General features: G+C 44.1%; 2 protein-coding genes, 4 long non-coding RNA genes, 1 other non-coding gene and 1 pseudogene across 13 annotated transcripts in view; 7 read left to right on the forward strand and 1 right to left on the reverse strand.

The window, feature by feature from the left end:
* Positions 1–6,192: 6,192 nt before the first annotated feature.
* On the forward strand, positions 6,193–9,600 carry LOC120098780 (uncharacterized). Its single transcript, XR_015648998.1, has 3 exons — positions 6,193–7,449; positions 8,940–9,226; positions 9,474–9,600. It is a non-coding gene; the product is annotated as an uncharacterized LOC120098780 (long non-coding RNA).
* A 9,724-nt stretch (positions 9,601–19,324) lies between these two features.
* On the forward strand, positions 19,325–24,019 carry LOC120098781 (uncharacterized). Its single transcript, XR_015644617.1, has 3 exons — positions 19,325–19,871; positions 21,948–22,070; positions 22,787–24,019. It is a non-coding gene; the product is annotated as an uncharacterized LOC120098781 (long non-coding RNA).
* Positions 20,084–20,227, forward strand: LOC120100405 (small nucleolar RNA SNORA48). The gene has a single exon (XR_015655921.1). It is a non-coding gene; the product is annotated as a small nucleolar RNA SNORA48 (small nucleolar RNA).
* A 6,040-nt stretch (positions 24,020–30,059) lies between the features above and the next one.
* On the forward strand, positions 30,060–30,774 carry Sf3b5 (splicing factor 3b, subunit 5). Its single transcript, NM_001126092.3, is given in 1 exon segment — positions 30,060–30,774. A coding segment is annotated over 1 exon segment (261 nt). The 5' UTR covers positions 30,060–30,204; the 3' UTR covers positions 30,466–30,774.
* A 10,093-nt stretch (positions 30,775–40,867) lies between these two features.
* On the reverse strand, positions 40,868–75,186 carry LOC148006832 (uncharacterized). 2 transcript variants are annotated; one of them, XR_015644638.1, is made up of 5 exons: positions 74,980–75,166; positions 71,219–71,443; positions 51,642–51,864; positions 44,972–45,169; positions 40,868–42,749 (listed from the first exon to the last, which is right to left on the reverse strand). It is a non-coding gene; the product is annotated as an uncharacterized LOC148006832 (long non-coding RNA). The 2 variants fall into 2 exon arrangements; XR_015644642.1 differs by lacking the exons at positions 40,868–42,749; positions 44,972–45,169; positions 51,642–51,864 and adding an exon at positions 56,731–57,917 and having other exon boundaries at positions 74,980–75,186.
* On the forward strand, positions 60,336–68,654 carry LOC148006833 (uncharacterized). Of its 2 annotated transcripts, none has more exons than XR_015644612.1 (3): positions 60,336–60,623; positions 66,111–66,213; positions 67,570–68,654. It is a non-coding gene; the product is annotated as an uncharacterized LOC148006833 (long non-coding RNA). The 2 variants fall into 2 exon arrangements; XR_015644613.1 differs by having other exon boundaries at positions 60,444–60,623; positions 67,582–68,654.
* Positions 75,187–83,384: 8,198 nt separating the features above from the next.
* Positions 83,385–95,723, forward strand: Ftl1-ps4 (ferritin light chain 1, pseudogene 4; annotated as a pseudogene).
* Positions 95,724–143,961: 48,238 nt separating this feature from the next.
* The window catches only part of Plagl1 (PLAG1 like zinc finger 1), a 39,915-nt gene continuing 39,697 nt past the window's right edge, over positions 143,962–144,179 (forward strand). For 4 of the 5 annotated variants that reach the window (XM_087627594.1, XM_087627626.1, XM_087627660.1 and 1 more), the window contains exon 1: positions 143,962–144,126. The gene's annotated coding sequence lies outside the window, so the exon portion shown is untranslated. 5 annotated transcript variants of the gene reach the window in all.

Here is a 144,179-nt window from a genome sequence, read left to right on the forward strand (position 1 = left end):
TGATTATTTTTAACTGTCTTTAACAGAACATAGATTGTTTTTAATGTTTATCCCCTTTAGCTTAGAAAATACAGAAAATTTAGTCCCTACCACGAGCTCTTATACCAACACTTGCCAGCAGAGATTACGAGGGAGAAGACCCCTAGGTTTTTATGTTATCAGCATAGGTATCAAGTGCTTCCCCTCCCCAACACTCTGAAATGGGAGGCTACTCTGAATGATTGCTCTACCAGGGTTCCTAACACCTTAGTTCTCTGAGACTTGAGGAGTGGAACACTAGCAAAAGAGTAAAGACTAGGAATGAGCCCAGAGGATGTATGCCAACCAAATAAGAATAAATAGAATAAAATAAATCTGCCTGTACCCTCAAGAGACAGCCACTATTTCTCTCTGGTTGTCTGCACTGCATCTCGCATTTTTTCATGCTCCCCATCCTCTATCAGTCTTGCTAGGAGATTGTCACCCTTATTTTCTCTTTCCAAGTGTTTGATCACGTCTATACTGTTTACATAGGCTCCATTTCATTAACTTTTACCCCCACCTTTATTAATCTTTAATACCTCCTATTTGTTTATTTGATGTGTGCACACATATGTATGCATGTGGCCAAGGCATGTCAATAGGTTCCAGGACTGAACTGTAGATGTCAGACTTGATAACAAGCATAGTTGCCATCTGAGACACTCATGGGCCCTCATCTCTATTATTTATTGATACCCATTGGTTTGGTTTGACTTGTTTATGATTTTCTAAAACATAATTGGTTATTTATTTGAGATCTCTCTCTCTCTCTCTCTCTCTCTCTCACACACACACACACACACACACACACACATACACACACACACACACACACAACCATTTTGAGACAAGGTCTCACTATGTAACCCTAATTGGCCTGGAACTTCTTATGCAGACCAGGCTGGCCTTGAACCCACAGAAATCTGCCTGTCTCTGCTCCTTATATGCTGTAACTAAAGCCATTACACCTCTTAAGGCCTAAGTAAAATATTAAGGCCTATGTGAAATGTTAAGGACTAGGTACCCGTTACCTGGCTAGCTTGCCATTCTGTGTTGTTATTAATAGTATAAGGAAACTTTCTCATATGTTGTTTCTGCTGCTACTAGGAAACTCGGGCTCAAGTTCATTACATATTCTGTTATGTTCTGTGCCCTTAGAAACCAATCATGAGGGGTTGGGGATTTGGCTCAGTGGTAGAGCACTTGCCTAGGAAGAGCAAGGTCCTGGGTTCAGTCCCCAGCCCCGAAAAAAAAAAAAAAAAAAAAAGAAAGAAACCAATCATGATATAAATCAGTGGAACTGCTTTGTATAGTTACCCACAATAAGCTTGGACCAGAACCAACCATCCAGCAGCATTTCCTGCACCAGAGTATAAGCTTTATGGCGTTTGCTTTCATAAGCTGCCCCTGGGATGGGCCCCAACATAAGAGAGACACCTACATCAATATTAGAAACTATTTGGAATAAGACTTCCATTCTGAGTAGGGGTTGAGTAAAATTTAAGTTCCCAAGACCTCCCTGGGAACTGACATCCTACCTGGCAGAAAGAGACATGTATGTGAGTAACTGACATCCTGGCTGACAAGTGTCTTAGTTAGGTTTTATTGTTGTTGTTGCTTCTGCTGCTGTAAACAGACACCATGACCAAGGCAACTCCTATAAGGAGAACATTTAATTGGGGCTGGTTTAACAGATTCAGAGGTTCAGTCCGTTATCATCAAGGTGGGAGCATGGCAGCATCCAGGCAGGCATGGTGCAGCAGGAGCTGAGAGTTCTACATTTTCATCTGAAGGCCGCTAGGAGAAGACTGGCTTCCAGGCAGCTAAGATGAGGGTCTTTAAGCCCACACCCACAGTGACACATTTCCTCCAACAAGGCGATGTCTACTCCAACTAGGCCACACCTCCTAACCCACTGCCCCTCTCTGGGCCAAGCATGTTCAAACCACCACAGCAAGTTAAGACATGAATGTTAGGCAAGGCAAGTCCCCCGCTACAGTTGACTACCCCAACCGATGGGAGCAGGGTAAGTATAGAACAAAAAGACACGTTCCCAAGGAAATCCCCTATCTTTAAATCCTGATTGGTGGAATAACCTGGCACAGATGTTTGTGGATTTTAGGCTTAAAAGCCTTGTAGAATCATAATTAGATATCACAGTCATCTCCGGAGTCTGACTTCTGGCCCTGATGGATCGGTCTTGGGGAGTGGCGTTTAAGAAACCATGCCTATTTGACTGATATCCGTGTCAGGATGGTATGTGTGGTGGTGATTCCTAGACTCCAACCACACCTGGCCAGATCTGTTTTACGGACAATAAAGTGCTTAGTTTTAGAGTAGACTCTGTGTTAGACAGAACATTTAGAAGCTACATTTAATAATTGGATTGTTAAATCCAATTGATCTGTGCTGTGACTTAGCTCTGAAATGTCTTCATTGATTTTTTAGCTTGGAACCACCTGGCTAAACATGGGCTGAGGTATTGACTTCACTCTGTATTATGGTATCGGGACCGATCTGGTCTTTCATGCTTTAAAGTATTTTACAAAATCAGGAACTCAAAAATGTGATACATGTATGTATAATTATTCTAGCTTCTGGATGGATTTTTCCCTTGACTAATATTTAGTGACCTTTTTATATTTTCCAATTAGTCTTGGTTCAAAGCCTACACCATTAGATATCAGAACAGCTACTTAGCTTGGTTTTGGCTCCCATTGGCTTGATGGAAGCCATCCTTTGACTTTTGGTTTCCTGGAGACTTTGCCAATTAGGACATGCTTCTTGAGAACAGTATTTGTTTGCTTGGTTTTTGTTTTTTGTTTTTTTTCTTGTATGTTTGTGTAACCTAGCAAGTTAGCGGGTCTCCTTTAAGTGTATTGGTTTTCTGAGTTACTGAGGAGAAATCTAATATTCTTCCTATGTATATGTCTTTGTAGACAAGTTAATATTTTCCTGTCAGATTTTGTATTGTTTCCTTGCATTATTAACCAGTATTATCATGATACTCAAACTAGATAAAGGTACCCTTTTTTAAAAAAAGAGAGTAAAGCATACACGGATTTCCCTAATGAATATAGATAGAAAAGTTCTCAATACAGTACTTATAAACCAAATTTAAGGACAGAATAAGTTGAGGAGCAGAGACAGGCAGATCCTTGTAGCCAGCCAACCTAGCTCAGATAGCAAGTGTTAGGTGCTGTGGGAGACCCTGTTTCAAGGGAAGACAGAACGATAGATGAGGACGTTCAACATCATCCTCTGGTCTCTGCATGTGCACACATGGTCATGAGCATCCGTGTATGCGCTCATATAACGTGCGGGCATGCACACACACTCACACACACGTACACTCACTCTCACACACACACACTCACACATTCACACACATTCACATACACATACACATACACACACACTCACACACATGTATACTCACTCACACACACACTCACACACACTCACACACTCACACACGTACACTCACTCTCACACACACACACTCACACATTCACACACACGTACACTCATTCACACACACTCACATACACATACACAGACACTCACACACATGTATACTCACACACACACACACACACACACACACACACACACACACACACACACGTATTCAAAAGTCTAAATGTAAGACCTGAAGCCTTTAAACTGCTTAAGGAAAACCCATCGAGATATAAACATAGGCAAAACCTTTCTGAGTCCACCCCTAGCAGCACAGGAAATAATCTCAGGATTGGACCCATCTCATAAAATGAAAAAGCAAAGTGAACGATCCACACGGACAGAAGAAATACAGGATGTGGAAAGAGTTTGCCAACTGCCACAGCAGACTGGGGTTCATATCTGAAACACATAGGAAGCTGCGAAAAATTAAATACTCCAAACTAAAGTATCCAATTAATAAATGGACTAATGAACTGTCTGCTCTTCCAGAGGACCAGAGGGTGACTCCCAGCACCTATGTGGTGGCTCTCAGTTGCCTGTAATTGCAGCTGCAGGGGTATATGATGCCTCTTCTGGTCTCTGTGGGCACTGCACACACACACACACAGTACACAGACATACATGCGGGCAGAGCACCCATACTTATAAAGGCAAAAGAAATAAATCTCAAAAAAATTAAAAATAAATTTTAGAAAAGCAATTTTTTTTAGAAGTTCATTTATTTGCCCACTCATGATTCACATTAAGTATAGGAAACGAACAGAGAAGCTGAAGAATGGAACGCAAGGGAGCTGCAGCCGAGATAGAAGTAACTGAGATGGAGACAACTCCACCCTTCTTGTCCTACGGCCATGGAAACGATGGAATCACCCATGAAGCAGTTCCGGGAGCCAAAAAATCACTTCCGGAAAGACCGCCGCCCTAAGGACGAGACTCTGGAGGCCTTGGGCGACAAACTCAAACTGACACAAGGATGCCTTAGGCTTTGGTTCTCCCAGAAAAGGACTCTAATGAAGCCATGGTCTGAGCCCCGAGCCCCTGCAAGCGTTGGGGAATGAAGAGTGACCACCAGGCGTCCTCTCAAAATGAACCTGGACTCTCTCAATCCTTGGGAGCCTTGAAGAGTCTCACAGTCTCATCCGGGTACCGATGCAGAGATGGTGTGTCACAGGATTTCTGACTCCCTGGCCTATCTACCACACGCTCCTTTTGTTAATGTTTTTCAACTTCTTTACTGGGGTACAGGGCTGTTGGGTCTTATGCCTATTGCTGGTACATTAATAATAAAGCTTGCATTCAGAGAAACCAAAAAAAGAAAGAAATGGAAGGAAGGGGGGTTGGGGATTTAGCTCAGCGGTAGAGCGCTTGCCTAGCGAGCGCAAGGCCCTGGGTTCGGTCCCCAGCTCCGGGGGGGGGGGGGGGGGGGGAGAAGAAATGGAAGGAAGGAAGGGAAGCTGTAATATTTTGGTGTTGGCTAAATTTCACTCTTGTCTACAGTTCTGGAAACGATACTATTTTATTTTAAATTTAACAAAAACCTCAGTAAATGGAAACACTCTTTTGGTGTATTTGCATACTGTAAGAGATCTGAAGTGGACCGTGTTCTGGTTGCTCCAGCAAACGAACGAAACAAAAGTTCTCTTTTGGACCCACAGCCAAACATGAGGTGGAAAAAGGGGCCAGCCTGGAGGTTGTCATCTCTCTCTTCAGAGCTCAAGGAATCTGTGAGAGCCAGAGGAATCTAGAACACCAGGAAAGTGGAAATCAACTAAATAGGGCACCACACATAGAGGCTCTCAAGAGACCGGAGCAGCAGATCTCAGAGCCTACGTGGGTGTAGGCGACATCTTTTTCTTATATAAGAGGGTTGTCGACTTGCTATTTTGGGGGTCTCAACAGTGGGAGTGAGGGTATCTCTGACTGTCTTGTCTCCTCTTGACACCCTTTTCCTTCTCCTGGGCTGCCTCACCCAGCCTTGGTGTCAGAGTTCATGCCTTGTCTTACTGTATCATACAGTGTTGATTTCCTTTGATGCTTCTGGGAGACCTCCTCTTTTTCTGGGGGAAGGAGGATTTTTTTTAAAGATTTTTTTTTGTGAAAGAAAATGGGTTTTTTAAATCCTCACCTGGAGACATCGTGGTTTATCTGCTCAGCAGCTCGTAGTAGAAACTGATTTTTCAGTCAACAGGATCTTGCCGAACCAGCTGTTGAAGCGTGATGAGAATGCTGCTGAACGCTCTTTTCTGGAAACCCCTTTTTTGCAACACTCCCGTCCCCTTCTGAACTGATCAAAGCAAACCAGGAGGGGTAGGACTGTGAGGGGAGATATGATCAAAGTGTGTTACGTGCATATCTAGAAACGTCATAATGAAACCCATTGCCGTGCACAATTAATCTATGCTTTAAAGTGAGCAGAAACATCTGGACAGACCATGATGAGTAAGCCAGGCCTTTTGCATAGAGCACAGCCCTCAGCCTCAGCACAAAAGTCCACATTCTTTTTTTTTTTTTTTTTTTTTTTTGATGTTTGTTTTTCAAGACAAGGCTTCTCTACGTGGCCTTGGCCGTCCTGGAATTCACTGAATACGAGGCCCGTCTTGAAGATCAACCTGCCTCTGCCTCCCAAGTGCTGGAACCGCCACTGTCCAGCAAAAGCCCATATTCCTACAGACAGATAAAGGATCCAGTAATAGCTTTCTGTGAAGAGAAGTGAGATCTTCCTTAAGTGGATTTCGAGAGGCAGTTACTCGTTCTCTGCGGGCGCCGTTTTTATAAACAGGTGGAACATCTTTACGTTCATATCCTTTGTTCATTTTAGCCGAATACCTGACTCTAGTTTAGACAAGATGTACGTCTGCACCGGAAAGCCTTCTGTCGCGTTCGAGCACTGGTTTTCTTCTCTCGCTTCTCCTCGTCCCCCTGCCGAAGTTCTAGGAGTTCAGTTGTCCCACTTTCCCCTTTTACACACTCCTCGGGCCAAAAGATCCCCTTCTCTGCTGAGGGCTTCTAGCTCCTGTGAATTTGTGGAACCCAGCCTGGAAGTGTCTCCCCATGATCCCGAAGAAAACGCAAAAGCAGACTGTTGGCACCACAAAGTCCTAAAGCGCTTCAAATGGGGAACTGACTAAAAGTGATACGGCAAAAACTGAGTGAACGCTGGGGACATAGAGCAGTGGAGCGGAGCTCAGAATGCTTGCCTGGCACTTACGAAAGTGCCAGGGTTTAATCTGGAGCACCCCCTAAGACTGGGTGGCATAATCCTTGGGAGCTAAAGGCAGGAAGATCAGGAGTTTAAGGTCATCCTTGACCAGTTCAAGGCCCAACCCAGGCTGCAGGAGACTCCACCTTAAAAAAAAACCAAGCTAATACAAACGGGAACAGATTGAAGTAGGTGCAGTGAACACCCAGATGTAAGGGTTCTTCCAGTGACAAGGCTTTAGGGATAGCATAACATTCTTGCCCAGGAGAAGCTCACAGTCACTCTTCTGGGTCTGCAGCTCCTTCCCGTACTCAGATGGGAGGCTGAAGAGGACCCTGCGGTGGCCTTGCACCATTGCGTCGTGTGTTGAAAGCTGGCAACAGCAGCGAATTACCTCAAACCCGTGTCCTCCGAGTCAGCGATGAGCAAAGGAGGATTAGGAAACAGGACATTGCCACACAATTCTACATCCATCCAAAGTCACAAACATTACAATGTCCCTCCTGTGCAAATCAGAGCCCGCAACTGACACCACCAAAGGTGTGGGTCCTGGCTCCAACTTCCACATGGTCCTGGTATAGGGTCCCTTTGACTTGACAAGTGAGTAGGACCTTCTAAAGGGAAGCAAACACAGGGTTCCCTGTGGAGTTAATCTGTATCTCCTGTGAAGTTATTCAAGGATAATGCTACTTCAAGATGAACGCCATATAAATAACGCCATATAAATGACTGCAGGCTGTTTAATAACAGATCCAAAGCAATCCAAGGTAAAAGCGGCATTAGAGAGAGAGAGAGAGAGAGAGAGAGAGAGAGAGAGAGAGAGAGAGAGAGGGAGAGGGAGAGGGAGAGGGAGAGGGAGAGGGAGAGAGAGAGAGAGAGAGAGAGAGAGAGAGAGAGAGAGAGCACGCGCATCGGTTTAATGTCATTTTGTTAGAGCCAAACCACAAAGCTTTATTCTAGGGGTAGAAAACTGTGCTTGGAGTTTGACCTTTTGCCTGTTGTCCGTACTGAGTTTCTTTGTTCTGAACCCACGGGGTACACGTGTGAGTGAGAGCTCACGTAGAGACCCTGTGTTGTCAGAGTATGACACGTTCTCTTAAGCAACATTCACCTGGAATCATGTAAGTCCATGATTTCCCGATGAGCCAATCTAAAGCTGTCTTGAAACTATAATTTCAGAAAGGAGTTTAGTCTGATAAGATGACTCTACTGAATAGCTATGCTAGCATAAGTGCGGCTGAGCTGAGCTGCCCAGGTCCTCTGTGCAGCGACGCCCATTAGTATTGAACATGTACGTCTCTGAACACAGGTCCAGGTTCCCTGCATTGGACCTCCTTACCCTGCTGTAGGCTAGGTGGCCGCTCAGCTCTCCTCCTGTGTTTTGTTTTGTTTCGTTTTCCAGTACTGCCATCACTGGATCTTTGCTTAGAGTCAGGCTGTCACATACCTGTCAACTAGATGGAAATGATGGGGCCATACACTTGCAGATTTGAGCATACTGCCAACCCTGGCTTGTAACTGTCCTATCAGCGTGAAAACTCAGTTTTGTAGGTCCCTTAGACCCCTGCAAGCATCAACACCAGTGAGAAACGTTGGCCTGTGCTACATGGGAAAGTGTAGCCAAGTGGAAGAGAGATTGATTGGTCCCGAGACCAGGTTTCTAGCCTTCCATCAAAGGCCCACCGGGGTCTGTCTGATCCTGATACTTCTTTAAGGGAGAAAGGACCTGGGAAATCAGAGGCTCCTGACTTTAGGGCTCGTATGACTAGTTCCTTCTCGAACTCTCAGGAGATCTGCACAGTACTGAGCCCATCCAGGGCAGAGGGATGCATAAGGCTGTACCTTAACTGAAGATTTAAAGATGGTTACTGGTAGAGGAAGAGACAATGGTCTAGCCACTTCTAATCAGCTGCATTGCTGTGAATGACCCTGGTGAACTTTTCTAGATTGAGACAAAGGGTCTAGGGTAGGAGGAGGGACTCATTGGGACATGAGAGGAGATTAGCAGGAGGGGGAGGGGAAAAAGAGAGGGCAATGGGGTGAATGTAATCAAAACACACGTTACATACATGTTCCACAGTGTCATAACGAAACCCCTCATTTTGCACAATAAACACATACTTTTGAAAACATTTAAAAAAAAACCCACATACACACAAAAGAGTGAGCTCTGAAACCAGACTGCTTGAGTTGTCATCCACTTAATTTTTTGTTTTAAACAGGCAATGTATTATTGGTCTTGTGTTTCCTCCCCTAGGAGAGAACTTGATATCTGACGGCTAGAAACGCAGGCATCTGGCAGCCCCAGCTCTGATCTGGCATCCACACTCTCCAGTCCTGACTCAGCCACAGAGAGCCACTTCATCTACAAGGACACCATCTCCAGGCAGCCAGTGCCCTGTGCCAGTCCAGCTTTTACAGGGACTCTGCTGACCATTAAATGCTTCAGAACTTTTTGTCCAGTTGACTGAAGATCTGTCCTGTCTGCACCATGGCTTGGCTTCTTCCTATGCCCGATCTTGCTTCGGACATTTCCATTCCTAGGTGATCCCTAGCAAGCAGCTGTCATTTTAGACTCCATCAGCACAAGCTTATGGGGAACCCAGTCTACAGTTCCAAGCATATTGTACCATGTTGACTTGGGGCATTTGGTCAAGTTAACTAGTGTGTGTGTGTGTGTGTGTGTGTGTGTGTGTGTGTGTGTGTGTGTGAATTCCCTAATCTGTAGTGAGAATGTTAATTTGTTTTCCTATATACATCTTTCATTGCAAGATGTTTCTCTATTTCACAGAATACTAATAAATAAATCTACGAGGAAGGGATCTGGCAGAATACCTCCGTGCAAAGAGGACACAAGGGTAGAGAAAAAAACATAGGCCCATCCTATGGGAAAGGACAATAAAACTATAAGGAAACTTGTCTGTCTCAATTATTTTTAAGTTTGAAAATACATTTAATAACTATCATATTACCATATTAAATACTACTTAATGTACCACTTTCTGGTTTTTTTTTTAAATAACGATGAAGCAAAACATTTCTTTTTTTTATTCCAAAAATCGTGTCTTTGGATGACTCTACAATACTGTCACCCCTTGTGCTTGGTGGTAGGGGCTGAGCGTGCATGTTATAAGTCTCTTGTTACAGGACCTCATGTATTCCTTGTAACCTGGCTTTCAGTTCCTGGACATGAGTCTCTTTGTAACTGTGCACAGGATCTGGTTGTGGCACAGGTTTTGACCACATATGGAGTGTCCCCGGGAAGCGTAGCACAGCATCATGCTACCATCCGAATAAGAGCGAGCTCTACTTTGTAGTCATCAGGAAGGGAAGAGCACGTGTGCTTGTGGCACGCAAATGTAAATCTGTCTTTTGGGTTGGAAAGAAATGTTATAAGACAGGTCTGTTGGCCATCACACATTTGGCTGTTGCTATGATGGGTCAAGATGCTTCTCAGCTGGAATATGTGTGTGTGTGTGGGGGGGGAGCATTTTAGAAGAGATTCTTTACCAAATCTGCTTCTAGGCAAGCCTAGTTTCATTGGTTAACATTGTCTCATTGGGAACGTCGTATGGTCCCAATATAGGCTCTATGTGATAGCTAATCTTGGCTGTCAACTTGAGCAACTCTTGAGTCAACTCAAAGACTAGAAAGGCACACTACAGGTGAGTCTCGGAGGATGCATGCAGAGAGGGTTAGATCATCACAGTTCAATCCATAGATGGATTTGAATTTTGAATTGACTATTGGGAAGTAGGTGGTTCAACTGTAGAGGTAAGGCCTAGTTTGGAGTAAGTAGGCCATGGCAGGGGGAAAGGAATGGATAAAGGTATACCTTCCTTACTTAATGGCAGTCACAAAGTCCAGGGACAGGGAACAGGGTAAGGTATACCCTGACACTCCCCTACCATGGCACATTCTAAGACTTATTTATTTATGAGTACACTGTAGCTGTCTTCAGACACACCAGAAGAGGGCATCAGACCTCATTACGGATGGTCATGAGCCACCATGTGGCTGCTGGGAATTGAACTCAGGACCTCTGGAAGAGCAGTCAGTGCTCTTAACCTCTGAGCCATCTCTCCAGCCCCCCAAAACACCTTCTAAATAGCCAGACGTACGCTTGACATTTTAAGTCATACCGAAGGGCAAATGTACTCAGGGATGGTTTTGCTGTGGTCTTGACTCTCTGAGTTGAAATCCACTGACTTTTGAAATAAAGGGCATGGACTAGGTTGAGCTGTTTGTCTCCCTGTGCTTGAATAACAAATTAACCCATTATCAGATTTCCCCTCCGGAACAGCTGAATTGCAGTTTCAGTAGCTGGGCCATGGATTGCGGTGACCCAGGACGCTTTAAGAGGGTGACTAACACACAGAGCATGTGTGAATAACAGACCAAGAATGTCACAAATTTTCTTATGTCATTGTTAGTTGAGTCTGTTTGTCAAAGGCAATCATTTATATGACAATGGCCCTTTTGAGGGGAAAACATGGAATTTAATAGCAGCTGTCGGGTGAATGGTGTACACTCGTCAATGCCGGTGCAAACAACAGAGTTCAAGAAAGTATAAAACCCAGATTGTTTTTCAACATAGTGACGTTAGGCTCCCTTGGCAAACAGAAAGGGTTTGGCAGAACTAGACATTAGCCTTAGCACTAGATTAGAACTTCTCCGTTGTCCCAGATCCGTTTTTAGTCGTTCTGCCTGCAGCTCTGAGCCCTAGCCGGTGTTAACAGAACACCAAAGGGCAAAAATGAGGTGAAGTCAGGGATCTTGCTACTCCCTCCAGATAACGCCAGGCTTCTGACGCTAGCTATAGCATCCCAGGCCTCTCCAGAGTCTCCTGGCTGCAGTCTGCACAGGGAAAGCATCCTGCTATGGCTGGGGAGAGCATTGGTTTCCCACTGGCTACTACACTTCATCTGTGCACACTTAACTAGACTTTCATTAAAGTCTCGCCTACACACACGCACCAGTGAATGGGATTTTTTATTTTACTTTTGAAGGGGTGAGTAGCTAGTTTAATGAATAGTAGCTTACCGATGCCAATTTCCTGTTTTGATATTGTATAGTTACATAAAATGCCAATCTGGTACAGACCAAGTTCCAGGTAAAGAAAGTCTTAGGTCCAGGAGTGGTGGTACAGGCCTCTAAAACCAAAACTCTAGAGACAGAGGCAGGTAGATCTATGAGTTCAAAGTCAGCCTGGTCTACAGAGCAAGTTCCGGGACAGCCGATCATATTCAAACCACCACTCCATATCTGCATCTTTTATCAAAATTATGTCAGCAGCATGAACAAGTGAAGAGTAGACAAATTGTTATAGGGAAACAAAGTCTCTAAAAGAATGTTGATAATTTCACAGGTCACTCTAATCAGAAGAAGCGAGGAGAGACGGAGGGAAGAGAGGAAGGACAGAGAGAATGGAGAGACTTGCAAGGACTCTGGGCATCTCTGGGGAAGGGTATCACATATTTATATAACCCGTCCAGCATCCTTGCTCCATTCCTGTTCCCACCTGTGCTGATTCCCATTCTGGTCAACTTGACCTAAGTCAGGGTCATCTGGGAAAAGGGAACTTCAGTTGGGAAAATGCCTTCGTCGGTTTGGCCTGAAGGAGCATCTTCCTGGTTAGTGCTTGATGTGAGAGGGTCTAGCCCACTGCATAAAGTGCCACTCCTGGGCAAGGTGGTCCTCCTGAGTTAAATGAAAAAAGTATTCTGCGGTTCAGCCTGAATAAGATAACAAGCAGTGTTATTCCAGGGCCCCTATTTCAGTTCCTTTAAACAGGTTCCTGCCCCGGCTTCTCTTCATGATGGACTGGAAACTGTAAGATAAAGTAAATCTTTTTGTCCACAAGTTCATTGTGGTTATGGTGTTTATCACCGCGATAGAAAGCAAATTAGGACACCTCTCGAGGCAAATTGCTACGTGGCCTGAAACCTGCACCTTGCTGCCCCTTTTCATAGCATGGTGAGCAGGGGCTCTCCTTGTTTACGGGCTAAACACCTTTCCTTGTTTTGTCTCCTAAGGCAAGAGATGCAACTCCACATTCACAGCTGTGCTGAAGTCTTCTCAGAGATCGCCACTGAGATACAGCCAAGATCTTGATTTATTTCATAGGGAATAACTTCAGCACCAGTCAGGGTAAAGCAAAGTTGGAGTTTATTAGGGAAAGGAGACTGGAGGCCCAAAGAGTTGGCTTAGCAGATATGCGGTACACAACATGCGTGCAAGCAAAATTTCCGTGCACATAAATTAACGATAGCAACAACAATAATAAAAATATAATGATGAAAAGGAGAGGAGTCCTGTGAGATGCTCGAGCATGTCCAGGTCCTTATCTTGTGAGCCTGATAATCTGAGTTTTAACCCCAGCATCCTGTAAAAAACTGGATGTGGTAGCACACATCTTTTTTTTTTTAAAGATTTATTTATTATATATAAGTATACTGTAGCTGTCTTCAGATTCACCAGAAGAGGGCACCAGATGGTTGTGAGCCACCATGTTGTTGCTGGGGTTTGAACTCAGGACCTCTGGAAGGGCAGTCAGTACTCTTAACCACTGAGCCATCTCTCCAATCCCCAGTAGCATACATCTATAACCCCAACACTTCTGGGCTAGATGGAGGGGGAGACAGGGAACAGAAACAAGAGAATTGTTCAGAGAATTGTTTAGGAGCCCTAGTCTGGATACAGAGCACAGAAGGACAAAGGAGAGATACATTGTCTCCTACAAGCTATTCTCCGAGCTCTATCCATGCTCGAACTGTGGCGTTCTCCGCCCATATTCACACAAGATTGACAAACAGGACTAAGTTACAGAAGGAGAGGTGCCTCGTGTACTTGCTGCTCCTGCAGAGAATCTGGGTTTGGTTGTCAGCACAGGCATCAGGCAGATGACTGACAACTGTAATATCAATCAAGTCCAGTGGATTTGATGTTCTCTTCTGGCCTTCCTGGGCACCTGCATGGCACGTGAGGAACTTGCATGTACTATGCTGGCCTCTAACTCAAAGATCCCCCTACCTTTGCCTCTGGGTGTCTGAAGTGCATATACCGAAACTCAGGTGCACGTACACATTCAATAAAAATATTTTTAATTTAATTTAATTTAAAAAAAAAGAAGAAAAGGAGCTGGGTGGTGGTGGCACACAGCTTTAATCCCAGCACTCGAGAGGCAGGGGGCAGGCGGATCTTTGAATTTGAGGCCTGGTTGGTCTACAGAGAGAGTTCCAGGACAACCAGGGCTACATAGAGAAACCTTGTCCTGAAACATTAAAGGAAGGAAGGAAGGAAGGAAGGAAGGAAGGAAGGAAGGAAGGAAGGAAGGACAAAAAAGGAAAGAAAAGGAACTGGGTTGAGGGTACATGCCTTTAATCCCCACACTTAGGAGGTAAAGGCAGGGGAATCTCTGAGTTAGAGGCCAGCCATGTCTACATGCAAGTTCCAGGACAGCAGCAGCAGGACACACAGAAAAACCTTGTCTCAAAACAAACAAACAAATAATAAAAATAGACAAAAAGAAAGTGCGCACTCAAAAAGATAAATTCAAAAGTGTTGGGGATGCATGCTGTATATGTGGTTTTGTGGCTTTTGAAGTTTTCTTCAAAAGATATCATTTGTTATTTTTTTTTTTTTTTGGTGTATGATGTATGCATGTGCACGTGTTCCTGTGGGTGCTTCTGTGTGGATACATTACGCCACCAGCGCACGCTCACGGAGAAGCCAGACATTCACATCGGGGGTCTTCTTCAGTTGCTTTCTCCCTTTACTTTTGAGACAGGGTCTCTCATCGAATCTGGAACTCACTGACCAGAGGAGGCGAGTTCCTCTCTCCACCTCTGCAGGCCTGCTTGCTGTGGTTTGCTGGGTTGCGCTGAAACTTGACTAGTTGAGACACAAAGGCTGAACATGAAGCCTTGAGGGGCTCTCTTCCACATCTCTGTCCCTTTAGTCCCCTTCCCTTTATCCTCTCTTAAGTTCATCCCGGCCCCTGAGTGGGGGGCATGAAGACAGACATCCCAATGACAGCAGGTCGAGCAGCACAGACATCCATGTTCCGTTGAAGCCATTTCTGAGGGAAGGGGCTCGGGTTTGCCTGGAGGAGCTAGATGACAGCCAGAATCCTGCTCTCTAGCCGTCTTGCCAGGTTTGCCTTTAGTACCTGAGGCTGCACCATATGCTTCTAAGTCGCTTGTCATCGTGGTCACATTCTAACCATCAGAAGGAAAAAAAAAACCTAAAGAATGGCAAATACGTCCCTTGGATGTCACAAAGTAGCATTCCAGTGTTATTTGTCAACCCAAATGTAAACACCCAGGACCATTTAATTGGGAGGCAGACAGAGATTTATCTCATAACCCTGTATTAGACCATTCCGTAAACAACTCTTCTTGCAATCAAATATATTAAAATTAACCTACCCCTGCTCTGATTACAGTGTGAGATCATCCTATTCACAGCGACAATCCCATAATACCCTGCACAGTCTGCACACCTGCCTTCACCTGTCTAGTCTGGGGACCGTCTGGCCCTTGAATTTTTAGCTAAAAGTTGCACCATGCATATTTATTAAGTGGAATTGGTATGGGAGCCTTGAGTTTACAGAAGGGAAGAGAGAAGCAAGTCGGGTCTCTGCGGACATGGCATTCATTTAAAGTAGATTAAATGTGTTACCAGCGCCGTTCATCACGGGGGTCCTAAGGCTGCAAGGCATCCATATGGAACGTCCGCTGTTGTTGTAACACAAAGGGTGAGGTGCATTTGCATCAGAAAGGATAACTTGTAAGCAATGACTATTTTCAACTCCAGCCAGGAAGTGGCAGCTTTTCAATTTTTAGCAGAAGTGTTAAAACTTATCTCTGACAAACACTTGCTGGGACATTTACCATGTCACTTGGGCTATTTAACGTTCTATTTTAAACTCACAGCTCTGAATGGAGATCGGAAGGGAAGGGAGAACAGTTTTAACTGCTGCTAATTTTCTTGTAGTAGCGGGGAGAAATGAAAATAGCTTGGTCGCAGGACTTCCTGTGTGTCGAGACATGACCATAGCTTTTCTATACACACCTTTCATTGATATTGGCCAGTTTCACGGGCTCTCCATTAAGCTTAGACAGGAAAATTTAACTACAGTGTCTAAAATAAATAGTAAGCCCCCAATTCAGAAGTTACTAGCAGTTGGGGTTGGAGAGATGAGTCAGTGGTTAGCAACACCGGCTGCTCTTCTGAAGGACCCAGGTTCGATATCTCTAGAACGGTAGAACGGTATCTCTAACTCCCATTTCAGGGAGTCCAATAGGCTCTTCTGGTCTCCCTCAGAGTCAGTATAAAGATGTTCAAGTGGTGCTCAGACACACATACAGGCAAAACACCCATACATGTAAAATTAAAAATAATGTTAAAAGAGAAATTATAGGCCTTGTAAAGACACCTCCTCTTGAGAAATAGGGCTTCTTGTCAACCCCCTTATAAAAACATATGCCTTAGATGGTCCTTCTAGCACGTCCCCTCTGACTTCACCACCCACAGTCCTTCTCAGCCGATCGTACAATAATCTTCTCCACTTGGTGTTTGTGTGATAGGAATTGGAACACTGACCTGAGCTCAGGAGCCCATCGCTCCAGCTGAATCTTAAACTAGAAAAGGGGGTTGTGGGGTTGGGGATTTAGCTCAGTGGTAGAGCACTTGCCTAGCAAGCGCAAGGCCCTGGGTTCGGTCCCCAGCTCCGGAAAAAAAGAAAGAAAAAAGAAAGAAAGAAAGAAAAGGGGGTTGTGAGCCAGGTGTGGTGAGGTGCAGCAGCTACTTAGATGCCCGCACCAGGAAGAGAATGAGCTGGAGGTTGTCGTGGGAACCTTGGTGAAGCTATATCCAAAGAGGAGGGGGAGGAGGAAGGGGAGGAGGAGGAGGAGGAGGAGGAGGAGCAGCAGCAGCAGCAGCAGCAGCAGCAGCAGCAGCAACAACAACAACATCTGAGTCAAAAGACGCGAATAAAAATGCCTTCCTGCTAAGTGTGATGACCCAAGTTCAAATCACCAGAACCCGTATAAAAGATGTGATAGTGTCTTCCAGGGTCTACGGGGAGGTGGGAGGCAGAGATGGTTGAATCCCTGAATGCTTGTGAGCCAGCAGGTCTGCTATACACAGCCGAAAGACAGCCAAGACACCCTGCCTCAAACAAAGTACAAGTTGAGGACCAACCTCAGAGGCTGTCATCTCACCTTCGAATGGGCCCTGTGGCACACCCTCCTGTCTTTGCCCACGTACTCTCGAGTGCACACTGTTTACACACATAAAGCTACACATGCACATGCAATTCGAAAAGCCAGGAGAAGTAGTTTGGTGCAAGGTATCATCCGATATGAGGAAGGAACTGAAACTAGCCAGAACAGGTAATACATTCTTTAGGCCGGGCCTGGTGTTGTACCTCTCACAGGAAGTGAGACTTGAACTTTTGACAGCTCTACTCTCCTGGTCTGATCACTTCCCTGAGATTCCCCTCTGAGGAGGACCACTTTGGGGATCAGCATCTGGCAGGGGTGCACATCCATACCATAATAAGCGCTGTGCTATCTGCACAGATAACTTGTACACGTGAGTGACCAAGTCAAAAAGGAGATCTCGATGATCAAAACTTATTTCCCAGAAGCTCCAGGACCTCTCACCAGACTTCGGACAGCTCCATTGCTCCACCCTCCCCCTCCCTCCCCGCACTCCCTGGGATATGTGGATTCATTCACATTTGAGCTGTCAGTCACCCAATTTCACTTGCCTTGCGAATGACTCTGTAAATTAGGCATTGCTATTAGCCCTGCTTCTCAGGATGGCTCCCTCTCACTTCTCAGCCCAGTGTCTCACTACCCTCATATCGTGTTTTAAATATTCTGGCTGCAAATCAACCAATCTTTGCTCTTTAGTCCAGAGATGGCCCCAACTGAAGAGGTGTAGCTTTGCCCCAAATTCACATCCCACCGGAGTCACAGGTGGTGACTAAATGCCAGGACTTCACTCCCACAAGCTAAAACTAATCTCCTGCTAAGCCCACTTTCTTACTAAGTTCGCCTAAGCCAAAGGTTCGCAGCCTGTGGGTCGAGACCCCTTTCCAAACTCTATCCTCTCAAAAAAATATTTATATTATGATTTGTAATGGTAGAAAAATTGCAGTTATGAAGTAGCAACAAAGATAATTATGACTGGGGTCGCCCAGAACATAAGGAACTATATAAAATGGTTGCAGCATTAGGAAAGTTGAGAGCCACCAGCCCAAGCCTTTGCTTCCCTCTGCTCTAAGCTTTCCACAAGCTTTTTGTTCTGAAAGCTCGAGTCTCTATATTCATGGTCAGTCCTTGTCTCAAACTTTACTGCTGGAAGGCTCGACCTAAGATAAGACAATAGGGCCACGAAGCAGTTCTAAGCAGATGCCTCCGGAATGGGGGAGGAGGGTCTTGAAGTCTCCTTACTCACAGGTCAGACTTTAGTGGGTACCTTATCCCTGGTGGTAAGGGCAGTGCTGGTGGGGGTTGTAGGGATGGGGGCTGCTGATGTCTGTGGTAAATTTGTTAGCAGAAGGACAGAGGTACGCAAGTCAGTGCGTAGCCTCACAGTTTAAGAATTATGGGGGAGACAGCAACCATGGACTGCAGATTGGGAGGCTACATCTTAAGGCCACCGATGCACCGGGGAGAGAAAAATTTGAGATTCTAATCTGCAAATTAAAGCCAGGAGTGAGAGTTAAAGGACCTCCAGAAGCTCTAGAAAGATTTGAGAGAGAGAGAGAGAGAGAGAGAGAGAGAGAGAGAGAGAGAGAGAGAGAGGAAGAAGAAGGAGGAGGAGGAGAGGAGGAGGAGGAGGAGGAGGAGGAGAAGAAGAAGAAGAAGAGGAGGAGGAGGAGGAAGAGGAGGAGGAGGAGGAGGAAGAGGAAAAGGAGGAGGAAGAAGGAAGAAAAGAAAGAAGAAATGAAAGGTTCTCGATATCACAGCTACTATAGAACAATGCTAATGAGAGCTGGTGATCAGAGTCTGAGTATGAAACACCTCGCAGAGAAACGTATTGAACGATTAGCCCCACCTGCTATTGCTATTCTTGGGAGGTAGCGCTTGGCTGGAGGGAGGTCACTATATGTTGGGGTGGGTTCCTCAGGTTATCCTCTCCCTCTCTGATTCCTTTTGCTGTTTGTTTTTTCAGTTATACATTGAAAGTGCCACTTGCATGTGTGTCTGCACACCGTGTGTGCACAGGGCCTGTAGAGGCCAGAGAGGTGTCTGATCCTCTGAAGCGAGAGTTACAGATGGTTGAGGGCCGCTGAGCAGTTTCAGAGAATAAAATCTCAAACGTTCAGAAGAGCAGCCAGTGTCCTTAACTGCCGAGCCATCCCTCCAGCAACTCCTGTTTGCTTTCTATTGACCATAATGGGAGTCGCTTTGACCCCTCCCCATCACTAAGATCGATGTGCGTGAAACCAAGCTACACCATGGACAGTAACCTCATATAAAAGTGTCTTTTAATCTCCTGTAGGTGATTGTCGTCTCTGAGGCTTACTGTCCCCCTGCAATCTAATCTAGGCCTGGAATGGTTTCAGCCTCTGAGACTTACTGCTGACTAAACTCACCCTTTCTAGTTCTTTCTGAGCTCTGGGTCACTGTTTCAGCTCAGTTCTTCTGACTCAAACTCCTCTCCAAGCTGACTGACTCAGTCTGGCTTCTCTCTCTGGGCTTCTCCTGAATTGCTCTGCTTGGCCTCGTACTAACTTTGGTGCTATGTCCTAATCTCCTGTCCTCTCATTCTCTCGCTTGTCCCGTCTTCGACTGTGTCTAGCTTATTCAACTCTCTGCAAATGGACTCTGCAACCATCCGGGGGGAAATTGCCTCCTCTTCTTTCTTTCTCTTCCTTTGAACTACTACCTTAAGGAGCTTCCCTTTCCTGTCTTCACAAGAGAGAGAGTTGGGCGTATCCTCTTTTGTCACGACTTCCTCTGACTAGTGGCTTTCTCTGCCACTCAGTCAGACATTGCTTTCAAACATCCTTTCTACAAACCAACTTCACCTTCACTGTTTGGGATTAAAGGTGTGTGCTAAGGGCTGAGCTACACCGCAACAAGAAAAAGGTTTTATTTCTGGTTTTGTTTTTCAGTTAATGACATGCTCTCGGAGTTCACAGTGTGATCGAATATCCTGCAGCAAAACTGTGAGTATAAGAAAGGAAACCCCTCTTAAATTGTTTCTATTACACAGGGAGACAATAATGAAAATGATTGCCCAATGTGGTGGTACACGCCTTTAATCCTAGTACTCTGGAGGAGGAGGCAGATCTCTATGAGCTCGGGGGCAGCCTGGTCTACATAGTGAATTACAGGATAGCCTGGGCTACATAGAGAGATTATCTCAAAAAGAAATAATTCCCCCAGGGAATGGGCAAAGAGACACCTCTTTGGCGATGTCGTTCTTCTATCAGTCAGGGGCGGAGCAGATGGAAGTCCTTCGTTTATCCTAGCTTGATGCCTGGTCTGGTGGCCGGAAACATTTTATGGCGAGGACTCACAGAAACCCAATCAAATCCAGGCAGCGCAGTGCAAGAAGAGGGCGACAGACAAGCCCCGACGTGTTGCACAGTGCCACACAGTGCAGGCAGGGAAAGACACCCGCAGACCTACCCTCTGCCCCATGTCACAGGCACGCAGAGCCCTGCCTGCCACCACACAGTGGTGGGAGGAGGACTGCAGACCTGTTGACCCCGATGCCAGCCACAGACCTGCCCTCCAGTGCGCAGCATAGGCCGGCCATAGACATCCTCTTGCCGGAGGGTGCCAGCCAGGATCCCAACAGCTGCGCACGTGGCCGGCCAGCCTGCATGCAGCGGGAACTGCCACAGCACGTGAGTGCGTGGTGGACAAACGGGAGAGGAAGGGAAGGAACAGCTTGAGCATTGTGAAGAGAGATGGAACTGGAGACTCGTGAGTAGAGGAGTAGTCTGTTGTGATTGGCCAGCTCTACCAACTGGGGCCATAGTGAGGTCCCAGCCTGAGCTGCCCCGGAGGGTCACGAATTGGTTCTTAGCTATGCAATAGTAGGAGTCAGTGTTGATGTCCATGGCTCATGTCTGTTATGACCCATATTCTTGCTGTCCATCCAGTTTAAACGTATCCCCATCTATCTTACAGACAAATGAGACTCAGACTGCTTATTTTATTTGGTTTTGACAATTACCGGGGAGGGGGCACCCTCTAATCTACTTTCCTGACTGCTAGAGTGTCTACTTCTCCAGCGCGGTACCCCAGAGACTTGCTATTTCTCCTGGCCGTGTGATCACGGTCCATCTCTCACGGTGGCCTCCTCTCTCCTCTCCACCTATGATCCTCCAATCTGGTAACTGAAAACCTGCCTACTTCTAGTCCCTCCAGGAATTGGCTGTAGTCATTTTTATTCAAAACAATAGTTTTAAGTCATGGAGCAAAGTTTACAACTCTATCTTGCAACTGGGACACAGAACAGCAATACAATACACAGCAACGGACCAAACCTCAACATATTATGGTCGGGGTAGCTGTTGGGGCTCCCATAGATGTCCAGAGGCTGTGCAGAGTCTCTGCCCCTCACTGAACCACAGCACTCAGGAGAATGGGTCTTGAACCTTGCCTGGGCAACATAGTGGCACTAGTCCTGATGGTGAAGATACCAGTGAGCTAGCCCCTCACAGACTGCAGCACTTGGGAGAGTGAGCCCTGTGCTGACTGGGCTGTACACAATGGAGCTGGCTCTGGAAGCATGAGTGGTTGAGCTGCCCTGAGGGCATGAGATCGAGGGTGGGGGTGGGGGTGGGGGGGAGGGGGGTGGGGTGAGGGAGCTGACCCTGCCTCCTGCTGTTTGGTGATGGCCACACTGGGTGGCCTAGTCACAGAAGTGCTGGAGAGCTCATCCCAGTGATGTGCAGGCCGACCAGCCCAGCTACCACCCAGGCCCAGATCCAGGGCTCTGAGTTGGCCCATCCCAAAAATATATATCCTCTGCAAATGGTTGAGATGCATGAGCAGCAGTTCCTGCTGATCTAAAGCAGCAGGATCACAATGACAAGGCGGCAACAGGATAACCGGGAGCTCCGATGAGGATCCAGTATTGAGGGTGCTGTTGAAGGCAGAGACCTCGAACTAGACTAATGACTCATTGCAACGAACGTTTGCAAGTGAAGACGTGTGGACAGAGGGGGTGCACTGTGGGACACACTGTTCTTCGATGAGTTTTTTTTTTAACGTTTTGTTTGTTTTAGGGGTGAAGCTGCAAGGGCAAAGGGTGGATATGAGAAGATTTGGGGAGATGAGCAGAACTGGGGTGCATGATGCGAAACTCACAATCAATAAAAAGTTAAAACGAGGGACTAAACCACCAACCAGTGAGTACACACGAAGGGACCCATGACTCGAGCCACATATGTAGCAGAAGATAGCATTGTCCAGCATCAATAGGAGGAAAAGCCCTGGGTCCTGTGAGGACTCGTTTCCCCAAATGCAGGGAATGTCAGGATGTTGAGGTAGGAGCGGGTGGGTGAGAGTAGAAGCATCCTCATAGAAACAGGGGCACGGGGGAGTTGGGAGAAAGGAGAAAGGGAATAGCATTTGAAATGTAATTACATACAATATCCAAGAAGAAGTAAATTAAAAAAAAAACAAAACTTGGTAACTTTGGAAAAGCAGCCAGTGCTCTTTAAAGAAAAAAAAAGTTAAGAAAGGAGGAAACAATTAACACAGGCAAGACAGAGTATTCCTGGAAGTAAATCCAGAGAATTCTAAACCGTGGTGCTAGGACAGGGCATACCAACCGTGCCTGCAAATTCACTCACTCACTCTTGTGGGTTCTCGTGAGCGGCAACTCGAAGACAATCTGCCTTTACGCCAGATTTAATTGCCTCATACAATTCCCAGGGGAGGGTTCGAATGCACAGTGGCTAATCAGGGACACACACACACACACACACACACACACACCCCTGGGAAACTTAGCTAACTATGATGTTTGAACAATATAAAGGATTCCATGTGTCGAGACAGTAAAGGGCTTGCTGGTTGGGGCATCAGTACCACTGGTGTTGAAGGTGTCTTTCCTCCCTAGGTCATGGGTGGTGATAAAGATGTTATTGCAGGACTAGGGTCCACACAAAGACATGTGCTGCATGGCATGTCCCTCCAAATTGAAACATTTCTCCAGGAGGAAAGAAGAGACTCTTGCCTGGGAGAACAACAACAACAACAACAACAACAACAACAACAACAAAAAAAAAAAAAAAAAGGGAAGGTTCTTGAAGACCCCTACCTAACAGGATAAAAACAACCCTAAGCAGAAAGAGAGATGCTCTAAAACTATATTACAGAGCTATGGTAACAAGAACAGCATGGCTCCGGCACAAAAACAGACATACAGAGCATCAGAATAGAAAGAAGGACCCAGAAATGAATGTACACGGCTGCAACCACCTAATTTTTTGACAATATATATATATATATGTATATATATATACCCCACGCCACAAATACACACAAAATAAATACATCTTAATATATTTACATACAAACGCATATACATAGGACAAGGACATCCTGCTGAACAGCGATGCAAAAACTAGATAGCACGTGTGAAAGAATAAAACTCGATCCACACATGTGAGGCTGCACAAAAGTTAGTCAAATAGGAAGACCAGGAAAAGTGCTTCGAAAGGATTAGGTAAGGATTTTCTACAAAGGATTTCAATAAGAGGGAAAATCATCCCAAGAACTGACAAACGGTGTTACATGACGTTAAAAGTGTATGCGTGGCAAAGGAAAAGCTTACCAGGGTGAAACTTGGAAGTAGGATAGAGAAAAATCTGATGAAGGATTACTATCTAAATATAAAAGGAACTGCAATAAATTAAACACCAAAACAAAAATAGTTTTGAGAGGGTAGTAGAGACAGAGGCAGAGAGAGAGAGAGAGAGAGAGAGAGAGAGAGAGAGAGAGAGAGAGAGAGTAGTAAAGGAGTAGAGGCTAGCCATGAGCACGTGGAAAAAGAGGGGAAGGGGAAGGGGAGTAGGGAAGGAGAGGGAGCAGGATCAAGAAGGACAGAGCAAGTGCAAGAAAGCAAGAGAGTGAGGAGAGGGGTCAAACAGCCCCTTTTATAGAGAGCCAGGCACACCTGACTGTTGCCAGGCAACTGTGGGGCGGAGCTTAGACAGAATGCTAACACAGTCAAGATGCTTATCCAGAAAACAAGCAACAGCAAATGCTGGTGAGGGTGTGGAAATGGAAACCGAAACTATAGCATTTACAGAAAAGAGGCTGGAACAGGAGATCGCCATGGTGAATGCGGTGAGTGAAACTGACAAATGCAACATGTTGGTGAAGAGTGTGTGTGTGTGTGTGTGTAGCCAGTAATTCTAGAAAGGGCCCACAGAGAAACGAAAAGGAAGAGATCTTATGGAAGGCCAGTGGGGGAATAGGGCAGGTAATGAAACCCATGAGATATGAAAGCACAATGAGGACTCATAGAGGAGGAAGGGGAACAGCAGGATTGGTGCGGCCAGATGAGAGAAGGCAGAAAGGGAGGGGCTGAGTAAGGATAAAGGGCAACATACGAAAATGCCACACCAAAACCCACCCCCTGGTGATATAAAAATTCATACAATGTGTTAAGTAAGAGGCATTTGTTGATAAACAACTGGCTTGGCTTCTGCTTACACAAAATTAAATTTTACAATTAAAGTTACTGTGGTGCTTTGAATATGCTTGGCCCGGGGAATGGCACTATTAGGAGGTGTGGCCTTGTTGGTGGAAGTGCGTCACTGTCGGGGTGGGCTTTGAGGCCCTCCTCCTCACCGCCTGAAAGTCAGTCTTCCGGAACCCTTCGGAATAAGATGTAAGACTCTCAACTCCTTCTCCTGCTGCGGTGCTCCTGCCGTGACGATACAGGACTGAACCTCCGAACCTGTAAGCCAGTCCCAGTAAAATGCTGTCCTTTTCAAGAGTTGCCATGGTTATGGTGTCTCTTCACCGCAAGTCACCCTCCTCCTTTTGCAGTTAGATCTTAAAGAAATCCTTCAGACCAGGCTCACAGGGAAATATTCTCCTGAATGAACGATCACAACGTGTAGCTTTGTGATATGCAGTGTGGTCAATCTGGACTTGACTTTTGAGTGTAGACTGAATTACAAGTCAAATCCCATCTTTTCTATTTATGTGTTTATTTATATATTTATGCATTGATTTATTTTGTGGTACACAATTGTTCTTTCAACGCCTATAAAAATTGCTTTTCTGTCTCTCAGTGAGCCTTTCTCACAAATTAGGTATGCGTTTTTGTGAGGCCCGTTTCATATTCTCAACCCTGAAATATAGAAACGCTATTACTTTCTTGTATCGATTTTTTTTCTTTCTTTTTTTTTTTTCGGAGCTGGGGACCGAACCCAGAGCCTTGCGCTCGCTAGGCAAGCGCTCTACCGCTGAGCTAAATCCCCAACCCTCTTGCATCGATTTTTATCTTCAGCAACCACCCTTAAATATTTAAAGCTGCATTAATGGGTTTAATATATTTAATTTATTTTTAGCGTTTTAAATGGTTGACCAAGCAAGCACAGAATCCTAATAAGAAAAGCCTTCCAGAACATCTCATCAAAGGCTCTTACAAGTCCAACTATAACTTAGGAAGTTATTGAGTTCATTTCTCTTAAATATTAGAATGTCACACACATCCTTGTTCACACCACTGTGTGAAATTATAAGTCAATTAGTGTTTCGGTATATTTAATAAAAGGTTTCTCTTATCCCACACTAGTGCCAGTACGGTAGGGTCACATGGCGTGTGTGGGATATTTTCATCTCAGTCAACAAAGCATCTGACCGGCTGAGCTCCATCTCATCTCACACTGCCAATGGCTACTCTCTGAGCCCAGCAACAATCTCTCTACTCCTCTAGTCCCCAAGGCAGGTTGCCACCATGCCAGACACACACATCCCAATTCTGTGGCGGCCCAGTGTGTCCAGCCACCACACACTCTCTTGAACTCAATTAGGTCGCCACACGAAAGAACACACAACACAATGACCTCTGATCCAATTGATAAGATATAATTGCCCACCTAGATAAGATATAGTTTGCTCATCTAGACATACAAAACCCTGTACACATCTATCCCTTAAGAATAGTCATAACAACCTGTAGATGTGCAGAGAGGAATCTTAACATCCGCTGCCATGTTCTCTCTTGGCTGCCTCTCTCTCCTCCAGTCTCCTCCTCCTCTAAAACTTTTCTCCCGCCCATCCTTCCTTCTCGTCCAATGACAGGCCTTGTTCTATCCTGTACCCGCCTTCACCTCCATAATGACGTCATCCTACAAATAGCGTCTTCTAAGGAGTTGAATCCCAAGACATTTGTTAGAGTATGCTGTTCATTTAACCATTTCAAACATTTTCAGCAACAACATGAATGGATTGTTCCCAAGCCTGAGGTGAGAGTGTGGAGCTGGCAGTGTGATTTCATCCACCGTCTTTATCTCTACTCATGAATCTTCCCTTTTATGTGGAACATTCAGCTGGTGCACCAACCCCGCATGGACTCACAGGTCCCATTTTAGGACAGAGATGATACCCTGGAGAAGGTCCTGGTTACCTTGAGTACACAATTTCTGATCATGAGACTCTGTGCCACTAAGAAAGGGTGTCATTTCTCTGCCTGTCTTTCTGGGCTCACAAGAACAACGTCCTATCTCACTGAAGTTCCTAGGGTACAGTGATGTTCAACGATGCCCATCAGCAGAGCATCCTTCCGAGAGAGGATCCACGCTTGTAAAAGGGCTTGGGACTTGTGTTTCAAAACGGGCTGCATACGTCTGAAGCAACAAGAGAGCAGGGTGTGGCAGGTTTTTTTTAGAATATATTTATATTTTTTTAGAAAGGTGCAGCTGGTCAGGATCCAGTACTGCGAAGGTGGGTGAGACACCCGGAACACCGCCATTGCGCACCTCGTTCTCAGGGCAGAGAGGGTGGAAGGCAAAACCGCAGACCCCCGCCCTTCTGAACACCGTGAGTAAAAAGATCAGACCAAATGCAAGGATCACCCTGGCGAATGAAGGCACACAAAAGCAAAGAAAGGACGTGAGTCGAGGATATAGCCCAATCTGTAGAGTGCTTGCCCAGTATTGTACAAAGCCCTGTGTTTGATGCTTGGCACATCTTAAACAGCCCATTTTGGTACACCTCCCACCTAAGTACTTGCAACGAAGGGAAGTTCATAATTACCCTTATTTACATAGCCTGGGCTACATGAGACCTTGTCTCAAAACATTATTTAAAACACACACACACACACACACACACACACACACACACAAACAACAACAACAACAAAAAGGGAATTATAGTGCTTGAAGACCCCAAAGACAGGGCTCTGCCTGAAATATTTTTATCTACCTAATAATGAATCACTTTTTCAACTTATTAAGTAGTGAACTTGCGACTCTTAGTTGAGGCTGTCTACCCCACCCCTTCCCACCAGAATTTCTTTGTAAGTCACTCTTGAAGCAGACATCAATTCAGAACTGAGAGTCTTGTAATTGCTTTGCCTAGAGACTTATGTAGGCTGAAGAAAAATGAAAAGTCCAGAGAATGGGCAGGGAAGGGCACCAGTGTGGTAGATCCGTGGCCGCATATGCCAGTCCATTCCTCCTCCAAATTCCTTTTTGACCTAAAGTTCCAATAAACAAATTAAAAACATTTAGTGCTTAGAAAAATTGAAAGCATATCTTAGTCAGGCTTTGGATTCCTGCACAAAACATCACGAACAAGAAGCAAGTTGGGGAGGAAAGGGTTTATTCAGCTCACACTTCCACATGGCTGTTAATCATCAAGGGAAGTTAGGACTGGAACTCACACAGGGCGGGAACCTGGGGGTAAGAGCTGATGCAGAGGCCATGGAGGGTGCTGCTTACTGGATTGCTTCCCTTGGCTTGCTCAGCTGGCTTTCTTATACAACTCAGGACCACCAGCCCAGGGATGGCACCACCCACCATGGCCTGGGCTCTCCCCCTTGATCACTAGTTGAGAAAATACCTTATAGCTGGGTGTCATGGAGGCATTTCCTCAAGGAAAGCTCCTTTCTCCGTGATAAGTCTAGCTTGTTTTCACCTTGTATCAACTTGTATCAAGTTGACACGCAAAACCAGCCAGTACAAAGGGCTAGGGCACCAAGTTCTGAAGCAAACACAAAACTCCCTGTCCTCCTGGACCATGTGTTCTAGTCAGGGAGACAAACGGTGAGCTACCGTTAAGCCACATTTAGGAGAAAGGGGGACTGATGGCAGCTTTCTATCCTTTAGCCTGAAATGGCCTCGCTTGCCATCTCCCACCTCTTCTAGGGGCAGGCTGTCACCATGCTCCCGCTATTTCAGAGCTTCGGAGGAGGACACTTAGAGAGTCCTTTGACTCCAGAGCTTTTGATCTATGCCTGGAACGCTGTTCCAGAATTCCTGTCATTGTTGGCCTGTTTTTACCTGTTAAGACATGTTAAGTGGCACCTCCCAGAATGTTCCTCCTAATCCCCTCCCCTCGATGCTTCTCACCCCTGCCCCTCGTTCCTATGGCTCCTGTTTATCCCTTTGCTTAAAGTACAAGTGGTCAAATCCCACTCTACCTCCAAGCCCTGCAGACAGACAGACAGACAGACAGACAGACAGACACACACACACACACACACACACACACACACACACACACACACACACACACATCCGGAAACCAAAACTCATGAAGAAAGAGATTTGTATTTCATAATCCCACTGCCACTGAAATCCCATACTACTGTGTTGTCTAACAAAATATAAAACTCTGTGTAGTACGGCTGATGGTGAATCCACGGGTATTGCCGTGTACATCTACATTTTAGGAATAAGATGTGTATTGTGGGGGTTGGGGATTTAGCTCAGTGGTAGAGCGCTTGCCTAGCAACCTCAAGGCCCTGGGTTCGGTCCCCAGCTCCGAAAAAAAGAAAAAGAAAAAAAAAAGATGTGTATTGTGTCATTTAAGTGTTGGGTGCTGCTTGTTTGGTTGGTTGGTTTTATTTTTCGGGACAGAGTTTCTCCCTGTAGGCCTGGCTCTCCTGGAACTCAGAGAGCCACCTGCCTCTGCCTCTAAAATGCTGGGATTAAAGATGTGTGCTGCCGGGGTTGGGGATATAGCTCAGTGGGAGAGCGGCAAGGCCCTGGGTTCGGTCCCCAGCTCCGAAAAAAAGAAAAAAAAAAAAGATGTGTGCTGCCACCACCTGGCAAGATGCTTTATGACAAAGTTTAGACAGAAGAATAAATATTAGATGGAGTTGCACAAGTCTCTAGTCTCAGGAGTCAGGAGGATTGCTGTGAGCTCAGGGACAAAACTTCGCCTCCCCCCTCTTACATCAAATAAACAAAAGTACCCCCAAACTCCTGTATTTTCAATTTGTCTGTCATCATCCATCCTCTCTGGCTATGATTGCTCTTACCCCATTCTTAAGATTTTTTTTTTTTTTGAGAATACAATCTTCATCACGCTATTCGCATATCCTCAGGGAGTACCATGAAAGAAGTACAATTATCTTTTTCTGAGTAGTTTGTACCATGCGAGAAAGTGCACAACCCCCAACATAAGGCAGAAATCAGCAGAAAAACACAAGATGAAGAGAAAGAGGTTTCTTGTCTCGAGCCATATCCGACTTCAAGGAATAGCCTATGAATGACCTTAAAGAGGGGTTGTTTGCCCAAGGCCACAGAGCCTAGGTGGGTTGAGAAACTGGCGCCTGGAACTCCTTAGGGAAGCCATTAATGAGACTACCAGTGCTGACACTGATCAACAAGCAGCTAGCGAGAGTCAAAAAACAAAACAAAACAAAAAAAAAAAAAAAAAAAACAACAAAAAAAAAACTTTTCCCGGTACCCAAATCCTAAGAGACAAAACTTGGGCCAAGGCGGAACCATGCCACCATGTTAACTTCTAGGTACAAGAGTTAGTTTTCCTCGTTGCTCATACTGTTGTGTTGCGGCAGTATGAGATTTCAATGACAGTGGGATTATGAAACCCACGTAGGTTTCTCCTTCTTTGTAGCCCGGAGCCGTGGGATGAAGCTTCGAGGTTTTTGGACATTGTCCTATATAAGCCAGGCAAAACCCCTCAAAAACAATCTAAGACAAACTCTTTGGACTACATGTCCCAGAATGCAACGCGAGGGTTAGAACGTGATCACCCAAGAGCCACTAAGAGGACCATCATGCAACGCTCTTCGAAGTAGGCGGGCTCCGTGAGGAGACGGCCCACTGTTTCCTAGGCAACCCCAATCCCGCAACAGACTTTATTTCCCCTTCCGCCTAGGAAAAGAAAGTACTCCTGCGACTGCGTGTCGTCTTTCTCCTGCGCCAGCACGAATAGAGCTTTTGTGCGGCGGCAGCGGCGGCGGCGTCTCTCTGATTTGAACGCCGAACAGCGGTAGCTTCTCATCTGTGGCCTGACCTCGAAGCCTAAGAACAGAGCGGCGAGATGACGGACCGGTACACCATCCACAGCCAGCTCGAGCATCTGCAGTCCAAGTACATCGGCACGGGCCACGCCGACACCACCAAGTGGGAATGGCTTGTGAACCAGCATCGGGATTCCTACTGCTCCTACATGGGTCACTTCGACCTCCTCAACTACTTCGCCATTGCTGAGAATGAGAGCAAAGCGCGCGTGCGTTTCAACCTGATGGAGAAAATGCTGCAGCCCAGCGGGCCGCCGGCGGACAAGCCGGAGGAGAACTGAGGCGAGCGCTTCCCAGCCTTCCCCATCTGCCATCTGTGGACCGATCCTCCTGACTCCTGCTTCTCGACCATTCTCCGTTGGGTGTATCGCCTGACCTGCTTACCTGTGGACGGTTCCGAACAAGTCATCGAGAGACTGTCGGGTCTCCTGGGAGCTGTGCGGAAGGAGTGATCCCAGAATCGGCAAGCGAGGGAGAAGACTGCCTGGGAGTGATGACGCATTCCGAGTCAGCTTTTCGATAGTTGATGTCGTTCTCGCCTTTTTTTTTTTTTTAAATATATATCATACATAAAGTTAGGATTTGTTATATCTTTTGGTTTGAATTGCTGTGTTCTTTGGGAGGTATTTGGAGAGAGTTCTGTGGATCAAGATTTCGTGAGAATATGACTAGAAAACGGGGGCGGAAGCACAGGGCAAGCGTTTATTGACAAGTACTTTAGTTGTCACACACACTTTTATGATCTTCCCTCACCTCGATTTTCTTCATGCCTACAGTGTGTCTGGTACCAAGGAAACCTTCAAGCATGGAGTTTTTCCACATTCCTTCCCACCCATTTCTAGTCTTTGCTGTCATTAACCTCACTTCCCTTTATGCTGCAGCCCCCTCCCCCCTTTCTTGGTAATTAGTTTGTGTGTCTTCAGAAATGACAAACTGGCAAACAATGGTGTCCTGTCCCGACCCTGCTCCACCTCTCCCCATTCAGTTTTCACCAGAGCATTTTCCAAAGGTTTGAGGACATACATTATGCCGGCCAGTTTGGAAGCAGATATGCTAAACTAGTCAAGAGTTAGAAGATGGAGGGGGATGGGGCAGCTTGAGGAGTTTACAATTTCAAATCCCACGCTTATGCTACATGACCGAGATGGTGACATTTGAGGACAGATTTCAAGGAATCAAGAGAAATAGCCACGCAGAGCATGGGAAGGTGTTTTCCATCTAACAAGGCCTGCCCTGCAGTGGGCCCAAGAGCAGCAGTGTGTTTGACTTACTGAAGGAAAATCATAAAAGCAACCAGTGTGACTAACCAGTGTGGTAGTGCACACCTTTAATCCCAGCACCCAAGAGGCTAGGGGATCTCTTGAGTTAGGATCAGGACAAAAAAAGTTACAAGGGTGTAGTGGTGTACACTTTTAGTCCTGGTGCTCCAGACATAAAGGCAGGTGGACCTCAGGTTTAAGGCCAGCCTGGTCTACAGATCTAATTTCAGGGCCGTCAGGGCTACACAGAGAAACCTTGTCTTGAATCGTATCCCCAACCTCTCCACACAAAAGCAGTATGTTGGGAAGGGATGAGCAACACCAGGACAAGAAGAGGAGGTGGAAGCTGGTTAATGGCTCGGAAAGTTTTTGTGTGAATTATAGCTATTGGCATTCAGCAGCAGAAGAAACTAAATATTGTTCTTTAAGTCATTATTTAAAAGTAACAGAAGCTGAGATTGGTGGCACAAGCCTTTAATCCCAGTGGGGAGGCAGGCAGGCAGATCCCATGAGTTCAAGGCTAGCCCTGTTGACATAGTTCAGGACCACCAGGGCTGTTAGACCATGTTTCAAACAAACCAAAGTAACAGTAAAGGAATTGAGGAGAGCTGGCTCTGGAGGTAAGAGTGCTTGCTGTGCAAATCCAGGAACCTGAGTTCAGATTTCTATCACCAGTGCAAAAACCCAGGTATAGCTCTGGGCATCTAACCCCAGTACTGTGGAGACGTTAGACCCTGTTTCAAACAAACCAAAGTAACAGTAAAGGAATTCAGAAGAGCTGGCTCTGGAGGTAAGAGTTCTTGCTGTGCAGATCCAGGAACCCAAGTTCAGATTTCTATTACCAGTGTAAAAACCCAGGTATAGCTCTGGGCATCTAACCCCAGTACCGTGGAGAGGACAGCTGGGCTTTCTGGCTGCCTGCTTAGCTCCAGGTTCATGTAGAGACCGTGTCTCAAGACAATGAGGAGAGGATGGACTGAAGAGATGGCTACATGGGTAAGAGCTAGCTGACAGTTCCTCCATGGGACCCTGGCTTCAACACCTACACGTTGGCTCACATTTCCGGCCTTCTGTGGACGCCAGACAAAAGTGCTGTACATACATGCTGGAAAACATTCGTGTATACATAAAATAAGATCTTTAAAAAGAAAAAGAAAGAAGTGAGGAAACTTTGCAATAGATGGAAACCATTACAGGAAAGCACAACCAATTGCAGAGCTGTGGGGCCCAATCCCAACCCATATGCCTACCCCCTCCCCTAAGGCTCAGGATGTTTCTGAAGAGGGAGCAGAGAGACTGTTAAGACCTGGAGGATCAGGGAGCATGCCGTGAAAGTGTCTGCTGGGAATGTCTGAAGCTAAACCCATAAAGTCTCACCAACATGGCAGCCTGAATGAGCTGAACAAGAATAAGCATCCTGAAGTGGACAGGGACCGGCTGACCTCAGGAGGTCTCAACTCTCTCTACTCAACTGCAGGCAACTAAGGGATACTGAGGGAGGCGTAGCTTTTCCCAGGGAAGACCACGCCACTGGGTTATCCAATACCAATGGTGAGCTCTGAAATCTTCACATTCCAGACCGAGCATGTTATAGTCATGTACTTAGGGCACACACCCATATGTAACAATAGTAGAAACGCGGCCATGGATGTGAACGAGAGCAAGAAGGAGTGTGTGGGAGGACTGGAGGGGGGAAATGCTATATGTTATAATCTCAAAAAAAAAAAAAAAAAAAGGAAAGTGAAACAAAGAAGTTAAGAGAATAATGGCGGAGTGAAAGAAAGGACAGACACTTTCCTCGGGCTTCTGGTGTGCATGGGTGCACACACCTGGACCACACCATGTACAAATAATGAAACACTATATGATACATTTTAATGAAAAATAACTTTCAAAAACAGAGTTTACTGAGAAGAATGGCTTTTAAAATACACATTTACATTGGCCTTCAGTATCTCTCTTTAACACAAATTAGCTAGATTCTCAAACTGACTTCGACCTTTGACCTGTCAGGGTAGGAGGTTTAGTTAAACTGCTTTTAAAGATACATGCTTTAGGGCTAGAGAGATGGCTCAGTGGTTAAGAGCCCTGAGTATTCTTCTAGAGGTCCTGAGTTCAATTCCCAGCAGCCACATGGTGGCTCACAACCATCTGTAATGATGTCTGACGCCCTCTTCTGGTGTGTGTGAAGACAGCAACAGCATACTCATATAAATCTAATACATCTTTAAGAAAAAAGATACATACTTTAAATTTTGTTCTGTTGCGCACCTGTGTGTGTGTGTGTGTGTGTGTGTGTGTGTGTGTGTGTGTGTGTGTGTGTGAATATTCAGGACCTTGGCCATGTTGGGCAAATATGCTAACCACTGGGCAACATCTTTCCCCTCCAAATGCTTTATTTTTTTTTCTAAATCCTACATTTATTCACTTACTTATGTGTGTGCATTGCTTCTCTGTAGAGATCAGATGTCTCCTTCCACCATATGAACCCAGAGACAAAACTTGTCACCAGAACCAGTGGTAACATCTTTACCCACTGAACCATTTTAGGGCCCCCCCCAAGTTCTTTTTTTTTTTTTTTTTTTATAATTTGTGGTTTGGGAAAGATGTCTAGCTTTTTCAAATAGTCGCCCATATCCCTTTTAAAAAACAATTTATTTTTATTTTATGTGCATTGGTGTTTTGCCTGCATGTGTGTGTATGTGAGGGTGTTGGATTCCCTGGAACTAGAGTTATACACAGTTATGAGCTGCCATGTGGATGCTGGGAACTGAACCTGGGTCCTCTGGATAAGCAGCCAGAGCTCTTAACCATTGAGCCGTTTCTCCAACTCTTGTCTATATTCCGCATTCATACTTCAGGATAACCCCAGCAATTATAAATCTAAACGCCAATCACAATACGGAATGTAAAACTAAATCAATGAATTTGATGCCCTTGGCACTTTAAAATTCATTCAGCTGTTTTGAACTATGAAATTTACTTGGACAGTATGAGCTCACCGATACTGAGTTTCAAAAGGGTTTCAAATAATGACACATTTACATGCATCAAAATACCACAGTCATTGGTAATCACCCCTGGGTCTCCTCAGGAAAGCATTTTAGTACCGAGAAACTGCAAAACTTGATGCTCTTTCGTTTCAGCCTTTGCTTTAAACGCTCGAAATCTCACCAATAGTAAATACGTAATTTCCCCTGCAGCACCAGGCCCATTCGATTCATTCTCAAGAACAAATGTGCCAGATGCCCAAGTCTGAAAGCTTCACAGTAAAACTAAAGTTGCTTCCTTCAACGGAAAAATGGAGTCTTGCTCCCAGCACAGGGGTTTCCTTTGACAAAGCCAGCATCCCTTGAAAACAGCACGGGGGCTTTATACACCCTATCAATATCATGATATGGCAGGTCTTCAAGGGCAAAAATGTCACAAAGTTAGCGATCTTACTGCTTTATCAAGGACCCCCGCCCCGCCCCCAAATGCTGTACGTAGTAGATGAACTAGTTCCGACTCTTTCTACTGAGCAGCTGAGGCAGAGCGTACCCATAAACTCGATGGTCTTGACTCACACCAATCCCTTTTATTGATGTTGCTTTTGTGTAGTCTGTGCAAATATTAACTGTGAATGAACTTGGGTTTTTATTAGGGGAAGAATCTGACTTTAAAGATTCCCTGATATGCCTTTCACAGCAATCTTACTGAGTTTCCCAGAGTGACTGATGGTAGATTAAATAACAGATACTTTGGTATCCGACAGACGTTTTCTCGGAAAAGAGCGAAACGAGCCATCACTTCGAGAAAGCTGCTAAATTGCTACCTCGGAGGGCCCCTGCGGATGTCGCATTTGAGAGTAGACAGGCAAAGTGAAAGGGAACAGACTGTACGTGTTCGTGCAATTAACGTGTCACCTCAGAGAGGAAAAGTTAGTCCGCGAATCACTGTTTCAGAAAACTTGATACAGAATGCAAAGTGATGTTCAAGTGAACTCTTGTTGGAGGCTGCGGCAAGGAAGACTGAGAGAAATGGCAGCTTGCCCTGGAAAGAGGAAAGGCCTGAATCTACAGAGTGGAGTAACGTGTGCTAAACCAGAGGCTTCCAACCTGTGGGTTTCGAACCCTTCGGGGGTCCAACAATCCTTTCATAGGGGTCACCTGAAAACACAGATATTTACATTACGACGTGTAACAGTGGCAGAATTACAGTTCTGAGGTATCAGTGAATATAATGCTATGTTTGGGGGGTCACCACAACATGGACGAACCATGTTAAAGTGTGAGAGCATTAGGAAGGTTGAGAACCACTGCCCTAAACTAAGGCGTGTATACATTCAGAACTGCAAAACTTGAGAAGGGATTTGGTAATTTAGGGGAAGGTTTCTTAAGCTAGCTAGGGTGTGTCCTGTAAAATGGGCAAAGTCGAAGATTTTATTCTGTTTTATTCTGTTTTTGTTCTGACTTAGTTCGAGAACAGCGTCTGGCATATCTGAACATGTCGGGAAAGTCAGGACTTAGTGCAGGAACCGAACTGTGGTTCCTGTGCTTCTAACAGCCTCTACCTTTGCTAAGACAGGTGGAAGAGGCAGATCAACGAGAGCGTCTTCTCATCACGACAGCCCCAGCTAATGCTGGGGACTCCGTGTATGCTGAGCACCTCACAGTTCACCTTATGTGGTCTCTATTTAACACGTGGATGAGATTCAGAAAAATTTATCTGCCCAGAATTATAGCTTATTAGCTAAGCCTGAATAATAATAATGATAATAGTGATAATTATAATAATATTTTACCTGTTTTATTGTTATCTGAACTGTACCATTGTTACCTGAACATGTATTGTTATTATTATTAGCTAATCCTGGTGATTATTATTATTAACTGCACTGGTTAGATTTTTGTCAACTTGACACAATTAACGTCATCTAGGAGTAAGGAGCCTTGAGAAGGAGAAGATGCTTCTATCGGATTGGCCAATGATTGACGTAGGAGAGAACACCACGCATGTGGGTGGTATCGCCCTGAGGCAGGTGACCCTGGAGGGGATAAGAAAGACAATTGAGGGCTAGAGAGATGGCTCAGTGGTTAAGAACACTGGTTGCGGGGTTGGGGATTTAGCTCAGTGGTAGAGCGCTTGCCTAGCAAGCGCAAGGCCCTGGGTTCGGTCCCCAGCTCCAAAAAAAAAAAAAAAAAAAAGTGGTTGCTCTTAAAGAGGGCCTAGGTTTGATTCCTTATGACCTACTGTAACTCTAGTTCCAGACAACCTGACTGGCTCCTCTGGCTGCTGTGGGCACCTGGTATACATCTGGGATACACCTGGGATACACCTGGGATACACCTGGGATACACCTGGGATACACCTGGGATACACCTGGGATACACCTGGTAGACAAGCATATGTACACATAACAAGTAAATATCATTTCAATTCATCTTTAGGAAGAAAAACACAGAAAGAGAGCTGAGCATAAACCTGAGGAGAGAGGCAGTCAGCACCTGCTCTCCGCTTGACTTATAACCTTCACGTTGCATTCCTGTCTTGAGTTTCTGCCTTGACTTCCCTCTATGGCTGTATGGTGATAAGCTGTATGTGAAATATACCCTTCCCTCCTCATGTTGCTTTTGGTCATGGTGTTTATCACGGTAAAGGAAAGCAAACCAGAACATTAGCTAAGCCTGCATCATCATTAGTAACTAAGACTGCATTCCAAACAGGTCTTCTCGCTGTGAGGTCCAAATCTAACTGCATGATTGCCCCCGAGTAGGTTTAATGCAGAAAAAAATCTATTGGGATAATTTAGTACTTTTTGTTGTGGTTGGTCGAAGCCTTTTGGTTTGGTTTATTTGTTTTTAGATAGGATCTCACTGTGTAGCCTTGGCTGGCCTGGATCTCGCTATGTAGACCAGACAGGCTTAGAACTCACAGAGATCCGCCTTCCTCTGCCAGGACTGAAGGCGTACATTACTACATCTGGCCCAATTTGTCAATTATTTTTATCTCAGACTTTAAATATAGATGTGTGTTTTTTCATGCTTTGTTTTGTTTTTTGAGACAGGGCTTCTCTGCGTAGCCTTGGCTGTCCTAGAACTCTCTCTATGTAGACCAGGCTGCCCTCGAACACACGAGTGCTGGGATTAAAGGTAGACATATTCTAAGTGGCTTATTTGTACCAAGGAGTATGAGATCATATGAAACATACCATCTACGCAAATGAAAACAGTATGAATGTTTATCAGGAAGAGTGACAGCACTCAGGGTGGGGGAAATAATCTTGTGCTGAAATTTTTCGTTCAAGTATCAGAAAGTAAAGTGCATCCCAGAAGTCGTCCTAGTACATTTAGTTGTTTCAGGAACTCAGATTAATATCTATGTTGACCACCAGAGGGCAGTAAAAGATAGGAATTACTTTTGCGAACAGCTCAGAAGGAAGGATTCCTGCTGACTTCAGCCAGGAATCCAGTTTCTGTGCCTACTCACCGAGCTTCTGAAACTTGGAAACTTCTTGATAAACTACACAGTGCACCGGACACATCAGGTCCGTTTTTATTAGATAACCCCACATCATCCTTTACTTTTATAGATCACTGTGGACCTTGTTTGGCTGTTATTTTTGTTTGCTTGGTTTTTTTGTTTTGTTTTGTTTTGTTTTGTTTTTTATCTTTATTAACTTGAGTACTTCTTATTTACATTTCGATTGTTATTCCTCTTCCCGGTTTCCAGGCCAACATCCCCCTAACCCCTCCCCCTCCCCTTCTATATGGGCTTCCCCATCCTCCCCGACATTACCACCCTTCCCCCAACAATCACATTCACTGGTGGTTCAGTCTTGGCAGGGCCAAGGGCTTCCCCTTCCACTGGTGCTCTTACTAGGCTATTCATTGCTACCTATGAGGTTGGAGCCCAGGGTCAGTCCATGTATAGTCTTTGGGTAGTGGCTCAGTCCCTGGAAGCTCTGGTTGGTTGGCATTGTTGTTCATATGGGGTCTCAGGCCCCTTCAAGCTCTTCCAGTCCTTTCTCTGATTCCTTCAACGGGGGTCCCGTTCTCAGTTCAGTGGTTTAATGATGGCATTCGCCTATGTATTTGCTGTATTCTGGCTGTGTCTCTCAGGAGAGATCTACATCCGGTTCCTGTCGGCCTGCACTTCTTTGCTTCATCCATCTTATCTAATTGGGTGGCTGTATATGTATGGGCCACATGCGGGGCAGGCTCTGAATGGGTGTTCCTTCTGCCTCTGTTCTACACTTTGGTTTGACTGGTTTTTGAGACAGGGTTTCTTTGTGTAAAGAGTCCTGGCTGTCCTGGTCTTGACTATGTAGACCAGGTTGGCCTCAAAGTCATAGAGATCTGCCTGTCTCTGTCTCCTGAGTGCCACGGTTAAAGGCATGTGCCACCAAGTCCAGCTTTATTTGTTATTTTTTAAGACAGGGCCTTGCTACATAATTTTCCTGCCCTAAGATTATAGGCATGTGTCTCAGTTAGGGTTTTACTGCTGTGAACAGACACCATGACCAATGCAAGTTTTATAAAGGGCAAGTTTTATAAAGTTTAATTGGGGCTGGCTTACAGGTTCAGAGGTTCAGTCCATTATCATCAAGGTGGGAGCATGGCAGCATCCAGGCAGGCATGGTGCAGGAGGAGCTGAGAGTTCCAGGAACAGACTGAGCATCCTCAGGCAGCTAGGAAGAGGGTCTCCAAGCCCACCCCCACAGTGACACATTTCCTTCAGCAAGGCCACACCTTCTAATAGTGCCATTCCCTGGGCCAAGCATATGCAAAACCATCACGGCATGTCTACCGAAACTCACAACTATGGCCCCTTCTCCCTGCTTTCTAAGACAGTCTTATGTTTCTGGGTTTCTGGTCTTAAACTCCCAATCTTCCTGCCTTTGCCTCCTGAGCTGTGAGGCCACAGATCCGTAATGCCATGCCTGGCTATCACTTCTTATTATGGTTTAAAAGGTCTCCCAGTCTCTGGCCCCTGCTTTTATTGGCTAGAAAAGCAAGTTCTAAGTCCTAGGTTGGTAGCAATCACAAGAAATTTTTGGCTGCTCTTCTTCAGGGTGGAGAAGCGGGAACGAGGAGGACTGTTTGGTAATTAAAGAATTTCAGGCCTGGTAGAGGTGGTACACACCTTTAACCCCAGCACTAGAGAGGCAGAGGCAGAGGCAGGAAGATCTCTGTGAGTTCGAGGCCAGCCTGGTCTATAGTTCCAGGACAGCTAGGGCTGTACAGAGAAACCCTGTCTCAAACAAAAACAAAAACAAAACAAAACAAACAAAAACAAATTTCAGAACAGAAAAATGATGTGGTCCAGCCTGGGCTTCAGGAAGATGGCCCTGTGGCAGTGTGTAAGCTGAAATGCAGACCAGCAAATTTATTCATATTGTAATCCTTCTGTGGTGGTGAATTCCTTTGTGATTTAAAAAGTTTTGTTTCCAGGTGTTGTTGTTGTTGTTATTCTTCTATCTGTGAGAGTAACAATTTCAAATTATTAGAAAGAGCAGGGCATGGTGGTACATGCCTTTCCCCCCAGAGCTCAGGAAGCAGAAACAAGCTGATTTCTGTGACTTGGAGGCAACCCGGTCTAGATAGTGTGGCCCTTTCTTCAAAAAGAACATGTGGCGGGGGAGGTAGAATGAGTCAGTAACAATATCCCACAATTTAGTACCCGAGGCTCACGCCATTCCAGGACAAGAGTAAAAAAATAAATGAAAGCTAAAAAGGAAGTGCTCATGAGGATTCTGAATGTTTTCAGTTCTTTCTTACAGTCAGTGTCTGGGAGATGCTTACCAGGCAGCCCAGCAGCCAGTGATCTGACAGCCAATGTTTGAGCTACTTCAGGGCCGTGACAATTAATTTAATTATTTCCTCCCATAGTTCACTTTTCCTAAATAATCTCCATGTTCTTCACTTTTCTTAGAGGCCCTCCACATGCCTGTCTTTGTCACTTAACCCTGAAATGGTCAAAGCTGCCGAGGGGGAGGGTTCGGTGGAAGAATCCGTGCGGTGGATAGGTGGGTAGGAAAATGGTGGGCTGCGAAGGGCCTTTTCGCACGCTGTGTCTGTGATCTGGGTTGCCTCCAGTTCTGCTCATTCTCCCTGTCCTTCACATCCTGCCCACTGTTCTCAGCTGTGCCCAGCCTGTGCTCTCTTCGCTCCATCCTCTCTCCCTCAAAGTGCCTTAGCCTTGTCTGCCCCCTGTCTTTTCACACAAAAAAAGTGGCCCTCAAAGCAGAAATGTCTTCGTAAAATGTAAACGTTGAGGTAGGATTTAAGAAGAGAGAGAGAGAGAGTGAGCAGGAATGAGAGTAGAGAGGACTCAGGAGGTAATTTCCCAGTCTGTAATTGAAAGACCCCCGGAGCGGGGAGACCCTCACTCAAGTCTCGGGATGACGCGACCCCCCCCCAAGAACTCACACAAGACCGTCCTTGTAATCACATGAGGTTTATTGATAGCAACCAGTGCACTGGTGTCGAGACTCGTATCCCACACAGGGGCAGAGGAGTTCGACCCTGAGAGGCTGGGAGAAGAGATATTTAAAGGGAGAAACCACAACCCGAGGGGGCAGGGATGGCGTCATTGGAAAGTGTGTAGAATAACAGTGAAAAATCACAAGGAAAAACGCTCTGTTTTTCAAGATTGTTTCCTAGGAGAAGCTGTCTCCTGCTTCTCAGATTGTTTAACTCCATGTTCCGCTAGTTCCTAGGAGAAGTTGCTTCCTGCTTCTCAAGATTGTTCTCTAAGATTTATGGTCAGCTAGTTTCTGGGAGAAAGTTGTTGAGCCGGCCAATGTAATTACCCATTCTATAGCCCTAGGAGAGGCTTCTTGGAACATACAATTCTGGGGCCTAACCTGTTTTTTTTTTCCTTCTGTTCTAAACTTTGTGTCTAGGGGGGCACCTTTAAAACTTTTACCTTTCATAATGCTACGTTAAAGAACGTAAAGGCTTTCGCTCCCTTGTCCTCCCACTTCTCATATGTACTCAAGCCCTCTGCTAGTTGACATCCACGCTGGTCCCTGATTCATATCCACTGCCCTCAGCTCCATCATTTTCCTACTTACGTTACTGATACTATACTTCATTGATTTGGATATGGGGGAGGGGGGGCAAGATGACTTTTTTCTTAAAACAGACACACAACCCAGGACCTAGAACATACAAGATGAGGACTATGCTACCAACCAAAGTATTCTTTAGTAATTAAGAAATAAACATTTAAAAAATGATAACATATTTCTTTTATTTCAAATAAGCATTTATCCTAATCAGTTTTCCTACTTCATATGTGTGTGTGCATGTGTGTGTGTGTGTGTGTGTGTGTGTGTGTGTGTACATGGCACACTAGTTTCAAAATGCAAAAAAGAAGCATTGCAGATAAAATTAATGTCTCTTTAACTCCTGTTGTCCCAGCATTTTCTCTCATGTCACAGACATCTGCTAAAGCAGTCATTCACTTCTGGAAACACTTATTTTTACCTAGAAAATATTTTATCATTATCATCACCACTACCACCACAATCATCAGAAATTATGTGCCTTTTCAAAAAGCTCAGCAAAGAACCTATTTCCTTACTTTCCTCTCTATCACTGTGATAAAACAGCCTGACAAGAGCAGCTTCAGGGAGAAAGGTTTACATTGGCTTACAGTTCCACAGGACATAGTCTGTGAGGGGAAAGGTGTGGTGGCAGGCCTCAAGACAGATCAGTCGCACCCCTCTGGCAGTCAGGAAACAGAGGGTAACCTTGAAGTAGGGTCAGGTTATAAAACCTCAAAAGCCACCTCCACCCTCCAGGACTTCCTCTGCAAAGCTCCACCTTTTAAAGATTCCACAGCCTTCCAAAGAGCCTCAGAGTATCTTGGTAGGGGGTTTTTTATTGTTATTGTTTATCCATCAACTTGATACAAGTTATCTGAGAAGAGGGAACCTCATTGGAAGAAATGTATCCTTAAGATTGGCCTCTGGATAAGTCTGGCGAGGTGTTTTCTCCGTGTGGGAGGCCAGCTCGTTGTGGGTGGTGCTATTGGTGGGTAGGAGGATCTGGATTGGGTAAGAAAGCAGGCTGAAGTGCTGTTGCACAGGTCCAGGTTGCTGTGAGTGGCCTGTTTATTTCTGTGGTCCATGCTGTCTTGAAGTCCATGTCTGGGCCCATGGTTCTACTGCAGCTACCAGCCATGTTGATGTCCTATAGCCTTTGTTACCACCAAAAGCCATGAGGATGTCCCTGGTCTATGGTGCTACTGGAGACCAAGCTGAGGTCTGTGGCAACTGCTGAAGCTGGAGACCATGCGGATGTCTATGATCCCTGCTTCTGGAAGGGCAAGGAAGCTACTTTTGTAGTGGTATCAATGGCTGCCGACCTCACAGTTGAGAAAAAGGAGCATAGAAGGCTTCTGTGACAATTCCTAGCCACCCACCCTCCCCTCAAAGTAACAAAACCATTGAAGGGAACTCTTAAGAACTGTGATAAGAATGATGAAATGTAGCTCTCCACAGTTGATGGCTTCTGATGAGGGTGGGAGTGGGGAAAGACTCAGGTTTTTTTTTTTTTCAAAAAATATAATTTATTTAATGTATATGAGTACACTGTAGCTGTCTTCAGCCACACCAGAATAAGGAATCAGGTCCCATTATAGATGATTGTGAGCCACCATGTGGTTACTGGGATTTGAACTCAGGACCTCAGGAGGAGCAGTCAGACATCTCTCCAGCCCAGTGATTGATTGATTGATTTATTTATTTATTTATTTATTTATTTATTTATTTATTTATTTATTTATTATATATAAGTACACTGTAGCTGTCTTTAGACACATCAGAAAAGGGCATCAGATTTCATTACAGATGGTTGTGAGCCACCATGTGGTTTCGGGGATTTGAACTCAGGACCTCTGGAAGAGCAGTCAGTGTTCTTAACCACTGAGCCATCCCTCTAGCCCCAGCTTTCACTTCTTGAGTGCTGAGATTATCACCATGCACCCTCATGGCCAGCTAGCCAGCACATTTTAAACCTATTTCAACACCAAAACTTTTTTAGAATTTAGACTGTAAGATATGCAAGGCCAATAATTACATGAATCTTTGAAGTTTTTTAAAAAAATAAATCTAAGTTGTTTTTTTAAATATTTATTTATTTATTTTATATGAGTACACCATAGGTGTCTTCGGACACACCAGAAGAGGGCATCAGATCCCATTACAAATAGTTGCGAGCCACCATGTGGATGCTGGGAATTGAACTCAGGACCTCTGGACGAGCAGTTGGTATTCTTAACCACTGAACCATCTCTCCAGACGTGAATCTTTGAAGTTTTATGTTATAAAGACAGGTATTTTTTTAAGGTAGTAAATGGGCATAATTGCATAAAGAACTCTACACTTTGATAGTAGAATTTTGCTTTCTTTCTCAAATCAAAATTGTATTAATAAAAAAAATCGGGGCTGGGGATTTAGCTCAGTGGTAGAGCGCTTACCTAGGAAGCGCAAGGCCCTGGGTTCGGTCCCCAGCTCCGAAAAAAAAAAGAACCCCCCCAAAAAAATCAAGTGCTAAATATTAATGTTTTTTTGTGGTCACAGCAGGAAATTATGAGTTATTCATCTGTACTAGGTATGGGTTGAGGTCTGCAGCTTGATTGGTACTATCTGACTAGCCTGAATGAGGACCTGAGTTCAATCACCCACAGGTCACTCAATTGGGTGTGGTGCCATGGATCTATAACCCCAGCACGTGGATGTAAATGACTCAGAAGGGGCAGATATTCTCAGTATATTACAAGTTTGAGAGCTTGGAATCTATGAGACCAGGAGAGAGAGAAGGAATGGAGAGAGAGAGAGAGAGAGAGAGAGAGAGAGAGAGAGAGAGAGAGAGAGAGAGAGACAGAGACAGAGACACAGAGAGACAGAGAGAGAGAGAAGGGAGAAGAAGAAGAAGAAGAAGAAGAAGAAGAAGAAGAAGAAGAAGAAGAAGAAGAAGAAGAAGAAGAAGAAGAAGAAGAGAGAGAAGAGAAGAGAGAGGAGAACCAGTCAAACCATGTTTCACTGATTAGATTTGAGTCTTATTTTTTTCTCCAGTTCAGTATGCCAGTGTAAACCCCAGCAGTAAGGTGGGGAGGAATCTGGAAGGCACCTGACGTTGATTTCTGGCCTCCATATGCACACACACATACAGACAGACAGATAGACAGACACACGCACACACACATATATAGCTTTGCATCTTGGACCCACAGTTTGAGAACTGCTCCCTTGACCAATCTATTGTTTTTACCACCCTGTAAACAACCTGTGTCTTGAGTTTCTGTCCAAGACACATACATTAGTAAGTGCTGTTCCTTGGGTGACACTATTACTGGGGAGATGTAAACAGTGTCTACTTCCTTCAGACAGGGAATTGATAGCAGACTAAAGTATGGTACCACAGAAGTTCAACTTGGTGAACCAATGTTTTATTGGCGTTACTTACAGGAATGTAGGTAGAGGGATTACTTACCAGGGCAGCAATGACTCAGAGACATCTATATCATCAAAGCTCACCTGTGTATTGGTGACAGTTCACAAAAGCTGGAAAATAAGTGTACAACATTCCGGCAGCTCAACGGGTTGGAGAGTGTGTCCCTTCCAGGTAGCTTGGTTAGTCTGATCTTCTAGGCATCCAAGTTGGTCTCTGCTTCTTTTAGGTAGTGCAGTTTACCTGAGAGTGTCTTTCAGCAGTCTTTAATTGCTTATATATGCCTGGAAGGAAGTAATCTAGTGAATCTGGTCAGTTTCAGGAACTTCCTGAAGCTATTTGAGTTGTTTACTTCCTGAGGTTAATGAGTTTCTTTACAGTAGTGTTTTATCTCTCCTTAGAGCAGTGGTTCTTAACCTTCCTAATGCTGTGACCCTTTAATACAGTTCCTCATGTTGTGGTGACCGCCCCCCTTCCCAAACAAAAAAATATTTTTTGTTGTTACTTCGTAACTGTATTTTGCTACTGTTACAAATGGTAATGTAAAAATCTGATATGAAGGATGGTCTTAGGCAACTCCTGGGAAAGGATCATTCGACCCCTACAAAGGGGTCATGACCCACAGGTTGAGAACTGCTGCCTTGACCAATCCATTGTTTTTACCACCCTGTAAACAACCTGTGTCTTGAGTTTCTCTCCAAGATGAAAGATTTAAATCTCAAAGGAAACTGCTACATAAGGAACAGAAGGACCTAAATCCAATCCCCAGAACCTACATTAAAAACATGTCTTAAAACAAAAATCAAAATCAGGGTGGAGAGATGCTGAAGGATTAAAAGAATTTAAGTTCCTGCTGAGGACCCAGGGTTCAATCCCCAGCTCACGCAGGTGACAGCTCATAAAAATATTTATAACTCCCATTCCAGGGGATCTGATTCTCTCTTCTGGTCTCTCTGTGCTCTGCACGCAAATGTTGCATAGATATACATGCAAGTAAAACACTCTTAGACAAAACATGATAATTTTTTTAAAGAGTAGATGGTATCTAAGGAATGACCCCAAAATTGTCCTCTGGCCTTCATCCACTTGCACACAGATATGCACACGTACATATGAGCATCACACACAGGCACATAAAGGGACATCTTTCCAAAAATAACTCATGTACTGAATGAAGCCAGATCTGCCTCCTAAAGCATTTGGTTTTTTTCCCCTTTGCAAAGTAAGACTTGAATACATGATATCACACATACTAGGCAAATGTCAAGGACAGCACTTGCTTTGCTGTTGTTGTTGGTGGTGATGGCATCATTTTATTTTTGTTTTTCAAAACAGGGCTTCACTGTGTAGACCTGGCTGTCCAGGGTCTCACTCTGTAGACCAGGCTGGCTTTGAACTCACAGAGATCCACCTGCCTCTGCCTCCTGCATGCTGGGATTACTAGCAGAAAGAGCACTTGTTATTTTGTATTTCCATTTATTTCAACAAACAAATCTACTCCATAGACAATAATACTTGCACCATTCCAAGTTCATTTGGAACTCAAATGCTATAAAGTTGTCTCAGCTTAGTGCCTTGTTAGATCACAGCTGATCCATATCTTCCTAAGGGTTATTTATGAATACAGTCAACCTAGCTTGGCTCTGTAAAAGGAAGAATTTTCTTATAGCAACCCTGTTTTGAATATCTTGACAGTCCCTTTCAATTTGTTTGGCTTGGGGGAGACTTTTTTTTTTTTTTTTTAACAAAGTCTCACTGTGTTTTCCAGGATGGCCTGCAACTTTCCACACCTCCGAGGCTGGCCCTGAAATCTCGATCTTCCAGTTTCAGTCTCCTTTCAATTCTAATGGACCATTTCCAATTTTCTACTGAAGCCTATTTTTGCCTCTCAAGATCTTTGACAATATCAGTCAAAAACGTAAAAACTCCCTCTCATTGCACATCTATTTGTAAGTTTCAAGGAATAATACATTGCACATTTTTATGGGAACTTTGTTCCTAACCTCTGACGCCTTAAATGCCAATGATCATTAATAAAAATTAGCTAAGTACTTTCAAGTGTGTATTAAATAGTACAGGTTTGTATGAACTTTAAATTTCTTCTGACAATGCCTTAATTTCAGAAATCTTTCTGGATCAAGTTATTCATGGGAAAGCCAACATGCAGTTTGAGACGCCCAGTGTGTTAATATCTAACAAATCAGTTGGTCATCTCTACCGTGTTTGATGTTAAGTGAATTAAACATCAGGTATTGCACCCACATGGTGTAGTATCTTTACTCTTTGGCTTAATGTGTTTTTTTGTTGTTGATCTAGATTTCTGCTGAGTGATAGAATCTTATTAGCAGTGTGTAACTCAAAAGCCCAGAAGAGTTTCATTGAAACTACTCTCTGCTTTCTGTGTAGATATTGCTAATAACCATTTAAAACAGCAAGCTGGCTTTCAAATATAATATTAAATCTACGTTCTATATTGGTGTCATGTCTTAATTTTTGAGGAGAGATTCTAGCTATAAAAAAGGATGATGCCTAGCACAAATTCATGGTTAATGAAAGTCCAAGGTGTGTCTGTTACAAGGCATAATTACAGAAATTTCTCCTGATGAAGCTACTTATGCAAACATCATTCTGTATGGCAATTAGAGCGCACAAAGAGTTTAACTGAGTGTCATCTAAATTGGCCAAGGCTGGTGGGGGTTTTCTGACCTAGGAAGAATTAGACTGGGGCAACTGAATTTTATTATTATTTTTATAGTCCGGATTTAGCATAATACCAGTAGGGATTGGGCATGCAAGGGACAGTTTTTGAGTGTGTCTCTACACATAGAAATTGTCTTTTCTGTTCTGATTCAAAATTATTTACAGTAGGAAAATACTGACTTTACTGTGGCTGGCTGCCAGCTCAGCTCCTCTTATTAACCTGTTCAAATATATTTACTTTGTACCTCAAGGAACAGACTAGAACTTTGTTTTTGTTCCCAGATTTTTAAATTTCTGATTGTCCAGTGTTGTCTCCTAAGGGCATCTGGAAACCTAGGAACTGTATACATCCAGATTTCTCCAGGGGTGGCCTTTTGATGAAATTCACAGCACCAGGCATCAAACCTTTCCAGGAGAGCAGTGGCTCTCAACCTGTGGTTCATGACCCCTCTGCGGGTCGAATGACCTTTTCACAGAGGCCAACTAAGACCATTCTTTATATCAGATATTTACATTATGATTCATAACAGTAGCAAAATCACAGTAGTAACAAAAATAATTTTATGGTTTGAGGGTCACCACAATATGAACTGTATTAAAGGGTCATAGCATTAAGAAGGTTGAGAACCACTGCAGTAAAGCATGCCACATGTGTGCTAGAAATCAAACTCGGACCCTTCAGAAGATTAGCTAGTATTCTCAACTGCTGAGTCATCTCTACAGCCCCTGCCATGCTGTTTTTATTACAATGGCTCTGTAGTATAATTTGAAGTCAAGTCGAGTGATACCTCTAGCAGTACTCTCTTAGTTTAAGGTTGTTTCCACTTGCTTTTTTGTGATGCTATATAAATTTGGAGGTCATTTCCCCTCTCTATGTCTGTTAAGAGTGGCCCTGGAATCTTTACTGGAATTCCATTGAATCTGTAGATTGCTGTACATGTGCATGACTGAGTGTACGTGTGTGTGTTCACCCATATATGTGTACATGTGCATTCCTATGTGTTCATACACATGTTCATGTGTGTGTACATGTATGTACATGTCTGTGTTATGTGTTCACCCACATATGTGTACATGTGCATTCCTATGTGTTCATACACATGTTCATGTGTACATGTATGTACATGTCTGTGTTATGTGTTCATACACATATGTATACATGTGAATGCCTATGTGTGTGTACATGTGTACCTGTGTGTGTGTCTGATGACAAGGATTATTTCCCTGATTTCTTTTTCAGGATGTTATTGCTATGTAAGGAAGGCACTGATTTGTATGTGGTAATTTTGTATCCTGCCATGTTGCTTTACATGTTATCATCTCTAAGTGGTTTATTTTTTAAATGGATACTTTTAGACCTCTTAAAAGCATCATATCCTCTGCAAATAGGAGCACATTGACGTCTTTTCTTATTACTATCCCTCCCTTTCCTTCTTGTATTATATTGCTCTAGCAGAGAGTCCAAGCACGGTATTGAATAGGGTCAAGAAGAGGGGATCTTGTTCCTGATCTCAGTGGAAATGTTGTGAATTTTTCTTCACTTAGCATTATGCTCACCGTCAGCTTGTCATGCATAGCCTTCATTGTATTGAGGTGCGTTTCTTCTGTTCATAGCCTTTGCATGACGTTTGTCATGAAGAATATTAAATTTATGATAAATGTTCTCTATATCTGCTGTAACGACAATTTGAGATATCTCAAACATTCTAATGCGGACTGTGTCCTCAAGAGTTTGTTTGCTTTTTTTTTTTTTTTTTTTTTTTTTTTTAGATTTCTTTATTTAATGCATGTGAGTACACTGCTGTCACTCTCTTCAGATACACCAGAAGAGGGACTCAGATCCCATTACAGATGGTTGTGAGCCACCATGTGGTTGCTGGGAATTGAACTCAGGACCTCTGGAAGAGCAGTCAGTGCTCTTAACCGCTAAGCCATCTCTCCAACCCCGTTTGTTTGCTTTTTGTTCAATTCTAGTGTATTCTTTAGTTCTTTCATGTTAGGGTAAGCTGTTCTGTAGATAACGGCTTGGTCCATTTGATTCATGATGTCATTTTACTTCAGTGTTTCTCTGTTTACTTTTTAACAAGTGGATACACGATCTATTGGAGAGAGTAGGGTATTGAAGCCTCCCACTGTCACTGTTCTGGGGTTTTAGATATGGTAATATTTGCCCTATGAAAGTGAGTACATCCTTGTTTAGAATTCTAATGTCTTCTTGGTGGACTGTTCCCTTAATCACTATGAAGTGACTTTTCTTATCTTTTCCTAAGAGTTTTAGTTCTGCCTATTTTTAAAGCAGCTATTAGAATAGCAGCGCCTGCTTGTTTCCTGGTTGTATTTGCTTGGAATAACCTTTTCTATCCTTCTAACCTGAGATCGTATCTATCGTTGATGGCAAGATGTGTTTCTTGGAGGCAGTAAGGAGATGACTTCTGTTTCCTATACCCATCAGTGAGTTTGTTACTGTTTATTGGAGGCATTGGGATTATTGATACTCAGTGAGTATTCGGTTGTGCCTTGATTCATTTAATTTTGTAGATTTTGTGATAGCTCTGTAGCCCTCTTTTTATTTCCTTCAATCCTTGGAATATATCTTCTTAGGTGGTTCTGGCTCTAAAACTCTCTGTCAAATGATTGGTTTTGTTCTGATGGGTCAGACTTTAAAAGTGACTTGACCTTTACAGCTTTTTGATCATCTTTTAGTTTGTGCATTGATGTTTAAACCACTATATGTAATAAGGTCAGTTTCTTTTCTGCTCCTATCTGTTTTCCCATAGGCCTTATATATCTGGACGGGCATCTCCTTCTCTAAGTTTTGTCTTCTCTTGTTTTATTGAAATTGTTTCCTGTTAGTTCTGTGAAGCAGCCTAAAGAGATAGAAGACAGAAAGAGACAAATCTGACCTGCAACAAACAATACTGTATTCATTTGTGGACACAGTGAAGGGAGACTTCTCTTTCTTGGAAATTAAGGTGTTTGCCCTGGCTACTACCCTTTATATGGTTGGGGTGAGGGACTTGGGAATGAGGAAATCGTTGCAGCCACAGCACACAGGTCTCTCCTTCCTGAAATCGATTGCCCAAGGGAGATAGACTACCCTGGGAGATGTACTGTCTCTAATGATGTTCCTTTCTTTGCTGACCAATAATGTCCAGTATCCTAGTTAGGGTTTCTATTTGCTGTAATGAAACAAAATGACCAAAATCAAGTTGGGGGAGGAAAGGGTTTATTTGACTTACACTTCCTCATTGAAGAAGTCGGGACAGGAACTCAAACAGGGCAGGAACCTAGAGATGGGGGTTGATGCCGAGGCCACGGAGAAGTGCTAATTATTGGCTTGTTCATCCTGCTTTCTTATATAACCCAGAACCACTAACCCAGGGGTGATTCCACCCACAATGGGATGGGCCCTCCCCCATCAATCACAGAAAATGCCTTATAGGCCTACCTATACCCTGGTTATGTGGAGACAGTTTATCAGCTGCTCTCTCCTCTCTGATGAATTTAGCTTGTGTCAAGTTGACAGAATTCTATCCAGAACAGATAGGATTCCTATTTTTACAATAGAGGGGCTCTATCATTCCTCATGCTTTTGGTGTGCTAATCTTCCCTGCCCATAATTTTATAGGTTAACTGCTTTGATGGTATCCCAGAGCTCTCTCATGTTTCATTGCTTTTAATTTTTAAAATGTTTATCATTGAGTTTTACTGCATCATCTGATTCTTCTACTCCATCTTCTGGTGGTAACTCTGTGTTTCCTGTGACACATTCTATTGGCGAAACTTTCCACTGAGATTGTAATTTGAATTATTGAGTTTTTGTTCCCAGCATTATTTCAGTGTGGGTAGGTGTCTTAAGGGTTTTACTGCTATGAAGAGACACCAAGACAGAGGTAACTCTTTTTTTTTTTTTTTAGGTTCTTTTTTTTTTTTTTTCGGAGCTGGGGACCGAACCCAGGGCCTTGCGCTTCCTAGGCAAGCGCTCTACCACTGAGCTAAATCCCCAACCCCGAGGTAACTCTTATAATGGAAAACTTTTAATTGGGGCTGGCTTACGGTTTCAGAGGTTCAGTCCATCATCATCATGGCGAGAAGCATGGCAGCCTCCAGGCAGACATGGAATGGAAGAGCTGAGAGTTCTACATCGTGATCTGAAGGCAGCCAGAGGAGACTCTTTCTTCTGCACTGGGTCGAGCTTGAGCATAGGACCTCAAAGCCCACCCTCGCTGGGGTCCAGCCTCAACACAGGATCCGAGTTCTCAACTGGAAGCAGGGATATCTGGAAGGTGCATAATAAATATTCACAGACTACTCTTTGTGTACAAACTGACAGGCAATTTCAAGGCTTAAATTCTCTCTCTCTCTCTCTCTCTCTCTCTCTCTCAGCTTGAGGCTGCATACACTCTGCATTCTCTTGTGCACTCTGCTTTTTTTATTGCGGTTTTCTTTTCTCAAACTCCTACACTCATGCACACCTCTGTTCATTACCCTTTCACTCTCACACTCACTCTTCATACACACCTCACACATATCTCACACACACCACATGCACTCTCCTTTCACTCACACACACACTCTTCATGCACACCTCACACTTATCTCACACACACCACACGCACTCTCCTTTCACTCACACACACACTCTTCATACACACCTCACACATATCTCACACACACCACATGCACTCTCTTTCACTAACACACTCACTCTTCATGCACACCTCACACATATCTCACACACACCACATGCACTCTCACTCACACACACACTCTTCATACACACCTCACACATATCTCACACACACCACATGCACTCTCCTTCACTCACACACACACTCTTCATGCACACCTCACACATATCTCACACACACCACATGCACTCTCCTTTCACTCACTCACACACACACTCTTCATGCACACCTCACACATATCTCACACACACCACATGCACTCTCTTTCACTAACACACTCACTCTTCATGCACACCTCACACATATCTCACACACACCACATGCACTCTCCTTTCACTCACTCACACACACACTCTTCATGCACACCTCACACATATCTCACACACACCACATGCACTCTCTTTCACTAACACACTCACTCTTCATGCACACCTCACACATATCTCACACACACCACATGCACTCTCCTTTCACTAACACACTCACTCTTCATGCACACCTCACACATATCTCACACACACCACATGCACTCTCACTCACACACACACTCTTCATACACACCTCACACATATCTCACACACACCACATGCACTCTCTTTCACTCACACACACACTCTTCATGCACACCTCACACATATCTCACACACACCACATGCACTCTCTTTCACTAACACACTCACTCTTCATGCACACCTCACACATATCTCACACACACCACATGCACTCTCCTTTCACTCTCACACACACTCTTCATGCACACCTCACACATATCTCACACACACCACACGCACTCTCCTTTCACTCACACACACACACTCTTCATACACACCTCACACATATCTCACACACACCACACGCACTCTCCTTTCACTCTCACACACACTCTTCATGCACACCTCACACATATCTCACACACACCACATGCACTCTCCTTTCACGCACACACACACTCTTCATACACACCTCACATTCCCTCATTCACTCTTCACCTTCTCTCTTCAGTCACTCTTCACATGCTCTTCTCATGCTCTCTCACTCGCTCTCACCCTTGTTCTCAGACTTGCTCTCTCATTCACTCCTCACATTCTCTCTCTCATTCACTCTTCACATTCTCTCTCTCATTCACTCTTCACGTGTTCTCTCTCATTCTCTCCAGTCTTTCTCTTGCCCCAGTCTTTTATTGATAATCCAAAAGCAGGTAGGAAAAAAAGACATTGTATAATCATTACCAAATCAAATTCAAAAGAATAACCACATCACACAAAGAACTAAGAATTACAATTGTTCCCCAAAGTTTCAAGCTTCCCCTATTCCCAGGCCTGTGGCCAAAATAATAATAATTGCAAACTTAGCATTATTTAAACTTTAACTTTTGACTTATTATACTTCAGAGCTCAAAGCTCCGAGGTCAGCTACTTGCATTTTCCTGTGAAGCTCTAATGATAAATGACACAGGTGAAGCTGCCAGGCAGTGGCCAGAAAGAATCAAGTTAACCCTGACCTCAGTGGTTCTGCTAGCTCTCTGTTCCTTGCACACAATGACTCTCATAAGAGTCCCAGTATTTTGACTTAGTTTTACTAGTATATAATTTTATATTTTCTATACTTCCTTATCTAGGAACCACTCTCAAATGTTATGTAAAACTTACTTCCTAACTTCAATAACTTTTTCCTTTCTTAAGATCCCAATGTTTGCTCTAATTCATTTTCTAATAATTTCTTTAAAGTTTCTTTGCAAGTCAAACATTAATATGGAACTACCATGTGCAGTTATTACTTTGTTTCCAAGATGAGAACACACAGCATGCACCTGGGCCATCAGGGCTGTGCTGTACTGTGCCCCTATGCCTCAATTTCCAATTATTTAAGAATCATTAGCGGGCTGGGGATTTAGCTCAGTGGTAGAGCGCTTGCCTAGCAAGCTCAAGGCCCTGGGTTTGGTCCCCAGCTCCGAAAAAAAGAACCAAAAAAAAAAAAAAAAGAATCATTATATCAAGGAACATCTAATTTCACAGAATTCACCAGAGCAGAAGGAGAAAGAAATAGGAAAGTCAGATATAATAGAATAATTATGCACACCAAGGCCAACTGTAAGGCAGTCACGCACAAATGAAATCTATACAGCTGTTGTCCAGGGCTAAAGTTAGGAGAAGTGGGAACAACCTTTTTTACAAAGAGCTGCTGTGGGCTACTGAGATGTTTCCATCCAAGCCTACTGAAGGCAGCCCCTTATTTCAGATGGTGGGTCCCCGGAGGGATCTGTCTCCTGCTTCTTAGGGTCCTAGACACCACCCTACTTTACAAGGAGCTGACATGGGCTTCTGAGATGTCTCCATCCCAACCTACTGCTGGCAGTCCTGGTCATCATATGTGGTCCCCAGCACACCTCCACAGGGACACATTTCCTCTAACAAGGCCACACCTAACAGTGCTACTCCCTGGGCCAAGCATATTCAACCACCATAGTAATTCTATCTTTTCACCTAAGTTCTGCTTTTTAATTTTAATCTTGGAGTAATCCTCCTATTCAGCTCTTTATTTTTATTCTCTTGAGGTATCATCATACCTTCTCTGAGTCCTTTAAACATAGTTAGAATGATTCCTTTGAATTGTTTGTCTCCCAGGACATTCTCATTGGGAGCCATTTCTGTGAAGCTCGTAACTGTGCAGGGGGAAGCATCCTTGTGGTTTGCCATGCTACTTTTGTTTCTGCACTGGGACTGTGCATCTGAAGTACTTTATTAGTTGAGCATTTCTTTTTGTCAAACTGCCTTTCTTCTTTCAGCAGAGGTGGTATGATGTACAGAAAAGGGTTAAGGAGTTGGAAGAGGGTTGAGACATTGTTTTTCTCTGTAGGACAGGCATTCGAGGCTGCTGCTTCTACCACTGGTCTTCTTTTGAGAGTCCAATATTGTCTTACCTACAGTCGCTATCCAAGTTTCAGCACATGCATGGCTAGGTCCTCTGCAGCCTTGCGGTGTGGCTCTCTATGCCTGGAGTCAGTCTATTCAATTAGATGTTAGAGGTATGAGACCTCAAAAAATCCACATGTGCAATCAGGAGGCATACGTGTGGGAGGGAACAGGACCTACCTGGTAGCATAGGGAAGCAAGATCCCTGGTGATCTCAGAAGCCTGGGGGTGATGTCAGGTAATCAAGGAAAGTAGAGATCCTGGAGAAGCCAGGAAGGGCAGAGCTGAACCTGCCAGGGAGTGCAAGGAAGTACAATTCTGCAGAAGCATGGATGCCGTACAGCATGGATGCCGTACAGCGCATGCCCAAGACAAGCCCAGGCAATACAAACAAGAGGGCGGTACCACATAATGGACACAAAGTGCTATACATCTCCTGGTCCAATCCATTTGGGGTTCTTTCCTGTGTTCACTAGCTTCTTCATTCTTGGGAGTGTTTTTTTTTTTTTCTTTAAAACAAAAATACTGTGTTTGTATCATGTGTCTCTGGTGTACTCTTTTATTCTGGGACACAGAACTTGGGATCCGGTACCGTCGGAACTCAGCCCCGAGGCATGGCACTGATCATGTTCATCCTTCTCATAATTTCCCCAGCAGGAGTTGTCTCACTGTTTCTCTGACAGCCTTGCCTAACTATAAAGGTATTATTCCTGCCCCCACTCCCCATCTCCCTCCCCTTGACAGCTGAGGGATTTCCAGCTTGCCTGTCATGTTGTTTTTCTCCCAAAATGGGGGAAAGGGGGAAAGGAGAGAAGAGGAAACAGGATTTGTGACAATGCCTGCATCGTCAGGATACTGAGAACTGGGTGCAGGCCTGCGAGATTTAAAAAGAAACACACAGACTTGGGTCACTCATGTTTCAAGAAAATGAATGGCAAAGCTTTTACTGGGTACACGGAGTACCCCAACCACTGAGTGGAAGCACAATGGAGCAAAAAAACTGAAGCTAAAAAAACTGAAACTAAAGCTGAGACCAAAAGATCTAGCATTCAGGCATTAGCACACCCTACAGCAGAGAGGAAGGCCAGGATGTTCCTTCAGGGGAACAAAGGCTTTCACATGCATCAGCAAGGCTCAACAGGGGGCAAACACTGACAGTCTAGGGGGATCCAACAAAACTGGTGGGGCCAAGAAGGTCTGAGAAGTCCCCCTTTAATATTTGTTATTAAGCAGCACCTGTCTTAGGACACTTTGGGATAGCAACCTCTTACCTGTCTCTGGAAAAACTCTGCCAGTCTCAGAATTTCCTCTTTGCTGAGGATTTGTCCCAAAGAGTTGCCTGTCTGGCTAACTGCTTCTCGGTAAAGGCTGAACCCGATTTGGGCAGAGGGATTGTCAAGGAGAGCAGCACTTGCTTAGTTTCTGCCCAGGACTGGGAGTGCTGTTTGTGCATGTGAAAGGAAGCAAAGGCCAACTGCTGCACCATCCAGGGCCATTAACACCAAGGGGCAAAAGAGATCAAGCTGTCCTGCAAAAGGCACTGACAGTTGAATTAAATTTAGAATTCCCAATTGTCAGCAACTTCTCTTGAAGGTTTTTCCACTGTGCTTGCCTTAACATCAGATTGGGAGAGGGTAATCCCAGACACTGCGGCCACAGTGTATTGTGGCAGCAATGACTGCTACAATAGCAGCAAAAATGCCAAAGTCTCTCTCTTGACAGTTCAGGATCAGCTGACCCTCTCCCGAAGGACCAGCAGGCAACAGAACTATGTCTGATATCCACACAACCAGGGCAGAGTTCCCTGGTCCCCAGCAGCTTCACGTAGATGGCATTCCATAGAATAGTCAACACTATCTCCAGCATTAGCACCATTAGGGTAACCCAAAGATCAATCCATTGTTCCAAACGTATAAATCTTTGTGAATACTTAAAACATTAACATTTTTGCTAAATAATTAAGAAAAGTCAAAGCAATAGTGTTATAAATTAAATAGCTATATCACTATACCAGCAATAATCAAACCCACTATCTTATAGTTTCTGTTTAAAGCTTGACTCACTTCTTCCAATATTTTTAAACCTTTTATAGAATATCAAGGTCTTCTAATACTCACAATTAATAAAACAAAGGCTGGTATGTCAAATTTTGATACAGTAACAAAATTAGAAAGTGCGCAATCAATATAACTTATATTAAATATTGTAGAAGATACAAAAGTAACTTTAACAGGACCAATAAATAAAAGATTAGGAGTTTTCACACATGTACTAACATTTGTTCAAAATCTAGATCATGTAACAATTTTTTCCACTGTAAATGTAACTTCATACGAGACAATTGTGAATTTTTAAATGTCTCTGAAAATGTCCAGAACCAATCTTCCAAACGAAAACTGTTATTTCCAATATTGGATTGACCGACCTATGATTGAGTCAGAATAACTTGTCACATTAAAGAAAAGAGTCATAACTTCTCTTTGATTTTCTGAGGACATTTTTCACAGTCTCCATGTTCTCTGTCCCACAAGGTCTAAAAGCTTGAAGCAAGGCAGCTTGTCCAATCTGGGATGTAGGCATGTAAAGATGGGTCAGGAACATACGTCCAAAACAGCTTTCCTGTCACCATTGTCAGGGCACTCAGCAAGCTCACAGGTCAACATCATTCTTTGTCCCAGCATCAGCATGTCTCACCACCCACTCTGGCAGCTAGTGCACTCCTCAGCATCCTGAGGAAAAAACACAAACATGTCCTCTTCCCCATATTAAATACCTGAACAGGATCATGCCATATGCCAATATGTGGAGCCTTCCATTTCACCTAGGCAGAAGTATGCCTAGTTGTAGGGTGCCGTAAACACTCAAGAGCGTTCCTTGGCATCCAAATTTTAAAATTTAAAATAAAAAGAGCAGTATTTAAATAATTGCATGGCATATATGGATATACCTCCCCCTTTTTTATTTTGTAAGATAATGTTTTAAAGTTTTATAATATCTCGTCCTTGAGAACTATAAGGAATCTCAATAACATGGATAACATGTTTGTCAAATATTATTAGGCTGTAACCCTCTTGGGTTAACTCTCAAATTGGGAAAGGAAATAAATGGGGCACACTGGGAACACTGACTGACTATTTGAGCTGCTTGTTCTTTAGTTACTCCATTGTGAAACCTTAAAGAATTAGCATTAAGATGAAATTTTCTATGTATCTGTGAAGCTTATCACAGGCAGTATTACTCATTAACATATAATAACATGGAGACCCGGAATCAGTCAACTCATTGCCTTGTGCTAAGGGGCCGCGTAACATGGAATGTCCTTATATGGCCCGCAAAAATAGGTCCCTGATGCTGTCATAGCAAAGCCTGTACTTGTAATAAGCAGGCACACATGGATGAAACAGGAGCAACGAAGGCAGTGGTCTTAAGGGGTGAAACAATCTGAGACACATACATACCATCAGTATATATGTTACAAGGTTCTTTGGGAAACATAACCAAAGCTAGTTGTAAAGTTTTCAATTCTGCTAGCTGTGCGGAACAATTAGGAATTTTTATAGCCTTTAGCTTTCCTTCAGACACTACCATAGCACATCCATTGGAGGAACCATCAGTAAATACTAAACGAGCCTTTTGTAAAGGGGAATTAACAATAATTCATGGAAAAATTACTGGATGCATTTTAAAATACTGACAAATCTTACTATCAAGATAATGGTTATCAAACTGGCTAATGGTGTACATTAAAATAGCCCAATCTGTAAGTCCTTGGGCCAAACATTGTAGCTGTTCTTTGGTATAGGGAGTGATAATAAGATCTGTTTCCTTGCCAAAGGTCTGTAAGCTAATTTTTTGAGCTTTGAACAGTAATTGGGCATTAACCTGAGGATAAGCCATCACTACTTTTTCAGGTGAAACTTGTAAGTAAACCCACATTAAAGGGCCGTCCAGCCAAAGAAGCCCAGTAGGGGAATGATCAGATAATGGATAATATAAATTGTGGTTACTTCTGCTTCAAAGGCTTTAGGGCAGAGGCTACATACACCTGACACATAGTAGGATTATTGGCCATCCCCTGAGGTAACATAACTCAATGATAGCGATGAGAAGGCCCCTGAAAATTTATGGAAGGAATGCTAAAAGCAAATCAGTCACAATCTTTAGGATCTAGTGGGATAGTAAATAAAACAATCCTTTAAACCAGTAACTATCATATGCCAATTTTTTGCTATAGGAGAAGGGAGACCAGGCTGAGCAGGTCCCATAGGTATCATTGTTTTATGAATTTCCCTTCAATCTTGTAGTAATTTCTACTTTCCAGAATCTCTTTCTTTTTTTTTTTTAGATTTTTATTTATTTATTTAGCATATGAGTACACTGTAGCTGTCTTCAGACACACCAGAAGAGGGCATCGAATCCCATTACAGATGGTTGTGAGCCACCATGTGGTTGGTGGGAATTGAACTCAGGACCTCTGGAAGAGCAGTCCGTGCTCTAACCACTGAGCCATCTCTCCAGCCCCCAGACTTTCTTTAATCACAAGGATGGGTGTATTCCAAGAGGAAGTGGAAGGCACAACATGACCAGCTTGTAACTGTTTCTGTGCTAATTGATGAGCTGCCTCCAATTTTTCCTAGGACAGGGGCCACTGTGGAATCTACACCTGATCATTTAACTTTTAGGTGATGTGCAAAGGTTTAACGTAAGGAGGCTTATTGACAGTGGCCCTTAGGGTAAATGTCCCAAGCCTGTTTTATCAGGAGGAAGTTTAATTATGTTTAGCTCTTTTCTTACATTATAAGGTTTGCCTTATAAATTTTTGCCCAACCCTCTCTCTGGGATAAAGTCTTGTTTCCTCATCATGTTTTGTACAGGCTGAGCTGTCAGCATAGCCCCCATATCATTGAACACATCTCATCCCCACAAGTTGGTAGGTATTTATTTTAAAACAAAAGGCTGAAACAATCCCCCATGTCCTTCCTCATTTCTTCATTTAAGAATCTTGCTACTTTTTCGAGGAGCTGTAGCTGTCCCCACTCCTTGTCAAGTATATAATTGTTGGGAGCAATTATTTATAGCACTGACATCTAGTGGTCGCTTGTATTATTACCACCCTTAGCTTTCTTCTGACATCTTTACTAGGTCCTAGTTGATAAGCATGTTAATAAGATGTCTTTACTCCACCAATCCCCAGAGGACAAGTTCTTAGCCATGCTGTCTGTTTTGTACTTAAGGCAAGTGCCTTTGTTCCCCGGGGTCCCCGTATCATCAATAAGGTGCTCCTGCAATAAAGGCTGATTGAGAAGGATCCAACGGTGTTGCGTCTTCCTTGCCGGTCGAGGTGGGCACGACAACTGGTGGCCCGTACGGACACCCGAGAAAATCTTTTCTCATCTGGATCCAGAACTTTTTCAGCCTCAGGACGGTCGACGTTGGTAAGTTCCCAGTAGGGGCAGTTAGTTGCCGGAATTGGGACAATAGAGTTCCTAGAAGTGGAACGGTAAAGTTCCTTAAAGCTCCGGGATAAGGGATTGTAAAACTTCCCTGGTAGGACAATAAAGTTCTCTGGAAAAGCAGAGGCAATGATAGCCTTGGTTTAGAGGCAAAAAGGGGTTTGTGGAGCACGGTAATGTTGTCTTTTCCATTTGATCCTTTGTGGGTTGGACTAGCACTTTTGCCTTATACTCTTTTTGTGTTGTGGTGTTGCTTCTGTCTGAATTGCCACCGTCCAGGGCACGAATGCATTTGTTGGGAAGAGTCCATGATGAGCCACAAGATCGTGTGTAAATAAACACACCAGCTCGCCAGCTCGCCTTGCTCGTAAATTGATCGTAAATAAGGTCGTAAAAGCATGGGAAGCTCACACTCCACCCCGCTCCTGTCAGCTCTTCAGGAGCTTCTTGGTCAGCGTAAGCTTAAAATTGAAAAGAAAATCCTGCTGAGTTTTCTTGATGAGTGTAACCGTTGTGCCCCGTGGTTTATAGTGTCAGGGTCGCTCACTTTGAGAGCATGGGAGAAGCTGAGAAAAGATCTGGATAAGGAGACTACAGTGGGCAATCTTAAACCAGGGACAAAGCCGCTTTGGTGTATGGTCTGTGCCTGCTTGGAAGATAAACGATGTGAAGAAGCTGTTAGGACAGGTCAGAGAATCCTTACAGAGCAACAGGAGAGTATGTCAGAAGGAGAGAAAGTTTTGAAGGAAGGAAAGAAAAGAAAAGGAGGAAAAGATGTAAAAGAAAGGGCAGAAAAGATCAAGGAGAGGATAGACAAAGGCGAGAATAGTAATCAGAATCAAGGAACAAAGAGAATTTACCCCTCATTAAAGGCATTGACCTTGGAGATGTCTAGTGATTCAGAGTTTAGTGATAGTGACTTAGCTGACCTTGAGGAGGAGGTAGCTCATTATGAGAAAGAGATTTATCATTCTGACTGGCCAAACACTTATGCTGTGCAGAAACAAGCCAAGGACTTAAATAAGAAGGCAATTATGCCAACAGCACCTCCTGCACCACCGTATAACTTTCAAAGGAAAACAATGGTGAAGTCTGCAGGAGGTACTTCTTTTTGCCCAGAAGTGTGGAAAGAGTTAGGACTGAGTTTTCCAGTTTTTCTGGATGCAAACGGGCAGCGACATCATGAACCTGTTGACTTTAAGACAATAAAACAATTAGCAGAGTCAGTCAAAACCTATGGAGTCAGCGCAGACTTTGTTATGGCTCAAACTGAGGCTCTTGGCAGATACTGTCTCACCCCTGGAGACTGGGGGACTTTAGCCAGAGCTTGTCTCTCTCCGGGTCAATATTTGGACTGGAAATCTTTTCTTTATGAAAATGCTAACGCTCAGGCTACAATCAACTTGGCTTCAGGAGCCGACCCTCAGAGACATTGGGACGCTGACATGCTATTGGGAATAGGCAGATTTGCTTTGGACCAGACCGGTTATCCAGATCAGGTCTATACTCAAATCAATGATATAGCAATTAAAGCCTGGAAAGCATTGCCTAATAGAGGCGCAGTCTCTGGGAACCTTACCAAGGTTCTGCAAGGACCCACTGAGCCATTTTCAGACTTTGTAGCCCGCATGGTAGAGTCCGCTACTAAGATCTTCGGAGACCCTGATACAGCTATGCCTCTTATTAAACAACTAGTGTATGAACAGTGTACTAAAGAGTGTAAGTCTGCTATAACGCCATACAAACATAAAGGTTTGGAAGTTTGGATGAAGGTCTGCAGGGAGATAGGCGGACCATTAACTAATGTTGGTCTAGCTGCGGCAATGATGCAATTAAAAGGGAAGGGTTCTGCAGATACCTGCTACAAATGTGGCTGCAAAGGGCATTACAGAAGGCAATGCCCTGAAAATAATAAGGAACAGAGTATTAAAAAACCCCTAAGACCTAACTTGTGCCCTCGCTGTAGAAAAGGGAACCATTGGGCAAGTGAATGTCGATCTGTAAAGGACTTGGATGGCCGACCTCTGGTGGCAGGAGATGGTGGTGCATGGCCAAAAAACGGACGACGGGGCCCACGTCCCCAGGGCCCTCAAATATATGGGGCTCTACAGAACGACAGGCAGGGACAGAACAGACGGAGGTCTTGGCCTTCTCTTCACCACCCGAAGGACCGAGGAGAGCCACTAAGGGCTCCGCAGGACTGGACCTCCACTCCACCACCAGACTCGTATTGACCCCCCAAATGGGAGTACAGCCTATAGACACACATTTTAAGGGACCTCTCCCTAAAGATACAGTTGGGCTGTTGTTGGGGCGCTCCTCTTCTGCCCTGAAAGGTTTACACATTGTACCTGGAATAATTGACCCTGATTATTTAGGCACAGTAAAAGTCCTGGTAGCCTCTCCCCAGGGAATTTCTGCTATTTCCCCTGGAGACAGAATTGCCCAGCTGCTGCTTCTGCCCAGCCTGCATAAACATTTTCCTGCTGATAATAGAATTAGAGGAGATAGGGGCTTGGGATCTACAGGCTCCCGATTTGCTTTCATCTCATTAGAGCTTGGCAATCATCCAATGTTAACCTTGACTGTGGAAGGACGCTCTTTTCTTGGCTTATTAGACACTGGAGCAGATCGAAGCATTATCTCTGTGCATGACTGGCCATCCAGGTGGCCTGCACAAAAATCTTCTCAGGCCCTACGCGGCCTTGGGTATGAAATGGCTCCTCTAATTAGCTCAAAGGAATTGACATGGGAGGATTCAGAAGGAAGGTCAGGAAGGTTTACTCCCTATATCATAGACATTCCTGTGACTCTGTGGGGCAGAGATGTCTTAATAAATCTGGACCTGAGGCTGACTAATGAGTACTCTCCACAGGCCAAGGACATGATGATTAAAATGGGCTACATGCCCAAAAAAGGTTTGGGAAAAAATTTACAAGGACGAGTTGACCCAGTGCTACTGGAATCAAAAAGAGACAGAACAGGCCTGGGTTTTTCCTAGGGGCCATTGAGGGAAGCATACCCATTACATGGATTACGGAGGAACATGTGTGGATTCCTCAATGGCCTTTATCCTCTGATAAATTAACTGCTGCTACTGAATTAGTGTCTGAACAGCTAAAATTGGGACATATACAGCCATCCATGTCGCCCTGGAATACACCTATATTTGTCATTAAGAAAAAATCGGAAAAGTGGCGATTATTGCATGATTTAAGAGCTATCAATTCTCAGATGCAAATAATGGGTCCCATACAGAGGGGTTTACCATTGCTCTCCAGTATTCCTGATAATTGGCCTATTATTATTATTGACATTAAGGATTGCTTTTTTTCCATCCCTCTTGCCCCACAAGATAGCGTGCGATTTGCATTTACCTTACCCTCTATAAACAATGAAGAACCCGATAAGCGCTATCAGTGGGTAGTCTTACCTCAAGGTATGGCTAATAGCCCTACTATGTGTCAGCTGTATGTGGGGAAAGCCTTACAGCCTATACGTGATCAATTCCCAAAATTGAGAATAATACATTTTATGGATGATATATTGCTTTCTGCTAAAGACTGTAGTACCCTAGAAACGGCCTATGCTGAAGTGATAAGGACGCTTAAAAGTAATCAATTGTTTATAGCACCAGAGAAGGTTCAAATGGGCAAAAAAGGAGAATACTTAGGAGCAAAGATTACTCCTCATAATGTTTTCCCTCAGAAAATTGAATTACGAAAAGATCATTTAAAAACATTAAATGATTTTCAAAAGTTGCTGGGAAGTATAAATTAGATTCGACCCTATATAAACATGCCTAATGCAGATTTACAACCACTCTATGAGATCCTTAAAGGGGATTCTCAGCTTACTTCACCCCGTGCTTTAACTGAGGAAGCACGAATGTCTCTAAGAAAAGTGGAGAGAGGACTAGAAAAGGCAATGCTGAGAAGATACAAGGAAAATGAGGATCTTTTTTTGTGTATACTAAAAACTTTTTGTCAGCCTACTGGGGTGCTATGACAACAGGGACTGTGGATTTATCCTCATATTTCTCCTAATAAGACCCTTGAATACTATCCTTCTGCTGTTGTGCAGTTTGCTATGTCAGGTGTTAAATCTTGCATTCAACATTTTGGTATTTTACCAAAGAGGATTATTGTACCGTATACTGCAACTCAGGTAGAAACATTGTGTGCCTTGATAGATGATTGGGCTATATTACGCTGTAGTTTTGACAGAGAGTTTGACAATCATTATCCTAAGGATCCTTTGCTACAATTTTTTACTGAACATCCAGTAATTTTTCCTAAGGTCACTGCCTCAGAACCTTTGTCTGGAGCATTAGATATTTATACAGATGGCTCCAAAACAGGTGTAGGTGCCTATATGGTTAATTCTCAAGAACCAGTCTTAATTCAATTCAGTCCAGGCACCCCCCAAATTACAGAATGCAAAATTGTATTGGAGATTTTCAAAAGATTTCATGATCCTTTTAATTTAATTTCTGATTCTGCTTATGTAGTTAACGCTGTGCGCTCACTTGAAATTGCAGGGCCAATTAGGTCGACTAGTACTGTAGGTCAAATTCTTTTAGAATTGCAAAAATTGATTTGGGCCAGAAAAAATAAGTTTTTCATACAACATATTCAAGCTCATACTAATTTGCCTGGTCCCATGGCCAGTAATAACGCTTTGGTGGATGCTAGTACTCACAGAGAATTTATTTTTCATGCAGCCCCAGTTGATCTCGCTAGAGAATTTCATCAAAAGTTTCATGTTCCTGCTTTCACTCTTCAACAAAAATTTAAAATCTCTAGAGCTGTAGCTCGTGATGTAGTATTACGTTGCCAGAATTGTGTTCAATTTTACCACCCTCCTCAGGTGGGAATTAACCCTCGTGGCCTGATTCCATTAAAGCTCTGGCAGATGGATGTCACACACATATCTCAATTTGGAAATTTAAAATATGCACATGTTTCTGTTGACACCTGCTCTGGCATTATACATGCCACTCTAATGACTCGTGAAAAGGCTCGTAATGCCATTAGTCATTGCTTAGAGGCGTGGGCAGCCTGGGGAAAGCCTGACAGCCTCAAGACAGACAACGGACCTGCCTACACTGCAAAGTCTTTTCAGACATTTTGCCAAACAATGCAGGTCAAACATACTACAGGATTGCCATACAATCCCCAAGGTCAAGGAATTGTGGAAAGAGCACATCGTACTTTAAAAGAGCTCTTACAAAAACAAAAAGGGGGAATTGCCTATGGCAGGACACCAAAAGAACAGTTGTCTTTAGCTCTCTTTACTCTAAATTTTTTAATTTTGGATGCGCATGGCCGCTCTGCTGTAGATCGCCATGCAGCCACAAAACCCATGACTTATGCAGATGTAAAGTGGAAGGATGTCTTAACTGGTGAATGGTGTGGCCCAGATCCCGTAATTTTGAGATCTAGGGGAGCTGTTTGTGTCTTTCCACAGAATCAAGACAATCCAATCTGGGTGCCTGAACGTTTGACTCGCAAACTGCCTCCTGCTATTCCTGAAGACGAGACTACGAACCCTACTATTACTACTGGGAATGGTAATACAGGTTAATTCACTCACACTGTGGGCTATTGCCAGATCCTGGCCAGTACTTATGCCAGTTCATAGCAATTCTACTGTTTTGCCAACCTTTTTCTCCACATCCTGTTTGCGTGATGTTCCTTGTATAGTGCCTAGTGGAGAATTGCCTCAACGATATACTGCCACTAATCTTTCACTGTTACATACTTTATGTTTCACTCTTAAGAATTCCTCCCAGCCTTGTATATGGCTGCGAAGGACCACTTTGGCAAACTGGTTAGATCCCGTGAGCAACCGTGCTATGGCCACTGGAGCCATCCAGGCTGCTCTGAGTAAAATTACACAAGGAGCCTCTTCAGGCAATGGAGATACGTCAATTAATAATTCTGCTAATTCATACATTACAACTTTGATTATGATGCATAATGGTAGCTTTCCATCACTCCCGGGGCAAGGCATTCACACACTGGTTAACTCTACCTGTCGTAGAGTCCTACCTACTTGCCCCCCATATAAAGCCTTTCCACCTAAATTTACCCCATGTCAGAGTCCGTTCCATAGACCTAAACAATTCCTACCGGGATTTGAATTTTCCCCTCCTCTTAGCAATGCCCAATATAATAGGAAGAGAAATAAGACTGGCAAACGTAATTTTTGGGCCTGGTATCAATGGGTATTATCTAATGAGCAGGGAGCATACACATCTCTAACTCCTTTTGCTCGATTATTAGGTAAAGAATTTACATTATATAACATTTCAGCCACTAGAACCAATAACAATACAAGTTTAGTAGGTGTTAAGATTAATAGCCTAATAGCTAATGATGCCGCTGTTGGCGCTCCAGTATGTGTTAGGCCACCTTTCTTTTTTCTGATAAGCGCTAATGCAAGCGATAATGCTTTAAATTGCAATAGCTCTGACGTAGTTTGTTATTTAGCTGAATGCTGGGATGGCACCAATGATACCGCAGTGATTGTAAAGATTCCCTCCTTTGTGCCTACCCCTGTAGTAGCAAATCCAGATGATTTTTCCATACATCATTTATTAAGAACTAAAAGGGATTTTGGTATTACGGCAGCTATAATTTCAGCCATTGTACTATCAGCCGCTACAGCTACAGCAGCCGCGATTGCTATGACTAATCAAATACAGACCGCTGAGACTATCAATAAGATTGTAGAAAGAACCACAGTAGCATTGGAGATACAAGAAGAATTCAATGCCCACTTGGCATCTGGCTTTCTAGTAGCTAACCAACGAATAGATCTGCTTCAAGAACAAATTGAGGCATTATATCATATGACGCAGCTGTCCTGCGTTTCCTCTCTTAGAGGCTTATGTGTTACTCCACTGAAAGCTAACTTTTCTCAGTACTCTCAACAGAGCAAAGAAATCTCAAATTATTTGAAAGGAAACTGGTCCATGGAAGCGGAACAATTATCGAGACAATTGCTGATGCAGATTGCTGTCCTTAAGAACACCAGAATGGAACCCATCTCGATTGGGGATTTCACCTCGTGGATCACCAATGCTTTCTCGTTTTTCAAAGAATGGGCCGGCATGTTTGCCTGGGGGGCCATTGTCCTTTTGGGATGTGGAGTATGTCTATGGCTTTTTTGCCGTTTACAACGAGAGCATGCTAGACACAAAGCGATTGTTTACCAGGCTATGGCGGCCATTGAGAGCGGTGCTTCTCCCAGTGTGTGGCTGGCCTCTCTGAAAGATTGAGAGTTCGCCCTAGATCATATTTTGTCACTGTCATGTGAAGTCATTGTATCCAGAGACGGGCAACTTTCCTCAGGCTCAGACCAACCTAAGCCAGGAGCCCGGTGGCGATAGGGTTAATTTCCAGTGACGGGTAAGGCCGAGTTTTTGAGAGGAACGACCTAAGACAGGAGCAATGACGTATATTGACGTGACACCCAGATCTAGACCAGTCATGGACAGAGGTGGCCCCGCCCTGTTTGTACATTCGGGCCGGTCCCATGCCCCTCTGCTCTGTCTCTCCCCTATTATTAGCACACCAATAGCCCAGAACGGTGTGTTGTACATTTCAGTCATCTCTAGCCATTGGGGTGCAGTCCAAACTACAAGAGTGGCTCGTCATGGCTGAGCTGGGCACTCTGTGAGGCATGTCTGATCTCTCTCAGACCACTACCTCCACCTAATGGACTTATCTTTTAATAAAACAAAAAAGAGGGAGATATTGGGAGCAATTATTTATAGCACTGACATCTAGTGGTCGCTTGTATTATTACCACCCTTAGCTTTCTTCTGACATCTTTACTAGGTCCTAGTTGATAAGCATGTTAATAAGATGTCTTTACTCCACCAATCCCCAGAGGACAAGTTCTTAGCCATGCTGTCTGTTTTGTACTTAAGGCAAGTGCCTTTGTTCCCCGGGGTCCCCGTATCATCAATAAGGTGTTCCTGCAATAAAGGCTGATTGAGAAGGATCCAACAGTGTTGCGTCTTCCTTGCCGGTCGAGGTGGGCGCGACATATAATGACTACGTTTTTAGTTGCTTCTCCTGTTAAAGCAGTTGCAACCCGAAAGTCTGAAAAAAGTGTCAATAGTCACAAATAAATCTAGAAATATCAATATTGTCTCTAGCTATTACTATTTTGATGCTATAAAGAATGAGATTGTCTAATTGTCCCTATGTGAGGCCCAAAATCTGCCTGGTATATAAATCTATTGTGACTTTGCCCTCACTAAAAGGTCCAGGCAATCAATCCAGTCTGAGTTCTTAAATGGCTTATAAAGGAACAGTACACTTCTTTTAAGTCAGTTGTATTAGCATAAATAATTGTAAAATTCGAGGGTTAACAGTATCTAAAAAAGGGAAAATTTTAATTAATTGCAAACCATAAGCTACACATTGGCTATCGGTATACAAATTGAAAGCTTGATTTTTCAACATTTTAAAAACAGCAGCTACAGCATGTAATTCAATAATCTGCGTTGAAGCAGGGGGAAACTCAAGAGAATAAACATGATCCAATTACATGTGTTGCCTTCTCATTAGATAACCAATTAAATTGCTGTTTGGAATAAGGCATGTTCCATCAGGTTCTTTTTCAAAAGACTTCCATGACTCAATCTTACAATTTTGTACATCTAGCTTCCTTTACCTTCTGTAAATCTATTCAGTCCCTCCTCTGTTAATTGTCTAGAGGAATAGAATTTGCATCTCCCTTGGGAATATCAAACAAAGGCTTAAGTCCTGTGGTGAACTTAAGGTGAAGTCTTAGCCAATTAACATATCTTAGAAGCTTTTAAAAATAGTTTAAAGTAAATAATCTTTTCTTACTTGAATTTTCTGTGTCACAATTTATTTAGGATATAACTGATGTGTCAAACATTATAAAGGATATTGCCTTTGAATCTTTTCTGAAGCAACAACTACTCCCCAGATTTTAAAAGCTTGTGGCATAAGAGCAAAGGCTTATATTAAAACTCCTCCAGAGGGATAAGCTAATAAATTTCTATATAAAAAACAGCATGAAAACAATCTCTTAAATTTATAATAATTCTATATGTATTTCTTGAAATAGCAGTTGGAGTGAGCAAACAGGCCGTAATGCTCTTATAAGTTCCATAGCCTCATCAAACCTTCGTAAATCCTGTAACAATCTCCACCTGTTTGATTTTTCTTTAAATTGCAAATATGTGTGAGTTAGAAATCTTTAAGTTTTCCTTGTAACACCAGAGCACAACCACAGCTTTTGAAAGCAAAACTCAACCTCCAACAATCTATTCTCCAAAATCCAGTCTCCTCAAAACACCAAGTCCATTCCTCATGCTATAAAGTATGACTGCCAATTCTTGCATATGAACGAACGATGGTGCAGGCTCTAATACCTCAACAAAGAGACATTGCCCTAAATTCTTTTATAAGTCTGGTTTACATAAAAATATTATCCCAATCTAGACCTGTTTCCCTGGGTTGGTTCATGCCACGTGTTGTCTAGAATGACTCCAGTTTTAAGCCAACTTTGTTACCAGCGTTACACATTTTTAACCATACCCAATAACTTAAAAGTCAGTAATCTGTAACCAAGACCTGTACAGCATATTATACATTTACAACCAATCAGAAACAAAAAATGAAGTGGCTACACATATCTTTAATATTTAAACCAAACACCATTTTTAATTTTTCTTGCTGTAATTTAAGAGAAGCACCTTATCACCTGTTGAATCCAATAATCACAGTCAGAGATTTTTCTAAGAGAAACAGCCATCAGCCCCATTACCATAGAAGCTGTGAAACTGCTGGCCCTTTTAAGATCCGCTCCTGCAAACATTCAGCCACTTGGAGGGGTTTCTCCAGCTGATCTAGGCTACTAGCTACAGATGTAGGGCAAAGGCCTATTGAAACTGCTTTTTATTTATTTTTTCCTTTCTTGAAAGGAGTTAAAACTAAATCAAGGGGTGAATCAACCAGCATTTAAAGTTTTAACCATTTTTTCATTTAAACATGAAACACAAAACATTCAAACAATGAGAAGCAAAAACCACAGACATGGATTGACATACATGGACAGCTTGGTGCACCAAGGACAGACAATAGACATAGAGGGAAAGAACTAGATGGCATCCCACACCAAAGGGACCCAGATATCCTTCCTAAAGGACCTAGAACCAGAAATAAGCACTTCTCCAATCGGCCAAGGAGGCTCCCACCCTCCTTCTGTCCCCTAGGAGAGCTCCAAAATAGCTTAAGCTCATTTTCCTTTTCTTTCTTCAAAGCATCCACGGGGAGTCCCGGAGGACTGTTTTCCTCAAACCCATTCTCTCTCATGTCTAGGGTGTAAACTGTCTCTAGTCAGGGTCCAAAGACTAAAAGCATAAAAGAACACATATACAAAAACACTTTACCATTATTACATTGTCCCTTTTTTTTTCCCCCAGGAGCTGGGGACCGAACCCAGGGCCTTGCGTTTGCTAGGCAAGCGCTCTACCACTGAGCTAAATCCCCAACCCTACATTGTCCCTTTTTACAAGGTTTACTCACCACTGGCCCAAATCTTTATTTTTCTTTGCACGGGCTTTTAATTCCCACGGTCTCCTGTATACTGCTTACTGAGGCTCTTAGTGGCCCATTTCCCAATTTGTTCCTTCACATCGCTGGCCAGCTTCCCGGCACATCTCCTCAGGTTTTTCCTCACTTTCCTGATTTCTGTGGGACCTCCATTTGATGATACCTGCATTGTCAGGATACTGAGAACTGGGCGCAGGCCTGCGAGATTTAAAAAGAAACACACAGACTCGGGTCACTCATGTTTCAGGAAAATGAATGCCAATGCTTTGACTGGGTACAACCACCGAGTGGGAGCACAATGGAGAAACAGAAACTGAAACTAATGCTGCGCCCAAAAGATCTAGCGTTCAGGTGTCAGCACCCCGTAGAGCAGACAGGAAGGCCAGGATGTTCCTTCAGGGGAACAAAGGCTTGCACATGGGTCAGCAAGGCTCAGCAGGGGGCAAACACTGACAGTCTAGAAGGGTCCAACAAGACTGGCAGGCCCAGGAAGGTCTGACAGATTTGAGAGGAACGCTGGTCAAAAGCAGAGGCATCATGAAGTTACACAGAAAAAGAGCTTAACGCCAAGGGGAGGAGCTTAGACTCAAACCGCTGAGAATGATGGGGATTTCCTGCAGAGCTTTCCTGTTCAAAGGTATGCTGTGAGAAGTTTGACCTGCGTCACTGTGAGATGCCTAGAACTGGATGGACTAGGGTTGGGTGTAAAAGAAAGGACAGAGGAAAGGAGTAAATGTGAGGGAATAGAGACGTATGTTCTGTGCCATCGGAGAATGAAACCAGGACAACTAAGGTGAGGGAAATAGATGCAAAAATAACAGAAAGAAGCAAAGCAGCAGAAACATTCACCTGAGAAAATAGTTCTGTAGTTGGAATTACAGACACGCCCACCATGTGCGGCCTTATTTAGAAGTGGGGGCTTTACAGCGGTAACCAAATTTAAAATGAGCTCAGAAGGATGGGTCCTAATCCAATATGGTTGGTGTATTTATAAAAAGGGGAAATTTGCCCAGAGACAGACATTCACACGGGAAGAATGTCATATGAGCAGGAAGTCAGATGCTGGGGTGGGGCACTTGTGTTTTTTTGTTTTTTTTTTTTAATCATTTATTTATTTTAGGTATAGGATACATTGTAGCTGTCTTCAGACACACCAGAAAAGGGGCATTGAATCCCATTACAGATGGTTGTGAGCCACCATGTGGTCGCTGGGAATTGAACTCATGACCTCTGGAAGAGCAGTCAGTGCTCTTAACCGCTGAGCCTTCTCTCCAGCCCGGGTTTACTTGTTTCTGTAGAAGACTCAGGTTCAGTTCTCTGCACCCACGTGGTGGCTCACAATCATCGGTAATTCCCAGTTCCGGGAGACCCAACCTCTTCTGACTTCCATGGGAATCAGACATGCACATGGTGCACATATGAAAACATACACGGTGCACGCAGTCCCTCTGAGGAGAAGCTTTCGAGGTTGCCTTCCGTGGTTTCACACAGGATTCACATTTTTTTCCTTTCTTTTTCCAGAAAAATAAAACATCTCCGAACCGGGAGATGGTGCCGTTGGAAAAAAATCCTTGACTTGTAATGGTGATCTCCAGCACCCGTGGATAAACCCGCAGCTGTGGTGGCTCATGCCTGTACTTCTAGTGCTGAGACAGGAGGGTGGCTAAGACTTGCCGGCCAACCAGCCTAGCAGAACCAGTGAGAGACCTCGACTCAAGACAAGAGCTAGGTTGGTAGTAATTCAGGATTTTGTTGAGACTGAAAAATGGTGGAAGAGTCAAAGCAAGTCTGACCCTTCAAGGAGCTTCCAAAGGAGAACAAAGAACTTATTGGAGAAGAGGAACTTTTCATTGATTGCCCCACTGAAGACCCTGTGCTCACATCGGCTTTGAAAATGGGAACTACTTTTCTTGGAAGCATATGATGATCTACAGTCTATCTCTCTTTCAGTTTTCCAAGCCTAGACTTCAATAAAACCATCCCCCAACACACACACCAATTACTGTCACCAAATTAGTTCAGAGAGAGGTGGCAGGTGGCAGGAACTCTATGCCCTTTTCTTTTCTTTCTTTTTTTTTAATTTATTTTTTTTCTTTATTAACCTGAGTATTTCTTATTTACATTTCGATTGTTATTCCCTTTCCCGGTTTCCAGGCCAACATCCCCCTAGCCCCTCTCCCTCCCCTTCTATATGGGTGTTGCCCTCCCCATCCTCCCCCCATTACTGCCCTCCCCACAACAATCACGTTCACTGGGTGTTCAGTCTTGGCAGGACCAAGGGCTTCCCCTTCCACTGGTGCTCTTACTAGGATATTCATTGCCACCTATGAGGTCAGAGTCCAGGGTCAGTCCATGTATAGTCTTTAGGTAGTGGCTTCGTCCCTGGAAGCTCTGGTTGCTTGGCACTGTTGTACATATGGGGTCTCAGGCCCCTTCAAGCTCTTCCAGTCCTTTCTCTGATTCCTTCAACGGGGGTCCCGTTCTCAGTTCAGTGGTTTGCTGTATTCTGGCTGTGTCTCTCAGGAGCGATCTACATCCGGCTCCTGTCGGCCTGCACTTCTTTGCTTCATCCATCTTGTCTAATTGGGTGGCTGTATATGTATGGGCCACATGTGGGGCAGGCTCTGAATGGCTGTTCCTTCTGCCTCTGTTTTAATCTTTGCCTCCCTATTCCCTGCCAAGGGTATTCTTGTTCCCCTTTTAAAGAAGGAGTGAAGCATTTGCATTTGATCATCCGTCTTGAGTTTCATGTGTTCTGTGCATCTAGGGTAATTCAAGCATTTGGGCTAATAGCCACTTATCAATGAGTTTCATGCCCTTTTCTTGAACTAAATAGTCCAAAAGCTTCCTTCTGAGTTCTATTTCCAAATTCTCATACAGAGGAGACTGCAAAGCAGTAATTGGGAGCCCCAGTGACATGTTTAAAAGTTAAAACACATTACTTATAAATACTACACCATCTCTTAGCAACTTTTCCAAAGCAAAAGTTGGCCCATCTCAACCTTGCTAATATATGCACATTTTAAGTGGACCATAACAAAACAAAATCTCAGGATACAGGTCAATCCTGAAACTAATCTTTTAAATTTACACTTTAAGTTTGCTTAGCAAAAGCAGTTCAGATGATTCTTGTACACGTAACAAAAAAGGTATTTTTAGGTATCTTTAGGTTATCTCTTTTAAATTCTATAATCTAACTTTCGCTTTCGCCCATATTTAATATTTGAAACCAGCAGACCCAGATCATTTTATGAACTACCTTAAAAGTAACATCTCAGTTAGTAATTTAGGCAATCCAACTAGAGGTAAAGTCCAGACACCGTTTTTTTTTTTTTCTTTCTTAAATTTAAATTTTCTGAATTCTTGCATTTTAGGGAAAGGAAAATAGTGGAACAAAAGGGTTAAATGGGGTAGGGGATAGGAGGGCATTGTGTTTGTGGGGGTTAACACTGGGGGGGTCTTTGAAAAAAAATGCCAGATGGAAACCTTTCAATATGGAAGCTTCTTAAAATGTACACATATACATATGTAGAGTTCCTCTACAATGAGGGAATAATATCTCCCCTAGATACTATAGGTTACCAAACAGAAAAACTGAGTGCTGGAAATGGGGTATTTCTTTTTGAGGCTCTGTGAGGTTCCAAGACTCCTCCCCCTCAAGCATTATACACTATTAACATCACTGCTATCCTCCAGGTTGAAGGTTAGAGCTCACTGCTGTGGACACCACATACCTGAGGCACAGAACAGGGAGAGATTGAGCTGTAAGACTTGACTTGCAGGAGACTCCTATGAATGAGACATGAGGCTAGAGATCGGTGTAATAGCATGAGAATTATTATCCCAGCAAGCTGGGGTCTGCCTACTTCACGAGGAGAGGCGACCCTGAACAATCTGTTAGTACAGTTTTATACATTCCGTAAAGGGCGGGTTCCGTGATTGGGCATAGGGGCATTGGTGAACTCTGTTGACCTTTTAGGTGGCTACAAACCAGTTGGGGTCCTTAAAATTCCTTAGATAAAGTTGAGATAGCCCTGCTGTGAGGACAGGGCTCCCTGGTGACCAGGCATTCCCAGCATTCCTGGAACTGTGCCACATGAGATTGGTGCACTCCCTCCTGGATGGGAGGGGCTGGTGGAAAAATACTAGCTTTCTCAATACCAACGTGGAAACCCCATCTCTATAGTTTCTATAGTGCTAGATGGTTCTATTTATACTCTTGGGGGAGAAAAGTACACAACAGTCTTACCCGGCTGTGAGCCCCATAAGCTACAGTAACAACAGGCTGGCAAAATACACCCACCGGTGCCATAGTAGCAAGAATGTTATTGGAGGAACCAACCAAGTTTTGGTTGGATTTTAAAGTCCTCTACTAAGACAGAACTCATACTAGTAATTGTTACATAGACCTAAAAACCCATGGCTGGGTAGGTCATAGGCCCCTAGAGCTATTATTCTGCTAAGCAGATATAGTATCCCACCGACTCTTAAATTCTTACCTTTATACCCATAGATTAGTGCATCTTCCGTCCCTCAGCAGAGCAGCTTTTTAAAAGTTTCAGTGCATTAGACAGTGATTAATGCAGAGACCCAAAGTTGGTCAATATGCAGTGAAAACGAGAAGATAGAGTAGTCAGCTCTAAATAGAACATCTATATCAGATACCCTACACCCAAGGTTCAGTGATCACCACAGAGGAGCGGGTCCGAAAGACTGAAGCCAGAGGTAGTTGATATCTAATGCAGTCTTGTTGGGCCTGGCCCCCACCCTGGTGGGATGACTTGCTCTGCTTGTTGCCCAAGGCTGTAGCATACAATGTAGCAGCCGTGGTTAGAGTGACCAAACAGCAAAGTCCTGAGTAATTTCCATTTCCTGTTTTTATCCCGAGAAACCTGGTGTTTTCCCACTGTGCTTCCTGGGCTTTTCCACCAAGGGCTAAGAATATATATATATATATATATGCCCAAAACCTCGAGTAAACCACATTCGGCATTCTCTCAGCACGAATGACCCGCTGTTGTGTTTTCTTTCAAATCCTCAGGCCTTCGCCCATCTCTGGGTAACTGTGTCACAGTCTAACATTATTTTCTGCACATGACAGGTCCATCATACGCATGAACTCACCTGTACTGTGTGCATAAGGCTTGTACAAGATGAAGCCAGCTAAAATCCCAGAATGGACAGGGGAGAGGCCCGTGAAGTCCCACCTCTTGCTGAGATGCTACTGGCTCCTTTATGGCTGCTGGGGGAGGGAGAGTAAATTTTCTTCAGGGATATGGCCCCTGAATAGCTACTCATGTTCCAGTAGATGTACACACATGTACACACATGCACATACAGGGAGGAGCACTAAGTGGACTGTGTGTGCACGTGCTTGTGTGCACGTGTGTGTGTGTGTGTGTGTGTGTGTGAGTGTGTGAAAATGAGATGGGGAGAGAGAGAGAGAGAGAGAGAGAGAGAGAGAGAGAGAACAAAAAGTGGGTAGAGAAGCAGTTGAGGAAGACAGCCAACATCAACCTCTATCTTTGCTATGCACACACACTGATGTGTGCACACATGGTTACACATGCACAAACAAATAACAATAAACAAACAAATACAAAATAAATAATAATAAACAAACTCAAACCAAATCCAAGGAGTCTGGCTGCTCAGAAAAGGAATCTGGCAGCTTGTGCTTCTGTTTAGTTAGTAACTGAGAATCGCCTCAAGTCCAAGGCTTGGGGTATTGGTGACAGCTAACTGACTTATTACACGTGAATAGCTGAAGTGCCCAATAACCACAAATAACCGCCCATGTTGCAAATCCTTTGCCAGGCTTCTGTAAGCTGAAAATTGTCCTCCAGTGTACAGAAAATATTTTAAAAAACTAAATCTTCATGATATAGTATGTACATTTGTGGTAACACTTGCTTAAGTATCTATATATTCTTGGGAAAATATTACTTTGCACAGCTCCAGTTTTTAATCTATAAGACCCAATATTCCTGTCAGATACTACCAAGTGCAAAATACCTACACAGATATAAAGCTAATCCTTCTAGTTATTTCTAAATCACCTGGTTGATATATGTAAAATCTTTTAAAGTCTACCTCTCCTAGCCAAAAATGGCAACGAATGTATGAATTACCATTTTATGTCTTTTTAGCGGATACATTTTTGTGTATATGTGGTGATTAGGTTCTTTTTGTCGACTGGACACAAGCTGGATAAAGCTGGCCTTTAATCACAGCACTCAAGAAGCAGAGGCAGGCAGCTCTCTGAGTTTGTGGCCAGCCTGTTCTAGAGAGCAAGTTCCAGGACAGCCAGGACCACACAGAGAAACCCTGTTTGAAAAACAAGCAAAAAGACCCCACCAAATAAAAGAAAGGAAGGGAGGAAGAGAGAGAAAGAAAAAGAAAGAAAGAAAGAAAAAGAAAAAAGAGAAAGGAAGGAAGAGAAGGAAGAAAGAAAGAAAAGAAAAGAGAAAGAGAAAGGAAGGAAGAAAAAGAATTGGGTACAGCATGGGGTGCTAGCCAGTAAGCAGCATTTCTCCATGGTCTGTTTTTAGTTCCTGCTTCCAGATTCTAAGCCTGGTTTCCTTCAATGACAGACTGTGATTAGGATGTGTAAACCAAATAAATCTTTTCCTCTTCCAAACTGCTTTCGGTCATAGGTATTAACACATCAATAGAAAGCAAACTATACCTGTATATGTTGGTACATGTTCATGTGTGTGCACATGTCTGTGGTTGTGCCCGTGGAGACCAGAGATCAATGTCCGGTGTCTTCCTCACTTGCTCTTTAGTTTCTTTTTAAAGATAAGTGATGGTGGTTTGAGTGAGAATGGGTCACATAGGCTCACATATGTTTTAATGCTTGGTCCCAAGTTAGTAGCAGTGTTTTGGGAAGGATTAGGAGGTGTGGCCTCATTGGAGGAAGTATGTCACGGGGAGTGTCTAGTGCTGCTAGGTATTCAACTGCTAAACACTGTATCCCAAGACCAGGTCATTCCAAGAGGAGCAGCAACTCCTTTTCCCCAAGTAATCCCTGTGGCATTACTGTAGTCAACAAAGATGTCTACAGTCTGGGCTGGGCAGAGCAGAGCAGACAGAGTGGAGGTTTCCAGGCTTCAGGGTTTCAGGCAGGGAGCAGGAAGAGATAGGAGGAAAGAGAAAGAAAGAAAGAAGTCGTTATGTGGTAGGTGGACCATGAGCACATGGTCACGAGGGCCGGCCTGTTGGAGTGGCCCAGGTAGAACATGGCAAGTGATATTTCAGGTGCATTGACAGGGAAGTAGACAAAATAGTTTAAATGGTTGATATATGCCCAATTTTAGTGCTTTGAGGCTTCTAGTAAATATAAAAGTGTTGTGCCTTTTATTTGGGAACTAAACAATCTAAGGTCAGGTAGAATCCCCCAAATAATAATTACCACAAGAGAAGTGGATTTTGAGGTTTCAAAAGCCCACACCAGGCTGAGTCCTCCCACCCAGCCTCTAAGATTGGGATCAGGATGTAAGTTCTTAGCTATTGCTCCAACTCCATAAATGCTACCACCATGCTTCCCACCATGAGGGCCATGGGTGACCCTCTGAAACTGTAAACAAGCCCCCAATTAAGTACTTTCTTTTTTTTTTTTTGATAAGTTGCCTTGGTCACGATGTTTCTTCACAGTAATAGAAAAATAACTAAGAAACAAGATGCCTCACTGACCTTGGTGCTTGGCAAGTTTCTATACTGACTAGCGGGCAAGAGAGAGGTGGTCCCGACTCCACCTCCCTAGGAAGGACCCAGAGTTGCACTGCCAAAGCTGGCTCTGGGTTCTTATATTTGTGCAGCTGGTTATTTACTGAGTGTTCCTCCTCCCCAGCCCTAAATGCACCCATTTCTTACAAAGATGATACTCTTCCAGGAGAACCTGCAGAATCAAAGAACACAGCTATCTAAGACAATGAAGACGATTTTCTGAATATTTGCTAAAACAGTTTCTGTCTATCCATTGATGTTTTCTCAGACCTTACATTATGTCCTCAGTCTGCTTTCAGGGAAAAGGCTAGACTACGACTGTATTAGTTCTTTGCCATCGACCTTGAGTGAAATGTCAAGAACCAAGAGAAACAGACACAAGGGGAAAACAAGGCCCTGTGATACATTGTGCTTTTCTGAGGGAAGAGCAGAGAGATACAATGAAAACAAACAAAACCTTGCAATGCTTGAGCACTGCTGTGTTCAACTGGCAGACAAAGTCATGAAGGACAGCTGAAGGGATAAATCTTCTTTTGTAACCCAGCACTCACTGTTCAGGGTGGACTTTGATACAAATAAGGAAAGCACAAAATGATTCACACAAGCACTTAGTACACATGAGAACAGAGGAACGAAATGTTAACCAACACAGGCTAGGAAAGATGCATATAGACAGACTGTGGACCATTTGGACTTAGGGACTTGGTTTATTCTATAAATCAGTGATGTGGGAAACCAGAAAGGCTCAAAAGGACTTTGGAGATCAAACCAAAAACAGTGGCTGGATTTATAAGGTTCCCCAATATACAATGAAACCAAAATACAATGAAATAAATTAATGTGGGGTGGGGGAGGGGGTGGAGGACATTTTTGAGACAGAGAAAGTTTTAGTAGGGAGAGACTGAGAGCCATGCAATGCTGATGTGAGATCAGCTTTAGTGGCAATAAAGTGCCGTTGTGACAGCATTGGGTGCCATCACTCACATGCTGTGTAGGTAAGCCCAAGTTTCTCTTTTACATAACACTGTTATAATGACATAGTGAGACAAGGAAGGGAAGAATAACTATCATCTGAACATTCTCCCCACTCCACTTCCTCCCCCTTCTCTCTGCCCCTCCCTCCCTTCCTTGCAAGGGAGTCCTATGGGTGATCATTTTACTGTCTTTGTGTATGTTTAAATTTTCATAACGAAATTTCTTTTCAAAATGACTGGCATATTGTTTTGAAATTTTAATATCCCCTTATTGAAGGTAAAAAATATTATAACAGAATGCAACTTCAGACTGATAAAATTAAATTATTCGAGGCAGAATTTGGGATTTGATATCATATCCTTGTCAGAAATAAGCTACTGCGGAATGAGTAATAACATCAAGGTATCTGTCTATGTCCATTAAATTTATTTTTGAAAAATTTTCTCTAAAATAGTCACATCTCATAATGCAAAGCAAAACTAGACACGTGTCATAGAAATAAATTAGCCAAGCTTATTCTAAGTGTGTTTTTTAAATAGCATTTGGAAGGCACATTGGAGAAAAGGAGACACGAGAAGGCCCCAAGCTTTAGAATGTGAGTGTCTGGAAGAACAGTAATTCTGTTCAAATTATGAAAATTAAAACCCAAAGCCATCATTGATATTGGTGCTGGTTTTCTGACACAGAGTCCCTACGTTGTCTAGACTGGCCTTAACTCATCATCTTCCAGCCTCAGAATTCTGTGCCAGCGTATCTGCTTGAAAGTGATTATTTATGAAAAGATACTGAGTTCCATTTTGAGTATTGAGTGAGAGAGACTGATGGACACCACAAGGAAAGATGTACAACAGGAACACAGGTACGTGAGCCATCCTTCAGGGACGCTGATTTGGAGTCTGTGTGATGCAAAATAATGGAATGATGGAAAATGGAAAAAAGATGAAGGGATCGGTCTGAGCCACGAGGGGCCATTGTGGGGTGGCAGGCTGTGAGAAGTACCCTGATTCCTGATTGGGATAGGTTGAATTGCTGGGAGACCCTAAAAGGGACGGCAGGCACATTCTCAGTCTCCCAGAATATCAGGGCCCTACGTAGCTGTGCCCCCCATAGACCCTGTAGAGAGGTTTGAGACAGACCAGTCACTTAGGGCAATGCCCCAAGCCTCTCCTCATCCTCAGATGAGGATGTGACCATAGGTAACATAGACTCAAGACAGATCAGTCACAGAGGACAATGCCCCAAAACTCTCCTCCACAGGTTACATAGGCTCAAGACAGATCAGTCACAGAGGACAGTGCCCCAAACCCATCCTTCACAGGTGAGGATGTGACCACAGGTCACATATGCTCAAGACTATACCCCCCGAATATGTAGATGAGGTCTTCCCAAGTTCTCAGGCCAAACCAATAGATAGTACCTGCTGTCAGACACTGACCCATCATCTGTGGAGAGCCACCACACACATACCCCACCCCTGCACGCCAGAACCCCACACCAAACAAACAAATTTGCCTGCCTGCCTGTCTACAGGGCTACACAGAGAAATGAGGTCTGGAATAAACAAAAAAAAAAAAAATCTAAGCCTGCTTATTTTCCTCTTTCTTTCTTTCTTTCTTTCTTTCTTTCTTTCCTTCTTTCTTTCTTTCTTTCTTTCTTTCCTTCTTTCTTTCTTTCTTTCTTTCTTTCCTTCCTTCCTTCAGAGAGGATTTCTTAGGGAATGATACTTATGTCGATATAAGTTTTTACCTATTTTTGACTGGCTAACTAACTAACTAAGTCTGCCTGGCATACAGAAGGAGTTCCAGGATGACTGATTGCTTTTAACTTTTATTATGCATTTTAATTAAAGATAACAAAAATAACCAAAACCATCGATTCAGAGTTGGGCATTTAAAAGTAATAGAGGCAGAAGGAAAACATTTGGCTGTGGATGTGAAAGGTAGAAGTTTTAAGGTTGCCCCCTAGACAAAAGTTTAGAGCAGAAGAAAGAAACTGGTCGGGCCCTCGAACTGCAATTACACCAGCCAGTTCGACAACTTACTCCCAGGAACTAGCTGACCATAAAGTTAGATTAAAATCTTAAAGAACAATCTTGAGAAACAGGAAGCTTCTCCCAGGAACTGGTGGACCATAAAGTTAAACAATCTTGAGAAACGAGAAGCTCTCCCTTGTGATTTTTCACTGGTATTCTCAACATTTTCCAATGACGCCCTCCCTACCCCCTTGGGTTGTGGTTTCTTCCTTTAAATTCCCCTTCTCTTAGCTACTGGGGGTCGAACTCCACTGCCCCTGCGTGGGATACGAGTCTCGACCCCAGTGCACTGGTTCCTATCAATAAACCTCGTGTAAATTACAGCAAGGACGGTCTTACATGAGTTCTTGGGGGGTTGCATCATCCTGAGACTTGAATGAGGGTCTCCCCGCTCCGGGGGTCTTTCAGATGGTATGAGGCTTCCGGCTGCTTTTGGGTGACTCCTCACCATTCTGCACATGCAAATTGGGTTTAATTAAGTTCTGTTCCCCTAAAGGCTGGGAAAGGGAGAAACAGAAAAGACCTGGACGGGGTTGGGGATTTAGCTCAGTGGTAGAGCGCTTGCCTAGCGAGCGCAAGGCCCTGGGTTCAGTCCCCAGCTCCGAAAAAAATAAAAAAAAAAAAAAAAAGAAAAGACCTGGAACAACAGGTCACATGGCTGGCTGCCTCCATCATGGTGAGGTCAATGTGCAAACAAGTGACAGAAACCAGGAAGGTGAAACAGACTTGTAGGTGCAAAACCTTCCAGGGACACACACACACACACACACACACACACACACACACACACACACACACACACACCCTCACAACTTGAACTTGAACCCAACATACAATAAAGTACCAGAAAAAGAAATTAAAAGGAGAGACCAAAAGAAAACAAAAGAAAATCCAAAAACCCTTCCTGGGGTAAAAGAAATAACGAGACTGGGTGTGGCCATACATGCCTTTACTCCTAATGATCAGGAAGAAGACAGAGGCAGGTGGAATGCTATGAATTGGAGACAGGTCTGATCTTGACAGTGATTTCTTTTTCTTTTTTTTGGTTCTTTTTTTCGGAGCTGGGGACCGAACCCAGGGCCTTGCGCTTGCTAGGCAAGCGCTCTACCACTGAGCTAAATCCCCAACCCCTCGTTCTTAAGAACAAAACATCTTGGCCTTTTCTCTTTGGCCGATTGGCAGTAACCACGCTGAGTCAGTTCCTGTTTTTTTTCCTGAGGGCGTAAACTTGTTTTTCTACTGTGCTTACTGCGATTTTACACACACACACACACACACACACACACACACACACACACACACACACACACACCCTCAGTAAAGCTTTGGCATCCTCATAGCACGAATGACCCAAGTCTCTGTCTTTTGTTAAATCCCCCAGGTCTACCCCTGGTTCTCGGTACCATGGCGGCAGTGGCTGAGGATGCTGTCAGAAAATGTATTCCTAGGGAAAAAAGCAAAACAAACAACATCAACTAAAATGGGAATTTTAACCATTCCACCATTTTTTTAATTTACTCTCTGTGTTTAGTCTTCGAAAGGGGAGTAAGGGGGTGGGAGGAGTGGGGGTGGGTCTGTGGGTGAGGGTCGGTAGGCAGCAATTGGTGGCAGTGAGGAACAGAAAAAAACAAACCCTGAGTGGTGGAGTGTTTTAAAAATGAGCCCTAAATGGTGTGGAACTGAGGTTGCCGACACCCTCTTCTCCCCTAATTGTGCCTGTTCCTTGCCCCGCTAACCTTTCTTAGTCAAGTACTTTCACTTAGAAACTGAGGTTGCCTGTTTTCACCACTCAGTCATACTTTCATTTTTGGGTGCCTGAGTTTATCTCCAGTTCATTGTGTTTGGCTGGGACAAACAGGGACTGCCTGTGCCCCACGGGAGAAGTGGTAGGTACCCTGCTCCATTGTGCGTGGGTGAGTGTTCCCCTGAGCTAGGGAAGACCCTCCTGAAAGACCCGGTGAGTGAGTGAGTGTGGCGGCACGTGAGCTATCTGTATTGGTTTGCTTGATTGAGATGGCTGTCAGACAACACTTAGTGGTGACAAGTTTGCAAAATGCTCCTGTTCTCTGGTTGATGACAGAGGACGAGGAAGTGCCTGTGTGAGCTGGCCAGCGTGTTGGGTGCGTCCCGGAGATGGCGTTGTGTCTGAGGACGGTCTCTATCTATGTGGTTGTACCGGGAGAACTATAGGGAGGGGTGGTTGCTGTACTCCCTATTAGGACTCATGGTGGGGTTGGTGGCAGCTTGATCAGGTCGACCAGAAGGCTAAGGTTTTGCCCCGGAGATTTCTGTTTGTTTTTTGGTCTTTTTCTCCAGGTCCCTGTCAGTGGGACCCTGGGTTTCTGAGGTCAAGAGGATGCTATGGCCCCAGCTTCGGAGCAGATGTGGCCTGGCCTGGGCTCCATGGAGCTTCAGAGGTTTTCTTTTTTTTTTTCCTTCTCCCTCCAGGAGCTACTGGTTCCACACCACCGGGAGTTGGGGTGGGGGTGGGGGTAGGGTGGGGATAGGGCTCTGGATCCTGAGCCTGAGGGGAAGCTCTGGTGCCAGCTATCATGGCCCTTTCAGTCTATAAGTACTCATGATTATAAGGTCGACCTGTAAGACTGGACCTGAGTCTTAATTACCAGGAGACTACCGTGAGACCAGAGATCAATGCAATAGTAAGAGGATAATTATTCCAGCAAGCTAGGGTCTGTCTACCTCGCAAAGAGAGGAGACCCGGAACAATTCGTTAGTACGGTTTTCATACATTCTGATTGGGCATACGGGAGCATTGGTGAGCTCAATCGACCTTTAGGTTGACACAGACTAGGTCAGCATCTGGGTTCTTGATGTGCATTCTTTTGGATAAGGTTGAGAAAGCCCTGCTGTGAGGAAATGGCTCCCTGGCATTCCAGGGAATGTGCCAGTTAAGATTGGTGCGCTCCCTCCTGGATGGGAGGAGCTGTCTGAGGTTGGTGGAAAAGTGCTAGCCCTCTCATTTCCCTTTTCCTTGTGAGCATTTCAATCATGAAATCACCCAGTTTCTTCTGTCATGACAGCCTGGTACTGATGTCTAAGCACCATTACTTGCACTGTATTAGTGAGGTCTTTAACAAAAGGTGATACAAGGTGATTTAAAATGCAGGGTCCAAAGGTCAAAAGCAAGGTAACACAATTAAAGGTCCCATCATGGTAGAAACCAGGGTAGTCAACCACGGGGAGAAATTAAACCATGATTCAAACCAACTCTGTGTCACCTCTCTTTCTCTTTCTCTCTTGGCTAGCCCTTCTCAGATTTTGGCCATATTGTCCCTTACTACTCCTGAATGATTTATGTAGAAGCAACATTCTTCTCCTAGTGCAACGCAGAGCCCTCCTTGTTGTGAGAATAGTAGGTCTAGACACCTTTTATTTTGGAGAACCACCTCTGCTAAGGAAGTTAGTGATTCCCGTAGGTGAGAGGTGGAGTTTTCGATGCTCTAGACGCCAGTATCAATGGTCATGCGCAGATCAGAGTATTGATGGGACTGGGTTGCTAAGGAGGTAATTCTGGTCCCCAATCCCCCAAGGCTGGCCCCTGTGAGGACATTTGGAGTTAGGGCAGTTCTCTTTTACCCCGTACCAGTCTTGTATCTTTTACTAATTCTTAAATGAATTCATAGTTCTCATGGTACAAAAGCAGGGGATCTAGCCTAAGACACAAAATCCTTGGGTCCTGCTTAGAACCTCCTGGTGCACGCAGGGGGTTAGTCCAGTGGAACATGTCCACCAGACGTCCTCGGGAGGGATCGGGTATCTGTCTCTATTGGTTTGGGTGCTATGGGTGTGACTACATAGGAACCGTTTATCTGGGGGAACTGAGCCCGTGCATAATCCCTGACCTGACACCTGCTGTATGGTAAGGGAGGCCTGGGACCTCAGTCTGCAGGCATCATCTTTGACCGTCTGATTTACAGAGGTGTGGCAGCTATGCCTTCAGAGTAGGGTGGAACCATATCGTAGCAAAGCCCTCAAGAGCTGGTGAGGGTAAGTCTTGTAAAGTTTAGGACCAAGAAAGACTTTTCTATTAGGTTCAGAAGCGCGTGCCCATCGCTCTGGAGGTCCTGATTAATGAGCAGACTCTCGGTTACCTCACTGAGGGGCACTGTGGGAGCGGGCAAAGTGGGTTGAGGGCTTGTTGTTCTGAGGGCCAGAAATGGTGGGACCAGAACGTAGCTGGGCCCTATGGAGGCTGTCGGGGCCTCAATCAGCAGGTGGATGGTGAGGAGAAGCCCATTGTCATAACCAGACTGGTGACAACTGCACTCCCCAAGTATTTCCCTTTTCCCAGCTACGCGCTCCTTTTCCTGCCTCAGTAAACTGGATAGAAAGGCGGTTACAGGACACGTTAAGGCAGAGTTCCTCCCCTTCCCAGGTCCCACCTCCCCAAGTGACCTGGGGAGAGCTTCAAAGGGTAAGGTGCCCATGGGATTATTCCATCCCCCTCAGCTGCTGCCTATCACGGTTATCAAGTTTGCATAGGCAAAACAGATAGGGAGCTAGAATAAAGACCTTTGGCAAGTACCTTTATTAGTATCAGCCAAGGGTCTACAAGTAAAAGTCATGAGGGACTGCACTGAACATCATTAGAGCACATCAGAGGAGAGCATGAATGAACACTTGTGGCAGAGACTAACCTTTGCACTTTGGTTAACAAAGCTGTCTGGGCAGGGTGTTTACCGCCTCTTTAGGGGGCGTGTTGCCGTTGAGATATTAGGAAAATGTGAACTCCAAAATTTTATAACATCATCATTTATTGTGAGTTTGGTAGAAATTCTTCAAATCCCAAGTAAATTATAAATTGAAACTACCAAGTTCTCTAAATCTTTACATGAGGTATTATTTAATCGAAACTCCATTGTTTACTAAGCTTATTTTTAGTCAAATTCGAAGCACATAAAAACCTGTGGTTTGATTATATATCCCATCTCTTGAAGGGGGCATAATTTATCAGAAATCAATATAGTTGAAAAGGTGTATTGGCATTATGATTCACTTACATGTATCTCTCTCTCTTTTTTTTTTTGGAGCTGGGGACCGAACCCAGGGCCTTGCGCTTGCTAGGCAAGCGCTCTACCACTGAGCTAAATCCCCAAACCCTTACATGTATCTCAAAATAATTATTTAATCGGTGGTAGATTATTTTCTTAAAACTAGTTCACACCCTGTAACCAAGATACACCCATTATCAACCCATTATCCATTTCTGTTGTTTCTTTTCACGAACACTGTGTATTGAGGAACATAAGCTGTATTTGGGCTTTTGGATTTTCTTTTCTAAAATTGGAGGTTCACTTAATGATTCATTTTACTGCATATTATTTGTAGGTAAACCCATACCTATGTAACATATTCTTATATACTGAATTTTCAGTACCTCACAACTGAAGTCTTATGGCAGCCTCCAGTTTGATAACATTGCAATTAACAGTTGTTAAAAGCACCTGTGTATGTGTTAAAAAAAATCACTAGTTTATGTTTTAAATGATGTCCTACTGAATACAGGGTCCAATAGACGCACATCATATTTCATTTACACACTTCAGAAGGACTAATAAATCTAGAGAAAGCATCCTAAATGAAAATGGACAGTGATAACTGTGGGCTCATCACTCTCAGGACTGATTTCAACCCATCCCTCTGCGACACTGCACGGTTATGTAAGAGGAACATTCTCTTAGGATCACCGTGGACTTGTGTTCCTTGTACTTGTTCTTTGGATTGGTAACTAAACTTGTTTGCCACGACTGCACCCTCTAGGTTATTGTGCCACACTGGTTATTGAATGATTCCTAGATATCATAACTAGACAGGACTGTTAGCGACCTCCCTTTTTTGGCCGTTTGCTTTTGGACAGCCGTTTGCTTTTGAACAGCACCAGGGCAATCCACAACACAACAAAAAATGGGCTTCATATTTTGGCTATCTCCCAGATATCCAACCTTTCCCTTCAGACCTACTTGTCTATCGGTTTTTAATATACTTTATACTGATAATGATTAAAAATAGATTTATCTCTGTTGTGGTTTAGTCTGTTACTATGTATTATAATGTTAAATACTGGCCCTCAGGGTCCTGTTGCCCCCAGGGACAAAAAGATTCTCATATACATCAAATGATGCTAACCTTGCTCCTTAATTTAAAGCTATTGGTTGAATAGAGATGCCTACAGTCCAGAGTTTGGAGATCTGAGGCAGAGACCACAAGGAAAGGAAAAAGAGATGTGAAAGAGGAAGAAGATGCCATGGAGTAGCTGAATGCTGAGAACATGGCCCTGAGGGCTGGCCAGTTGGATTAAGAGCAAATCTAGCCAGTCTATAAGAAGGAGACATAATCCAGGTATTTTAAAACCGGGAGCCTACATTGGGCAGGTATAGAGTTATACTTAGTCCCCAGCGATGAAGTCCCTTGTGACTTTCTGATTCTCCTGGCCACGGGCTCATAGTCCATCTCCAAAGTGGAAACGTAAGGGTCCTTTGCAAAGTTAGTTGTGTTGGATAGTGTTTCGCTGGGGCAGACACACGAAGGAGAGTTTTCCTAAAGTGCACATGTGAAAGACTAAGGCAGACTCCTGAAGGGAGTTTCGCTGAAGCAGGTGATGACCTGCAAAGCAAGTATGTAAAAGCACATGTGAGGAAGGGTTATCTGCTAACAACACACGTGTATTGGTCTGCCTTACGTTGCAAAGTTGAGCTGGGTTTGTTGGGACTCCGTAGAAAGAAACGCAGTGTCTTGCCACTTCCGCAGACTCGGGCTGATTGGACGCATGTGCTGAGGCAGGACCCATTTTGAGGCAAGGCATATGGAGAACACGTGATGTTTGGAGGGCTATAAATAGAACTCCACAGAGTGGTGGGGAGAGAGAGCTTGGCTTGCTGCTACAGCTAACTGTGCCATGCTTGTGGGTCTCGTGTCTTCACTGATCTTCACTTCTGAAGTTGCTAACCCAACTCTACAAAACTGGACTGCTGATGTTATCTATGAGGTGTTTGCTAGTGGATCAACCTTCTGCTTGCTGCCTGATAATTTGTGAATTGAAGTGCCGATTTCTAGACAACATAGATGGGAACTTGCTCCAGAAAACCTTTCTAAACAGGTCCACTTCCTCCCCACCCCTATATCCTTTCTTTCCCACTACCTTTGTTGAGTGGTGGATTACAAGGGAGGTTAAAATGTTTAAAAACCATCGTTAAAAATAAAGTTTGAAAAAATTAAAGTTACACATCTCCTCTCATGGCAGCCTCTACCTCAATCTTCTTTCTCTCTCCGCTTCCTTTCCCTGCAACCCAAGTTGACCCTTAAGTCCCACCTTTCTCTCTCCACAGGCTTTTTTTAGCCTTTTATTGACCAGTTAAATTGGGGAGCAATGTTCATACAGCATCACTTGGTGTACACAAGGATCTGCTGGTCAGGAGAAACCAATACTTAGCATTCGAATACAAGCAGCATCAGACCAACCCAGAACAGGAAAGAGATTTGGACCTTTTCAAGGTAAAATGGTCAATGCCAGAGAATTCAAGGAGCACAGGGACAGTTCTTAAATGTAGGAGGAATGTGTGTTCCTAATGAGTTTGCTAAAATCGGGGAGGGTGGCCTGAGGTTTTGGTGATGCACTTGAAGGCCTTTGCCCTCTGCTGAGCTAGACAGCTGGTTCCCTTCTGCAGAATACCACAGGACATGGAGTCTTTTTTATGGTTGTTAAAGCAATTTTCCTCTGTACTGGTCAGCATGCGAAATGCACGCTTAAAGAATTGCTACACTGTGTTGGGTTTATAGACAAAACCCAGTGGTAGAGTGCTCAAAGTATGCCATAGGAAAGAACAATGAAGTTTAGATGTCCATATGACTTTGACGTTCTCCATGTTAGTGGGTGTGCACAGGAGGCTGGTGAGAGAGCAGCGTCTCATTTACAGAAACCATTTCTCAGACTATACCACATAATGTAAAAGGAACCTGAGTTTATAGAAATATTGTTTAGGAAGATAATATGAAATTCAGGCGATGTGGAAGACCTGAATCAAACAGTCGCTCGTAGTAGAACATGAGGGACACCAAAGCTGCTGCTCTAGGAGGATGAATTAGCACCTCCGTCCCAATGCCCTCGTGCTAGGTGAGAAGGTAATCAATCCATCAGCACTAATGGGAATCTGGCCAGCTCCAGCATGATGGGCCTGGTAGCCCTTTCCTTTCTTCTCCATTCCCTCTGCTGTAAAGGGTCGCAATAACGTTCGCCACCACTAGATGGAGCTGGCTTCCACTGCGCCCCACGTGGAAGGCCGAGTCAGACAAGATGGCGCTAGCCTTCGCCGCGCCAGCCGACTCCCTATCGGGAGATTAACTGTGTGCTCATGTGCAAGAGTGCCTTCGTGCCAGGTCTTTGCCCATTCCGGGGCGTGCCTGATGAGGTCATGAGTAAGCAACCAGTCAGGTGTGGGTGCACCGCGCTAGGGTGTTTATAAGCGCGCCATGCCGGCGCGCGGGGCTTCCTCTTTTAAGATTATAATAAAGTTGGTCACAGTAAGGATTTCTATGTACCCGAGTGTTTCTTGCCGGCGAGAAATCGCGCGTGGGACACTCTGCATTGCCAAAAGCCATTAGATTGTATGCCTAAAGCCAACCCCTAAGGCCTATTTCCCTATTCATCCACTTCCTTCTCCTGCAGCTATCTGCCAAGGTCCACCTATCAAAGTATTGAAGTCCAGCAATAGAATCTCCCTTTGGCTCACCTAATTAACATGCCCAATTAAAACTGAACTCCTCATCGTCACACAGTGTCTCCCATTTTACCTTTCCCATCTCCCCATGTGTCGCCTCTCTCTCCACTCTGTCTAGAGGCAATTAGTCTTTTGTCCTCATTGGATAAGTTTCTGGAAATTGGATGTCCAATGTCACCTGTGTTTACTTTTTCACCAAGAAATAGAACCTGGCTGCAGTATATCAAGAGCAGATATTTTATGAAGCTTGCAATGAGATCTCCCTGGAACTAAGAGCTGCTTGTGTGGTTTGGAGGCCTCTGTGAAATGTTTCCGGACATTTTTACAAGCCTCCAGGGTGCTGAGAGAGACATGTAGCTGTCTGGACCTGCTGACAGTAAGTGCCTCCCTCTGCCTTGCCTAGTAACAATCTTCTAGTGTAAGAACAGGACTTTTTCCTGACAGGCTTTCTGCTGAAATCCAGAAGACCAAAATTATGGGGGCAATGCTTGAGATAGCATGCCTCTTGATCAGCTTGCAGGGGCAGCTTGTGCTTGCTGGATCATATCTGGCAAGAGAGGAGGTATGGAACCATGAAGACGCTGTAGGGATAAGCCTTTGGAACTTGATGCTTTTAGGGGGAAGAGTGTGGTGAGTATTCTGACTATGCTATAACCATACAAGGGTGCTGTGCTGCTGAACTGATCTCTAAGCTTGTAGTTTTGTTTTTGTTTATTATTTTCTCAGTCCAGGATAGCTGAACTGCTCATCCTGCCTCTAACACCCAAGCAATAGGGTTACAGGCATGTAGACTCATGCCTGATTTTGAAAAATCTTTTTATTTATTGACTCGTGTGTGTGTGCATCCATGTATGCATGTATGTATGTATGTATGTATGTATGTATGTATGTATGGTTTTTTTTGTTTTGTTTTGAGACAGGAATGCACTTTTTGGCTCTGGCTGTCCAGGAACTACTATGTAGACCAAGCTGACCTCCATCCTAGAGTTCCAGGCCTCTGTCTCCCTAGTGCTAGGATTAAATGTGTCCCACCACACCATGATCATGGGCCTGGAGATACAAGGAAAGGTCTTTGCTCAGAGAACCTGGCTGTTAGCATTCTGCCTAAGCTCCACCCCCACAGTTGCCTGGCAACAGCCAGGTATGCCTGACACTGTAAAAGGGGCTGCTTGCCCCCTCCTCACTCTTTCTGTTCTCTCTTCCTCTCTTGCTCTTGCCCTCTTCCTTCTTTGTTCCCTCTCTCACCATTCCCTTCCTCCATTCTCTCTGTGCTCATGGCGGGCCTCTACTCCTCTACTCTATTTCTCTACTTCTCTTCCCCCTCCCCACCTCTCTGCCCTTACTACCCTCTTAACTCCCCTCCCCATACCCTAGATAAACTCTATTCTATTCTGTACAGTCAGGGGAAAGGGACGTCTCAGCATGGGCCCGCTGAGACCTCACCACACCTCCATAGAACATATTCCCCCCCCCCCTTTATCTTTTTATAAACACATCACTAGCAACCAATAAATATTTGATTTTCCTCTTTGCTCTCTCTCCTCTTGATCTACTGACAAATCAGCTTCCTAGGCAAGGATTGCAGACGCAGAAAGTAGAAAGACTTCCTGGAAATATGGGACAAGAGTGGGGATCAGGGTCAGAGCCCCTTATAGTAACCAGTCTTCCTTCAGACATCCTGCTGTAGTATTATAGTCCAGATCCAAACACTCACGGAGACCACAATAGGCAAGGTAAGAATTTTACTTAAAGGCCAAAACATCTCCTGCTCTCCACAGGATTGGGAGCAACCAAATGATCCCAGCTGCACCAAGAAGAATCTTACATAGTTTTTTCATGGCCTTTCCAACCAAGCCAAGCTTAACAGAAGCAGAACTTTTGAGATTAGCTTTCAGCATAAACCCATTGTTACAAGTTTTTCATGTCACTGTGCTCAACAAGTTTTGGAAAGCCTCATTTTTCAAGTCAAGGCAACCTGATCGTCAGCAGGTATTTGGTGTGTGTTGGTTTGAAACAGTCTATACAGTAGGAACGTAAATCTCACTTTACCTGAGAGATACAAATACAAATACCAAGACTTTGCAAACAAGTCTGAAAGCTGTACAGCATGGAGAACAAAGGTGCTCTTACTATGTAACCCACACTAAAATCAATAGTGAAGGCAGGTGGGAGAGTCAGCTTCTAACAATCCCATATAAAGGACTACATGGGTTCAAAATGTCCTCTGATAGGAGTTGGTGAAGACTGTCCCATGCCTAAGACAAATGATATTCTTTTTAGGCACCTTCCTGGCCCAGTTATCCATGTGATCTCTGGGACTAATTACAATGCAGCAAGAGACAATCGATGATTTTCAAGGCTCTGCTGGGCCCCTCTTTGTGACAGCCCAAGCCCAGCGACCACTGGCTGGCAGCTGTTGGGTGATGCAGCGGGAGAGCACCCACCACTCCATCCCTCCCCTCCATCCCTTCCACCGCTGCCCCACAGCTCACTCCAGCTGTGGGCTGTGGAGGCACAAAAGACCTATCCTCCCCACCATGGTCAGTGGTGGCCACAGGGCGCCAGGCCATGTAGGCACGGGGAGATCCATCACTGCATATGAGCCACCAATGTTAGAACCAATGTGTTAGGGTAGAAGTCTCTACTCCTGCCCGGACAGAACACACCAAGTCAACCTGGTTCTACATGGTGAGGTTTAATGAGAGAAGAAGAGTAGAAGGGGGGAGAAAAAAAGGAAACCGGACATAGGCACATGGGGGGAAAGGAGGAGAATGGGAAGAGAAGGGACAGAGTGGAAGAGTAAAGAAGAGAAGAACAAAGAGAAAGAGGAGGGGGCAAGCAGCCCCTTTTATAGTCATGCACAGCTGGCTGTTGCCAGGCAACTGTGGGGTGGGGCATACCTGGCTGCTGTCGCCAGGCAACTGTGGAGGTGGAGGTTAGACAGAATACCAACAGGGAGATGAGACACTGTAAGTACCAACTTGGCTCAGCTTCCTCCTCCTCTTCCCCCATTCCAGGTAAGGGAGGTACTTTATTCGGCTTGCCCACATACTCGCCAGTCAGAAGAGCACCACCTGGCCAACTCCAGTGACTCTGGAGTACAGAAGACCTGGCTCTTTGGGAATAACAGACCCTTACATGTGTCCTATAGGATGGTTCTGTCCTTCCTAACTGATATCAGACCAGCACAGCCCCTTTCTGAGGATATGGGAATCATTGGAAATCACTTCTATCCTGATCACAATTCACTAAACAATATAGAGAGAGACTGTGTCCCTCCCATCCTATCTAGGGTTAAGAGATCATCTATCCTATATGACCCAGATATAGGCATTGAGGACTAAGTTAGTTTAAAAGCTTGAACTACAGAATTTCAATGACACTTCTCCCAACACTTGCTGGGTACCTACGAATTATCTGGTGCATACATAGTGGACTATCATTAAGCCTTGTCTCCAATCTATCTCACCTGTATAACCAGCTATACTCTTCAGTTAGCATCTGTGTCCTGAGAGTGAGAGGTTGACTTCACTCCAAGTCAGGTTTTTATAGAGGCTTAGCCTCTCTACCCTGTTGTGCTGTTTGGCCTTGGTTAGAGAGGTGGGGAGCAGCAGGTTGTCTCTACTTCTGCAAAACAAAGGTTTGCTTTGTTTCTGTGCACACTGGGGTGTCTTGAGCCTGTTTGACAATAGACAGTCTTCAGCTCAGATTCCAGGGCTGGCCAACATCAAAATGATCAGCCCTCTTGAACAGGCAGGGTGGTGTGTGTGTGTGTGTGTGTGTGTGTGTGTGTGTGTGTGTGTGTTCTTCAACCTGAACATTCTGAAACTTATACACGCTATTTCATGTAGCCTCTTACCTTTGCTGTGCCGCTAGCATCTCAGACTTATGCGGAGAACCCCTCCAGGCACATGCACGTAAGAAGAAAATGACTCCGAAAAGATTTCCTTTTCTCTAACCCATGGTTTCCTTAGACCTGGTATGTTTCAGAGAAGCAGTGAGATTTGAAAAGAGTGGGTAAGTGCCGAGGGCCATGAAGAAGGAAGGACAAATGGCTTGAGAACTCATGGAATGAGGCCCACAGGTTATCACAGCCGCATGAGAAAGCCTCTGTGTCCTGAGGACTTCATGCTATTATGGAGTTCTGCTCTGCCCTTGCATCCCCTCTTAATCTAAAAATAATGTGAAAATTCTGAGCAGTGCTTTGGAGATCCCGTGGATCTATATCTTGCTTCAACAGTGTATGGACAGAAAAGACCCAGGGACTCCCACTTTATTAACTTCCAGCCATCTTACGAGTCTCTTCAGTCACAGCCTCCGGGACCATCTCTTTGCTGCCTTCAACTCCTAGGACCAGCCAGCACTGTCTTTGTGCTTAGCCCCATACACGGGATCAGCCAAGATCTCTCAGATTCATCAGGATTATTCCACCGAAGTGAAAGCTGCCGTGAACCGCCTGGTCAACTTGCACCTGCGGGCCTCCTACACCTACCTCTCCCTGGGCTTCTTTTCTGATGGGGATGACATGGCTTTGGAGGGCATAGGCCACTACTTCTAAGGAGAAGCAGGGGGGCGCTGAGCATGTCCTCATGTTGCAGAATGATTGCTGGGGCCGTGCACTTTTCCAGGATGTGCAGAAGCCATCTCAAGATGAGTGGGGTAAAATCCTGGAGGCCATGGAAGCTGCCTTGGCCCTGCAGAAGAACCTGAACCAGGCCCTCTTGGATCTGCATGCCCTGGGTTCTGCCCACACAGACCCTCACCTCTGTGACTTCTTGGAAAGCCACTTCCTGGATAAGGAGGTGAAGCTCATCAAGAAGATGGGCAACCGCCTGACCAACCTCCGTGGGGTGGCAGGGCCCAACCAGTGCAGAGAGGTGTGCCCCAGGCATCTCTGGGCAGGTATCTCTTTGAGTGCCTCACTCTCAAGCACGACTAGGAGGCCTCTGTGCCTTCCAAGAGGCTCCCTCCTCTGCTCTGCACCGGCCGCCTCAGCACCTCCACCCGATTGTAAGCACCCTGGAGCCTCTCCCAAGTCTTGGACCAAGTAAAGATAAAAGCTTTTTGAAACAGAAGAAAGAAAGAAAGAAAGAAAGAAAGAAAGAAAGAAAGAAAGAAAGAAAGGAAGGAAGGAAGGAAGGAAGAAAGAGAAAGAAAGAGAGAGAGAGAGAGAGAGAGAGAGAGAGAGAGAAAGAAAGAAAGAAAGAAAGAAAGAAAGAAAGAAAGAAAGAAAGAAAGAGAGAGAGAGAAAGAACTCTAAGGAGGCTTGTGGGACCCTCTAGGGCCGGGTCCGTGTTTGACTCCTGTTGTGCTTTGCTGATGCGTGTGAAAGCCATTTGTTCCTAACAAAGGAATGCCCTGACCTTTCTGTTTACCCTGGGCAGTAACATTGTTTAAATTGGTTCCTGTGTTTTGTTCCTCTTCCTTTGTTCCTGAGGGTGTAAGCGGTTTTTTTTCACAGTGCTTCCTGGATTTCTCCACCCAGTGAACTTGGGGTATATATTTGGTGAACCACAGTAAAAGATTTGGCATTCACGCAACACGAATGACCCGAGTATGTGTTTTTTCTTAAACATCACAGGCCTACCCCTGGTTCTTGGTACAGTGACAGGGGCTTCCAATCTCTCACTGGGCAACATCTCTGTCACTCACAATACTGATGCTTAATCTTTCAGGCATTGCTGCTGGAGCAGATTCAATCACCACCCTAGAGAAGAACTTAGATACTTAAGATTGTCAGCAATGACCACCACCCTTACAACACATTGGGAATAAAAGTTGTTAGTGAAGCTAGGTTGAGATGTTTTCTACTATTGGCTCTGATGCAGAAAATCGTAGGAAATAATTTGAAGTTCAGAAAGACACATTCTTTTTTTTTTTAATTTATTTAATGCTTAATAATAATTCTTTGGTTTCCGGGCAAACATCCCCCTCCCCCCTCCCCCCTCCCCTTCCTTATGGGTGTTCCCTTCCCAACCCTCCCCCCATTGCCACCCTCCCCCCAACAGTCTAGTTCACTGGGGGTTCAGTCTTAGCAGGACCCAGGGCTTCCCCTTCCACTGGTGCTCTTACTAGGATATTCATTGCTACCTATGAGGTCAGAGTCCAGGGTCAGTCCATGTATAGTCTTTAGGTAGTGGCTTAGTCCCTGGAAGCTCTGGTTGCTTGGCATTGTTGTATATATGGGGTCTTGAGCCCCTTCAAGCTCTTCCAGTTCTTTCTCTGATTCCTTCAACGGGGGTCCTATTCTCAGTTCAGTGGTTTGCTGCTGGCATTCGCCTCTGTATTTGCTGTATTCTGGCTGTGTCTCTCAGGAGCGATCTACATCCGGCTCCTGTCGGCCTGCACTTCTTTGCTTCATCCATCTTGTCTAATTGGGTGGCTGTATATGTATGGGCCACATGTGGGGCAGGCTCTGAATGGCTGTTCCTTCTGCCTCTGTTTTAATCTTTGCCTCCCTATTCCCTGCCAAGGGTATTCTTGTTCCCCTTTTAGAGAAGGAGTGAAGCATTTACATTTTGAGTTTCATTTGTTCTAGGCATCTAGGGTAATTCAAGCATTTGGGCTAAAAGCCACTTATCAGTGAGTGCATACCATGTATGTCTTTCTGTGATTGGGTTAGCTCACTCAGGATGATATTTTCCAGTTCCAACCATTTGCCTACGAATTTCATAAAGCCGTTGTTTTTGATAGCTGAGTAATATTCCATTGTGTAGATGTACCACATTTTCTGTATCCATTCCTCTGTTGAAGGGCATCTGGGTTCTTTCCAGCTTCTGGCTATTATAAATAAGGCTGCGATGAACATAGTGGAGCATGTGTCTTTTTTATACGTTGGGGCATCTTTTGGGTATATGCCCAAGAGAGGTATAGCTGGATCCTCAGGCAGTTCAATGTCCAATTTTCTGAGGAACCTCCAGACTGATTTCCAGAATGGTTGTACCAGTCTGCAATCCCACCAACAATGGAGGAGTGTTCCTCTTTCTCCGCATCCTGGCCAGCATCTGCTGTCACCTGAGTTTTTGATCTTAGCCATTCTCACTGTTGTGAGGTGAAATCTCAGGGTTGTTTTGATTTGCATTTCCCTTATGACTAAAGATGTTGAACATTTCTTTAGGTGTTTCTCAGCCATTCGGCATTCCTCAGCTGTGAATTCTTTGTTTAGCTCTGAACCCCATTTTTAATAGGGTTATTTGTCTCCCTGCGGTCTAACTTCTTGAGTTCTTTGTATATTTTGGATATAAGGCCTCTATCTGTTGTAGGATTGGTAAAGATCTTTTCCCAATCTGTTGGTTGCCAATTTGTCCTAACCACAGTGTCCTTTGCCTTACAGAAGCTTTGCAGTTTTATGAGATCCCATTTGTCGATTCTTGATCTTAGAGCATAAGCCATTGGTGTTTTGTTCAGGAAATTTTTTCCAGTGCCCATGTGTTCCAGATGCTTCCCTAGTTTTTCTTCTATTAGTTTGAGTGTATCAGGTTTGATGTGGAGGTCCTTGATCCACTTGGACTTAAGCTTTGTACAGGGTGATAAGCATGGATCAATCTGCATTCTTCTACATGTTGACCTCCAGTTGAACCAGCACCATTTGCTGAAAATGGTATCTTTTTTCCATTGGATGGTTTCGGCTCCTTTGTCAAAAATCAAGTGACCATAGGTGTGTGGGTTCATTTCTGGGTCTTCAATTCTATTCCACTGGTCTATCTGTCTGTCTCTGTACCAATACCATGCAGTTTTTATCACTATTGCTCTGTAATACTGCTTGAGTTCAGGGATAGTGATTCCCCCTGAAGTCCTTTTATTGTTGAGGATAGTTTTAGCTATCCTGGGTTTTTTGTTATTCCAGATGAATTTGCAAATTGTTCTGTCTAACTCTTTGAAGAATTGGATTGGTATTTTGATGGGGATTGCATTGAATCTGTAGATCACTTTTGGTAAAATGGCCATTTTTACTATATTAATCCTGCCAATCCATGAGCATGGGAGATCTTTCCATCTTCTGAGGTCTTCTTCAATTTCTTTCTTCAGTGTCTTGAAGTTCTTATTGTACAGATCTTTTACTTGCTTGGTTAAAGTCACACCGAGGTACTTTATATTATTTGGGTCTATTATGAAGGGTGTCGTTTCCCTAATTTCTTTCTCGGCTTGTTTCTCTTTTGTGTAGAGGAAGGCTACTGATTTATTTGAGTTAATTTTATACCCAGCCACTTTGCTGAAGTTGTTTATCAGCTTCAGTAGTTCTCTGGTGGAACTTTTGGGATCACTTAAATAAACTATCATATCATCTGCAAATAGTGATATTTTGACTTCTTTTCCGATCTGTATCCCCTTGACCTCCTTTTGTTGTCTGATTGCTCTGGCTAGAACTTCAAGAACTATATTGAATAAGTAGGGAGAGAGTGGGCAGCCTTGTCTAGTCCCTGATTTTAGTGGGATTGCTTCAAGTTTCTCTCCATTTAGTTTAACGTTAGCAACTGGTTTGCTGTATATGGCTTTTACTATGTTCAGGTATGGGCCTTGAATTCCTATTCTTTCCAGGACTTTTAACATGAAGGGGTGTTGAATTTTGTCAAATGCTTTCTCAGCGTCTAATGAAATGATCATGTGGTTTTGTTCTTTCAGTTTGTTTATATAATGGATCACGTTGATGGTTTTCTGTATATTAAACCATCCCTGCATGCCTGGGATGAAGCCTACTTGATCATGGTGGATGATTGTTTTGATGTGCTCTTGGATTCGGTTTGCCAGAATTTTATTGAGTATTTTTGCGTCGATATTCATAAGGGAAATTGGTCTGAAGTTCTCTTTCTTTGTTGTGTCTTTGTGTGGTTTAGGTATAAGAGTAATTGTGGCTTCGTAGAAGGAATTCGGGAGTGATCCATCTGTTTCAATTTTGTGGAATAGTTTGGATAATATTGGTATGAGGTCTTCTATGAAGGTTTGATAGAATTCTGCACTAAACCCGTCTGGACCTGGGCTCTTTTTGGTTGGGAGACCTTTAATGACTGCTTCTATTTCCTTAGGAGTTATGGGATTGTTTAACTGGTTTATCTGTTCCTGATTTAACTTTGGTACCTGGTATTTGTCTAGGAAATTGTCCATTTCCTGTAGATTTTCAAGTTTTGTTGAATATAGGCTTTTATAGTAAGATCTGATGATTTTTTGAATTTCCTCTGAATCTGTAGTTATGTCTCCCTTTTCATTTCTGATTTTGTTAATTTGGACACACTCTCTGGGTCCTCTCGTTAGTCTGGCTAAGGGTTTATCTATCTTGTTGATTTTCTCAAAGAACCAACTTTTGGTTCTGTTGATTCTTTCTATGGTCCTTTTTGTTTCTACTTGGTTGATTTCAGCTCTGAGTTTGATTATTTCCTGCCTTCTACTCCTCCTGGGTGTATTTGCTTCTTTTTGCTCTAGAGCTTTTAGGTGTGCTGTCAAGCTGCTGATATATGCTCTTTCCTGTTTCTTTCTGCAGGCACACAGCGCTATGAGTTTTCCTCTTAGCACAGCTTTCATTGTGTCCCATAAGTTTGGGTGTGTTGTACCTTCATTTTCATTAAATTCTAAAAAGTTTTTAATTTCTTTCTTTATTTCTTTCTTGACTAGGTTATCATTGAGTAGAGCATTGTTCAATTTCCACGAATATGTGGGTTTCTTCCCTTATTGTTATTGAAGACCAGTTTTAGGTCGTGGTGGTCTGATAGCACGCATGGGATTATTTCTATCTTTCTGTACCTGTTGATGCCCGTTTTTTGACCAACTATATGGTCAATTTTGGAGAAAGTACCATGAGGAGCTGAGAAGAAGGTATATCCTTTTGCTTTAGGATAGAATGTTCTATAAATATCCGTTAAGTCCATTTGGCTCATGACTTCTCTTAGTCTGTCGACATCACTGTTTAATTTCTGTTTCCATGATCTGTCCATTGATGAGAGTGGGGTGTTGAAATCTCCCACTTTATTGTGTGAGGTGCAATGTGTGTTTTGTGCTTTAGTAAGGTTTCTTTTACGTATGTAGGTGCCCTTGTATTTGGGGCATAGATATTTAGGATTGAGAGTTCATCTTGGTGGATTTTTCCTTTGATGAATATGAAGTGTCCTTCCTTATCTTTTTTGATGACTTTTAGTTGGAAATTGATTTTATTTGATATTAGAATGGCTACTCCAGCTTGCTTCTTCTGACCATTTTCTTGGAAAGTTGTTTTCCAGCCTTTCACTCTGAGGTAGTGTCTGTCTTTGTCTCTGAGGTGTGTTTCCTGTAGGCAGCAGAATGCAGGGTCCTCATTGCGTATCCAGTTTGTTAATCTATGTCTTTTTATTGGGGAGTTGAGGCCATTGATGTTGAGAGATATTAAGGAATAGTGATTATTGCTTCCTGTTATATTCATATTTGGATGTGAGGTTATCTTTGTGTGCTTTTCTTCTCTTTGTTTTGTTGCCAAGACGATTAGTTTCTTGCTTCTTCTAGGGTATAGCTTGCCTCCTTATGTTGGACTTTACCCTTTATTATCCTTTGTAGTGCTGGATTTGTAGAAAGATATTGTGTAAATTTAGTTTTGTCATGGAATATCTTGGTTTCTCCATCTATGTTAATTGAGAGTTTTGCAGGATACAGTAACCTGGGCTGGCATTTGTGTTCTCTTAGGGTCTGTATGACATCTGTCCAGGATCTTCTGGCCTTCATAGTTTCTGGCGAAAAGTCTGGTGTGATTCTGATAGGTCTGCCTTTATATGTTACTTGACCTTTTTCCCTTACTGCTTTTAATATTCTTTCTTTATTTTGTGCGTTTGGTGTTTTGACTGTTATGTGACGGGAGGTGTTTCTTTTCTGGTCCAATCTATTTGGAGTTCTGTAGGCTTCTTGTATGCCTATGGGTATCTCTTTTTTTAGGTTAGGGAAGTTTTCTTCTATGATTTTGTTGAAGATATTTACTGGTCCTTTGAGCTGGGAGTCTTCACTCTCTTCTATACCTATTATCCTTAGGTTTGATCTTCTCATTGAGTCCTGGATTTCCTGTATGTTTTGGACCAGTAGCTTTTTCTGCTTTACTTTATCTTTGACAGTCGAGTCAATGATTTCTATGGAATCTTCTGCTCCCGAGATTCTCTCTTCCATCCCTTGTATTCTGTTGGTGAAGCTTGTATCTACAGCTCCTTGTCTCTTCTTTTGATTTTCTATATCAAGGGTTGTTTCCATGTGTTCTTTCTTGATTGCTTCTATTTCCATTTTTAATTCCTTCAACTGTTTGATTGTGTTTTCCTCGAATTCTTTCCGGGATTTTTGTGTCTCCTCTCTATGGGTTTCTACTTGTTTATTTATGTTTTCCTGGAATTCTTTCAGGCATTTTTGCGATTCCTCTCTGTAGGCTTCTACTTGTTCTCTAAGGGAGTTCTTCACGTCTTTCTTGAAGTCCTCCAGCATCATGATCAAATATGATTTTGAAACTAGATCTTGCTTTTCTGGTGTGTTTGGATATTCCATGTTTATTTTGGTGGGAGAATTGGGCTCCAATGATGCCATGTAGTCTTGGTTTCTGTTGCTTGGGTTCCTGCGCTTGCCTCTGGCCATCAGATTATCTCTAGTGTTACTTTGTTCTGCTATTTCTGACAGTGGCTAGACTGTCCTATAAGCCTGTGTGCCAGGAGTGCTGTAGACCTGTTTTCCTGTTTTCTTTCAGCCAGTTATGGGGACAGAGTGTTCTGCTTTCGGGCGTGTAGTTTTTCCTCTCTACAGGTCTTCAGCTGTTCCTGTGGGCCTGTGTCTTGAGTTCACCAGGCAGGTCACTTGCAGCAGAAAAGTTGGTCTTACCTGTGGTCCCAAGGCTCAAGTTTGCTTGCGGGGTGCTGCCCACGAGCTCTCTGCGGCGGCAGCAACCAGGAAGATATGCGCCGCCCTTTCAGGGAGCTTCCGTGCACTAGGGTTCCAGATGGCGTTTGGTGTTTTCCTCTGGCGTCCGAGATGTGTGTGCAAAGTGCAGTCTCTTCTGGTTTCCCAGGCGTGTCTGCCTCTCTGAAGGTTTAGCTCTCCCTCCCACGGGATTTGCGTGCAGAGAACTGTTTATCTGGTCTGTTTCCTTCAGGTTCCGGCGGTGTCTCAGGTGCAGGGGTCCTGCCGCTCCTGGGCCCTCCCCTACGGGAACCCAGAGGCCTTATACAGTTTCCTCTTGGGCCAGGGATGTGGGCAGGGGTGGGCAGTGTTGGTGGTCTCCTCTGCTCTGCAGCCTCGGGAGTGCCCACCTGACCAGGCGGTGAGGTCTCTCTCCCACGGGGTTTGGGAGCAGAGAGACAGAAAGACACATTCTTATGAGCTAAGCTAGGACCTTTATGGTCAGGAAACAAGAACAACGGCACCACTAGCTGTCATGACTCTCCCTCAGGCTGGACTGGTGATAATTGATTTCTTACTCCCATTTTTCCTCTCAGCATCCTGATAAGACTTACTAAGAATTGCTGGTAAGTCAGTATGCATTCTGATGACTTAAAATAGATATGACTGATTTTTTTATATAAAAGTTTAGATTGGTGATTCTTTAAAGATTCTCACTAGATTACTTTTAAAGAAAAATAAGAAAATCATTTTTCACTTCTTTGTAATTGCAAATTGCTGCCTGCCAGTAACAGAAACTGACTGAGAAAACTATCTTGCTTGCTTACGCTTTGTTAATCTATGACGAGTTGCTTTGTTATGAATGTGCATGGGTTTGTGGTACTAATTTGTGTTCTTTACCTGTACTTGTAATGTTATTTATTATAAGGTATTGGAAAATACACCATTCACTATCCATTCATTACAATAAAACTAAAACATAAATACATTGTAATTTAATACTGCTTAAAAGATTTTGCTGGAATAGATAAGGGATGAAAGGAAGAATAAAGTGTGGGGATTGGAGCATCCACCAACTATGTGTATCTGTTGAGGCTTAGTGTGGTAGGCTGCAGCATTATTTCTTCTACCATAAACTATGGGTATGTGTAGGGCTGTACGTGTGATGGGTTAGAGCATTGTTCCTTTTATCCAACAACTGTGTGTGCGTGTATGTATGTATGTATGTATGTATGTATGTATGTATGTATGTATATGTGCAGAGTTTGCATGAATGAGGCTGTACGTCTGATGGGTTAGAGCATTGTTCCTTTTATCCATCAACTGTGTGTGTGTGTGTGTGTGTGTGTATGTATGTATGTATGTATGTATGTATGTATGTATATCTGTAAAGCTTGTTGCTTGTCTGGGTGTGTGTTGCTTTCTCAGACCACCTATTGTGTGTACTTATGTATCCAGGTGTGAAATGTTTGAAGCCTGCTTGCTGGAGCTCTGCTCTAATCAATCTCTGTGTGAATGCATATATGTCTGTCTATAGGTCTCTATGCGTTAAGTATGTGTGTTTGTATGCATATATGTTTGTGTATATGAAGTTACTGGACTCCCTCTTCCACTCAGTGTGTGTATGTGTGTGTGTGTGTGTGTGAGAGAGAGAGAGAGAGAGAGAGAGAGAGACAGAGACAGAGACAGAGACAGAGACAGAGAGACAGAGTGGGGAGGGAGGGAGAGAGGAAGAAAGGGAGGGAAGGGCAGAGAGAGAGAGAATTTCCTCTTTCCTTCTCTTTCTTGCTGGCCCCAAGGAGTTAAAAGAAGTTTTTCCAGCACCCTCAGGGAGTGCCATCTCCAATAATTTAAGTGTTGTTCCCTCATAAAAAGGTCTTCTGAGAAACTTATCTAATTTCTGGCTTCCTTTAGCAGCAGTATCTGGTAGAAACAGGTTCAGCACAGTGACATGTATGAGTGAAGGTTTTCAAGAGCTGTTGACTGGATGGGGTGGTGGTACATGCCTTTAATCCCAGCACTCAGGAGTCAAAGACAGACATATCTCTGTAAGTTCTAAGCCACCCTGGTCTACACACCAAGTTCCAGAACATCCAGGGATGTTTCTTAGAAACTAAAAAGCAAGAGCGTAACTTTAATTTTTTTTAAAGCCTATTTTTAATGGTGGTTCTTAAGTATTTTACCTTTCCTTTTAGCCCACCACCTACCAGAGGTAGTGGGAAAGAAAGGATACGGGGGAAGTGGACTTGTTTAGAAATGGTTCTTTGGAGCAACTCCAATCTGTTTTGTCTGGAAATGGGCAGTCCAGTTCACAGGTCAGCAGTGGCAGCTTGATCCACTCACAAACCCTTCACAGATACATCAGCAGTCCAGCTCGGTAGAGTCCAGATAGTAAACATGAATCAGAAGCTTCGGCGCTACGTAGCAGGGTCAGGCATGCCTCAGCAGGCATGAGTCAGTAGGAGGGACCCTGAGGTATGCCAGGAGAAGTTCTCTGCTATGCCTCTCTAAGGGAAGCAAAGATCAGCAAACATGCAAGACCTATGAGCATTGCGCAGCTTCATAAGCAAGCCAAGCTCAGCCTCCTTCACTGTCCATTGAGTCCTATTTATACCTGCCAAACATCACGTGCCCTCCATATGTCTTGCCTCAGCATGTGTCTGTCTCAGCTGACATCACTCTGCCATTCAGCCCAAGTCTGTGGAAGTAGCAAGAAACTGCAGCACGCCACCAAAAGTTTTCTGGGTGCATTTTTCTCTATGGAATCCCAACAAACGCAACTCAACTACACAATGTAAGGCAGACTAATACATGCTTGTAATTAGCAAAAAAAAAAAAATCCTTTAACCCGTGTCTTTTCACGTGCTTGCCTTAGCAGAACATCCTTTGACCTGTATCTGCTTCAGCTAAATGTCCCCTCACGAGTCTGCCTTAGTCTTTCAACCGTGCCCACTTCAGGAAAACACTCCTTCATGTGTTTGTCCCAGCAAAACACCATCCATAGAACCCTTAAGTTTCCACTTCAGAGGAGCCAAGGACTTTAATTTGAAAATCCTATGACACATGCCTCTCAAGGCAGGTAGACCATACTGATTTCATGACTCCCTGAAAATGTCTGCACAGCATGCATATCAAAATCTTTCTTAGCAGGGAGAGACTACTCAGTCCTTGAAATTATTCAGGGCACTAGCCTGGCATGCTGGCACACGCCTCTAATCCCAGCATTCGGGAGACAGAGGCAGGCAGATCTCTGAGTTTAAGACCATCCTGATCAATAAAGTAAATTAGAGAATATCCAGAGGTACCTATAGAAACCCTGGGGCTGGAGGGTAACAGGACCCTTCAGAAGTTTTAGTTGAATTTCTTGATACTATATAAAAGAATTAAGAAAACGTTTTATTCTTTCTCTGACCCCAGATATCTTAAGCAAGCAATTGGCTTTTGAAAATATTAATACAGTAGAGAAACACTCTCAAAAACCAACCAAACTAACAAAGACAAATGAAAAACAACAACAGAGAGAGAGAGAGAGAGAGAGAGAGAGAGAGAGAGAAAACACTAATACATACTCTTATGTGACCTTGTCCCCAAGTTATTTCTGAAATGTAAATAAAAATGGCTATAGTCATTTGTGTGGAATCGAGATAGGTGTTTCCTGGTTTTCCCAGCTTGGGGGTGGGGTGGGGTGGGAGGAGACCATGACAGGCAGGGGTAGATAGAAGGTAAATAGAGAAGCCACCATGAGGTAAGACTCTTTAAATAATGGCCATGTGAGTTGGTTAATTGGAGTGAAAGCAGCACGGACAAAACCATGGCAAATTATATAATAGAATTATTGGCTGAGCGCTATGTATAATAGTATACAGGATGGCTATTTGCCCAGTTCTTGTGCTAAATTAAGGATTATCACAAATATAAAGCTTGTATGCATCTTTCATCCAGAAACTAAATGGACAAAGGATGAGTAGAAATCCTAGGTTGAGATCAAATACTTTCTACCACACAAAACCAGATATCAGCACCTAGAATTACAATCTTCCCAATCCCAGACACCTACAGACCAGCATAAAAACACAACCAATAACAGCCAGGGCATTCAAATCTCTATTAGAGCCCATCAGCACTATCACAGAAGACCCTGCATATGTCAACATGACCGAAGAACAAGAAAAAAAAAAAGACTGTAAAACAGCATTTGCACATATGAGAGAGTTCTTTAAAGAGAAAAATAAAGAAATCTGTGAAAACACAAACTGTGGAAGGAAATGAATAAAGCACAGTTCAAGATATGAAAGTGAAAACAGAATTAATAAAGAAAACCTAAACAGAGAGATCTAGACATGTAAAATGTAGGCACTCAAATAGACTCTCAGAGGCAGACCTTAATAACAGACTACAGCAGATGGAATAGAGAACCTCAGGCATTGGAGAAATGATAGAAGGAATGGATACATAGATTGAGGAAAATGTTAAATCAAAAGGGAGAAAAAGAGTGGAGGGGGGAAGAAAAGGAAAAAGGAAGAAAGAAAGGGAAAGTAAAGAAGAAAGACAGACAGACAGACAGACAGACAGACAATCCTGGAAGAAAACATCCAAGAAATATAGAATTTTTCTACAAAAATAACAAATATAATAATAAAATAATAAAAATAATAATGTAGAGAGGAAGAGGAAAACAAATTCAGGTCAAAAGCAAAGAAAACGTTCTCAACAAAATAATAGAAGAAAATGTCCTTAACTTAAACAAGAGACTTATCAAAGTAAAAGGAGCACACAGAGTATGAAACAGACTGGAGTCGAAAAGAAAGTCCCCCCAGGCATATATTGTCTAGGACAGTAAACATAGTGTTGGACCCTACCTTGGGGTGTTTCTCTTCCCCCTCACTGAGCCTTTCAGCCTGCTATAGCAAGAAGTTGTTTACACCCTTGGCAGCTGCTCTTGGCCTCTGATTTGGGGCCAGGATTTTCCATGGCACCCTTCTTTCCACCACACAGACTTTTTCTGTTTTCCTGGTTGGGGATTTTCACCTGCCTTGTTTTTCCATGGCTTTTGCCTCGGGTATATAAGGAGATCTCAGTAAAGCCTTGGTGGCACTCTCTGAAAACGGGTGACCCGTGTACCTGTTTTCTTTCAATCCTGCAGACCTATGCCCGATATTCACACACTGGCGGTGCAGGCATGGTCAATAGAGAACAAAGAAAGTGTAATAAAAGCTGCAAGGGGAGAAGGACAAGTAACATATAAAGGCAGACCTGTTAGAATTACATGTTAATTCTCCCTAGAGACTCTAAAACCCACAAGAGCCTGGATAGATGCGCTGCAGACTAAGAGACCAGACTAATAACATTGGATTTTAGTTGACCCAAGTGCCTCTCTTCTTTTACCACATGCAATATTATTAGATACTTCCTAAAATTGCCTTCAGAGCTTCTTTGAGGAGGCCTGAGGAGCTTAAGACCTCTGATAAAGTATTTTGTACAAAAGGGGCTGCTTGCTTTTTCCTTATTTCTACTACAGCAGCATGTAGGCAAATTTTTTGCAGCCTACTTTTATTAAGAATTCCACCTTTCCTCTGACCCACTGCCCAGCATAGGTAGTGGAAGAGAAAAGTTATTAGGATATGGGGGAAGAGGACCTGTTTAGCAATAGTTCTTTGGGAACTAGCTTGTTTCTCTTTGGCAGCAGTTCAGTACAGTAGCAAATACCAAATTCAGGAGGGGGTTTCACAGGGGAGGAAAAGCATAGTGGAAACATTGTGGTAGTGATTGTGGAAGACTAGGGAGCTCCTGCTCAATTTGCAACAAAGCAGCAGAGCTTAACCGGTTAGCTGGAGACCTGCCTCTCCCACCGCCTGCCTTGCCTGGAATCTGCACAGGATACAAGAGGACAAGCAATTGTGCCCAAGCTGAGCCAGCAGGACAAAAGTGCCTCTGAAGGACCTCCAGGCACCAACTTAGTCAACTTCATTAGAGCAAAGAGTCTAAAGTGTTTTCCTCCTTCAATCATGGCACCCCAGCCCATTTTCTTTCACTCCCAATTTTGATGACTTCTATTTCCCTTAGTAATTTTGTCATTTAGTCTCTTCTCTCTCTCTCTCTCTCTCCTCTCTCTCTTTTTTTTTTTGTTTCTTTGTTTCTTTCTTTCAACTAATATAAATGCCCAGCAATTTGATATTTTTAACCTAATATTTGTTGTGGCTTATGCCATGGTACTTGTACATTAATTTTTTTTTTTACATTTGCCACACTTTAACAGGACACATTAGCTTAGCTCAATCTGTGTTCTTGGGTTTTTTGAAGCAAGTGAATGTTGTGGGGACCTCATTTCCAACCCCTGATCCTTGTCCCTCTAAAGTAAAATGCTTATTAATTTTCAAAGTTTTCTTTGCCAGTGTATATGTATGTGTGTGTGTGTGTGTGTGCGCATATGAGCACTGATAAAAAAGACTGCATATTTTTTTTTGGTTCTTTTTTTCGGAGCTGGGGACCGAACCCAGGGCCTTGCGCTTCCTAGGTAAGCGCTCTACCACTGAGCTAAATCCCCAGCCCCAAGACTGCATATTTTTATTTTTCATTTTAATTTTGTTTCAATTGGTGTGTGTGTGTGTGTGTGTGTGTGTGTGTGTGTGCACAGATTTTCAGTTTTTAGTTTCTACAGTGAGTCCCAAGGGATTGAACCCAGGTAATCATACTAGTGCAGTAAATTCTTTTTCCTGCGGAGTACCTTGCTGGTATTGTACAAGTGTGTGTGTATGCCTATCTAATTTTCATATATGTATATACCATACATTGCACCTATCTCTGTCTCTCAATACCATTCTCCTTCCTTTTCTCACCTCTTCTATCCTTTCTTTTTATCCCTCCGGACAGTTTCTCTTTGTTCATGTCATAAAGACATTCATATTTTTACATATCAGTTTAAAATGTAGGAACACACATATACACGCCGATTGAAACAAAATTAAAAATAAAAAATGCAGTCTTTTTGATCAGTATTCATTAAACGTATGCTTTTCTTTGATTTTCAAATACAATTCATATATAATAATTAATGGTCAATCAGCTTGAAATTTTTCCTTAATGCTGATATCCTTGGAGTTTTCATAAATGTTTCATAAATGTTATTATATTATCTGCAGATAAAAATGTCAACTTTTAATTCCTACTAGTGACAGGACTTAAAATATCACGTTCCTCCATTCTGACCATAGCAGTATGCTGTCTATAAGGGTGATCGCCACTTAGCAGTGCTCAACAAAAGGGACGCAGAAGAGTGGTGTTGTTCCGACCCCTTCTGGCCAAAGGTCGTCATGTGCTTGCCCTGAAGAAATGAGGATATGGATACTAGGTATGGGGTGCCACCTTGTGGAACTAACAATTTAGTGCACCTGAGCGATGTCTTCTCCCACAGTTGCCTCTGTTGGCTCCAAGTCCAAGAGGTGGAGACCTGAATTGCCCTCCCAACAAGCACTCCTCTCTCAAAAGAAATCCAACTTCAGTTTTAAAGGAAATGGACACTTGATTTCCATTGAGGTTCGTACGCATCCCTCAAACTGGCATAAGTCCAAAGGACTTTGAGAAAAATGAAAATACTAGGCAACCCAGGACCCTGAACTCCATTAGAAAATTCAGGCCAGTGCCTTTCATGGTGGTGGTCCACTGTTAGTTCAAGAACTCAAGCAGGAGGGCAGAAGCAGGGAGTAGAACATCCTTGTTTACATAGATAGTTTCAAGCTAAATACAAACAAAAAGAGATCTTGGATTACAAAATACAAAACCCAAAATGAACATGTCATTGTAGATGTGTTTCCCTTCTGAGTGCACGGGGCAAGATCGAACTTTATCATGCCAAGAGAACCGTCATGAAAAAATTAACTGGAGACCCCAAGCAGATTAGAACAGAAGTAATGGTGCTGGAGAGATGGCTCCACGGTTAAGAATACTGGCTGCCATTCCTAGAGGTCCTGAGTTCAATTCCCAGCAACCACATGGTGGCTCGCAACCATCTGTAGTGAGATCTGATGCCCTTTTCTGGCCTGCAGGCATGCATGCAGGCAGAATGCTATATACATGATAAATCTTAAACAAACTAAAATAAAAGCAAATAGATTTAATAAGTAGGAAAGCTACGTGTATTTTATATAAAAAGTGCAACTACATCTACTGCTATCCCGCATAGATACCCAGGGGCCTGCGTCATCCTTCTGTTTCCATCCGCCACTTCACTATCTGAGACCAGTGTCACTTATGAAATAACTTCAACTAAGCTATGCATGTACCATCATCATTCAAGCCTAGAAATAATAACCCCTTTAAGGAATTTATAAAGATTTTTAGTCAGTATGTAGCCACAGGATCTCCCAGGAGTTGGAGAGATGGCTTGGCTGTCAAGAGCACTGACTGCTGTCCCAGAGGTCCTGAGTTTGAAAGACCCTCAGATAGAGGAGACTCTCGCTCCAGTCCTGAGGACACCCACCACCCCACAAACACACAGGACTCAGTCATGATGTAAAAACAAGAGGTTTACTTTGGGATACCAATGCAGTGTGACTCAACACGGTCCTCACACAGGAGGGATGTGGAGAGCCTCGAACAGCAGAAATGTACCATTTATATAGTCACACAGCTTCATTAGCTCAGCTATTTCAGTGCCAAGGATATCTGACTAGGCAGATGTTTCCTGTCCTGGAGTTCCCAGGACAAGGCTGCAACCATATCAACGCAGCCATTTCAGTACCAAGGACGTCTGACTTGATATATATTTTTCGTCCTGCAGCACAATCTATAGTGGTCAGTCAGCTTCCTGGAGATGTTTCCTGCCTTGTAATCGCCCTGCAGTAAATACGATCTATACCATTTGTTCTTATGGTCGGGCAGCTTCCTAGAGAATGGGTGGGAATGTGTTTTCTGTACTTTCTGGTCTATTGTCTAACGTCTAGGGGCTAAGCAAGGGCCAGCTTAAAAGATTCTCATTCTTAAAAAATGGCTACACTAAAATAACGGGGATCTTTCAAGTTCAAGTCCCAGCAACCACAACCACCTGTAATGGGATCTGATGCCCTCTTCTGGTGAGTCTGAAGATAGCTACAATGTACTTATATAAGTAAAAATTAAGTATTAAAAAAGAAAAAAGACCTCTCAGTGTAGTCTGGCAGACCTACATGTCATGGACTTGTGTGCCACCAGTGTGTGAATATCGGGCATAGGTCTGCGGGATTGAAAGAAAACAGGTACACAAGTCACCCGTTTTCAGAAAGTGCCACCAAGGCTTTACTTAGATCTCCTTATATACCCGAGGCAAAAGCCGTGGAAAAACAACAAGGCAGGTGAAAATCCCCAACCAGGAAAACAGGAAAAGTCTGTGTGGTGGAAAGAAGGGTGCCATGGAAAATCCCTGCCCCAAATCAGAGGGTAAGAGCAAGCTACCAAGGGTGTAAACAACTTCTTGCTATAGCAGCGAGAGGGAAGGGAAACACCCCAAGTTAGGGCCCAACAGACTTGCTGTGTAGACCAAGCTGACCTTGACCCTACAGGGGGCTAGCCTACTTCTTTATCTGAAATTGGTACTCTGAGTCACTATGCCTATCTGTGAAGAGTCCTTTCCTAGTTGTGGTGAGCAAGTTTGCTTGTCCTTTCCCATCAGCCAATTCTTTCTATGTAAATGAGAAAGTTTAGAGACGCAGGCATTTTGAGTGTCAAGAGAACCAGGCAACAGCGGGAAACTGTCATGGCTCCTTATATTTCCTCTCCTCTCATGTCTGCTGGCGAAAGACCTTCCTCTTTCTTCCCAGAGTTCCTTTCTCCCTCCCAGGAAGTCCCGCCTTCCACTTCCTGCCCCATCACCAGATTTTTATTAAAGCCAATCAGAGAATGCCCTTCGGTAGGTGAGGAAGGACAGAGACACAACTTCACATGGTGTACCCCAGTAGACGTTGATGACCGAGATTGGCTATCACAACTGGCATTCTCCTTTGCTTTCTGTGACTGAGAAAAAAAAAATCAAGATCAAAATGAACTTGGAGAGAAAGGCATTTATGCCATCTAACATCTTACAGTTCATCACTCTAGCAAGGACCTGGAGGCAGGATCTGAAGCAGAGATCAATACTGCTTCCTGGCTTGCTCCCCCTGGCTTGCTCCGCTGCTTTCTTAAATACCCAGGACCATCTGCGCGCACGGGGCGGGGTGGTGGTAGTGGGCGGGGGAGGGGGTGGTACCACCCACAATGGGTTGGGCTCCCCTACACCAATCATCGGTCAAGAAAATTCCTCACAGACTTGGTCAGAGGCCAATCTGATGGAGGCATTTTCTCAATTGCGATTCACTCGTCTACGATGACTTTAGATTATGTCAAATAAATAAAACCCTTAACTGGCATTAATTGGAAAAAAGGAAAGAGAACTCAAAACGGAGACAATGGATCGAGAAAGGAGGAAGAGGCGCTAAGGACCAGAGGTCTCAAAGAGAAAGGAAAGGAAGCAAGGCAGAGAGGCAGAACAGGAGGCTAGGATATGAGGAGGGGGATTTTCTAGTGTTTGAGCAATCTGGTCACTAAAGCGGGCCTTGCTGATGACTTCCTGGAGATGTGTCCCAAACGCAAATACGGAAGGGAAAATAAAAACGTGTTATAAAAGGTTCTTATAACTAGAAGGGAAGAAGTGATTAAACATCTCTTGTACTGGTTTCTGCAAGCCCCAGCTGGAGTCGTGAGTCCTACCCCTCCCCCAACTCCAGGCAGAACATGGCTGTTGGTATCACAGCCCAGTGTCTCCATCAACTGCATGGATTACATTATTAGTGTCACGGAAGACCGTGTGGCTCAGTGGTTCTCAACCTTCCTAATGCTGCTTATCTCTTAATACCAGTTCTTCATGCTGGGATGACCCTCCCAACCGCGGAATTATTTTGTTGCTACTTCATCATGTAATTCTGCTACTGTTATGAGTTGTAATAGAAATATCTGATATGCAGATGGTCTTACATGACCTCTCCCAAGGGGTGGCCACCCTCTGGTTGAGAACCACCGATGTACTTGGAGCTTGGACCTTCGCTTTCTTAGACATTAGAGGACCTACTTGCACTAAGAGTGAAAGCTATCTGTACAACTCTAGGTCCTCATTCTGGTACCAGAAAGAGCATGTTCCAGACACTGGTACATGCCTTCCTGTTCCCCCCATGAGGGCCAACCAAGGGAGGTCAGAGAGCAGAGACAGTGACTCTTTGGTTTGGGTGTTGGGTGGACAACAGGACTACATGCCTCCAGCAATTTGCATTGTCTTTTGGTAGGCAACTGAAAGGATTCCCCCAGCTCTAGTTGGTGTGATCCCTCCACAGAAGATACTCTGGTTTGGAATTCAGTGTGTGAAAGGTATTGGGGGGCAGTGCATTAATGCACAGTCACATACACTGTACACTATTAAATATCTCTGGAGCTGGAGGGCCTGCTAGAACCCCTCGTGACATTCGCAAGTCAATGTCGTTGTATCAGGTAAGAAACTCAGCAGAACGTTGTTATGGGCTTGTGTTAGAGGATGACTTTGCTTGGAGCCTGAGACCCTGAAGGCTCAGTAGGTCATTTAAGAAGGCACCCAGAGTTCTTCTTCCCTTCTTGTCCATTCTGCAGCCTGCACTCTTTTTTCCCCCCTCCATCTTTATTAAATTGGGTATTTCTTATTTACATTTCAATTGTTATTACCTTTCCTGGTTTCCAGGCAAACATCCCCCTAGCCCCTCCCCCTCCCCTTCTATATGGCTGTTCCCCTCCCCATCCGCCTCCCATTACCGTCCTCCGCCCAACAATCATGTTCATTGGGGGTTCAGTCTTAGCAGGACCCAGGGCTTCCCCTTCCACTGGTGCTCTTACTAGGCTATTCATTGCTACCTATGAGGTCAGAGTCCAGGGTCAGTCCATGTATAGTCTTTGGGTAGTGGCTTAGTCCCTGGAAGCTCTGGTTGGTGGCATTGTTGTTCATATGGGGTCTCAAGCCCCTTCAAGCTCTTCCAGTCCTTTCTCTGATTCCTTCAACGGGGGTCCCATTCTCAGTTCAGTGGTTTGCTGCTGGCATTCGCCTATGTATTTGCCATATTCTGGCTGTGTCTCTCACAGCCTGCACTCTTAAGCAGAGGGACTAACTCACTCCCCTGCACAGGGCTGACCATGGTAAGCTAAGGTACATGAGCCTGCAGTCAGGTCACATAGGATCAACTCTAAGCTTAGCTCTTTTTCCTCCATTAGAGTTGGTATCAATCCCTTCCTCTGACCCTCTGAAAAATAGCACCTTTACCAGTGGTTCTCAACCTTTGAGCAGCGACCCTTCTGGGGGTTGTCAAGTGACCATCTTCACAGGGGGTCACCTAAGACCATCTACATATCAGATTTTTTTTCACATTACCATTCATAAAACAGTAGCAAAATTACAGTTATGAAGTAGTAACGAAAATAATTGTATGGTTGGTGATCACCCCAAGATAAGGAAGTGTATTGAAAGGTCACAGCATTACGAATGTTGAGACCACCGGTCTAGTCCTTGGAAATTGTGTGTGGGGCCTCTCCCCGTCCCTTTATTGCATTTGCTTTAGAAACTCTGAAAAGTTCTCTTCCTGCACGAATACTTCCCTGTTGGAAAAGAGGTAATGAACTTGTCTTCAGTTTTCTTTTCTTTCTTTCTTTTCTTTTCTTTTCTTTTTTTTTTTTTTTTTTTGAAGCAACTTCCCAGCCCCCACCCAGCCCAAAGCCTCAGCAGGACTGACTGACTATTCAAGCTCTTCAAGTGGGCACAGATGGAGATTCGAATTTTGTTTTGGGAAGAAAATGCTGCTTCCCCCCCCACCCCCGCCCCCTCCCGCCACAGACACAATAAGCATCAAACTATGGCTTCCACTCCACAATTTAGCTAGGAAAACATAATGTGCTTTTGTAAATTTTTTTCAAGTTTCTGATAAATAGGAAATCTTTTGTCTGAGAGGCAGACAAAAGAAAGGGGCTCCTCTCATATCCGCCTCACACACACCACACACACACACCAAACACACACACACACACACACACACACACACACACACACACACACACACACACACACACAGAGCTCTGGGCTTTTCATTGCTAGTTCTTCAGTCTTCCACTCTCCTTGAGCGCTCATCTAAATTTCATTTTGACTGTTTTATTAGCTAACAATAGCTACCCAAGAAAGAAAAAAGGGGTGGGGGGTGGGGGTGGGGGAGACAGTTTTTCATTATTTTGTTCTTTTTCAGGAATCAAGTGCCTTGAAAGGCTGTGGCTCAAGAGGTACCGTTTCCCCAATTATGAGTGAATTCATCCAGTAGCTTCCTGTTGTTTCTGGATTGTGGGTGGGTGGGCTCTCTCCTCTTGAGAAAAACCAAGTTGGATGCCTAGTTATCTCTCTAAAGAGAATTATTTAAGAAGGTGACTATCAAAACTCGATGTCCCTCTCCACATCCCTACTCTCCTCTTTTTCAAGTTATAAATGGGTTAGTGTCTCTTGTGAGGAAGGGACTCACGACACTATGTAGCTTTGGCCAGCCTAGAAAGTGACTTGTAGACCAGCATGTTTCAAACACAGAGGTCCACCTGCCTCTGCCTCTTGAGTGCTGGGATTAAGGGAATGCCACCGATTGAGTTAGCCTCGGTTTTAGTAGTTTATTATTTTCTTGTTACGAAACAAAAAAGAGAAGCAATGTGGGGTGGGGGGGGTGGACAACGACGGAGGCAAAACTAGATTCAAATCCTGGCTATGAGTGTGAACTCAGACAAGTTAGGAGCATTCATCACCGGGGAGACGAAAACAGCAAAGGGAGGCAGATACTGAGGGTACCTCCCACTCCTTTAGGTTTTTACCTTTGCTTCTAAATCTTTGGGGGATGGATTGCAAAACCATTCATCTGAACCCTTGCAGACTGAATTAACTCATGGCACCAGGCTAACAGAGCGAGCAACTATGTAACGGGAGGGTATTTGAGCAGTCCGCTGTTTCAGCCGACTGTGCTCCCTTGGTTGTTCTCGGCTGGGGAAATTTTGCAATGAAAGTTCAGAAACGGGTATCTCAGAGGTACTTTGTTCTTTCACGGGGAATTTCTTTTCCTTTCCTTTTTCTTGACCCAACTAGAGGATATAGTCATTTATTAATATATCGCTCTGGGTGAGCCCGGACCATGGAAAAACCAGGTTCTTGTAAGGTAGCATCGGAGTTCCTGCCAGACCCGGGAGGCTTGGGAGCTCTGACTTTCTGCTGCGTGTACGTTTGCATTTCAATTAAACGCACTGTGCATCTTAAACACCTGGCTAGACTTGAGCCGGATAAACAGACCACCTGTGGAGTGTGATAGGCCCCGTTGCCAGGCTTCTCACAGGCTCGCCTCATTTCAATTCTTGCAACCAGTTTAATGAAGATTAGGACGGGTGTTGGTGCCTGAAGCGAATAACCATTGACGGCTGGGCTGCCTTGTTCCAAAGCCTTCTACGGCCCAGAACCTTATGTTTGTCTTGAAAACTTTCTCTCCAGATTTTAAGTTCCAGGTCCCAGAACACAACGATCCACTCGTGGGCTGGTATCATGACCTCTCCACTTCCGAAGAAAGGGGTAAAATGGAGCGGCTAAAGGTTGTAAACTAATAAGGACCGTGGTAGTATCTGCACCCAGGCGGCCTGACCCCTAAAGGTGAGCCAAGTCTCCCCCTCCCCTTCCCTCCCCCCCCCCGAACCTGGATGAAAATAATAGAGAGCAGGTCCTAGACCGCCCGGGCGAGCAAGGCTGCTCCGCGCCTGCCCCTCTTTCCCTCCCCGTTTCGGGGTCCAAGCAAGGTACCCCGCATGCCCTAGGAGCAGGAATTTTGCAAGTGTGGGGTCTCTGTGGCCACAAGGGAACGACCACCTTCTGGTGCGCGCTCAGCTGGCCGCGCCCGGCTGCAGGTGCCACGGGTCAGGCGGAGAGCCATCTGTGGGCGCGCACGGGCTCCTTGGCCTTTTGTGTGCACCTCACGATTCCCTTTTCTCTGGGTCCCCGGCGTGGAGAGGTGACACGGAAGCCACAGGGGACTCACCCACTGTTGGAGTACTCCCACCCCCCTCCCACTGCTGCGCGCGCCCAGGTTAGGGGGCTCGCGCGCACTGCACACTCTGATGCCTTCTGATCCCCGCCCTCCCCAACTCCAAGCGTGAGAACCTCGAAGTCCCAGGGTTCTGGGTCCTCTAAGGGACTGAGTTGATGGGAAGAAAGTGGCCGAGGGCCCTCTGGGAAATACCCCCCCAACCCCCCACGATCCACGTCCCCCACCCCCACCCCCGCGCACACTTGGGAAGAAAAGGGAGAACGTTGCGGGCAGGCCGCACATGCTCCCCACTGTGGCGGTGGTGACTTTGAGGAGCACAGGGCCCTGTGGCTTCTGTGCAGGTGCTTCAGTGTAGGGACGGTCGTTTGGGAAAGTCATCCCCGGGTGTCAGTTTCGTTTACGCAAGTGTGCAGAGGTGGGGGTAGCAGGAGCCACTCCCGTTGAACAACAAAACTCAAGTGACAACTGTGTGTTTCTTCCCGTGCCACGGTACTGAGCATCTGCTTAGCCTAGTTGAGGGAAAGTGGCAGGAACTGATTCTGGTGTGTCCAGCAGAATAAAATAATGGCGCCACCAAGAGTTTGTTTTAGGCCGACCGTTGGTCCACACCACAACATGCTCGTTGCTTAAAGCTCCTCCACGGGGCTTTTGTGAACGAACAGATCAGGGTTCCATGAAGTATGATCTTGAACATGCTTTAAGCACACTTGCTTTTTCATCTGTGAAGTGGTCCCTGGGAACATGTTTTAGAAGGGAAATAGTATGGGATGGGAAGAAGTGTGTAAAAGGGGAGGAGGGCTAGAATAAGAATAAACTGGTGTGACACACACACTCTTTAAGGCTTTGGGCCAAACGACAGGTGTGTGGCGAGTTGCCCTTGCTGTTACCAGGGGAAGAAGAGGAGGGTTGGTTGGTAAGTCATCAGACCATAAAGGGTTTTGGGAGGCAGTCATCTGCCATTTGGAAAACCACTTCACCAGGATGCAAAGCGAGCTGAGAAGGAAGGTTTACGAAAAATGCAACGCGCATAGTCCCCATTCTCAAGATCCGAGGGCTTTCTTTGACTTTAGCCAAACCAAGAGCCCGCCATCGCCTAAGTGCCCTGCCCTGTGGTAACCCCAGTCTGTCGGAAAGTCACATGTTTTCCAGTTAAATGTGAATTTCTGGTCTATCATTCAAAGCACCTGTGCCGAGGACCTTCGTGTACCCAGCCTTCTCGGAATCCAAGGATGAATACAATGCCGGGGCTCTTTTCCTCTTTAGCTCTCTCCATCTAGTGGAGAGCCGAATGTGGATGCAGGGCACAAAATAACAGTGAACAGATTGTGATGACAATAAAAAGCTACACAAAGAACCAACCGCTCTGAGGCCCTGGTAGGGGAGCAGCTGCCTGGGCTTTCCAGGTAGTGAAGTGGGTCTCCACAGCAACCGGTGCATACCGAGGGGGGAAATAGCTTCTTCTGTAGAGGCTACACAGAAAGTTTAAGTTTTTCTCTCAGTGTCCTCCCCCACCCCCATCTATCTGATCAAATTCAAATGTAATCATATATGGATCATCTAAAATGGAGATGACTTTTGGTTTCATAATGACGATTTAGAAATTCTACTAGGTGCTCTGTCATCTTTTGATGTATCAAAAATTAATCCCAAGGAAGGGGCTTTTCTGTTTTTCTTCCTTTTCTTTTCTTTTTAGATTCAAAATGTCCTTTTCATCCTTACCATTAAGACGCACTTAAAAAAATACTATTTAGATAAGGGGCTGAGGGGAGGGCTCAGCAGTCAAAAGGGCTTGTTGTTCTTCCAGAGGACCTGGTCTTGGTTCCCAGTACCCAGATCAGCTCTGACTATTGCTCCAGCTTTAGGGGATCCGACACCCTCTTCTGGCCTCCCAGTTCCTACTTGGACATCTGCATATACCTACACATAGGCGCACTCCTACACATAGGTAGTGTGTGTTTAAAAATATTTAGATATTTTATTTTCACACTCTTAAAACTTGCTAATATATTTGTTTTGTTTTTTTTTTTTTTGTTAGGTAGAGAAGATTAATGTGACAATTGAGGAAATAGAAACAGAAGGGAAACAGCAGGAAGAACATAAAAGGGATACAGGAAAGTGCATGCATGGGGCCCAGGAGGCGGGGGAATTTAGGCAATACTGAAGATTGATGCTGGGCGGAGTTTAGAAGTGAGGGAATTGAATTTCGATGCCCCCTTGCCTTGGGAAGATTATTTTTCTAAACCTTCTTTACTAGACACATGTAGATCTTCAGTTTCAGAAGTTAGTTCAGAACACGTACAAAGAGACAGTTTATTCATGGGCCAACTAGTCCTAAGTTAGAATGACAGCCTTGTGTGACCTAGGGCAAGTTTCTAGTCAGATGTATCAGCTCTCCTGTGATGTGGGGGTGATACAATGATCTGTGAGAAGCTGGTGTTCTAGGGGTACCTGCCTGTGTCAAGACAAGATCCTTCCTGTTGGGTCCTACTGGGTGGTGAGACTTGGTGCTATGGATCACGCCTGAAATGAAGGCACAAGTCTTTTCCAATTCAGTCCTGTGTGCTGGTCTCTCTGCACATGAATAGAATAAGTCACACCAGTTTATTCTTATTCCAGGCTGAATCTACCCTGGCAGCAGAAGCTTGCCCTGGAGTTCTCAGCAGTGAAAGCTAGGCACATGGGAGGAGATACTGGAACAGCTTTTAAGGAAGTCATACACAGAAGGGGAAACTCTTCCTCCCGCTTTCCTGTAATGTACTGTAATATTGTTAGGAAGAGCTGTTTCCCACTCAGCAGCTTAACAGCCTTCCTCTGTGGCCAGTGGTCCTGGGGTTGAAAGTCATATTTTCTTGGACACCTCCGTTCATGTAAGTGCGGTCCCTGGAGAAGTGCAAGAGAGGACCATGAGTCTTTTACAAGACTCATTGGTGTGGGTCAAGTTTAATTTAGGATGGCACACTGGGATGGAAAAGTAACAACAAAAGTCTCTTGGTTGAAAAGAATATGTGAAAGTGTGAATGAAGGTTGTTCTGAGGGTGGTTCCTGTTTGAGAGGCATTGCTTCCTGTCTGTCTGTTGCTGTTTGTTTTGTAAAGTGCATCCTTAATACCTATAAACTATTTATGTTTTTTAAAAAAGATTTTATTGTTTTTAAATTATGTGTATCTGTGTAGGAGTGTAAGCAGGCGACCAAAGACTTCAGAAGAAGGTATCCGATTCTTGAAGTTGGAATTGCAGGTGGCTGTAAATAAATTAGAAAGAGGAGGAAGAGGAGGGGGAGAAAGAGGAAGAGGAACCCCAGTACTAGTAGCCAGACAGAGGTCCCCTCAAGACCCTGGTCCCAGAGTCCCCAATTATAACTCAGGTTTCCTTGTTGGGTGGCTTCAGGGATGGGAAACTCTCAACGGTAGAGTTTATCAGCCAGTAACAAAGCTCCCACATGTTTACACTCGTGTTGGAAGAGTTGGAGAGGGGCTGTGGCAGGAGGTAGCTATTCATTTAGTACATTTGGTAATCTGTTAAAACATCACAAGAAGTTCCACTTGGGGTAAAGGCTGTGGAATCTATACGTGAAATACACCTAAAACAGACACCTGAAATATCAAGTGCTCCAAAGTTTGAAAAGTGGCAAGGGCTTACTTAATGACACAAGCAGAAAACCCCACGGCTGACCTCATGTGGCAAGTCATACTTAAAGTCCTGGTGCACCCAAAATAATGAGTAAGTTTGCCTTCCGGAGCGGTTGAGGTGTGCGAAGGAGGAGATTCCTATTTAAGCTTGAGTCTCCTCCCCCACACAGAGCTCTTGATTTGCATTCGAGTCTTCCAAAGGAAAAAAAAGCAAAAAACCTCCAAACCACTGCCGATCTGACAATGGATACCCAAGAAGTGTTTGTTGGAACAAAAGCAACAGTTGCATAGTTTAGGAAAGGGATATTACAGAGCAGGAAACCATAGGGTCCCTAGGGAAAGAAGCTGCCAGGGAGGTGTGCCACGAGGACTGTGACCCGCCCTTTCGTTAAGAGGCCTCAGCTAACACGAGACATTCTCTCTAGTTCATAAGAGACCTTTAGAAGCCCCCTGGGTTCAGACACACTCATGCAATATGGGCATATCCCATTTTCAGAATCTTAATTTAGATCAGAAAGATAGAGGGGCCTGCCAGGCATGTATATAACCAGTTTGGGCAGTTTAGCCACCAGAAGCAAGTAAGGGGAGAGAGCCGCATGTGGGAAACAGAGCAAGGGTCCACCGGTCTTCAGGGGTTCTGGGTAAAGTCTTGGGAGTCTGAGGGGCCCTGTCTGTCTACGAGCAGGGCATCCCGATTGGAAGCCAAGAGGGCTTCTCCTTTGCACAGCTCTAAGAATCATGGGTTGATTTACCATTCAAGTCTTCCTTCCCCGGGCTTCAGCACACCACGTCTTTGCCTATGCTTGCCAACCATCTGTAATGGGATTTGGTGCCCTCTTCTGGTGTGTCTGAAGACAGCTACAGTGTACTCATGTACATAAATAAATAATTCTTAAAAAAAAAAAAAAGGTCGACAGTTTCAAATCTGGGGCTGGAGAGATGGTTTAGGGGTTAGGAGTTCTCAATACTTTTACAGAGAACAGTAGTTCAGATCCCAGCAACCGACTGGAGAGCTGCACCTGCAGGTGCCCCTTCAGAGCCCCTGACATCCTCTTCTGGTCTCCGTTAGGTACTCACGCACATACATGCGCACAGACACAGATATGCACATAAATGAAAAGGAAGCATTTTCTTATAAGTTTTTTTAAAAGATTTATTTATTTATTTTATGCATGTGAGTACACTGTAGCTGTCAGACACACCAGAAGAGGGCATCAGATCTCATTACAGATCTGATGAGCCACCATGTGGTTGCTGGGATTTGAACTCAGGACCTCTGGAAAAGCAGTCAGTGCTCTTAACCGCTGAGCCATCTCTCCAGCCCCATTTCTTATAAGTTTTTTTTTTTTTTTGGTTCTTTTTTTCCGGAGCTGGGGACCATACCCAGGGCCTTGCGCTTCCTAGGTAAGCGCTCTACCACTGAGCTAAATCCCCAGCCCCATCTTATAAGTTTTAAGCCTGTATCAAACACATTAAAAATTTACTTCATCCATTTCTTCCCTTATTGTTTTACTTTGATAAAGGGTTTCGTTATGTTGACCAAGCTGACCTTGGATTTATACTCTTTTCTTGGCCTCCAGAGCAGTGGGAATTTTAGGACTATGCTACCAGGACTAGCCTGAGATTTTTCAATAGATTGTAGGCAGGTGGAATGGTTTGGGAGTTGTTGGAAGTTGGTCAGGGGTTGGACACCGTGAGCTAAGTGAAAGAAAAGTTCACGCTCCAAACCTATTTCAAAGTGCATTTTTCTAAGTGTGTAATAAGGACATTTTCTGTAATAATTTCATTCCAGGACAAGTGTAGAGTATCTGTTACTGAGATGAACCAGAAAAGAGGTGACGTATTTAAGTATTATACATAGTTTGAGAGACATGAATAAGTGTTACTCTGTAGGATACACTTGCAATCTAATTGTGGGGACATAAATATAGAAGTAAAACTAACTTCAAATGAGGACACGCATACCTACAGCCAAACCTGGACAGAGATCAGAGACTCTTATGGAAGAGTTGGGGGAAGGGTTAAAAGCCCTGAAGAGGGCAGGGACTCCACAGGAAGACCAACAGACTCAACCAACCTGGACCCCTGGGAGCTCTCAGAGACTGAGCCGCCAATCAAAGAACATACACAGTCTGGACCGAGACCTCCGGCACATATGTAGCAGACATGTAGCTCGGTCGCCGTGTGGGTCCCCCAACAATTGGAGTGGGGAACCTAAAGCCGTTTCCTGTCTGTGGAATCTGTTCCCTTAACTGGACTTCCTTGTCTGGCCACAGTGGGAGAGGAGGCACCTAATCCCGTAGAGACTTGATGTGCCAGGGTTGAGGGGATACAAGGGGGCCCGTCCACTCAGAGGGGAAGGGGAAGGGGGGCGAGGGGAGGGACTGTTCAAGGGGGAAGAAGCTTTTGGGATGTGAACAAATAAATGAATAAATTTAAAAGAACGAAGATGCAAGTCTTCTATAGAGGACGAGACAGTGGCGTAGAAGAGATAAACATAAATATACGTGAGGGATTCTGGGAGGGAAGCTATGCCAGCCCTCATCTCTGGTATTAAGGACCTTTTGGTGGCAATGCAACACAGATGCATTTACGTTATTTGATTTCAATCAAGATAATTGGTGGAGAGATGTGCACGTTCCAGAATGAGGATATTGAGTGGGTCTGTGGCATGGTGAATCTTTTATTTTTTTTTATTCGTTCTCTCTCTCTCTCTCTCTCTCTCTCTCTCTCTCTCTCTCTCTCTCTCTCTCTCTCTCTCTCTCTCTCTGGCCTTGATTGTGTCCTATGCTCGGCAGACACAAACGTCAGAAGCAGGGAGCAAGCCTCTCTTGCTTAGCGTCAGGGACAAAGCCTGGCATCCTATCTCATTAAGAACCAAAACCCAAACCGAGGCTTGACATCAGCAACTGCTGCTGGTGTGTCCTTGTCTGTGTGGATGTCCCCCCTCCTCCCTAACCCCCACCACCCCTCTTCCCATCCCCCACCCTACTCATCTGTCCACAGTGTCTGTCCCTCACATCCTTTCCTAGCTCAGACCTGTCTTCCTACAGGACCCACCGTCTCAGGCATCTCCTCTCCAGGCCCTGGTTGGCAAAGAGGACAAAACCTGTCTTTAGAACCATTGCAGCCATATTGCAATATGGTTTTGTATTTTCTAAGCACGTGGCCACAGGTGCATTGTTGAACCTTCATTTAAGACTCCATTTTTTTAACTTGTTAAAATCGTACTGTGAGGACCTTAAAAATAATAAAAAGATAAACACATCATGATTAACCAGGCCCCAAAGCTGTACACCTCAGTGGGCTTCCTATGCAGTTAGAAAAGCTACTCTGGAGTTGGGGAGCTGCACAATGGGTTTTACACTCTCCCTACCTCCTGTATTTTCCATGCACTTACAGACCATCAAAAAATTAGAAACTCTATGTCAGAAATAAAATAGAAAAACAATGAGCATGAGATCCTCTTTTATGAACCGTGCCCATTACCTGCATTCGGTTCCTTCTCCCATCCAGTATTTCCTCTTGTTGTACTGCATGCATGCTTACGTATGTGCACACACATTACATCTATAGTATAGGCTGAGCTCTGTATGTGAGGGGGGGACATGCGGCTTTTTTTTTTTTTTATGAGATCGTGCAACCTAATTTAACACTCTACATTCTAAGACCATTTCGTCTCCTGCAAATCTCGTGATTTCACTTTTCCTTAGAGCTGAGTAACTTTAAGAGGGGATTTAGAATTTTAAATACAGCTGAGTTTTCACAATAGACTCATCTGTTGATGGACAGCTACATTGGTTACTTTTCCTCTCTACAGTTAAAGAGCAGCCACTAACCAGGAAAACAAATATCTCCTTGGTAGGGTGTGGTGCTCTCTGGGCATATGCCCAAGAATGAAATAGATCGGTCATATATTAGTTCTACTTTTAATTTGTTTGAGAAATCTCCAGACTGATTTCTACAGTGGCCGTGTTGCTTTTTGCCTCCACTAACAGTTAATGAGAGTTCCTCTCTCTGTCTCTGTATTTGTTCTCTACTTGAGTTGGTGTCTCAAAGCAGTTTTAATTTGCATCCCCCTGATGGTTAGGGGTAGCAAACGCTTTTCAACTAGTTGTTGGCAGTTTATCTATCTCTAATGATGATCGACAGCTATACTAATCAACGATAGGCTACATTCTTAAAGGTTAAAGCCAGGTGATGATGGTGGTGGTGTACCCAGGCAGCTCTCTGAGTTGAAGGCCAACCTGGTCTACAGAGTAAATTACAGGACAGCCAGGGATACACGGAGAAACCCTGTCTCAAAAACGGAAGCCAACAAACAAAGGATTTAATTTTACTGTTCGCATTTGCCTGCTTGTATGGACACCGTGTGCATGTAATGACCTGAAGCGGCCAGAAGAGGGCAGTAGATCCCTTGGAACTGGAGTTACAGAAAATTGAAAGCAGCCATGTCTTTGGGTCTTGAACATGAGTCCTTTGCAAGTGGAGAAAGCTCTCTTAACTTGATCATCTCTCTGTCCCCGAGAGGGATTATGATATGGTTTTCCTCACTGTCAGAAGGATATGGCAGTGTATACTCCACCGACAGGGTGCATTTCACCATCCTTTCTCCAAACCCTTGATAACACTGTGTGTGTGTGTGTGTGTGTGTGTGTGTGTGTGTGTGTATCTCAGTCAATCTAGTCAGTGAAGAAAACCCCTCCACATAGTGTTTATTTGCATTTCTTTATGGTGATAGGATTACATTATATTTAAATTTTTATGTATTAAATTAGGCACATAACAATGAGAATTAAATTATGTACCTGTGTGTGTGTCTGTGTGTGGGCAGATGTGTATATGGGAGTTGGGTCCCTGTGGAGGCCAGGAGAGGGTGCTGGGTTCCTTGGAGTCACATTCATGGGTGCTTGGGAGCTGCTTAAGACAACACTTAGGGGGTTGGGGATTTAGCTCAGTGGTAGAGCACTTGCCTAGGAAGCGCAAGGCCCTGGTTTGGTCCCCAGCTCCGAAAAAAAGAACCAAAAAAAAAAAAAAAAAAAAAAAGGCCACACTTAGGTCTCAGGAACAATAGTGTCCCCTCTGAACATCTGAGACACCCCTCCAGCCCCTAACTTTATTATTTTAAATATCGGCCCATTTGCTGTGTAGCCCAGACTGGTTTTGAACTCACTGTGTATTAAAGGATGGTCTTGAACTTTTGATCCTCCTCCCTCTACCCCCCAAGGACTGGGACTACATGCATGTATTACCATGTCTGGCTCTCCACAACCCCCCTTGAGAATTCTCACCACATAACCCAGGCTGGCTTTGAACTTGCCTCAGTCTCCAAAGTTCTAAAACTAAAGGCCTGTGCTGCCATGCCGGGCTCTACCATAAACTTCCAAAACAAGCATTTTTATTTTTATTTTTTTTTGTATTGTTTTGTTTTAGAAGGAGAAAATGCTTGGTCCGTTGTTGTCCCATTATGCATATGATATACTCTTGTCACCAAAACGAGGGTAAAGTGCCTGCGACCTGCGTTGGATCCCTGGCAGGAAAGAGCAGGTGCTTCACAGTTGTCCTGATTTCCATGTATGTCCCATGGCATGTGCCCCCTGCACCCCCACCCTCACCCCCAACTAATAAAGAAAGAAAATCTGTCTTGAGGAGGGTTTGTATAGGGTCTACTTGCTTTGAATTTACTTGGCACTTTCTGTACCGTCAGGAGCCCAGCATAGGGCTGTTAGAGAGAGAAAACTGACAAGAGGGGGTTTATCCAGAGTTTCTTCAGTTCCTTTGTAGTCAGACCTGTGGACCACAGGCAGGGTTCTCTTTTATGCTTCTTATTGTAGAGAAGGCACAGTTCAGGTTACAACAATGCCCTAAAGTTTCTTCACAGTAGTGAATTTCTTCACAGTAGTGTATCCTTCTTTTAAAGTCGTCTTCCCAATTTTGAAACACTAAAGCTCTTTCTCCCACTTCCTGCCCACCACGCACTTAAAAGTCCCTCCCCTCACCCCCACAGGCTTATTGTGTTAGCTTAGAAACTGTCAGAAAACGCAAGTGAAATTGTGCACAGCTGGACTTTTGACAAATGTGTTCACCCCTGGTTCTTCCACAATTAAGACAGGCCGTTTCCACCAAGATATTCAGGAGAGCTGACTTTAAAAGATAAACAATACAACGTATTCCATCCTAACATTTCTAACTAGCTCCTGGGACACTTGCTCTAAGGTAGAAGTTGATTTTACAGAACTCAAAAGAAATAAATGTTCGAAAAGTTAATGGCTTATGTAGTAACGGTATGCAGTTAAATAATTAACTTCGCAGAGGAACTTTGCTTCAGTTACAGCAGCAGATTATAATAAGAGAGAGCAATAAGGGGAAGTCTGAGCGGTTTTTAAATTCTTTGGCATGCTGAAGTTTCCAAGAGACCACTCTGTGCATTTTGGAGTCTTGATTTCTTTGTCTTCCTTGCTTCTCTTTTTGTCCCCCTTAATACCCCTGTATGGCATCTGCGTATTCTCCTATCAAAATAAATGCTACTCTGAGGTGATTTAGGAAGGTACCGGCAGAACCCTTTCTTCAGGGTCAGATTACGTGTGAGTCTGTGCACGTCTGGGCAACACCGAACAAATGGAGAGTCTTAGATCAAATGATTAAAACTTTCCCTGACCAGGGAAAGTGTCTGCTTCCCAGTGCAGAGATGGTCTGAAACTGTCTTACCTTGTTCCTGGAGAAGAACACGTTGATATTTGCATAAATTCAGAGGCTGGACAACCTCAGAATTGTGCCTTTTAGGTAGGCTTTCCCGTTGGTCTTAGGGTTGGCACGGATCGGGGTGAGTTGTCACTCTGGCTGGTTTTTGTTCAATTATCTACTTTCCAGTAATTTGTGCCTCTTTCTTTTCCCTCCCTGATTGGCTGTCAGTCCCCCAGGAATCTCTATTTGCTGGTCCTGCTTTCTCTTTCTCCTTATCTTTTCCTCACAGAGTTAACAGGAACAGAAGAAAGTCCTCTCCTAGCTTCTTTCTTATTTTGCATCTCTATATTGCTAACAATTTAAGGATCTTTACATACGATACAACCGAGTCTTATTAAAAGTGCATTTTACGGATGCACTTAATTTTCATTGAGAAGGCCAAGCGAACGGACTCGACCCGGGGATCTTCAATGGGCAGGGCACATCTTCGAGATTAATTTCCTTCATTATTTGGCAGGTACTGGGCCCCAAGCATGCTAACTATATCCCCAGTCCAACTCTCTTTACCCTTCGGTGAAAATGCTTCTGCCAAAGACATCAAGCCTAAATGGGGCATGTGCTTACCTCTGTTTATGTGAGAGTGATCCAGATATATTTACTTTAACCTGAAACAACAGTGAAGGAAATTGGAATAAACCAGGGGCTCGAACAGAGTTGAATTTATCAGAGTTGAATTTATCAGTAGCTCATAGATAAATTAAAAAAACCATCAGAAATTTGTTAGGGAATTTGTAGAGGAATTTGTGTAGTGATTGAACTGGACACTTGTCTTGAATTTCTTTGAGCATATAGTAGAGTGACACATGTAAATACTCTATATGATATTTCCTGGGTTAGGGGTGTGTGAATGGATGAATGGGGGGGATTGTTTTGCTTATTTTTTGGTATAAATTTGTTTTGTTTTTTTTTTGTTGTGTGTGTGTGTGTATGTGTGTGTATGCATGTGTGTGTATGTGTGCATATGCGTGTGTGTATGTGTGCGTGTGTGTATGTAAGTGTGTATGTGTGCATATGTGTATGTGTGCATATGCGTGTGTGTATGTGTGCGTGTGTGTATGTATGTGTGTATCTGTGCATATGTGTATGTGTGTGTGCGTGTGTGTATGTGTGTATGTGTGCATATGTGTGTATGTGTGTGTATGCATGTGTATGTGTGTGTGCGTGTGTGTATGTATGTGTGTATGTGTGCATATGTGTATGCGTGTGTGTATGTATGTGTATGCATGTGTATGTGTGTGTGTATGTATGTGTGTATGTGTGTGTATGTGTCTGTGTGTTGTGCACGCATGTGCATATGTGTGTCTTTAGCACACTTTATGCTTAGATTTATTTTAAGATTACGGGGTTATTATAGGAAGTACCTGTATGAACAGCAGCAAACTCCCCTGCTGACAGCCTCACATTGCTAAGTACAGGTGTAATTAACGAGCCAGAAATGAGACATTAATATCACCAGAACTCCATCACTGATATGAGTTCCACTGGTCTTATCCCACTGTCTTTCACTGTTCCAGGATCCCTGTAGTATTTGGGAATGTCTCTTTAGGGATGTCTTGACTGTTGACAGGCTCACATTTTCCTTTTTAATGGCTCTGATAGTTAATAAGTAGTGGTTAATTATGCTCTATAAATCTACTCAGTTCACGCCTTCTGAGGATAACTTCTTGGTCGGGGAGGAAGAGCACAGAAGTGAAGGTAGAAAGCGTGTGCTCTAAGCATTCCTTTCCACTGGTGCCAGCCATCACCTGTGTGGAGCTGCGTGTGTGGGGCTTCGCCACAGAGCTACATTCCTGCTCTCTGTTTCCAAACTGCATTTCGGTAGGAAAGCCCTGTGAGCGGCTCATGCTCAGTGATGAGGGAGAAGGGGATCTGCTCCACCTCCCGAAGAGCACAGAGAATTATTCAGGAGTCTTCTTATTCAATTATTTATATCGGCATAAACTCACACTGATATAAATAACTGTTTATCATCGACTCTGGTTCCCGTTCTGTCCTACGTGAATTATTTGGCTGCACAAATTATTCTAGGTTGGGTCATTTGGGGAGCTTTTCATTTGGCTTCTGTGTCCCTTTCACGAGCACCGTTCTTTGGTTTGTTTTTGAGCCCCGACCTTGCTTGCCAGCAGTACGACGTGAACATGCTTGGTTGCTACCCTGATGTAATTGCTTGTAGGCTGTGGCAGCAAACAGAGCTAGAACATAGATGTGTGCCTACTCACCCATGCACATATAGCCATAATTATCTATAGGTCCGTGAGGGTCTGCACTAAGTCAAACAATGGATTCAAGACAGTGTCTAGTTTAAAACTACATGGCATGTTGGCTGTTCACTGTCTTGCTTATCTATAACTTCCCTTCCCAGCCCTGTGAAAGCCTTGCCCCCAGCCCCACTCCTAGTGGGAATGGTCTGTGCTCTCAGAACTCCCCACTGATGCACTGTGGGAAAGAACTTATCAGCCAGACTGCGGGGACGGTTTTAAGCACAGTTCTTTCTGTCTTTAGTCATTTCCCAGCTCCCTTAGGTCAGCACAGTTTTGTTTTGCTTTTTCCATTTCCCTCTCCTCCACAACCCCCCGGGGTTGATAGCTTTGTGCCATTTATCACTAGTCTGGTTGGGTTCTTTTGTTAGCCTCTCATTCCAGGATCCTGTGGCCTCCTGGTTGATTTCTGAGACTTGCAGTCATTAGAGCGTTTCCCGTTTGTGCTCTGGTCTTGTCTGAATGCACACAGCTGTGTATCCATCGCGACATCATTATTGAGATGTCCTAAACAAGAGTCCTGTGTTCATGCAGTTAGTCACTGTCTTTCCTATTTAATCTTACCCTTTTCAATATGTGACCGGAACCCTGCAGTACTCAGGCTTTCCAAACCTTTTAGTTATCCATGTACACGTGCAAGAACGCTGGCTGCTCCCAGGCTTTTGGCAGAAGCTACGAACATTCGTGTGCACGTGTGTGTTTCTTAGCAGCCGTGTAAACATGATTGCTGGACAGTGTGGCAAGACTAACTTTGCAGGGTGCAGTCAAGGCATCTTCTAGCATGGTTGTACATTTTACAGGCCCACCTGCCATTGTTCTTGCTCTGAATCCGAGGCATCATTTGGATTCTAGCCATCATAGTGAGTGAATAGTTGTGTTTTGTTTTAAAACATGTTGCCCTAAAGACAAATGAACTGAGTATCTCTTCAGACGCTTCTACCCCATCTCCTTTTCCCCTTTGGTGGGTTCTACCAAGATCTTTGTCCAGTTCTTTGTCTGTCTTTCTGTCTTTCCATCTTTCTTTCTGTCTTTCCATCTTTCTTTCTTTCTTTCTTTCTTTCTTTCTTTCTTTCTTTCTTTCTTTCTTTTTGAAGCACAATTTTCGTTGTTGTTGTTTTGTGTAGCTCTGGCTACTCCAGAACTCTCTCTCTGTAGACCAGGCTGGCCTCGAACTCACAGAGAACCTCCTCTGCTTCCTTGAGTGATGGGATTAAAAGTGTGTGCTACTGCAACTGGGTGTTTTCGTCCACTTGTAAATTGGATTGCTAAGCTTTAGGTGTTCTTGGTTTACCCGAACATAAGCCTTTTATCAAATAATAATTTTCAGATATTATAATCTTGACCAGGTTTGTCTTTGGCGTGTGTACTCTAAAAGCCCTCTTTAAGGGCCGGAGAGGTATGTCCATGCAGAAAAGGTTTGCTGTGTACAGAGTTTGGTCCTCAGGACTCGGGTAAAATGCAGGGTTTGGTGGCACATGCTTATAATTCTAGCATCGGAAAAAGGCAGCTAGTCAGACAGCTTAGCCTAATCCACGAGCTTAGGGCCAGTGAGAGATCCTGTTTCAAAGAGATGAGGTGGGAGTTAACAAGAAAGCTCACCAGGTAAAAAGCTGCACGTTCTTGGCAATAACCTACATAAAGGTGGAAGGAAAGAACCAACTCCAAAAAGAGGTGCCCTCCGACCTCTACATGCAATGTCAAGGTACGTGAGCTCTCCCGCACACAAAACACTAAGAATAAATAACCTTAAAAAACTGCACAGCAGATGGCTCTTGAAGAATGACAACTGACATTGACACTGGGGCTCCACGTGCATATACATCTGCATACATATTATAGGCACATAGACACCCTTACATGCACATGTGCATACACACATATGTGCATACACACATGCACACACACATATGTGCATACACACATACACACATACGTGCATATACACATACATGTGCATAACACATGTACACATACAAACACACGCATACACACATGTGCACACACACAAACACACATACACATATGTGCACACACACATACATGCACACAAATGTGTATACATACACACATATGTGCACACACATACACACATATGTGCACACACATACTCACATATGTGCACACACATACACACATGTGCACACGCACACACACATACACACATATGTACATACACACATATGTGCACACACACATATGTGCATACACACATACACACATATGTGCACACACACATGCACACACACACACACACAGACACACACACACACATGGCCATTCACCTGTGGTGCCACGCCTCGGGAGGCAGAGGCAGGATGGTAAAGGAGAAGCCAGCCAGAAAGACTGGATTGTCCCTCCTCCAGTCACCATCTCCTCTCTTCTATTTCTCATTAGTCAGCCCCGCAGTCTTCACGGCCTTGTGTATAAAACAGGGATACTATGTAACTGGCTAGGGAGCAGGCGTTTTTCCATATTAATGTCCACGATTCCACAGTTACTTGATCTTGTTCTGCCCTGTTGGAGTGCCACCGACATCCAGTCACATCTTACCGTTCTAGCTGCTCTCATAAAGGACTAAGAACGACAGCAAGAGGATTTGATTTCTTTGTGGAATTTTATTACTCCCACTCCCTAGCTCCACAGCTATGATGGCATGACAGAAGGAAAAAGGAAATGAATCTGTCCGTCTCCTCACAATTACAGGAGGGCAACAGCCAATGGGATTGTGTCTCCAAGTACAGCTCACAGGACAATCTCTACGTCCTCCACGTTTTCCAAGCACATGACATCTGTAGTCAGCCAAGGAAGCAAGCAGCCTTCAGGATTGATTTCCCTACCTACTTTTACCATATAGCCATTCAGTCACTCAAAGGGATTCTGGGGCTGGAGAGACAGCTCCGTGTGTAAAGTGCGTATCATGCAAGTGTGAGGGACCTGAGTTCAGATTTTCATCTCCCATATAAAAAGCCAGATACAGTGATTTGTGTCTGTATCCCTGTGGTGAGACACTGGCTGGCCAGCCAGCATAGACCATGTCTCAAAAACTGAGGTAGGAGCTGGTCAGGTGGTGCAGAGTATAATGATGCAGGTCACTGCGCCTGAGAAACCATGCATAGAAGAAGCAGAGAACTCCTGAAAGTTGTCCTTTGACCTCCACACACATGCTGTAGCCCTCAATCATACATATGGGTACATACACACACATACAAACACCACACTCACACACACGGACACACACACATAAACACACAGACACACACATAGATACACACACAGACACAAACACCACACACACACGGACACACACACATATATACATGGACACACACATAGACACACATAGATACACACACACAGACACAAACACCACACTCACACACATGGACACACACACATATACACATGGACACACACATAGACACACATAGATACACACACAGACACAAACACCACACTCACACACATGGACACACACACACAGACACACATAAGCACCACACACTCATACACAGATGCACATACACTTATAGGCACATATACATATATGCACACAGGACACATACACCCACAAACACCACACACACATATATACAGACATACCATAGCACACACACAAACACCACACACTCAGACATATACCCAGACACCAAACACACAGACACAAACACCACACTCACACACAGATGCACACACATATACACACAAGCACCACAACATAAGCACACACATAGACACACAGACAGACACACACAAATACCACATACTCATACATACAGACATACAGACACACCACACACACACACACATAAATGGAAACACCACAATTACACGCACAGATAGACACACATATATACATACATGGACACACACGCATGCACAAACATTACACTCACACATGGACATACACATACACAGATATACATAATTACCACACATACACACACAGGCACACATACACACACAGAGGCACACATATACACAGACACACACCACACACATGTATACACACACAGATATACAAAACCACACACTCATCCACACAGACACACACAGACAGACACAGACACAGACACACACACACACACACACACACACACACTTTCATATTTCTTCTCCTTGCAGAAATGTCCTCTGAGGGGCAGGACAGACATTGGAAATGCTCGCCAAGAGCAATAGTACAGAGTACCTTGTAGATTATGTAAAGGCACTTAATAAAACCCTACAATAAGAACAACTAAAATTTCCTTAAAAACGTTCAGACAAAATTGAACTTGTAAAGTTTCCTGCCCCGAGACATGATTAATTCAATCACGAGCACGAAGTCCTTTTCCGGCTCCAATCAGTGAACACGGTGCATGTGGACTCGTCTGAGTGACTCATTGCCTACTTAGTGTCCATTCCTGCCCTCTACCATCATGTTCCTGTCATCCTAATGGTTTTGTGGAGGAGTGTAGTGCGGGCTTCAACTAGATTACCAGTGGAGAGGCTTCCGGCAAGTTCTTTCTTCTATACTTAGCAGCCTCTTATGTCCTAGGCACGTCTCTGTCAGCTCTGACGGGGAACCTTAAACAGCAGCATAATTTGTGACAGTTTTGCTGGCTGTGAGTGCAGCAAGAGTGACCCCAGATTTGTCGTCTTGTCAGAGCCCCCGCTGGTTTGCATGCAGTGGTCTTTGGTGGAAAAGGAAGGGGAGGGGGCCAGGCGGGAGCAAGCTGGCTCTGTGGTATCCCTACCTAAGACTCTGCTCCCATCCTGAGCTGTTCCTCACCATCCCTCAAGGGTTCCACCTCCAAGGGCCATCACACTGGGGAATGATATTTCAATGCACCAATATGGGGGGGGGGGCAGGGGCTGTGTAAGAAACAAATCAGTAAGATCTGGCTGGCAACCCTGAATAGAGCTCTGTTGGGAATTATGTCTGCATTTGTCTGGCGTCTCTGGGAAATTCTGAACAGCCTGAATTAAGGAACGTCATATATGTGTCTGACTGGAGGGATTTCTTTAGTCTTCTGTAATATCTCCTGTGGCCCTGAGGTCTTTCTACATAAAAAGCTGAATGGATAGAACCATATAACTCTCTGCTCCTCCATTGCATGTACGCTTATTTATGTCGTGGGAGTGGTTAGGTAGATAAATTAGACTTGTGATTCTTGAATTCCCCGGCATATGTTTCCTAGGAAGAGTGACATTCTCCTGTATAAACTCAGAGCAGTTAACCATCCTCAGGAAACTCAACCAGGTATTCAGCGGACAGCACACACTAGCGTTTTAGTGATTTGAGAGCATTAAAAACAAGCAACCCAGTTGTTTGGATATTGAATATTAGCTTAATGTTTCGAATCTCGTTTACTCTGGAAATGCAGACATTCTCTTTGTAAATGGTGTTTTTTTTTTCCTTTGTTTGTTTGTTTTGAAGTCTAAGCTTTTTATGGACCTCAATTTTGGTTTGCTAATTTACTCCATTGTTTAAATATGGAGACTCCATTGTTTAAATATGCTTTCCTGCAGGAGTGTTACGGGTACAAGGTACCTTCTTCAGCCTATTCATTTAGGAAGCATGTGCAAATTGATAATTTGATATATGGATGATGCCTTTTAAAAGCTTTGTTACTGGGATAATTTAAATCCGGGTTCAAGCAGTAGTAGGGTTTATTTTTGATTTTCATTATTTCACTTGTATAATCGACACATGAAATTGTATATGTTGGGTGAAACATGATATGCACACATACCGTGGAATGGCTCTACAACGTGAGAAAGCTTAAGATTTATTCTTTTTAAAAAAGATTTATTTATTTTATGTATATAATATGCACACAATGTTGCTGTCTTCAGACACACCAGAAAAGGGCATCAAATCCCATTACAGATGGTTGTGAGCCACCATGTGTTTGCTGGGAATTGAACTCAGGACCTCTGGAAGAGCAGTCAGTGCTCTTAACCGCTGAGCCATCTCTCCAGCCCAAATCTTATTATCTTAATACTTTTATTATTTGTTCGAGATGGTCTCATGCATTGCAGACTGGCCTTGAACTCATTATGGTAGACAAAGACAACCATGAACTTCTGGTCCTTCTGTCTTCACTTCCTAAGGACTGTGTTTATAGGTTAATGTAGCGAATTTCTCCCTAACTGATTAAAGACGACAAGACGCCAGTCACTGGGCGAAGGAGGAGGAGGCGGGCCTTCCGGGTCAAGAGATGATGAGGGAGGAAGGAGAAGGGCGGGCACTTCTCTTTGGATAGCGGGAGCAAGGTGGACAAGATGTAGGCCAGGGATTGTTAGATCTGGTGGTGGAATGCGTCATCAAGAGAGCTATCTGGGAGCTCTGGAGAGGCAGAACCAGCGTTGGTGGGAGAGACCTTGGAAAGGGGAAACATGGCGGTCTCACGCTATGTGCTGGGCTGGGAACAGACCGAGACTGGTGTCGCACTGACGATAGTATGGGTGATATTTTATTTATTACATGCAATACATGTACAGCGCCATGCTGAGGATCGAAGCCAGGGCTTCATCATGTATGCATGCATGCAAGCGTGCAAATCTGGTCCTTCCTAACTGAACTACAGTCCTGGTCCTCTTTTAGTGATTTCCAAGTGCATGATCCACTAGATCATGGTCCAATAGAACTACAATCCTGTGACCTTTAATCCATAGATCGTCAATCCCGTACACTATAAGCCTATATTGGTTATTACCATTTGACTCCCCTGAATCCGATTTCTCATGCTGTGCGTGTAAGTGAGGTCATGTGGTACTTGCTTCTCTGTGCCAGGTTATTGACTTAACAAAATCCTCAGTCTTTAAAGATGGGAGTGAATTCCATGTAGGTGCACGCTACCTTGATCTGTAGATCAGGCTGGCCTTGAACTCACAGATATTCACATCCCTCTGCCTCTGATTGTCGTACGTAGTGCTCCAGTGAGCATGGACTGCAGATGGCTCTTCTGCACACTGATTTCACATTTTTTGGGTATGTGTCCTACATAGACAGGAAGGCTTGCTTTCTGCCTCCCCCTCCCCGACCCCGTCTGTAATTATGTTACTTGCAAGAAATAGATACCTTTCTCATTCCTGCTATGTATACTCCAAAGTGAAAATGGTACTAATTTTAACTCCTTTTAAATGCAGGTAAAAATTACTCCTCCCTCTTTTGGTAGCACACCATGATTTTTTTCAAGGAGACAGAGGCTAGACTATATAAGCTGCAAATATTCTATCCAGCTTGCCCTAGTGGTGCACACTCGGCTGTGGGTATTTGGCTGCTCTCTTACCTTAGGCTCTTACTCTGGGTCTGTGAGTAGTGTTTTCCTCAGTTTAGCTTGTGCAGATTCCAGATTTCTGTTTTATTTTTTTCCACCCTGGGGTTGGTTTCCTTCTGTCCTATACAGAATTAGCTGATGGCTTATTAGCCCTTATGGTTTCTTTGCTCCCCAATAATGCTGTGCAGAGCCCCCAGTTTACCTACCAATCCACTTATTTCTCAAAATTATTTGCGTGTGTGGTAAGACTGGCTCATTTTTGGATGGAAGCACTTCTTAGGCATGGACTCTTGGACTGTGTGTGTAGAAAAGGGGAACAGAAAAGCAGACAAGCAGACATTCATCTGTTTCTTTGTATTTTTTAAATTGCAGATGCAATATTGGCCAGTTGCTTCAAAGCTCTCCACTGTGGCTTCTGCCGTGAGGAATTGCAACTTGGAACCGTGAGCAGAAATAAACCTATTCCCAATTAAGTTGTTTTTGTGGAAATACTTTTTAATCACAGAAACAGTAAAAGAAGCCAAGACAGGCAATATGTTACTTTCCCATGTGATTGCTTGGATGCAGAACCCCATTTTACTTATTTCTTAAGGATTGTTTAGAATAGCAATCAATGTGTCTTATCGCTGACATTTGAGCCTCTAGTTTGCAACTAACATAAACACTTGTGTGTAAGTAGTTTTATAGACAAGAGTTGGGGGGTCCTGGATTATAAAACAAACAAATAATTAGCTTCATAAGGTAATTTTACAGCTAAGCAGGTGGTTCATGCGTATTATCCCTATGCAGAGGCATCACCATGAGTTAGAAGCTAGTCTGTACTCCTTGAGTTTCAGGAGAAAAACAAAGAAACAAACTTTCAAACAGCATCATTTTCTTTTCCTTTTAGGGTTGTTCCCTTTCAGCTGCTGTTTTTCCTCATTGTTGCTAATCTTAGCTCTGTCAGTACCCCCCTCCACACGCCCACCCTCCCCCAACCCCCATAGCTCTACTGGTCTGCATACAGTGTTACGTTGTTTTAGCTTTATTTTTTGCACTGGGAAACAGAATTTTAAATGTCTTTCGCATCACTGCTAGTTAATATCTGTGCCCTCTTTGGTCCTCTTCACGCATTTTGCTCATTTTTATTACATTCTTAATTGTTTGTTGAGCTACATGAGTCACTCAAATATTTTGAGTCCCACATCAGTGGTCTGTATCGATGTTTTCTCCCAGTATGAGGTAGGCCTCTTATTGTGTGTCCGAGCATGCGTGTGTGTGTGTGTGTGTGTGTGTGTGTGTGTGTGTGTGCATGGCTCATTTTGGAGTTCTAATTTTCTTAAATGGTCTCTTCAGAAGAACTGAAGATTTTATTTTTAGTAAATCTGCTTACTGATTTATTCTTTCAGAATCTTTGTTTTGCGTAGCCTTCCAAACAACCGCCTGCCCCAGGGTTTTCTTCTAGATCAGAGTCGCCGGAAGTGTGAGTCACCCATATCAGATTTTCCAGGAGCCACAGTAAAATAGTGAGAACAGCTTCCTTCAGCAAACTCATCATTTATATTTTATTCCAAATAATAAATCTTGAACATTATCATTTTAACATGTAGTGAGTATCAAATTACTTTTCACACTTACTAATGTGTGCTTGTGGTGTGTAGTCATTTTCTCTCTTTCAACCTGGGGATGGAATGCAGGCCGTCAAGTTTGTATGTCACGGGCCTTTATCTGAAGAGCCATCTTGCCAGTCCACGATATGCAATTATTAACGAGACTTGCATATTGTATTTGAGTTAAAAGTTCTTGAAAACTGAAGTTTAATTTCACAGGTAGTTGATCTAACTCTGGACTAACCACGGTTAACGTGCTAAACAGACCAGTGCCTGTTTCAGCGAATAAAGCAGTTTTGGAAGTTGTATATTGCCTGTGTTCTGTGTTGATCTGTGATCCACTTTGGTTTCATTTTCTTGTTTTAAATATAAGCAGAAGCCCACCCCCACCCCCCAATAGCTAGTTCCCACACCATTATTTCTCTCTCCAATTGATTACACTTCTGCCAAAAATCAACAGCTCTTAAGCTAAGAGGAATGGTCCTGTCCGTCATCCCAGCCCCTGGAGGCAGAGGCAAGCACATAGAGTTCAGGGTCGTCCTCTGATACAGATCAAGTCCAAGGCTAGCTAACGGAGTGAGTGAGTCCCTGGCTCAAACAAAACAGTTTCTGGGTTCAATATTTTGTTTTTTTTTTCCTAATGCTAGTGCCTTCTTGTCTCTGTTTTTATAGTTTTTTTTATAGTTTTGTTTTAAGCATTAAGACCAGAGCTTCAGCCTCCCAATCACCCTGTCCTCTTCATTCTTCCTCATCTTTTTCTTCCTCTTCCTCTTCCTAAGGAACATGCATATCTATAATTTAAGGTGTTTTTTTTTCCCCTCCTCTATGGTCTTTTCTTTTCATATAAAGTTATGATCAGTTCGTTGCAGTTCTGCAACAAATCAGATCTGGACTTTACCTGTTGTAGAGGATTAAGACGTAACCCCCTGGCAGGTGGTGGTGGTGGTGACTCACACCTTTAAATCCCAGCCCTTGGGAGGCAGAGGCAGGCAGATCTCTGTGAGTTTGCAGCCAGCCTAGTCTACAAAGCAAATTCTACCCTTCCCAGACACACACATGTCCATGTCCTAATAATCCTTGGTATCTGTGCTTGTTACATTGTCTGATTTTTAAAATATATATATACATATATATATATATATATATATATATGTGTGTGTGTGTGTGTGTGTGTGTGTGTGTGTGTGTGTGTGTGTGTGTGTGTAATGGGAGTGGAAGGACACTTTACATTCTAAACTAAATTTTTGTACGGCAGGGGCCGGGGAACCCGTAAGCCCAGTTTTGAGGAGATTCCATACGAAAACATTAGGTATTCTACTTTCGTTAAAGTAATTCAGGAGAAACTTTATGATACAATGACAAGTGTCCTAAAAAGACGGTCACAATGGAGCCACCAATCAAGAAAGACACACCGGAGAGGGAGGCAGGGATGGGTCCAGTGTGGCTCTCAGAACAGCTACCAACACTTGCTAGAAGCAAGGGTGGAGTCTCCTAAAGGGCCACTAGAGGGTGCACGTGATCTTTGCTGATACTTTCAAACGGCAGACTTGTTGCCTTTCTTGAGTTGTGAGAAAGTTTCTTGTTCTGAGGCAGCCATTTGTGGTAATGGATTGTGACAGCTATAGGAAGCAACTCTGCCCATTAGCAGGCCAAGGAAGGTCCCCTATAGTTCTACGTTTTGTTTTCAAGAATGAATGTCAGCTTTTGCTCAATGTCTTTTCTACATGACTGAAGAATGATACTGTCGCCTATTCTTTGGTTATTGTGTTCATATTTTGTATCAACTGTCTGTTCACATGGTAGAAATATTAGAACCTTCATAGCTGCTACCCTCTATCAAAACAGCCCTGATAGTGAAGAGTTCTGACACATTCTACCTCAGTGTAAATCAGCGTCAGTCTTTTTATTTGGTAAGGAACACACACACACACACACACACACACACACACACACACACACACAATTTTCCCCCTGCTAGAGGCTCATGTAACCCAGTCTGGCCTTGAACTCACCTGTAACCAAGGAAGACTTTGAATTCCTTGAATACCTAATCCTCTTGCCCCTTAAGTGCTGGGGTCACAGTCATGAGGCACTGTGCCCGACCCATAAAGACATTTTAAGAATTCAGTGAAGAGTCTATGGATTGTGAGAGGGACTGCTGTGGTTCAGTTTTGCTGAGAAAGATGCGTCTGATATCTACAGTGTTTCAAAAATGAGATGGTTTCTAGAGAAAATACCAAGTGTCATTGGTTTTGTTTTTGTTTTTTTTACACACAGATTCAATGACACTTCTGAGGTACACCTGGCAGCCATGCAGCACAGAAGCCAGCTTGCAGGAGCTGTGCAGCACCCTACCCACCACTGACTTTCTTGCAGCCCTATCCTCTGTGGCTTTTACCTTGCAAGGATTTATTTACAACTTGTGTCTTAAAAACCTTTGGGGGATGCGTGTTTCCCAGGAAAAGCTTAGAGGGTCACAGCTACCAGGGAAACCCATTCATATTCAAAAAAGAACTCTGAAAATAGCCTAACAGAAGAAAAAGTTTCATATGATTTATTATCGACTAGAGATTCCTGCCTGTATAAGCACATTTCAGGGAAGCATGAGAAAGTCAAAATTAGACCACCCAAGGGAAAGAAAACAGCGTGTAAAATAAGCAAGGAAAGAAAACCACCCCCCCTCTTACTTTTCTTTTTTCAAACAAGGTCTCACTATGGCTGTCTCAAGTACAGACTGGCCTTGAACTTTTCCAACCCTCCTGTTTTTGCCGTCTGAGTGCTGGGATTACAGATGCTCATAAACTGTCCCAAACGGCATTCTTACAGTGTTCAGTTTGAGAACTGATAGAGTAAAGAGTTCTCGAAGTGCCTTGTGTGTACAATCTGCCTATATCCACTCCATCCTCCCGCCCTTTAAAGACACATTGAGAGAAAACAAAAAACCAAAAAACAGACTAAGTCTTGAGAAGTCTCCAATCTGCCACATTAGAAATCAGTCAGGAGCACCCTTATGAAGCAGTCCAGGAAACAAAAACATTTAATACAGCAGTCCACCTCCTGGGGTGCTATGTTCTGCTGAAAACTCCTGTCAGAGTTCATGGGAAGGGGCTGTTTCAACCGAGGAGGGGTCTGGTGTAGGGCTGTAAGATTTACCAGCGAGGGCTGAGTTGCCTAGACAAGCTGTTTTTCCAGTTTTAGCTGTTTCCATGTGCGTTCTTCCTCCCAAGGCCCCTGTGCCTTGAAACCTAAAGAACTCACAGGAAAAAAAATAGTCTACAAAAACAACACTGAGGCCTAAAACGGAAGCTGGTTCAGATATAACATGAATGGAATATTATACTCTTGAAAGAATGTAAAACTCAAAAAATTAAAAAGCGTGATATACGTGGACTGGAGGTAGGGGTAGGGAGAGCAGGCCATTTTGTCCTTGATAAATAATTCTTCAGGCATTCAAGCAGAAAAACCGAGTGACCTCTGAGAAAAGCTTATGTAGGATTCAGGCCTCTGCATGGAGATCTTTCGTCAAAAAGGCACTTGGGCATGGTGTTACAAGTATGTAATGCCATCATTTAGGAGTTGGAGACAAAGGAACCAGAAGTTCAAGGTCAGCCTGAACTACGTGAGACCCCTGTTTTTTAAAAAAAAAAATCTGTGAAGAAATTGCTTTTGTGTTCTGTGAGGTTTTGCAGGGATTGGATTCAAAATAACCGGTGTTTTGTTTTTTTTTTCTCTACATGTAAAGATAAAAGCATATTTTCCTTCTCACGTGCAAGCCACGCACTTCTTAAGAAAACGGCCTAAGGGAAAACAGCAAGCGACCCTCACTAGAGAAATGTAGTCTAGGAAAGGCTTACAGTGACCATCACGTTCCTTGAATCTGGAGTTAAGATCGCACATTTTAGCTGCTCACGAGCCAAAAGCAATATAAACGGCGGTGGGAAATTGAGTCTGGGTTAGGATAGGAGAAAGTGTGCACGCAGATTAATCGCCTGTCTCACTCAGGAGACTGTGAAACTGAAACAAGTCTGGAAGCCCTCCCTGCTCCTTATTTTTTCCACGTTTTGTTCACAGACGCCCCCCTTTCCCATGCTCCCGCCCCACACCCCTTTTTAAGTGTATATGTCTTAAAAGGACAAAAGCAAACCCTGGGGATTCGTTTCAGGCTCTTCCTTCAAACTCAAAACACGATAAAACGTTTTAACTGCTTTTAAAGTATTGTGTGATGCAAGCCCGTGGTCACAAAATTTGCTTGCAATCTGTCTTGTTTCTTCGCTGGTCCACAGGGAGAACAAGGTTTCTACAGGGGCTGTCATGGGGGACTGAGCCTCAAAGCTGTTAGAGCCCTCTGTGGCCCACACCAGCGGTGGTACCACTGCCCACGCAGGAAACTGAGTTCCTTTGGCCTCTGGCTACAAGCTTCAGCCCACAAAGCATCCATCACCCCCCCCCTCCAGCCCCCACCTCCGCCCAGCCTCTGGTTTGCGATGTAGCCGAGGGAGGGTGGATCATCTCGTTGGCGATGGAGCGATCAATACTACACGCAGATATTCGGGCAGACTCGAGGCTACCTGCGCCAACGCGGCACCTAGGCGACCTTGGCTGTGCGTAGACAGCCGATGAGTCACCGCAGCGGGCTGCGTGGCTGTCCTCCCCCGCCGACCCCCGAGCCCCAACGGGGCCTCCTCATCCCACGTGACATCGGAATGGGGGGGGGAGCAGCTCCTCTCGCAGCCCCGCCCGCAGCCTCGTCCGTGCAGCCATCCCCTTGGCTGGCTTGTTGCGCGGCAAAGCCCACGGCGTCTGTGATTTGTCACTCGGCTCGGGCAGGGACCGCCCCGAGCCTTGATTTAGACGGGTCCGGGGCGTTCTCCAGCCTCACTCGCCTGGCAGGCGGGAGAACGCTCGGGAGTTGTGGCCGTGGGCACGGGGCTCGCGGCAAGAGGAGCGGAGAGCGGGCATCTCCTGAGCGCCGTCATGGCTGCTTAGGCTGCGCCTGCCAGCGGACCGACGGTGTCGCCCGAATCCGGCTCGGATAGGTAAGTGACAGCCTTGGTGCTGCGGGGAGGTGGCGTGGCAGTGTCGCGCAGGG

The sequence above is a fragment of the Rattus norvegicus genome, chromosome 1 (assembly GCF_021556685.1).
Source record: "Rattus norvegicus strain SHRSP/BbbUtx chromosome 1, alternate assembly SHRSP_T2T, whole genome shotgun sequence".
Taxonomy (NCBI): domain Eukaryota; kingdom Metazoa; phylum Chordata; class Mammalia; order Rodentia; family Muridae; genus Rattus; species Rattus norvegicus.